At 43.3% G+C, this 144,179-nt stretch overlaps 2 protein-coding genes across 12 annotated transcripts; one reads left to right on the forward strand and one right to left on the reverse strand.

Moving 5' to 3' along the window:
- Positions 1 to 6,231: 6,231 nt before the first annotated feature.
- On the reverse strand, positions 6,232 to 62,570 carry TRAPPC12 (trafficking protein particle complex subunit 12). 9 transcript variants are annotated; one of them, XM_028722452.2, is made up of 14 exons: positions 62,277 to 62,466; positions 61,728 to 61,797; positions 59,760 to 59,821; positions 58,172 to 59,384; positions 55,770 to 55,886; positions 48,670 to 48,783; positions 46,574 to 46,712; positions 32,512 to 32,624; positions 26,781 to 26,853; positions 22,480 to 22,553; positions 14,150 to 14,248; positions 8,676 to 8,776; positions 7,270 to 7,357; positions 6,232 to 6,583 (listed from the first exon to the last, which is right to left on the reverse strand). In XM_028722452.2, the coding sequence occupies exons 4-14, from the start codon at positions 59,375 to 59,377 to the stop codon at positions 6,341 to 6,343; spliced, it is 2,367 nt and encodes a 788-aa protein (XP_028578285.2). In that variant the 5' UTR covers positions 59,378 to 59,384; positions 59,760 to 59,821; positions 61,728 to 61,797; positions 62,277 to 62,466; the 3' UTR covers positions 6,232 to 6,340. The 9 variants fall into 9 exon arrangements, with proteins under 9 accessions (XP_028578285.2, XP_028578280.2, XP_028578283.2 ...); XM_028722447.2 differs by lacking the exons at positions 59,760 to 59,821; positions 62,277 to 62,466 and adding an exon at positions 62,477 to 62,570; XM_028722450.2 differs by lacking the exons at positions 59,760 to 59,821; positions 62,277 to 62,466 and adding an exon at positions 62,473 to 62,490.
- A 77-nt stretch (positions 62,571 to 62,647) lies between these two features.
- EIPR1 (EARP complex and GARP complex interacting protein 1) lies at positions 62,648 to 120,453 on the forward strand. 3 transcript variants are annotated; one of them, XM_077926363.1, is made up of 10 exons: positions 62,648 to 62,835; positions 67,134 to 67,217; positions 73,883 to 74,015; positions 94,660 to 94,816; positions 101,584 to 101,683; positions 103,951 to 104,087; positions 107,737 to 107,904; positions 109,752 to 109,916; positions 110,012 to 110,035; positions 120,130 to 120,453. In XM_077926363.1, exons 1-10 carry the CDS (start codon positions 62,794 to 62,796, stop codon positions 120,302 to 120,304), a joined length of 1,185 nt encoding a protein of 394 aa, XP_077782489.1. In that variant the 5' UTR covers positions 62,648 to 62,793; the 3' UTR covers positions 120,305 to 120,453. The 3 variants fall into 3 exon arrangements, with proteins under 3 accessions (XP_077782489.1, XP_077782490.1, XP_028578289.2); XM_077926364.1 differs by lacking the exons at positions 110,012 to 110,035; positions 120,130 to 120,453 and adding an exon at positions 116,317 to 116,344 and having other exon boundaries at positions 62,650 to 62,835; XM_028722456.2 differs by lacking the exon at positions 110,012 to 110,035 and having other exon boundaries at positions 62,652 to 62,835.
- The last annotated feature ends 23,726 nt before the right edge of the window (positions 120,454 to 144,179 follow it).

A 144,179-nucleotide genomic window follows, 5' to 3' on the forward strand; every position in this document is an offset into this window, starting at 1 on the left:
AACGCCCTTCCAGCAGATGTCAAAGCGATAAACAACTACCTGACATTCAGAAGACATCTTAAGGCAGCCCTGTTCAGGGAAGTTTTTAACGTGTGATTTTATTGTATTTTTGGTTTTTATGGAAGCCGCCCAGAGTGGCTGGGGAGGCCCAGCCAGATGGGCGGGGTATAAATAATAAATTATTATTATTATTATTATTATTATTATTTGCATGTTATGTTTTTGCATGGCACAGTGACAAATAAAGGTCTCCGTCTTACATGTTAGGTTTGAAAACAATATCCTTAGTTGGGGTTTTTTTTGGTACTGCTTTTTAAAATATATATATATATATATATATTAGCTGTTTATGCGATATGTTTGTAAAGTGCCTTGAGACTCATGCAAAAAGGGCAATTCATAAATTAATAAAGTAAATAGAGAAGGTAGATATTTAATTACTTATTTTATTTATATTCTGCCTTTCGCTCAGTGCAGGACTCAAGGCTGTTCACAGCATGAAATGAAATGAATGCAGCTAAAACACACACAATCAGTATAAATACTTTTTTTAAAAAGAAAGGAACACTATTAAAAACAACCACCACCAAAAGCACTTAAAACCATTTAAAAGCACAGAAAAGGGTAGGGGAGGAAATATACAACACTCACTCTCAGAAGTCTCAGCCACAACAACCAGCTAGTGGCAAACTCTCCAAACAGAAAAAGGTATTTGCCTGCAGTTTGGGGTTGTTATTAAAAGAACAGCATCAACATAGCATTTGGTTGCATTTCCCCATTCTGCTTGTGTGGTATGGGATATGTTTCTTCCATCCATGCGCAGCACATAAAGGTTGTTTTAAGGTTCTTTTCAAAATTCAGTTTTTTATTGAGTTTCATTCTATTCAGAACTTAAAAGCTCCCCTTCCCCAATATCACCCGCACATTCACACGAATGCATATTCACATTAAGGTTATTTTTGTGATTCCCAAATGCACAGCTAGGTTAACTCCAATAAGAGCAATCCTGGGGGTGATTTGCCATGGAGGAAAAAGCAAGAGGACGACAGAGAGGGTCTGTTTTAGACACACTCATTCTGATTCACAGTGCTGTTGAAAATGTCTGCTATAACCCCACTTGGATAGATGTTCTCACTTCCACCACTAGAGTGTGCATGAGCTTTGGAAGTTAGTCTTCATAGGCTTCCTCTTTGAATAATTAATTAAAAACACACGGCTTAAAAATTTAAATTCGGCACCTTTTTAGCAATTTCAGTGTAGATTTGACAGTTCTGGCAATTACTTTTATTTTTTCATTTTTAACTAAGCTAAGCGGGAAGCCCACTTTTATGGCCTTCCCCGAAAAATCACACCTGCATTGTCTCTCTCTCTCTCTCCCACACGCCTGCCTTCCTCCATCCCACCTTGCCGTAAAAATTATGCACCAGATCTGACGATTTTAGTCCTACTGACAGCTGGTGTCATTTGTGAAACTTGAAGGATTTGCAAACAATCGCACAAAGGCCTACCCAGATCAAGAGCTGATCCCGAATATCCTGGCTAATGCAGCAATCACACTATGCTCTTTCTCTCTCTTAATCCTACCCTCACACTATGGTTGTGGCCATTCCGCCCTTTCCTTTTTGAGATGGGAATCTCTCAAGCTTGTAATCCTCATACTGACTCAAAGAGCTGCCTGGGAAAGCGGCTTTTGGCCAGAATTACCTGAAAGTTAGCTAGCCTGGGAGCCTGATTTGCATGCACCGCTGTCGGATTGCGGAACGTGTTTGAGTAAATGATATTTCGCCGCTGCAGCCGCAAAACGCCCCCTCCCCCATAACATCACACACACACACCCAAAATCCAGGATGACATCCTTCTCCCCTTGCTTGAGTGGCACGTCTTTTGTTTTAATAGGTCCCTTTTAAAAAAATTTCACTTTCCAAGCAGCGAGCTTTTAATGCGCACAGGGAGGCGGTTTCCTCGTTTTCACCTATAAAGCAGGTCAGTTCTTAGCCGATTCATTCACCCATCTCGGTAACCTTTGGAATTATCCTGGGCTCTCTTCAGAACAGCGTGTGAGCAGCATAGCAATCAGATGAGCACACCTGCTGACATGCTCTGCCAGCACTTTATGCATTATAGATACGTTCAGCCAGACAAGTCTGTACAATAGAACGGCTGTCATCTCAATGTACCAGTGGCCTCTTTTCGGGGAATGCCGTCCAGGGTTAAGGTGGGGATTAGGGCCAGAGGGAGATACCCTCGTACCAAGTCAGACTGCCGGTCCATTTAGCCCAATATCGCAGGTGCTCATTGGTGGAGGCTCTCCAAGGTTTCAGGACGGGCTCTTTCCCCATAGACGGCAGGGGGTGAACCCGAGACCGTTTACAGGGGCTCCACTCATAGCTGTCAAGTGTCCCTTATTTGGCGGGAAAGTCTCTTATCCCAGCGCTGTGTCCCACTGCTGTCCCTTATTGATGATGTCCCTTAAATTTCCTGGGTTTCAAAGGAAGCAGCTCCTCCCCCTCCCTCCCTGCCGGCCAGGGAGGAGGGAGGCTCCAACTGTGTTGCTTGGCTGCGTTGCTCACCCAATAAGGAGTCTAAGAACGACAGGGGGTGGAGCTTGCATGCCTTGTGCCGATCAAATCGGCCGCGTTGCCTGGGGACTCGCCTTTGCTCAGTGCTTCCCAGCGGAGAGGTGATGGTGGTTTTCCTTGCTGCATCCCCTTTGCTGGGTTGCTGTGCTGTGGGAACCACCGCTTGAGGCTTCGTTTGGCTGCTGGGTGGGCTTTCTGCCTTTGGCTCGGAGGGGCTCAGAAGTTGAACATACCTGTGCCTGGAAAATCCCTTATTTTCGAGGCTGCTGGTCCCTTATTTTCAAATCTGCAAGTTGACAGCTATGGCTCCACTCCTGGGCTACAGCTGCCCCCCCCCCAATGCTCCCACCTTAGAGTTTGGCTCATTGTATAAATGAAGCAACTTTCAACACGCTTCAGGGCCTCTTTTGAATATAATGAGACGTTTGGGGTGGGAGAGCCTTGCAACTTTTAATCATGGAGGAGGGGCTTTCTGCTCCCCCCAAAAACCATTCATCTCTCTCATTGTTCACAGGTGATCGGACCAAGCATGAGTTCCTTGTCCTGTTGCCTTCAAAGCCCTGCACAGCCTTGCACCCTGCCTGAAACCCCATTCCAGAATACTCCATCAATGGATGGGAAGCCTTTGCCCTCCAGATGTGGTTGCATTCCAGCTCCTGTCCTCCCTGACCATTGGGCATGCTGGCTGGGGATGAGATCATTTAGGCGCCACAGGTTCCCTGCCTCTCACCCATGTGGTTGCCTTTCTTTAACTCTCTCTTCAAAGCCTACTTTTTCCATGAAGTCTCTGACGCTTATTATTTATTATTCTTGTTGCTGTTTCACTTCCGTGCGCCCTGGCAGAAAATGAGCATGTTCTATGATTTATCACCTCCTTAAGGGAAACAGACCAGGCTTTTCTCCTTTGCTTAGAAAGAGAGATCCTTTATCCCGTGTAATCTCTTGGAAAACAGGAAACATATTCTCTCTCATCAAGCCACCCCCGCTCGCTCCAGAATTCTCCAGGAAAGCTCAGAAGAAGAGAAACAGATTTCAGATTGAGCCAAGGAAGAACTCACTCTTCCTTGATCCTTACTGCAAAAGTCTGAGCGCCTCTCTGTTAAGGCAGCAATAGGCTGGCACTTTAAAGAGCAGCAGTTCAGGCCATGTGAAGTTCTGCTATCTGCCACTGATGGAAGTTGGCCGCATGTCACATTTACTGAGGTCTCAGCCCTGCTTTCCTTCTACAGAGGAGGAAAGTTCGCAAGATGCAGCAGGACTGAAGTGGCGGAGATTTTACAAAGAGGCACCAGCTTGAAATCAAAAGGAAGGCCGGGCTGTAGGAAACCCCACACTATTTACTTCTTTATACATGCAAATTCCACAATCATGCAAATGTTAGAAGACAGAAAGAACAATGGTTATTGTGGAAGGTTGCAGGACGTAAAAAACCACAGCAAAGGCCAGGCTGGCAGTGTGGAAGGCACTGCAGTGCTGCTGGCATGACATGAAGCAGACCTAATGTGCTACATTAATAGGGTAAAGTTATGTGACATGCGGACATTATTATTCCATGTTTGTTGGCTTGCTGAGTTAGCACACCTAGGTGGGTCCTTGTGCAGTCGTACCTTGGATCTCAAACGCTTTGGCTCCCAAACAAATTGGCTCCCGAACGATCGAAACCAGGAAGTGAGCTTCCTGCAGCCAATCAGAAACCACGCTTTGGTTTACGAATGTTTTGGAAGTCAAATGGACTTTGGGAATGGAGTCCATTCGACTTCCAAGGTACGACTGTATAGAAATAGAGGCTCTAATGAAATGCCACTTACAGCATAAGTACATCTTGCACTGGGGCCCTGTTCCGGAGTGTTGTATATACTCAAAATTGTGTATACTCAAAGCAGCACCTGCGTGAGCATCCTTAGCTTCTGGAACCAGCTGCACCCCTCCCCAGAAGACCGTGGGGCCACCTGGAACAGTGGGAGGTAGTGGGGCTGCAAGGGGAGGAGGGAAATAAATGGAAACCACCCCCCATTCACCCATGGGAGTGGAGCGAGGGCCTGCAGTGGAGTAACTCATCACCACTTGGGATCCAGCCCATTGTTTTGAGCTATTTATAGCAGCCTTTCTCAACCTGTGAGTCCCCAGATGTTGTTGAACTACAACTCCCATCACCCCTACTTAGCAAGGCCAGAGCTCATGGATGATGGGAGTTGTAGTCCAACAACATCTGGGGACCCACAGGTTGAGACCCGCTGATTTATAGGATTCCCTGGATGTAGACATTAGCTAGCTTGAGAGGGACATGGCAACATTGGGACACCAACAGAAGTCAGAGGGAAGTTTAAACATTGACTTCCTGGAGGCCTATGAACTGCTAGTACACATAATTGTGAAACCACACAAACACCAAGGCGGGTGGGAATGGGTTTCAGCCACATAGCTGTGGCAATGAAAGTCAACGAAAAAAAATGATTGCACATAAACAATTACAATATGCTAATCCATGTAAAGCTATCGTAACGGATGTTCGTTAACATGGCTGCTGAGGTAGTATTTGGGACTGTCAATGGTGGCAAGGTGTTGGGGAAGGGAAATAGTCTCCTGACCTAAGTTTTTGTATAAAAGAAGCCTATGCACAAATTTACTTGGTGATAAAACATTACCTTTAAAGGAAATCGCTGAAGGTCTGTCCAGGCAGAGAGGGCACTTGCAAACAAACGAATAAACAATTGGACGCTTCCCCTTGGATTGGCATCGCTGTGACCATGTTGAGAGCACAAGGCCCCTCTATTCTGATGAATCCCAATGTATTTGCGCCAACAAGCAAAAGGGAAGCCCTCATTGGAGACATCCTTATAGGAAATAACACTCAAGCAGAGCTGTGCTGAGTAACCCCTCCCACTTGAACCCACATGCAGAGTGCTAATGCTTAACACTTGTACAGACTTCCTCACAATCTGAAACCCTGAGCAGCCAAGGTTCTAGATCACATGGGAGTCTCCTGCCTCTCTGCAGTTATTTATATTCTCCATGTGGCTGCCAGGGGAGGGGCGGCAACTGAGGGCAGCCCAGTTTCCCACGTGTATGTGCTTACTGTGAGCAGAACACCCTAACAGTAGAGACGATTTTAGGGAGTGGGTAGCCTAGGAATCCAAATGCTAGTATCTGGGCACCTTTATTTTCTTTTGCCCAAGTTTACATGTTGGACAGGAATGGATAAAGCAGTGGGGGAATGGGACCATGCCACCTAATTGCACAGATCTGCTTTGAGATATAATAGGACATTAGCAGTGGGCGCGATGCATTCGGGAAAAGCTGAAAGGCTGCCTATCTTCATAACTTCGCATTTTACTGCAGCGTTCTTGCCTCCACCGCCCACCGCCCTCCAATTATACACATGCAATGAGTTTAGCTGGTGTCATTTTATCACTAAGCCCCAAATGTGTTCAGAACAAAAGCCATCAAGACAACTTAGCTCAAGTGCGCTGCTATTTGCAGGGAGAAAACCCATCTGAATAACTGTGATTGTTTGTACATACTATAAGCTTGGCAATAGCTTCAGGGATGAAGTTGGCTGTAGATCAACACAAAATCCCTAGGGTGATAGCCAGGATTTGTTGAAAACAGACCAGCGTATAAACTCGTACAACGTAGTAATTTTACCATATGCTCATAATTAAAAAGCTTTTTATTGCTCTAGCTCGAAGAACATTTACAGATTAGCAGGAGTATGTACAACTTCTGAAACGATCCTTTCCAAAACAGAAAAAAGGCTAGGCTTATCCTAACTTGAGACACTGAGTGTTGAAGCTGTCGCCCTCCTTGAGAGCCACAGCTTCAAGCAGAGCCTGCTTCTTCTGCATGCTGCGAGAGGACTCGAGTTCGTACATGGTTGTCAAATTGAAAAGGACGCTCTCGTGGAGGTAGTTCCTAGGGTCCTGTTGAACCATTCCTTCCAGCTGCCGGAGGGAATCCTTCAGTTTGCCCAGATAAAGCAGACAAACTGCGGCATTGTTGTTAGCCTAGAGAAAAGGTACATTAGATTCATCCATGGAACAAAAAAAATAATGCACTTCAAGATATTAATTCTAAGCACACTGTAATTTGCTCTTTCCTTCTGAGCACGCTAGAGGGTCAGTCCTTAGAATATTGTCTGTTTGCCAAAAGTCTTGCAAAGAAACTTGAAATGGAGGCCAGGCACCAGTATCACTTAAGCCAGTGTTTCCCAAACTTGGGCCTCCAGCTGTTTTTGGACAACAATTACCATCATCCCTGACCACTGGTCCTGCTAGCTAGGGATCATGGGAGTTGTAGTCCAACAAACCCAACTTTGGGAAACACTGACCCAAGCAATACTGCTCTGCATCATTCATTTGCTTCAATGAGGTTTGCATAAAAAACCCAACCATCCTAAAGCGCTGAGAAACGTTACTGAAAAGTGTTGTTCTTGTAAAATTTACTGATTCCCGGGAGCAATGACTTGCCTATGCCATGTTCGTTTGTGCAACGTTAAGTACAGTTTGGGGCAGCGGACTCTAGAGTAGGAATGAGGAACTGGCGGTGCTCCAGAGGTTGTTGGACTCAAAACTCCCATCAGCATGGTGGGAATTACAATCTAGCAACATCTGGAGGACCATTAATTCCCCATCCCTGCTCTCAAAGGATGCCATTTTAGAAGCCTATGATTTAACTGTAAGACATATCCTACCACAGCATTGGATGGGTCAACCTTCAAAATCTCTGTGAAGAATTTGTGAGCTTCTGCAAAGTTGTTCTGACCAAGATGGAGGAATGCTCTGGAATACAAGAGAAAAAGAGAGAGTGTGCTCCTTTAGAAGATGAAAGTTACTTAAGAAAACTCAAAGTAACAGAGACATTATAAAAGGTGACGGGTCATCCTCGTTTCCTCAAATTTCCGAGTGCTCTTGGCCACTGATCTTCATCATGGGGCCTTGATATTACAATTTAGATTTCAGATTAAATGCGTAGCAAACGTATAGCAAAGCAAAGCTAAATTCTAATGATGAAAGGAACTGATGATCATTTCACATGTCATGCAGAGTGCTGCAACAATCCTAGGTCCTTGTCTAGAATACTATACGTATATGTGCTGGCTAACAGGTTTCCTGCATTAACTCTTTTTAATTTGAAATATAGTTAAAACATTTTAAGTGTACACCTAAATAACGGATGTGTGAACTGAAGAACTTTTTCCAGCCCAATTCTAAGCATATTTAATCGGCAGTAAGTAGGGATGTCAGAGAATTCCAATGAAAACAGAAAGGGAAGTGGAAACTGCCAAAGTTTGCTTATTTTCCCCATGTTTGAAACAGAAATCAATCCAGCAAATAAAGGTTTTCAGTTTGGTTGTTGCTTTCAGCCTGATAACTGATATTCCCCACTCCCATTTGCACTCTGTGTCTTTGCATTGAAACGAATGGGGTGGAATACTGCAAAGACAAATTTCTTTATGTAATTAATCACATCAATAATGTAATTTGCACACAGCGAGACAACTAATGTAGTTTCTAGAGGAAGGCGAATTGCAGCGGAACAGAAACACTGTTGCATAAATCAAATACAGGGTGAAACAGAAAGCAGCGCCTTCTTATACCCCTAGTAGTAAGTTACACAGAGTGAGGGATAGATCAGTTAGTAGAGCATGAGACTCCTAATCTCAGGGCTGTGGGTTCGAGCCCCACGTTGGGCAAAAGATTTCTGCATTACATGGGGTTGGACTATATGATCCTTGTGGTTCCTTTCAACTCTATGATTCTATGAATGGGACTTCCTTATAAGCACATATAGGACCACAGCATTAAGCTATGCTGGAGAGTGATTTGAAGAAAAAGGTTTGGAGTGGACAAGAAATACTTTTCAAGTCAGCTCTTGTAACAAAGGAACTAGAACTCAGTCAATCTAAGATAACATGACTACACCATGTTATACAGATCTCAAGGGCTGGTAGATGCCAATCAGTCTTTCTTCTGACAGTTGTAGTTACATAAAAGAGAAATGAAGAGAAAGGGGCATTCTCTTGGGCCCCTTAATGTTCACAGTGCATTCTTTGCAAAATCATGTTTAAGATTAATTTAGCTTTTTTACATTTCCCACCTGTTCATTAAAACCATAATTTGGTTCTTCAGCCCATCCAATTTCTGAGTCACTTTCTCGACGTCTTGAAAATACTTTTCAGCCATTTTTATGTCTCCAATCTGGGTGGCACACACAAAAAAATATTGTAAGAAACATTTGCTGCAATTAACAAAGCACACAAGGGAGGCATCAAAAAGGTAGGTTTTCATACAAGAATACCTTTCTGCACTGGGCGGGGGAAGAAGGAACGTACAAGGAATATGAACAACAAGAAGTAGTCAAAAATACATGTGGCTAAGATTAGTCGTTTTGCCTCAAAATCATAAGGATGCCGTTCCATTAAAACATTTCACACAGAAATTGATTCAAGATATTATTGCAGAATCAGAACTCAGAAATCTTTCTTTCTTTCTTTTTTCAAAAAAGGATTAAATTGATATATGCCTTCCACAACCACAATGACTAAGGAAAGTTAGGATATGTAATGAAATCCTGACTTAGAGGAGCAGCATGTTTTTCCTTGGTTGCAGAGCAAGCTCTACTCTTTTGTAATGACACAAATACTTCGCTCTGAATTTAGCAACGATCAGGCAAGCTTTCAGCTTTACTGCTTCCAGATGCTTAATATCATTACTCATTTAAGGATGTACTGGTTTCTTTCTAAAAAACAAAATAAATAAAAACAAGTGGGTGATATCCAACGAAGCCATACATAAAGCAGACCTGAACTTCCTGATACTTAATTCCATTGACTTCAGCAGGTCTCTTCTGAATATGACTAACACTGGATTATAACCTAATCCACCCCCCAGCCCCTCATTTGAAACACTGCTCTGAATAGTGGACAGGAACGTAACTTCAGAAGGGATAGCCAATCAATGATCTGCACATCCATCTTTTGCTGGAAAGAGGGAGAATTGCTCCTCAGCTCAATACCCTTGAGCAAGGTTGCACAAATCTGATTCAACTTACGCACAACTGTGTATACCCCAAGTTTCCTGTAGCCTGATTTAGGCAGTGGCTTTCATGCAAACCATAGTTTACACAGCGCTTGCCATTTATAGCATGTTCCTTTTCTTAGGTTCACCAGTTTCTTGGAAAGGGGAAGAAGTTGTTTTTTTGCGACTGGAAAGCTCAACGTCGTCTTCAATTGATGAGGAAAAGAAAAATGAGACCACTTTCCAGTACAAGTTTTTGTGTGCAGTGAAGAAAGGAAATGAGATAGAGAGAGAGGTGTTGCCACAGAGCTTTTTTTGAGGGGGGGGGCATGAAATGCACTGTACAATTCCCACTTTATCTTCAACGCAAGACAGGGTGGAGAGTTGTGAGTTCCAGGATTGCTGCTGGAAGGAATGAGTGATCAGGCCAAGACAGGGCTGTACATCTCGTAACCCTGCCAGCAGCCCCTGGGTCATATAGTGTTAGCCTGCCAGGTTTTCTGCACAGTCCAAACAGGGAGAAAAACCAGGAGGCTTTTTTAAAGATCAGTTAGTAGAAGTGTGCATGCACACGAAAGCTCATACCAAGAACTTAGTTGGTCTTTAAGGTGCTACTGGAAGGAATTTTGTTTTGTTCAGGCAGCCTGTCACACAAAACTATAGGGCTGCATTCAGCTTGATGAATAGTAAGCTACCTCTGCCACCCTAGAAGCAAAGAGTTCACTGTCCATCTCCTATAGCTCCCCGTACGTTTCTGAGCACAATTCAAAGTGTTGGTGCTGACCTTTAAAGCCCTAAATGGCCTCGGTCCAGTATATCTGAAGGAGCGTCTCCACCCCCATCATTCTGCCCGGACACTGAGGTCCAGCGCCGAGGGCCTTCTGGTGGTTTCCTCATTGCAAGAAGTCAAGTTACAGGGAACCAGGCAGAGGGCCTTCTTGGTAGTGGTGCCTGCCCTATGGAACGCCCTCCCACCAGATGTCAAAGAGAACAACAACTACCAGACTTTTAGAAGACATCTGAAGGCAGCCCTGTTTAGGGAAGCTTTTAATGTTTGATGTATTACAGTATTTTAATATTTTGTTGGAAGCTGCCCAGAGTGGCTGGGAAAGCCCAGCCAGATGGGTGGGGTATAAATAATAAATAATAATAATAGTTACTACTACTACTACTACTACTATGTCCAACCCCAGGTTCCAAGTATTTTGCAGTTCTGGGAGTGTATGAAGAAGTCATTTTGCAGCAGGGCCTCTGTCCCAATATCAGCATCTACAGGTTTTTGCAAATGCTGATGGAACTTGCTTTCTCTGCAACTTAATTGTAAGAGGACTTAGGTCTGGGGCACCGGCTTCAGCACTTTTTGATGTCAAATGCTATGTACTTAAATATTCCCCGGGTGGGATTTCACTGCTGCATTACATTTTATTTAAATGGTGGTTCTCTCCCATCCTTGCCCACCACCTCAGGGAAATGCTGGGATTTACATTCTCTCTCTCTCTCTCTCTCTCTCTCTCTCTCACACACACACACACACACACACACCCACACACACACACACACCCACCCACCCACCCACCCACCCACACCCACACACCAAATTTCATCAGACATGACAAGGCAAATATCGTTTTGGAATTTAACAACGCATAAGACAGTGAAACACTGACAAGGGAGAAAAGGCAACGTCTCTGGTGCCGCCCCCCCAAACCATGTCGAGGAACAGCCGCGTTTTCAGCTGCCGTTGTTCCAAGGTTATGTAAGGCAGGCCAATAGGTTTCTCGTGCTTTGTCTTCATTTTTTTTGCGGCACTTGAAGGAAAAAGGCCCCGTTCTGACAGTAAAAACCACTAATTCAAGAATATCCAATAATCTCTCTTCCCTCAAGGCCCCCTGCAACAGCAAACACCGAGGAAGACAAGATTCCCTTCAGAGCCTGTTAACATTGCTCTTTGAATTGGACAGACAGATTGCTCCTCTGAGACACGCGCCACTCTCCTTGCATTGTCCCCAAGGTTGGGCATGTTGTCTTTGCAGCAAGCCCAGCCTCTGATGAACCTCAGAGCAAGAGAGCGTAGCCAGGAAGTGAACTCTGCTCTCTTGTGCGCTCCACTGAGACCCAGAACAGCCAGCTGCTATGGAAAGGACTTACAAGTCATCAATAAATGTAACATAAACAGGCACGAACTATTTTTTCCTAACACATCTCTACTTTATGTTTTAATAACCTTATTTGATATACTCCCAATTATTTCAATGCTTCTCCAGCTGCAGACAGCCTTCAAATACCAACCATTTAATGATGGATAGAGAGAGAGATAGCTGAGTTATTATACTTAATTCGAAAAGCTTAAAGGTAAAGGTAAAGGGACCCCTGACCATTAGGTCCAGTTGTGGAGGACTCTGGGTTTGCGGCGCTCATCTCGCTTTATTGGCTGAGGGAACCGGTGTACAGCTTCCGGGTCATGTGGCCAGCATGACTAAGCCTCTTCTGGCGAACCAGACCAGCGCACAAAAACGCCGTTTACCTTCCCGCCGGAGCGGTACCTATTTATCTACTTGCACTTTAACGTGCTTTCAAACTGCTAGGTTGGCATGAGAAGGGACCGAGCAACGGGAGCTCACCCCATTGCGGGGATTCGAACCGCCGACCTTCTGATCGGCAAGTCCTAGGCTCTCTGGTTTAACCCACAGCGCCACCCGCGTCCCTTTTCGAAAAGCTTACTGCCAGGGAAAACATACAATGGTCCCATCACGAATGGGAGTAGCAAACCACAATCTCTGACCTAAAGAGTTTGGTCTGAAGCAGAGTTTGTGGTTTGTTTCACTTCAAACAAGGCCATGATGTGAAAGCAAAGCTTGTTTGGTGTGAAACAAGCCATGATCCCCAGTTGGGATGTAAGGCCAACAATTACATTAGGGATCATGGTTTGTTGCCCCCATTCATGGAGGAGTGAAGGGTTTATTTCGAGGTATGGATTGGGTCATAGCGTGGTATGGTGACTGGCTATTGGAAAGTAGGCCTTTCCAGTGATGGTGTCTGGCTGTGGAATGCTCTCCCCAGAGAGAGGCAAACCTGGCTTCTTACTAGGCTGTCATTTTGGTGCCAAAAGGCCTTATTTTCTCAGGCTTTAGCTGCCCCATGAACACTGTTACAGTTGTATACACTTGGAAGCCAAACGCCTTACTAGTCCATCATTTTGGCTCCCGAACGCCACAAACCCAGAAGTGAGTGTTCCGGTTTGCAAACATTCTTTGGAAGCTGAATGTCCGACGCAGCTTCCAATTGCGTGCAGGAAGCTCCTGCAGCCAATCGGAAGCTGCGCCTTGGTTGTAAAAACATTTTTGGAAGCCGAACGGACAACCAAGCTACGACTGTATTGGGGAGGGAGGGAGGTTCTTTATAAATATTCTTGATGAATATTTAAATCTTGCCATTTAAGTGATAACAAGAAACCCTGAACAACAGAAAAGGAGGGAAACAATATCCGAAGAAGAGGAATAGACTGCCTTGTCATGTACGAGTTTTATAAAGAGCTCAAACTTCAAAGTAGGATGCCCAGAACTCTTAAGCACGTGCTTCGATTCAGAGCCGCTCTGTCAAGGACTGATGGGCTGTGGCTTGACAAGAGTGCAGAAGAGCAAGCTAACCATCCACGGGCAATGGACTGGGGCATCTAGGTATTCCCTCCCGCCATTGTGGTGTGGCAGATCTCTCCTCTTGGAAGACAGGAGGGGCATGGAGAGTAAAGAGCTAAAGAACAAGAAGTGCCGATTGGTGCTGAAGACAACCACTAATGTTTTTTAAAGGGCTACAGCAGGACAATGGCAGAAAATTCAAGTGGCTCATGCTGGGAATCTGCCCACTATGAAACTGTGTGTTCTCTCTTTTGCACACGCTCCCACTCCCACTCACCTTCGTCTTGAGGGCCACTAGCCTGAATACTAAACTGCAAGTTGCAGAATTGGAAGATTCACCCGTTTCCATGTAGAGAGAGAGAAATGTGGATTATGTGTGTCACCCCATTGCAAACTGACTGGATGTACATTTAATTTATAGCAGGGGGGGGGGAATGTGTCAAGTGAGAAACGTCTCTTCAAAGCACAGCTTACCAAATATCAAGTATCATTTTAATGAGACACGGGCTTTGTTGTTTAGACTATTACATGCTCCTTTCAGCAGAGTTTGGCAGTACCGGTGGTGCCTGGTAACCTACAAACAGCATTATTATGCTCTGGATGGAATAATAATTGAGATGCTCAAGGAAGGCAAGGGAGAAAGTGTCAGGCAAATAAAGACAAGAACCTTCTTCCCAAACTTCCTTACATGCCTTATCAAGTTTTGTATTCTCAGTTGCCATTTAATTAGCCATCTCTGTTCAGACCTTTGGGTGTGAACTCAACCTTCTGAACTGTTGAGTTTCCCGTTGTACCATTTGGTTAATAACCAACACATCAAACAATATACAAGCAGGGGACTTTTATCGCACTCAAATATTTGTTCTATTGTGGTCAAGAAGGGCTGTCACTTGGGCTTTATTCAGAATCAAGTATATACCTGCAGGAAAATCCTCCCAATTCCACTCAACAGCTGAGGCTCTTGCTCCGGGTAATATTTGATGACTGTGTGATATGTCTCCACAGCAAGCACGTAGTCCTAGGGGGTAGAAAGCACACACACACACACAGAGAGATGCAAGGTCAGCGGTTGCTCTTTGCTCTATGCACACAGCAAATGCACGATAAACAGATGGAAGCAACGTAGTTTAAAGATAGAAAAAAATAGGACGGTTGGGAACACAAGGAAAGGGTTGCCCCTGTCTATGACTAAATGCTGCTCTACTGGGTTTAGCAGGGTAAGGGAAGACACTTGGATTGTACAAGAAGATGCACGACCAGGTTGAAGACCTCACCCATTACGTGAGCAATGGGACAGCTGTGAAGACAAAGGAGACCTGAAATAAAACCAAAATATCTCTGCCCCCCCTCAAAGCAGAACCAAATATATCTGCCCACTAAGCAACAGCTTTGTATTTGCCAAAATCATGCACAATGGGCGTACGTGTATACACACACACACACACACACACACACACACATCTCCTTCACCATCTTTCTGTTTGGCAAGTGAAGCCTCCTGCACAGCCAAGTCAGATAAGACTGCCAATGTTCTAAAAATTCCTCTTGCTGGGAAAACAGCCACGGCTCTTATGATGAGGGAACAGCCACAATGGCTAGATGAAGGGAATTTTAAAAGGAGCTCAGGGCAAACGGATGGGGATTTAGCAAACAAGTAGGGATTCCTCCCACATTAATACTTAATGTTTTTGGAAGAGATGGTTGTCAAAGAATGCTTTCAGAACGTTTGTTTGCTTCCTGGGTGTGGCTTCTTGATTGATAGGTCTTGGTCTTGATTTAAATATGGATTTTTTAAAAAAAATGTACAAATAATGAAAAAAATAACTCAGCACAGAAATGACAATGCAGAGAAGCATTATACCACATCGGGCGGGGCAATATTTATTAATATTCCTAAGTCAAGACATTCCTTAGGCTCAGACCATGTTACATTAAAACACAACAAACCAATAGATACACATAGAATAACTTTAAATGCTTAACCCTGACCAAATATGAGAGATGCTACAAAGGTTCTGGGCATTTAACACAATGGCTCAACCAGTTCTATGCAATGGCTTTGACCACTAAATAACCCGTGAACCCATTCAAAGGACTCCATACACTAGCCTGCGTACAATCTAATAAAAATAATTAAATAATTTTATTCTTAATACCCTGCCCATCTGGCTAGGTTGTCCCAGCTTCTCTGGGCAGCTTCCGACACGCATATAAAAACATAATAAAACATCAAACTTGAAACTATACAGGGCTGCCTTCAGATGTCTTCTAAAGGTTATATAGCTATTCATCTCCTTGTCATCTGATGGGAGTGTGTTCCACAGGGTGGGTGCCACTACTGAGAAGGCCCTCTACCTGGTTCCCTGTAGCTTCACTTCTACAGAACTGGAGGCAGAATACCTCTAACAGCTGCTGAGATCATGAATGGGGGAAGTGTTGCTGCACTTTGGTCCGGCTTGTGGGCTTCTCAGAGAAGTATCTGGTTGGCCACTGAGGGAACAGGGTGCCGGACTAAATGGGTCTTTGGTTCAATCCAGCAGGGCTTGTCTAATGATTTCCATTTTCTTCTCCTGGAGCTCCTTCTGAAGGTCTGAGCTCAGGAGGCAGCTTGTGGCTAGCTGTGGTCATAAAGTCGGGAAAAAGTCTTCAAAGCCATTCTGCACTCCCAAGCGCTCCTCATTCAACGGTTTTGAATTCAGAAGTCTATTCTGGCTGCTCCCTCCCCAAGGAGCCAATAAATAATTGGGTGGTATATTTAATGAAAAACAATGAAAATAAAAATCAATCTTGCCAACTCTCTTTTTCTTCACCGCCCCACAACCAAGATGCTTCCATGCTTTATTGTAGTCACACTAGACTGAGATGTGAAGCCAAAAAAACTACTGCATTTTGAAGCAGACCTGCCAAATGTTTCTGAGAAGGGGATATACCCTATCAAATAGAAGAGCAAGTTTAATGAACATTAAAATTTGACTCCATATGAATACTATATTCAGCTGCAGGGCAGAAAGCTGGAAGTCCTTGTATTCTTCTTTATCTTTCTTCCCCTAATCTTTCTTCTCTCTTGTCTCTCAATTTCTCTTTCTTTAGGTTTTCTCTTTTCTTGTCCTTTCTTCTTTCTGCCTACGTTCTTTTTTATACTAAGTAGCTGTTTTATATCAGTGCATTATTTAAAAAAATACTTTGTAATGGGTATGTATTTTTGTATATCTCTGAATAAGTATCAATAAATAAATTATATAAACAATTGACTAAGAGTGGCCAAAACAACTCTAAACTTCAACGCTGATGTCAAGGAGAAAATTTTAGGAGCTCTTTAGAATCCAGTTACATGGGCTTCGTCCCACTGAAATTGCTGGTCTTAAGAAAATAACTTGGGGTGCAGAATGGCAGCCCTTGCCTGGGTACTGATTTAGTCATCAATGGAACAGTTCCAGGAATACAGTGGATATGACAGCCTCCAGAAGCATTTTTTCTGTTATTTGTGTGGCAACAGCAAGAGACAGGCTGTAGCCAAGTGGTATTACTGCAGCATAATTTAAGAAAGATTTATGATGTATGTCTCCTTTAAATTAGAAGACAGAGGCTCTAAATCAAGCAAGAGTCCTTAGGCATCAGTCTCAGGCCTGACTAGGTCAAGCAACTCTCCTTCCTCTGCTGTTTTGGTTTCTTGAGATCCAAATGCCAAAAAAGAGAGAGAAAACGAACAAGTTTCTGTCTTAAGAGTCTATTAATAGCCAACAACATGAAAGGGAAAATAAATTTAAGCAAAAACTGAAAAGCAAACCTTTACAAGAACAGTTCAAACAGTCTATGTTTTTAAATGCAGGGCAGTATTTCCAAAGTGTTTAACAATTTAAACACACACACACACACACAAGTGAACTAATGTATAGCTCTCTTCACGCTTACCTTTCCAGTAGTACTGGAAGTAAAATTGAAAGCATACGTTTTTCACTTATTTCCCACTATGAAGCAATGATCATGCCTCTGGAAATCGCAGACCCAGAGTAAGATAAAGGGACCCCTGACCATTAGGTCCAGTCGTGGACGACTCTGGGGTTGCGGTGCTCATCTCGCTTTATTGGCCGAGGGAGCCGGCGTACAGCTTCCGGGTCATGTGGCCAGCATGACTAAGCCGCTTCTGGCGAACCAGAGCAGCACACGGAAACGCCGTTTACCTTCCCGCCGGAGTGGTACCTATTTATCTACTTGCACTTTGATGTGCTTTCGAACTGTTAGGTTGGCAGGAGCAGGGACCGAGCAACGGGAGCTCACCCCGTTGCGGGGATTCAAACCGCCGACCTTCTGATCGGCAAGTCCTAGGCTCTGTGGTTTAACCCACAGCGCCACCCTTCTAGACCCAGAGTAATTGCTCCCAAAAAAGCAAACTGCCTTGGCTCCGGATCTTTCCCCTTCTTCTCCAGTTCTGACTTTCTTTAGGCGATTCAGTTGGGAACTGAAATTCTGGGAGTGGAGCAAAGGGTTCAACCTTTATCCCTGAAGCATTTCCCCAACTTAAATCACTCCATGAAACAATCTGCCCCAGAGGGGGAAACGTACAGGTGAAAATTAATGTTCATTTGTTTTCCCCTTCATGTTACTATTTATTTATCTCAGTGCTATCAGTAAACGCAAACCTCCGTACCGGTTTCATAGTTAGATGATTCTTTTGTATCTATATAGTGGGAGGAAAAGGCAAGGGTAGAATGCTCAAGAGAAAAGAAGGTGGGAAATGAAGGAGAATGGAGATATGCCCTAGTGCTGGGGAGAACTCACCTTCCAGCACTCAAACACAAAGTCTTTGTTCATGAAAAAAGAAAACAGCCAGAGTTATTTTCCAGTTAGGTTGTACTGCTGTCAGGATTACGGTGCAGAATGCAGCCTCTCAAGCATTATGGGCAAATACTGGCTATTTGTGAAATTTATGATAAACAGCCCTTTGTCAATTTATTTGTTGAATTTTATTTATTTATCAGATTTCTCACCTGCCCTTCAACTTAAGGTTACAGGCTACAGTCAGATAATATGCAGTTACATATAGACAGAGCTGTTACAATTATAAAACAGGAGAGTTCCTCCAAATGGAACAGAAGAGTAAAACTTCATACAAAACCCTTTCATCTGTAAGTTGGAGGTTTGATTACAAAAATGAGGCATAACTGACTCCAAATTCCTTTCTCCATTCATTGGGGCTCCAGACTATCGTCTGTGGCCTCCTCTTCGCATTGGTATTTAAATGGCATGCCCTCATTCCAGTGTTAAGAGCTCACTCCTAACCAGTTTACGTTTGGTTTTTTTTAAAGGTGCAATACTGCTATTAATCCAGTTAATAGCAAATGCTGTTTTAATTAGACTGGTTACTTATACCTTCTCACCAATCTCCACATCATCATATTTTCCCTGTGTTCTTCATTAGAAAGAATCTATTTCCAAAATTAGTTAGAACACAAGCACTAGAAAACAGCACTTTTTTTGGGCGGCGGGGGGGGGGGGGAGGGATGTCGTTAGATGGTGGTATATTGCACTTTACAACGATGACAGAAGAAACAACAACCAAAAAAAATCCTAACGTTTATTTATTACATGTGAAATCAAAGCTGACAACTAAATGATTTATTTGAAAGCATGAAAAGTAAAATAAAAATAAAAATGCACCCAATTCTTGTAAACAAACACTCTTAATTATCTGTACTCATGTGATTTTAATTTTTACCTGTGTGATTTTGTGATTAATTTTCATTATGAAAATTAAGGCGAATGCTTTTATAGCAACCCCAAATTACACATTACGTTAACTGGATTTCTTCATTAACTACATTTTTTGAAAGGGGAAAATATGTAAGGGGAGGGCAAGCTTATTTCTCCCCCTCCCTTATTCTAAAAGGCACATGGTTCAACACTGTATAAATCCGCGGCGTTTGCAGAAGTGCAAATGCGCATGGATGGGGATACATGACTTATGAACGTGGCGCCACGCTGCATGTCAGATGTGAATTGGGAGCGCGACTATTCCACAAATGGCAGATAACGCTGTCGGGATACTTGTTCACAGCAGGGCAGGGCGCAGCTCTGCGATTCCAAAATGAGACAAACAAGCCATGTTCCCATGTTCCCACTGTGGCTCACGCTCCCCACCATAGGGATGCATCTGTGGAGAAGGCACGCCATGTTCTAGAGAGCACCTTTCTCAAGGAATTTTGGTGCACCTGATGGGACACTTCCTCTCAGTCCACTGCATCAAGAGATGGCTTGCTGCAAGTTGTGGGAAGCTTTGTGGGGGGGAGACGAGGGAAAACCGAAATTAAACGTCCTACCAAGCAACAAAGCCCCGCAGTTTCCCTGGATTGTGGCCACAGCCTTGAAATCCAATTTCCTTCCTTGAAAGTAGTATGTGAACATTGCTCTCAGCGGAAGAATCTTCCATGGAAATGAATGCCTGAGCTGGGAAGTGCAGACAGCAATATTCGACGGGCAAGTTGCGAGAAATTTTTTAACAAGGGCTTAACGCTTGAACACAACGCTGCCAAGGCAGAGATCGGAATTCTCAAAATGGTCTTGGAAGGCTGTGTTTAGAGATGGCTGTTTATGCAAACCATGATTGCATTTGGATCTAAGACTGAGTTGCGGTGCTTCAAAAGAATTATAAAGAAGGGGGGAAAGTAAAACAAACAGATGGCCAGCCGCTACTAAAGGGAGATGATACAAGATAGATTTAATACAAAGAAGAGGAGCAAGGGTTGAATGTAGAAACAAAGACGTCTATACAACCTGTGTATTTTAAAAAGGAATATTTTAAAAGGGATCTTACTTTTGTACTTTATTATCATTAAAATGCTAAAGTGATACTTTCCTTGTTTTTTAAAAGATTTATTGCTGCTATGATCTTCAGACTATTATAGCATACTGTTGCTATTTCCTACCTAGAACGAAGCATCTTTTCCTCTTATCACTATTAATCACCTACATGGTACCACTGCTCTGCCAAGTATGCTAAAAAAAAAAGTTTTCCCCCTCACCAGGTCTTTTCTTATTTGACTCGCATTTGACAGATATATTGGATTTGAACCTGTCTCCAACAGTCAGAGTTCACAGTATTCTTTGCCTCTACAAAAACCAGCTTCCCATAGAGTTTCTTGAAGACTATATCACTCCTTCAATAAACAAAAGCTTGTCCATTTCAAATAAAACGCTGACATTGCCAGCATTCAATAGGAAGCAAATCATAAACTCAAGCTGGCGTGGGGTTGTTGGTTTGAAATGCAGGTGTGTGTGAGAAGGTACGTGGCAATCTCTTTGTGGGGAAAGGCCTCTCATGCTGTTCCAGTAATCTCAATAATGGCATGGTAAACCCCGATTGATTGAATGCAGAATGCATGCATTTTGCACTGGCTAAGAACCAGTGGGGACGCGGGTGACACTGTGGGTTAAACCACAGAGCCTAGGACTTGCCGATCAGAAGGTCGGCGGTTCGAATTCCTGAGATGGGGTGAACTCCCGTTGCTCAGTCCCTGCTCCTGCCAACCTAGCAGTTCGAAAGCACGTCAAAGTGCAAGTAGATAAATAGGTACCGCTCCGGCGGGAAGGTTTCCATGCGCTGCTCTGGTTCGCCAGAAGCGGCTTAGTCATGCTGGCCACATGACCCGGAAGCTGTACGCCGGCTCCCTCGGCCAGTAAAGCGAGATGAGCGCCGCAACCCCAGAGTCGGTCACAACTGGGCCTAATGGTCAGAGGTTCCTTTACCTTTACCTTTAAGAACCACATATAGTGCTGCTTCACACAAATGGTTTGTTGTACAGTGTTATCCGCAAGTTGGTTTCGGTCATGTTATTTGTGTATACTGCTTCTCTGCATGTGCCGCAAATAAAATGGTTCATAGCAAAGTCCAAGGAGTCTCCAAGCAATGCAAGCAGCTTGTTGAATGGAGCTACTTTCAAGTGACGCAAAGGGTTTGTTTCTTGTTGCCAACTCCAAATGATTACGTTTCATGTTGCAGCCCTGCTGACTTTCGTGCATATGGATTGCATTTAAGGATTGTCTGTTAAATGCGCATGCCAGGTTCTAGAAGCGATGCAATTTATCACGACAATTAACGAAATACAGGAGCCTAGCCTTTTCAATCATTAAAAATTTCTCACTCTGACTCGCAAAATTATCCTTCCGCCATTCTGAGATTTACAAAATCTGCTCAAGCTGCGTGAGTTGGCACGTTAGCCATTGGAAAACAGGCCAGCTATTGTCTCAGGACGGGTTCAAATGCTGCAAAACTGTCTGTACAGGGATCATAGATCCAGTAGAGAGGAAGAAACTGAACGCAACTCACAACAGAGCACGGCACGTGAATGGCTGCTGGGGAAACAAAGCTTTCCTTCATCTTTCCACGCAGAAATGTTCTGGGTAAAGGTGTTGAGAGCTAGCATTAAATCAAGACGCCGGCCTTCTTTGGACACGGGGACTGATTTCAGCCTTTTGAAAAAAGGAAACCAGGAGAACAAGGCCTGGGAAATTAAATTTACTCAGCCACGTAGAGATCTCAGTTTCGGAAGGACCTGAATTAGCTCAAAGGTATTTATTAATACCTGCCAACCTAGCAGTTCGAAAGCACGTCAAAGTGCAAGTAGATAAATAGGTACCGCTCCGGTGGGAAGGTAAATGGCGTTTCCGTGTGCTGCTCTGGTTTGCCAGAAGCGGCTTAGTCATGCTGGCCATATGACCCGGAAGCTGTACGCCGGCTCCCTCAGCCAATAAAGCGAGATGAATGCCGCAACCCCAGAGTCAGTCACGACTGGACCTAATGGTCAGGGGTCCCTTTACCTTTACCTTATTTATTAATAGTGGTCGTAACAAAAGGATCTGAAAACTCTTGAGTTAGTAAGCCATGAGGGAATCGGTGTCATGGCATCACAGAGTTGGAAGGGACCCTGAGTAGTATTTAAACACATTTAAATACTACATGTCAAGTCTGAAACCCGTGGCATCGTCAACAAGTGGAAGTAGAACAAACGTAAACACCAGACATGAAAAAGGGAGCGAGAAGGCATGAAACTGACGCTGGTCATAGCAGGTTGGAAATCCAGCCATAAAAAAATGTATATTCTGCCTCGTTCTTGCATGGCTGCTTAAAGTGATTTCAGCAGGTGCATCCGGCTTACACCCCACGTAACGGCAAGCAGTGATCTAACTCATCCTCAGCCTCTCTGAGAATCTACTCGAGTATATATGGTAACTGCAATGACGGTACCCACCTACCTTCATCATTAGCAGACAGTTTGCCGTAGAGTACATCACCCGGCCCAGACGTGACCTCCACAGCTGAACGGAGGCTGTAAAATGAGAGCAGCTTGTGAATGTGCACAAATAAATTAGAAGCTCTTTCCCTAGCCATCAATTATCAGTCATATGCGTTCTGATTTAAATGATTTCCCCTCGTTAACACCGCTGCATCTCCAGCGCAGTATTGCTAGCATTCTGCTAGCATTGCACGGAAAACCCCCGCACCCTCTCGATAGCGCGAGGCTTGATTGGCGAGAGGAACAGACTGCCGGAATAAATGAAGCAATAACGCAAAGCTGGGAAACGACCTCTCAGGTTTTAGCTCAGGCAAGGAAGCATCCATTTTTTCCCTGACAGCAGAACAAAAGGCGGAGAGGGGAAAGGGAAAGGGTGCTGAGTTATCACAAGCATTAGTTTGCAACCGTGTCATTAAAAGCTTTAAAATCTACACTGCTCAGTTCCTTCAAAACTGACCAGCAATTTTTTTAAAAACCTGAATTTGCAACCAGAGCATGAATGTTGAAGGGCTGTCTTGGTCTGGGGTCCTGCACTCTCGCCTCTGGCGTATGAGATGCTGCCGAGCTGGTCTGACACCCCTACGCTACTGGAACACATGGGGTTTAAAGGCTGCGGCGTATTATAGCAGCAGCAGCCGATCTCTCGCTCCCTTCGCTTGCAGACAGGTTCCTGCTGTGTGAAAAGGAATGGCTCACATTGATTGTTCGCTGCTTAAAGGGATCCGAGAGTCGCAAAGCCAACTAACAGAGCCTCTCCTGTTACAAAATGAGCGCTGGGGTAAAGGGTGTGTGTGTGTGTGGGGGGGAATGGTTTCTAATTTGTAGTTAAATATGTCCAGGGCTGCAATCCGAAGCGCACTTAGGAGGACGTTCTGCGAGACCCACTTCTGATGCAGAGGATCAGGCTGCCAATTTAATTGCTTTCAGGGTGAAGGTGATGACGATGTGCCCATGATTGTGGTTATCACTCAGAAGGAACATCGCAAGGAGAGGAACCGAGAAAGAAAGGTGCAATAGAATTGCCGGAATGGCAAGGAAATGTGCCCCAATTTTCCTGTCTGACACAGTATGCTCTTTTTATTGCTGCAAACCTTTGCGGGGGGGGGGGGGGGGGGTTTAAACTCCTTATTAATAGCCACATCCAGGACTAGCAGAGAGTTATTCATTTAGATTAGTTCAAAGGAATGCCCTGCCCAACCTTTGAAACTCAAGCCAGCATTCACCATTAAAAAATAATAATTATGTGTGTTTCTATCATAGGAGCCAACTCCTAGGGGCGGAGGTCCCTTCGCGCCCCCCCCCCCCAAATATTTGAGGTCCCTCGAGTTGATGGGCATTGCCATTCAAATGGTGTGTGTGTGCCATGTCATGTGACCGATTATGTGCATCAGGGCTTACCTGCCGGCCCCCCAATATTTTATTCAAGTTGGCACTCCTGGTTTCTATTATATGCATATGTGTGAGTGCATGTGGGCATGGATGCACATTACACTGCTCCCCCCCCCCCCGCATATCCTCACTCCTAACCTCGAAAGCCCAAGAGCAAAAATTGCACATAATGTGGATGTTATCCTTTCCCCTACAGATGACGCAAAGCTGTCCAAAACCCATCAATGCTTCCTACAGCTGCTTGGTATCAGTGGAAGTGAAGCAGGTCCAATATCAGGTTGAGCAAACCTATATAAGATGCACTATTACAATACAAATAAGTTTCTTCCTTTTTAAAATAAGAGCAAAGCTATGGAGAATTTGTTCATTTTTATTTGTAACCACTGTCATATTACGGCTGCATCCCTTTTGTGCATTTTTTGTTGCTCTGGGAACTGTGTGCTGGGGAGCACCTGTAGGACTTGATGCCTTGCAAAAGAAGGAGAAGGAGGAGGAGGAGAAGGAGGAGGAGGAGGAGGAGGAGGAGGAAGAGGAGGAGGAGGAGGAGGAGGAGGAGGGAATGGAAGCAATGCACTGCCAGGAAAATGGTGCAATGCTAAATCTTTTTCCTCCCACTGAACAAATGGCAAATGCGCTGTCCTGCCCTGTTCTGCAACAAGCTGGTTTGTGCAACACCTACTTAAGAGCAGCAGTAGGGAAATTATGCTGCAGATCTAATCCCGGAAAGAACTGAGGCTTGTTTCCAGTCACAGTTCACAAGGCAAAAAATAAAGGTTTGCCTCAGCTGGAGCGCGCACAAAAACAGATAGAGAAAGTTTCCTGCAGCTCCAAACTGCACCAGAGGCCCTTGCAGAGAGCAGATCTGATTGACCTACTCTGGAAGAGATGCCAATAGTCCCCACAAGTGTCCTCTGGGCAGCATTAGGCAGACAGGCAGCTGTAATGCTGCCGCACTCCACGCGCATAACAACCTCTCACAGATGCTCAAAAGCCCCCCTCCTCCCCTAAAGGTTCCGCTGGCTGCCTCTCCTTCCCAGCCTCCGCCGAGCTCAGCTGAGCTCTGAAAAGCAGCTGCGCCAAAGGAGAGGGAGAGCAGGCAGACAGAAACCATCATACTGGAGGGTGGGGAGCAGAGGGAAGTACCACAGGGCGCAACTAGGAGAGGAGCTGTAGCTGTCGGGGAAACAATGCAAAATTATTTAGAGCCAGGTTGGTTAAACACAGTGAAATGGGAAGAAGAACCCCAATATTTAATGGTTCCCCCTCTCAGGTAGTTTTGAGTCTTTGCAGCTATAGGTTTCTTTGTGTGGATTAGAATGGGCTTTACTTAACTAGCCCAAGATTGCTCTGACAACGAACGCCCCATAGCCACCAACACTAGCAAGCTTTGCCTGGATGGCTACTTCCACTGCAGTCAGGACTCAAGATCCAAAATACACTGGTTTCCCTTATCTTGCAGTCATACCCTTAACCCCCTAATTCTAGATGGGTAGTGGCTAGCTATAATTATTTGATAAAAGAAAGGCAGCATTCAGAACCGCTCTCTCATTACATGTTACGTTCTACTAGTCACTGGAAACAGGGCCATTTCTACACTGGGGTGTTGTAACATTGTTGAATATTTTTTATTTCCCACGCTACCCACACATTTCTCCCTGGTTCTGCCGTTGTCAATACACTGAGGACAGGGAGGGGTGTCCTTATTAAAAGTTGTATAAAGGCATTAGTGTATTTTGGTCAAAGTAATACCAGAGAGAGCGCGGACAAATGTTTTATCGTGTTTTTAATAATCTGTTGAGACCTTTGTATCAGTTTAATTCTTTGTCTTGTTCTTTATGATCCCAGTTCATTCTTGAGAAAGCATCACACTTCCACCACGGTGCTCGGGTTGTCTACCTCGTAATAAGTGCCTTGCCTCTGGCTGATTCAAGCCCACAAAGACTGGCTGGACCTTCAGTTACTCGATGTAACAGGAGGAAGACTAGATTTATATGCAGGCAATTCAAGGGAGCGGGTCAAATTCAACCTAGCCTGCCTGGACCCAGGTGGCTTTCTGACGGTATGGAACCAGTCAAGAGACCTAAAATAAACTTTGCTAAGGGCACAGCACAACAGAAATTCGTCAAGAATGTCAATCATCTTAAATGGGGGAAAAAAGAAGTTTGGCTTTTAACCAGGCACCAGTGAACAGAAAGACTCCATCTGTTCATGGGTGGGACCAACATCCAGCACAGCATCCATACATGTGATCAATTATGTTGATCCAAAAAATATTTTATTCAAGTTGACACCCCTGGTCTACAATACAAAAACACAAAACATAGTAACAAATAAAAACAATACAACCCCCCCTTTCGCTCTTGGGGAAATATTGGGAAAGCAGAAGCCCTGCAAAAAAATTAAATGTGGCATTGTAGGGTGGGAAAGCCTTTAAAAAACCCAACAACCTAACAGGCAACTGACAGCTTAGGGGCCACGCCACGGGTTCAAACAAGAACCCCAAATGTCAGGAAGAGAGCCTTATGGGGACAATGAGCTGAGTTTTAAGACTAAATGCTCCTTTGGTTTCTAAGCACCGCACTGCTATTATCATAAATCTGTCATTCTCGAATGGCAGCGATTTTCCTTTTTTTTGAAACTGGAGAGAAGATTGTGATTTAATGCATCGCCACGATCAAAAGTAAAAAGCAAATCTGCGAAATGATTCCCAGCAATCAAAATACAGGGGTGCATCATTTTAAAGGCTGCACGAGCGGCAATGCCCCTGTTTTAACAGCTACAGAGCAATCTTGTGAGAACTTCTGACAGTATTTGGGTGAGTGATAAAAATACACCGACTGCGGAAGAAAAGGCTTCAGGGGTTGTGCCTACCTTGCCTGTTCTCTTGGGTAATGGTAGTCATGCTTCCATCTTCTGCAAAGCCACATTCCAAGTTATCCAGTATCTGCAATGAGTATTTTTTTAAGCAACTTTGTTGAGTTTGAACGCCATGCCAGAGGGAAAGCAAAAAATTTGTAAACTGAAATCAGTCATGGTCACCATATTCTGCACATAGGGAGATTCAAATAGGGCCCCCCCTGCCCCACACGAGAGCAACTTTTGAAAACACCAATCTATTGGAAGTAATAGGAATCACCCTTCAAATCAATTAAGAAGAAAAAGAGAGAATGCTTTCATACTGCAGCTTTGCTGAAATGACATACACCCAAGAGTTAATATTCTGTGAACAAATGCCAGCTCCCTTGGCCTGAAAGAGAGATGAGCGCCGCAACCCCATAGTCACCTTTGACTGGACTTAACCACCCAGGGGTCCTTTACCCTTTACCTTATTCCGAACATAACTGGAGAAATACACGCTAGGCCGGATATCAATTATTTCCTTCAGGGGAGGGTTATTAGCCTGTGCAAAACGAAAGCAGTGCAACACAAACTGAAGTAAGCATGTTCAGTGTTTGGATTTGGATTTGGATTTGATATCCCGCTTTATCACTACCTGAAGGAGTCTCAAAGCGGCTAACATTCTCCCTTCCCTTCCTCCCCCACAACAAAGACTCTGTGAGGTGAGTGAGGCTGAGAGACTTCAGAGAAATGTGACTAGCCCAAGGTCACGCAGCAGCTGCATGTGGAGGAGCGGAGACGCGAACCCGGTTCACCAGATTACGAGTCCACCGCTCTTAACCACTACACCACACTGGCTCTCCAGTGAGTTACTTTGAGGACTGTATAAATCCACTAAACGAATTTGTCATCCGTGGAGCCAGTCATTGCTCACCGGTGACGACAGCCCAGTGAGGGCTTCCTATTTGGGCCGCCTGCCAGTGACTGAGACTGCGAAGCACCTGCCACAAGACACAGTTGGTAGGCTTCAATCAGACAGGCGGGTGACACCATTGTGCAGACAGAGTGCTTGGTTCTAGACCAAGGAGATCAGGGTTCAAAGAGCTGGTCAGCAATGAAACCCTGTAACTGGTATGGGGCCGGTCACAGCCTAACCCACCTCCTAAGACTGTTGGGAGGATAAACTGGGATCATGCCCGTGTACGCCAGCTTGGGACTACTTGGAGGAAGTGAGAGATATGTGGACATATGGAGATGAAGCCAGAGCTCACCGAGCCCAGTATTGCAGCAGAGTCGTCGGGCAGAGAGCTTTCTGAACACTTGAAGAGATGCCAGGGACTGAATCCAAGATATTCTGCATGCTAATGTACATGCTGGCCCCTTTCCTGCAATAGGTTGGATCTGACATTATCTTTCCGTTCACAAAAGGGACTGCAATTCAGTGGAGGCTCTCACTGGTGGAAAGAGGGGTGGGCAAGCCACTCTTGCTGATTCCCCTGGAAGCCCCCTTCTACAGTTTGAGGTACTTCCAACCATCTGGAGCAGTTGCTGAGGAAGGCACAGGGGACTGGTGGGAGAAGGCAATCGAGAAGCATGCTGCAAGTGAAGGCCCCTTCATGGAAACTCTGGATCTGAGCCAATGCAATAAAATAAATAAAATACAAGCTGATTCCAAAAGAGGTGTTAAAAACAACCACCACCATCTAACCCAAACGTTCTCTCTCTTTGGTAGTTTTATAGCTTCCAGCAGGGGCTTCATTCCTAGTTAAACAATGATGTATCCTGTATCACACACATTTTCTTTCAGAACGATTTCTGTGATTAAAACGAAGTCTGGGCAAGCTAAAATAAAGATGGCTGTGATGATCTGGAAAATTATTTGGGCTGCTAGCTTTGAATGGTTTTGTGCCTGAAATTATAAATCAAACCTTCCATCTGCATGGAAGAAGATCTTCGGTTCCCTCCGTGACGCCTCAAATGCCACCACTCCTAAAATCATGATTTGTAGCATCCTTTGGCCTAAGAGAACTAAATGAGACTCATTCCAGAGCACTTGTACTTTAATTAGCTAGTCGTTTCTGCTGATCAGCAAATATAAGGGACTCCCTCTCCTGGGGACTGAGTGCACCGTTTCGGTGCAGATTTCAGCTCCTGCCAGCTGAGAGATGGAAGGCCCCAGCTGCAATTTGCATTTAAAGCCCCATCATCCCACTTTAATCAGTCATGGCTTCCACCAAAGAATCATGGGAACTGTGGTTCATGAAAGGTGCTGAGAGAGGGATGAGCGTGTAGATTCCTTTGACTTCTTTGTGGCTGAAAGGTAGCTTGCTGCGCAAAATTGAAAGCAATGTGGCCTTTGGGTCTGAAACTGTTTCCCCACCCTTGTTGTGGAACTTCATCTCTTGTCACCTCTCTTGGACATGATTCTTCCGACGACTTCCCTGCAATCAGTTACAGCACAGGTATCTGCCCACACCTTCCACAACAAAGGCAGGGGCAAAGTGGTCGCTCAGTTTCTCCTCATCCTCTGTCACTCCTTTGATGTGTGAGGGCCCAACCATCTCCTTACTCATTTCCCGATGTTCTTAGAAGACATTTTCACTGTGGGGTTTAGCAATATTGTCTTCACTTGCCTTTACCACCAGCTTACATTTGCCAGGAATTTATTTTCCTTTCTGCTCTTCCCATCTGGGCAAATCTTCCATCTTCTGAAAGAAGACTTTTATTTTATTTTAAGGTCACACATACATTATTACAAGTGTTAAAAAAGGTTCTCTGTGTTGCTTCATGAAAGTGTTCCTGGCATTTTGATGAAATATAGAACTGTGCTTTTGTTCCTAGGACGAATTTTAGATGGTGCATCTTTTCTGTTGAGTAAATATGTAGCCTATAGGCATTATCAGGACAAAACACACGGGAAAATAAGAATTGAATATTCTACACTTCAGGAGACTCGGCCTTGGTTTTTTATATATTTGTAAGGTATTTTTTAAAGCTCTTAGTTGTGGTTTTTTTTGTTTGGACCACTGGCCTGCCTAACATAAATCAATATACTTTTGTACTGGTGAGCCAGCGTAGTAGGGAATTGTCTTCAGGCAAACAAAAACTGCAGTGTGGATGTTAATTTATTTCTCCCTCCACCCCCATTCATCTCTGCGAAAATGTTCGTTCGAAAATCTAGCTGGGACCACTTAAAGACTGACACTGGTGAAAGAAGGCATTCACCTTGAGACATATTGGGGGGGGGGGTAGGATGTAAAAAGAAAAAGAAAAAAAGAAACTGCAAGTTTGAATTTGGTCCAGTAAGACCCTCAAACTCTCCAATGATGATTTTGGCACAAGATTTGCTGTTTGCAGAAGAGCGGTGTTTAGCCAGGCTTCTGGCTAGTTTTTAAATGTGCTGGTACAGACAGATTAGCTTTTCCATTTTCCTTGCCATGTTGAATGGAAGCAGTCAGCTGAACCACTTGAAATTACACACTTGCTGGTTCTCAGGGTGAGACTTGCCAGGGATGGGGAAACTGTGGCCCTCCAGCTATTGCTGGACTACAATGCCAATCACCCCCAGTCATTAGCCATGCTGCCTGGTGCAGATGGGAGTTGTAGTTCAGTCTCTCCAACTGCAGCAAAGTCTTTCCCATCCCTCTTGCATGCATATGTGTGAATTTGAGTTGTGATTATTAGTCTATCCTGATAAGGATAGCACCAGTATTCAGTGCTCTTGTAACCTCTAGAGGCAAACTAAGGCCTGGGGACTGGATCCAGCCCAATCGCCTTCTAAATCCGGCCCGCAGATGGTCCGGGAATCAGCGTGTTTTTACATGAGTAGAATGTGTCCCTTTATTTACAATGCATCTCTGGGTTATTTGTGGGGCATATGAACTCGTTCACCCCCCCCCCCATATAGTCCGCCTGCCCTGCCAAGGTCTGAGAGACAGTGGATTGGCCCCCTGCTGAAAAAGTTTGCTGTAGTGAGTGTAGTGGTTAAGAGCGGTAGACTCGTAATCTGGGGAACTGGGTTCGCGTCTTCACTCCTCCACATGCAGCTGCTGGGCGACCTTGGGCCAGTCACACTTCTCTGAAGTCTCTCAGCCTCACCTCACAGTGTTTGTTGTGGGGGAGGAAGGGAAAGGAGAATGTTAGCCGCTTTGAGACTCCTTAAAGGGAGTGAAAGGCGGGATATCAAATCCAAACTCTTCTACTTCTTCTTCTCTAGAGGTTAGACTACTGCCATATGTTACATGTAGGATTGCCTTTGAAATCAGCAAGAAGGCAACCAAAATCATCAGAAAATTGAGGTACCTTCCATAAGAGAAAAGGGACATTTTAATATTGAGGAAAAAGAGGACTAAGAGGGGTCAAGGCAAAAGGTCTTATTCAGTGTAGTGCTACACAGGATAAGAACAGAACAAGGTCTGCTTGCACAGTGAGATTTCCCGCACTCCGGCCACTATGCCCCCTGGAACCTGTTCTGGGTCTTTTCCCAATCTTCCAGAGAAGATTTAGGGATGCAGGGAGAGGAGACGAGGGGAAGTCCCGTTGTGCACGCAGACCTTGTTCTGTGCATGCAGCAACTTAACTGGATCTTGCCCAAAGACTTGATATGGAAAAGTGTACAGAGAAAAGGTCCCTCCTTTCTAGAACTCAATGAATTTATTGGCAGCAGATTGAGGGAAGTCAAAATAAAATACTCTTCACACAATACAGCTGACTGATGTCTTTAAAAGGGGTTAGAGACATTCATGGAAGTTGGGTCTATCAGTGATTAAGTAGCCTCCATGTTCAGTGAAAGGATAAAGGTAAAGGACCCCTGACCATTAGGTCCAGTCGTGGCCGACTCTGGGGTTGCGGCGCTCATCTTGCTTTATTGGCCGAGGGAGCCGGCGTACATCTTCCGGGTCATGTGGCCAGCATGACTCTGGCGAACCAGAGCAGTGCAAGGAAACGTCATTTACCTTCCCGCCGGAGCAGTACCTATTTATCTACTTGCACTTTGGCATGCTTTCAAACTGCTAGGTTGGCAGGAGCAGGGACCGAGCAACGGGCGCTCACCCCGTCGCGGGGATTTGAACCGCCGACCTTCTGATCGGCAAGTCCTAGGCTCTGTGGTTTAACCCAGTGAAAGGATGGCCCTGAGCAAAAGTGGCTAGGGACCAACCAGAGGAGATGCCTAGAGCCTTCATGGCCTGCTTAAGGATTTGATGGAGTCATCTGCTTGGCTTCTGTGAACGAGGCAAGGCTTTTGTTCGGATCCAGGTAGATTGTTGTCATATCCAGGATCAGGTTTGTTTGGTTTGATGAAAATAAAAATTACCAGCATCTTATTAAATGAGAAGATTGATATGGTTCAAAGTAGGATACATTGCTAACATTTAACTCTGGATATTGCCACCCTACAAGGTACAATTGTTTGTCACATTCCTAGGCTGATGGTTTGTTTAAAGTGAAAGCATAACTGAGTAGCAGTGGCCTTTGAAATACAGAGTTAAGGTGTAACGGACACTCACATTTCTAACAGCAAAATCTTAAGATTTCGGAGCACAGAGCATGAGCCAGTCAAAATGAAGCACTTTCAAATTCCACTGAGTCTGGAAAAGAGCAGCTTCTTTTAAGCCTACCCTGTCTGTCGAAGAATTATTGCATCATAACTGTGCAATGAATGACTGAAGCTTGATGGCTGTTCCAGACATTCTAAATACTCTGCCTACAGAAAGTGCAAGGCTACTGATGCCCAAGTACTGAAGAAAGACTGACTGCCCTTTACCTTTGTGCAGATTGTTTTCATACTGTGCAGTCTATCAAGCGACTCTTGAGGATTTCCGAGGTACTGCTGAAGTTCAGCATGCAAAATCCTCATGGAAAAAGGAACCATGGAACCTAGAATGGTAACAAAATGGATGGGTTGCAATTATTGTAGTTATCGGTACGGTCCACGTCTATCACAGGCATATGCTCTCTGCATATACTCAAGATAAGGTTATGTCTCTCTGGAGACGTGATCTATACAGGCCTGAAACAAACCTTAGCATGGAACAGCAAGCTGTAGATTTTGGGACAGCTGCCCACCCCCCTCCCTGCACTCCGTCACCCTTCTTCATTGTTGCACTTAATGAATTGTTTGCCTAATATCTTTGCCTAAAATTTCAAGATTTAAGTTATCTGAGGAAGTGATGAGCAAATGAAACCAGACCAGTGTTCAGCTGTGGTCTCCGTTTTATCTGTGAAACTGTAAGTGCAATTTGAGTTCCATTTACTCACTGATTTTTGTGGGGGTCTGAATGCAAACTAAATAAGGTTTCCGAGTTCTACACGTCTGTATGTGGCTGCCAGCCATTGTGATTTTAGCAACTGAAGAATCATTAGTCACTTTAGGCCTACAAGGGTCATTAGAAGTCATTTAAGTCCTTTCCTTTAGGGAAACCAGGTCTTCTTGTACTTGAAACATTCCTAACAGGTACTGCGCCTCATTTTTAAAAAGGTTTGAGCTTCTTCTTGGATGTCATAGAATTGTTGAGTTGGAATGAATCATGGGAGTCATTTAGTCCAACCCCCTCCAATGCAGGTCTAACGATTCCTTTACACAATGTTTTAGGACCCAAATTTACAAAACATGAAACTTTAGGGCTTAGAAAACAAATGAAAGTATTTTTTATACAATAACAATCCAATATATTTTTGCGAGGAGAATCCCTCTGTTAGGAACACACCAAATTGTCTAGTAGCCCAGGGTCTTTCCTGCTGACCTATGAGCTCTGCAATGCTTTCTTAACTACTTTAAATAACTTTATTCCTCTATTTTGTGTCCCCATCATTTATTCTTCTTGTCCTTCGTGGCTGTGGCTCTAAAGCCACAGTTTTCAGGTCTTATTACAGCACCCGGGCTGCTCACAATCCCCTCCTTTTCAGACCTACTGAGTATAAAAGCTTCACTCCACAGACAGATGGATAGTCACCATGCCACAGAGAGAAAAATATGACTTCACTAGCCCTGAGAATGGTTATTAAGCAAAGTTAATGATCCTACATGCTGCTGCATGGAAGGCCAACTCATTAGCAGAGAGGTTAGTGTGCAATGGAAATCCATATCGCAATCAGAAAGATGTAGCACCAGAGCTAATCCCACAGCTTCATTTTAGAAGTGGCAAATAAAGTTGGCAGCCAACCAGCACTGAAGTCAATTTCTTACAAAATGGGAGTTACTACTTGGCTCACTTCAGATTCGGGGGGTGGGGGGTGGAAACTTATTTCCCCACAGCATCTACACCATGAATCCTGGACGGCACAGGAATGGGAGCGACATGCATGAGGAACAGGCCAAGCACCCGACTTCTGCTACTTCAGAGCCTGGGAGTTTGAAGGTCAAGAGTGGAAGGTGCAATGCATTGGGAGGCAGGCTGGTTTTCCCCACTTTGGTCTTGGAAAAGATGGTTTTTCTTTCTCTCATTCCTCAGTTACATCCCAACTAAGCAAAAATACCAGGACTTTGACTTTCATAGTAATATTTTAAAATACAGTTTTAAAGCAGAGATACTGATAGCTTCCTTTATGATTTCGCTAAAGCATGATGTCACTTGCACTGCAGGACAAAAATCTTGTGAGCTTATGAAAATACAGTACTATTTAGTGACGGGGAAAGTCGGTTAATGCTGTGTCAAAATATCTGGATTTAGATGTGTAACTTTTGCTCAAATAGCACCAGCAAATTTAACTTTAGAATTAGACAATGCACACATAGAATCACAGAAATGTAGGGTTGGAAGGTACCCTGGGGATCATCTAGTCCGAGGTTTCCCAAACTTGGGTCTCCAGATGTTGTTGGACTACAACACCCATTATCCATAGCCAGAGGGACCAGTGGCCAGGGATGATGGGAATTGTAGTCCAAAAAAACAACCAGTGACCCAAGTTTGGGGAAACCTTGATCTACCCTTACAAGGTAGCATCACAGCAAAAGAAAAGAAAAGAAGAGCTAATCACCACTTTAAAAAGGCTTGACACTGACTACATGTTTCTTCACTGATGTCCCAGGATAAAAAGAGGCAACATTGATCACAAATTCCCTTAGTTCCACTATCTATCTATCATCTATCTATCTATCTATCTATCTATCTATCTATCTATCTATCTATTTATTATGGTTATTTACATCCTAGTTTCTAGGATATGCATCCTTCCAAGGTAATAAAATTGCAGCCACACAATTAAATCATAACAGTTCATTACCATTCTTTCCACAGGGCAGCAGATACTAGGCAAAGTCCTTCTAGAACAGCCTCTGAGGTGGTCTTCACCTCAATGCAGCAGAGCGAGAGATGGGGAACAGGGCTACTCCATCAGCTCCAATGAGAGACCAGTTACATTTGACAGTTTCAGCTTCTGAACTGGCAATTATTTAGGCTATGGTAGGCTATTGCTTAAAAATATACACCACCTATTTTGTACCAAATATTGACACCCAGCCCCAAAATAAAATAAAAAAGACTGCAAGACAAAGTTATCCATATATAAACTATATAATATTAAAATTTTAACCACAAATAATGGGTACTTATACTGTCCCTCTGTAGCCTGTTCATTTATTTATTTTGAATATTATTTTCAATTTTGCACTGAGAAATTTCTAATATGATCTGATTTAAAAGCATAACGAAAGGATTAGGCTACTGCAAATTAGTTTTGTGGTTCTGGAATAATTTTTAAAAACTCAAGGAAAAAACCAACTGTTTTCTGTCTTTTTGGGGCATATGGGGAAATAACACACACACCACTAACATCCAAAAGCAGACTCCTTCAAAATGAAGAATATAATAATTTATTATTTGTACCCCGCCCATCTGGCTGGGTTTCCCCAGCCAATCTGGGCAGCTTCCATAGAAACCAAAAATACACTAAAATATCACACATTAAAAACTTCCCTGAACAGGGCTGCCTTAAGATGTCTTCTGAATGTCAGGTAGTTATTTATCGCTTTGACATCTGATGGGAGGGCATTCCACAGGGCGGGCGCCACTACCGAGAAGACCCTCTGCCTGGTTCCCTGTAGCTTTGCTTCTCACAGTGAGGGAACCGCCAGAAGGCCCTTGGCACTGGACCTCAGCGTCCGGGCAGAACGATGGGGGTGGAGACGCTCCTTCAGGTATACTGGGCCGAGGCCGTTTAGGGCTTTAAAGGTCAACAGCAGCACTTTGAATTGTGCTCGGAAACATACTGGGAGCCAATGTAGGTCTTTCAAGACCGGTGTTATGTGGTCTCGGCAGCCGCCCCCAGTCACCAGTCTAGCTGCCGCATTCTGGATTAGTTGTAGTTTCCGAGTCACCTTCAAAGGTAGCCCCACATAGAGTGCATTGCAGTAGTCCAAGCGGGAGATAACTAGAGCATGCACCACTCTGGCGAGACAGTCCGCGGGCAGGTAGGGTCTCAGCCTGCGTACCAGGTGGAGTTGGTAGACAGCTGCCCTGGATACAGAATTGACCTGCGCCTCCATGGACAGCTGTGAGTCCAAAATGACTCCCAGGCTGCACACCTGGTCCTTCAGGGGCACAGTTACCCTATTCAGGACCAGGGAGTCCTCCACACCAGCCAGCCCCCTGTCCCCCAAAAACAGTACTTCTGTCTTGTCAGGATTCAACTTCAATCCATTAGCTGCCATCCATCCTCCAACCACCTCCAGGCACTCACACAGGACCTTCACCGCCTTCACTGGTTCTGATTTGAAAGAGGGGTAGAGCTGGGTATCATCTGCATATTGATGGACACCCAGTCCAAACCCCCTGATGATCTCTCCCAGCGGCTTCATATAGATGTTAAAAAGCATGGGGGAGAGGACGGAACCCTGAGGCACCCCACAAGTGAGGGCCCAGGGATCTGAACACTCATCCCCCACCACCACTTTCTGAACACGGCCCAGGAGGAAGGAGCGAAACCACTGTATAACAGTGCCCCCAGCTCCCAGCCCCTCTAGACGGTCCAGAAGGATGTTATGGTTGATTGTATCAAACGCCGCTGAGAGATCCAGCAGAACTAGGAAACAACTCTCACCTTTGTCCCTAGCCCGCCGGAGATCATCAACCAGCGTGACCAAGGCAGTTTCAGTCCCATGATGAGGCCTGAATCCCGATTGGAAGGGATCCAAATGGTCCGCTTCTTCCAGGCGGCCTGGAGTTGTTCAGCAACCACGCGCTCAATCACCTTGCCCAAGAATGGAAGATTTGAGACTGGGCGATAGTTGGCCATACTGGCTGGGTCTAAAGATGGTTTTTTAAGAAGCGGTTTAATGACCGCCTCTTTCAGCGGTTCTGGGAATGTTCCCTCACAGAGGGAAGCATTCACCACCCCGCAGAGCCCATCACCCAGCCCTTCCCGGCTTGCTTTTATTAGCCAGGATGGGCAAGGATCAAGTAGACAGGTGGTTGGTTTCACGCGTCCAAGCAGCCTGTCCACATCCTCAGGGGTAACGGATTGAAATTGATTCCATGCAACTTGACCAGACAGAGCTCTAGCACTCTCCCGCCCCAGCCCTGCTCCCACGGTGGTGTCTAGCTCCTTCCGAATATGAGTGATTTTATCTGCAAAAAACTTTGCAAAATCGTTGCAGGAGATCTTGGGGTCTTTACAAGGCCCCGGTGGTAAAGGTGGTTCCATTAAATTGCGAACCACCTGAAAGAGTCTCCTGCTACTATTTTCTGCAGATGCAATAGAGGCGGTGAAGAAAGTCTTCTTCGCCGTCGCTATCGCCACTTGGTAGGCTCGACGTTGAGCTCTAACCTGTGTCCGGTCAGATTCGGAGTGAGTTTTCTGCCACCGACGCTCTAGCCGTTTCAGCTATTGTTTCATCGCCCTCAGCTCCAAAGAAAACCACGGGGCTGTCCGGGCTCCATGCAATCAGAGAGGGCGCTTCGGAGCCAGACAGTCGATAAAGGTAAAGGTACCCCTGCCCGTACGGGCCAGTCTTGACAGACTCTAGGGTTGTGCGCCCATCTCACTCAAGAGGCCGGGGGCCAGCGCTTTCCGGAGACACTTCCGGGTCACCTGGCCAGCGTAACATCGCTGCTCTGGCGAGCCAGACCCATACACGGAAACGCCGTTTACCTTCCCGCTAGTAAGCGGTCCCTATTTATCTACTTGCACCCGGGAGTGCTTTTGAACTGCTAGGTTGGCAGGCGCTGGGACCGAACAACGGGAGCGCACCCCGCCGCAGGGATTCGAACTGCCGACCTTTCGATCGGCAAGCCCTAGGCGCTGAGGCTTTTACCCACAGCGCCACCCGCTGTCGATAGCCCTGGTTAACTCCGCATTCCAGCGGGCCACCAGGGAATCAGCTGAAAGGCCATCAACATGGGATAAAGCATCCCCTACCACTCTCTGGAAACCATTTGGATCCATTAAGTGGCGGGGGCGGACCATCCGAATTGGTCCCACCTCCCTGCAGAAGGGAAGGGTCGCGGAGAAGTCCAGTTGCACCAGGAAGTGATCTGACCATGGCACTTCTTTTGTTTCACTTTTACTGAATTGCTGCAGGAGAAAAACACAAAGGCAGACCTTGGGAGCACAGGAGTGGTAATGACAAGTTAGGGAAAGTCTTTCGAGAAGGTAGATGGTTGCGAACCTTTCTCGTCAAAAATCTGCAAGGCAAAACCATGTTGACCAGGAAAGTTTAGGGACGTTAAGTGCTCCAGAAGCTACTCAGTCAAGTTTCACAAGAGCCACAGAGGCAGAAAGACTAAGTCCTAATAGGACACTTCTGAATCTACCATAAAGACCCACCAGCTTTGCTTGGTCTGCTCGCCCTACAACCGTTGTATGACTTATCAGCCTCCAGGTAAGACTGTTTGTGCTGTTTGTTGTGTGAGTTATTGCTTGATTGCTGGCTGAGTGAATGTAGCTGGGGTGAAGTTGTGGCCCAAGACTTGTCTTACTTTCACAGCAGGCCCTGTCCTGAAATGAGCAACCACAAAGGGGTTTGCCGTTTTTCTGAGGGGGTTTGTGTGTGTCACACTGGGGTGATACAGGGGCAGGGGCACCCTGCGCTGTCAGCCAGGATACAGAAGTGCAGGCTGCCTGAGAGAGCTTTTCAATCAAAATTTTGGTCGAAACAGCAAGACTTTGGATTTGTGGCACGACGACACGGCCACATTGAACTTTCTTCCAGCTTCAGATTAAAAAGCCAGGACAAAAAGAGGCTAATAAAGGAGAGCACATTCCCACAGAAAAGGGAAATCTAGTTGTTGTAATGAGCAGACAAGGAAACAGGTAACATGAAAGCCTGCCTAATTAATCGTAAATAGAGGCAGTCCTCAAATGCTCATGAGGACAGATTTAAAAGCTGGACAATGCCTCATAGTTCACCTGTGAGTTTCTGGCAGCGGGACAGACTCTGCGATAACCAGGATTATGAACTATGGAAGGGGGGGGGGAGGGAATCACACTGAAGAGTCTTATATAAACAAGGTGCATTGGTTAGTCACAGCATTCTAGAAGAATTATGCACACCTACAGGTTTCTCACAGTGGTAATAACCCCTTTTCAAAATAAATTTCCACAGTTCCAGAAGTCTCTGAGAGGTTTTAAGCAAGGGCTGGGTTGTTTCTGCACCATGCGAAACATGGAGGACATCTCTAAGACTGTTAAGCAGTTAACTGTGTCTACAAGTCAGTGTTTATTATAATGGTCAAATGCATGATGGCATAATGCTTCTGCATAATGTGTATCTACTGTAAAGCCAGTAAGTGAGGGATATGAACAGGCTTGAGAAGTATGTGCACGTTAAGGATCCTGCTGCAACAGTCCCTTTCAGACGTTAAGAGATGTGCTTCTCGTAATGTCTGAAGCTAGCCTTAAGGAGACGGCAAAATATCCATCATTCTTATGGAGAGGTTGTGAAGAAATGGTGATATTCTGAAGATTCTGTTTACAGAGTCCTTTTTCACTCCCCTTTTCTCCCCACCTTGTTCCTTTCGCTGAGACCTGGGCCATCCAGATTTAGAAGGAAAGAAAACAGAGTCAACTTTAATGAATTTGTATCCCCAAGTGCCACATTTTGCTCCTCTCCACAGGAGTAAATAGTATAATTATTTGAGGGAATCTAAAGGGGTGAAACTTCAGACTCCACTAAGGAGGAGGCTAAGCCAGTTTCCTGCCTTAGCCATTAAGAGATAAGCCTGCTCCTATCTAAATTATCACTATTCTGGGTATTTCCTTATCATGCTAGAGAGTGATGGCACCTGGAAAACGACTGTACACAGGATCCTTTTAAAAATTATGATCATGGGCAGGATTCATCTAATAACTATTATTGCCCCATCACCCCCTCCTTGTCCTACAAAACCAAACTCCAACTCATCAAAACATGGCAGCAGGTTAGTGCAATCCAATACTTTGTGCAGCAGAAATTAAGGTGGGGTTACCTGAGGTCTGGCATACATAAACATGTGCTCTAATCTAGGACAAGATTTTCATAAATGGGAATGGGTCAGATAAAGAAGTAGAAGGTAATTAAAAAAACAAATTGAGGAGAATGCAGCTTTTTTCATGGCAAGTTATTTGGAGTTAAAAAAAGAACAGACACACATAAGGAAAACAACCAACCAAAATGTTACAGTCAGTATGTATAGGATACTTTGCAGCTAAAATGCTATGGTTAGAAACCAAGACATGCAAACAACAAAATCAGATTTCCATGAGCACAAAAAAAAAAAAAAAATCCCTGTCCTTATTTTAGTACTCAACGTTCTATGTAAGGAACTAATGAATAGCCTGGGAAAATAAGGTAAGCAAAAGTGTTGAGTTGGTCAGCAATCTGGGTGGAGACAACTTGGAGTTACCATGCGGGAGCATGATATGCATAGAGTTGTATTTGTTCTTTTTAAAAGGCTTTAGGCAAATCCTATGTCATGTGGGAACTAAAGATTCCAAGGCAAGGAGAAAGGTGACAGAAGTCAAACTGGGCTGCAGAGGTGAGGGTACAGCATTAAGCTGGTATTCAGGAAAGTAGGAACAAGGGAGACAAAGAGCAACAGAGGAAGAAGAGAAGATGTTGAGCAACGATTGCACAGGCAGGAAAAAGAAACAGAGAGAGAAATAATACTTGTGACTTGTGAGGCAGTATTACCTTGGGCTGTAGCAATTATATAGCATCAGTACCAAGAACACAGAACTCAGTGGGCAGCGCTAGGAATAGCTGCTGGGTTTACAAAACAGAAAAGTGTATGAAAAACACCAAGAAAGCGATGTAATTATAGGATGGAAAGAACTTTAGCCATAAGGATCTCCAGTGCAGAATTCTTCATCTTGAAGAGATGCATAACGCATTCTCCAGCAGGTGTGAAGGTAGCGTATTACTATTAGTAAGGCTGCCACTAGAGGGGGAACAAAACACATCCTTCAAGTGGGCCCTGCCAGCTCCCACACTGAAAGCAAAGTATTTTCTGCTATTTCTCCCCCTCGTGTCATAATTACTTTACCGAAACACTGGAACACCTACAGTTGTTTCAACGTCTTAGAAGTATGTGATTTATATATATATAAAAAAGAGAGGCAAAACTGGAAAATGTTTTTTCTTTCTTTTTTAAACCAATCTCTTGAAGCAAAAGGAATACCGTATTTTTCCCTCTATAACACGCAGATTTTTTCTCCTAAAAAGGAAGGGGAAATGTCTGTGCGTGTTATAGAGCGAATGTGTGGTCCCTGGAGCCAAAAAATCAAGCAAAAGTCAAATCGCGAGTCACGGAGAAGGGAAACCTGAAAAGAGGAAGTGGCAGCTTTCCTGCATTCTGCCTCAGGGTCTTACTGCCCACCCTCCTCTGTTTCGTTGCTGTGATTGCTGAAACGGAACAAAGAGCAGGGAAAGCCCCTCCCCTCCAGGCAAGCAGTGTCGTTCTTTCTAATTCCTCTCTGTGCTCCGGTGCTGCTGGGGGAGAGGGAGAGAGAGTGGGGGAGGGAGAGGGAGAGGGGGGGGAGGGAGAGGGAGAAAGAGGGGGGAGGGAGAGAGAGAGAGAGAGAGAGAGAGAGAGAGAGAGAGAGAGAGAGATATGGCTGGCTTGGGGGGGAACTTTTGCCTTTCTTTTTCTCCCACCGGTTAAATCCCTCTCCAGCATTCTTAGCCAGCTGCTTCTCTGCCCTCTCATGTCCCTTCTTTGTTTTTCCTTCGCTCCCCACTTAAAATGTGGTTACAAAGCATAGATCCCACTGTTGCCTGGGGCTGCAATGGTGCAAAAATGTGGTTAAAAAGCATGGATCCACATGGATCCTCAGGATCTTTGCATTGGGTCACCCCAAATTCACCATCAGATCACATAGCATGTCCATGGCTACAGCCTGCACCAAAAAAAGCACGCACCCACTGTTGCCTGGGGCTGCAATGGTGCAAAAATGTGGTTACAAAGCATGGATCCACAGGGATTCTCAGGATCTTTGCATTGGGTCACCCCAAATTCACCATCAGATCACATAGCATGTCCATGGCTACAGCCTGCACCCAAAAAATCACGCACCCACTGTTGCCTGGGGCTGCAATGGTGCAAAAACGTGGTTACAAAGCATGGATCCACAGGAATTATCAGGATTTTTGCATTGGGTCACCCCAAATTCACCATCAGATCACATGTCTGTGGCCACAGCATGAAGCACAAAAATGATACATCCACTGTTTCATTCAGAATGTTTTTTCCCTTGTTTTCCTCCTCTAAAAACGATGTGCGTGTTATGGTCAGGTGCGTGTTATAGAGCGAAAAATACGGTACTTTTAAGTCCTTGTAAAAGATGGAAGAGGATGGAAAGATAGACCCTTTTAAAGCCATGTGACAGCTGCCACATTCTAAAAGCTAGATTTTTTTTTCTAACGCAGATGACCATGGCAGGGTAATCGTAATTGCCACACCTATGCTGGAAATCCTTTGAGCGATGAAGGTGGTCCTCTTCGGACCATGCCAATCGTATGCTGGCTCAGGAGCACTCCTCGTGCCTGTGACAACCTCAAGCCGGTGGAGCTAGCCTGTGAGTTCCTTCTCTTGACAGAAGGAAAGAGGACTTCCTTTAGTTAAAACCACTACACCAACTCAATGATATCCAGCATTTCCAAAGAACAAGCAATCGTCGGAGAATTTAAGGCTTGAAAAGACCTGACGGGCAGCAATATCCTAAAGCTACACTTACTATCAAAATTAACCTTTGCTTTCTCGTCAAATTGCCTTCACAGGGCAGGTAGCCTGACAGCAACCGCCTACTAGAACTAAAAAAAGAAAAAGCATTACCAGCAGAATGAACGAAAACCATACCTTGAAATAGTCACTAAAGGCAGGCAATTGGCAGTGGGGGGGGGGGCGGTCTTTAGGGCGAGCAGGACAAAATAGAAAATTTAAGTAAACAAGACCTAATTGCATCTCTGTAATGAAATAGATACAAAGGCAATTGTCACGCAGGTTAATATACAATTTCTGAGGAACATCACATGTGAATGGCAGGATGTGTTTGCCATAAAGAGAGGAGTATATGGATGCTAGGGTGTACACTGGGATGCGTTCATCGGCTATTATGTTCTGTATGGGGTGGGATGTGTACAAGAGCTGGAATCTGGCTCCTACAAGACTAAATACTAGATGAGGAATGTGAATGGGCACTAAGATTTTGTACAGACAAGGTCCGTATAGTTAAAGCTATGGTATTCCCAGTAGTGATGTATGGAAGGGAGAGCTGGACCATAAAGAAGGCTGATCGCCGAAGAATGGATGCTTATGAATTATGGTGCTGGAGGAGACTCTTGAGAGTCCCATGGACTGCAAGAAGATCAAACCTATCCATTCTTAAGGAAATCAGCCCTGAGTGCTCACTGGCAAGACAGATGCTGAAGCTGAGACTCCAATACTTTGGGCACCTCATGAGAAGAGAAGACTCCCTGGAAAAGCCCCTGATGTTGGGAAAGATTGAGGGCACAAGGAGAAGGGGACGACAGAGGACAAGATGGTTGGATAGCGTTTTCGAAGCGACCAGCATGAGTCTGACCAAACTGTGGGAGGCAGTGGAAGACAGGAGTGCCTGGCGTGCTCTGGTCCATGGGGTCACAAAGAGTCGGACACGACTAAACGACTAAACAACAACAACATGGACTGCATACTACATGGCATGTAAGGTAGGCTATGAAGAGCTGGCTGTATTTTAATTAACAAAAGTAGATGCCACAGAAAGAGCTGTGGGATTCTAGTTGGAGAAAGGGGATGAGGGAAAGTGAAAAATACGTGGTGTGTCAATAAAAGTTGGCAGTTTAAGTTGGAAAATTCAGACTCACACAAATATGGACCATAAAAGAGGCAGAATTTATCCAGAAGGGAAAAGTTACTTTGGAGTAAAAAGAAAAGCATTTAACAAGTCTAGTTGCATAGACGCCAAGGATAAAGTAGTACTAGAAATGTTAAGAGACACCCATGGAAATTCATAACATTTCCAGACTGAAATTCACATGCTGTTCGGAAATGAAATGCATTTCATTTCATTCAATGAATATTTTGAATTGATCCAAATTACACACATGAATTAAATGAAATGTATTTTATACCACTTTCATAACCATTATTTATTTGTATCTCGACACATTTGATTGCAAAGTGCATTTTAATTGCCTAATTCGTTTAACTATTGTGAATCAAAATGAGATAGATAAATCAAAGATTTTACAGTTATGCTTGTTACACCAAAAAATGAAAAGAAAAATTAGCAACCATCAGCATATTATCATAGATGACGGTTACTGCGCAGTAGATAAAATATATGTATGATTTATGTTTATTTTATCATTTAAATTAGCTGTTTAACGACACAGATTCATTTTTCATTTTCAATACAGTTTATTGCAAGGCAGACTGTTAGGTATGCCCTTTCTACCTCTTAGGCCATCAAGACAGCATAGCCCTCAAATATGAACAAAGGAAGGGTGACGGTCTTTTCCAAGCTTTGATCTAATACACCTGCCATTTCCTATTATAGGAAGATCAGCTGGATCCCTGCATTATCTGACTTTTTGATCTGATTATAGATATCAATTCCTTAAGAAGCTAGATAGGTAAGGGGTTAAAAAGATATCTCTTCTTCAGTATGCTTAGTCTTGGACTATTCTGCAATTCTAAAGTCTCATCTTTTACTTTTAGCAATTTTGTAGCCCAGTACAGACATAATGCTACACCATAGTTAGTACTAAACAAGTCACTGCCTTAGCAATGGTTGATTAAGATTCACAGACGTACAGAGGGCATGCATAAGAAGACGTCAGCAAACCTTCATTCTAAATTTACAAGCAGAGAATAGGGAGCCGGGTAATATTAACAACATAGTTCGGACATGACACTTCACTATGGTTCAATTCCAAACATGATTTGCAAATTCGGTTCAAGTCATTCATTCACATCCTGGTTTGTAACCAAACCTTAGCCATGGTTTACATTTCCAATACAGTGTTGAACCAGGATTTAAGAAAAACAAACCATGGATATGAGTTAGGTTCGCACAAGACATGCTTTTTACCTCAAAACCTGCTTTCAGTGTTGCTGATAACCTCCAAGGATCAAGCTACAGGATTAAAGTTCAATGTGTTCCTTAAAAGAATAATTCTAAGCTTTGGTGTTGGGGGATGGGGGTTGTTTTGAGTGTGTGTGTTTGTGTGCAAGCCTGTCAGAGGTACCAACAGATCCGACCATGCTTGCAAAAAGAGAGAACTTCTGGAGCCTCACACTGAACACATCAATATTGCATGACCTCAGCCTCTCTAGGTAGTACCAGCAACGCCTTGCTTCAGTGAATGAAGGTATTTTGAGCATTCAGTCCACAAAGGTCTTTAACAACCACCTCAGAAATAGCATAATTTTTGTCAGAGCAGATGAAGGCAGAAGCCGAAACATTTTGCTATAAGAATTTAAGATTTCTGTTTTGTTAATCACTGTGATAAACTAAACATCTGGTTTGGGCGATTAACTGCATCCTACCATGATCCTGAACAAACTTGTCTGAAGGGCTGGTCAATGCTTTCATTACTATTTATCATATGAATGGCAGGTGTTTCATATATTTTTTTAATAAAAAAATGTGTTTATCTTTTTAAAATGTGTTTGAAGTCACTTGGAGACTTCTGGATAACAAGAGACTAACAAGTTTAATAAATAACAATATAATTTGGCCTCTGTTTAAATATATATATATATAGAGAGAGAGAGAGATAGTGTGTGTGTGTGTATGTATGTGTGTGTGTATATATATATTACATATATATACACACACACACACACACACACATATATATACATACATACATACTTATATGCATATACATACATATATATATGTTTGAACATATATATATAAAATAAACTGGATATACTTTCTAAAATGCTTTTGCATATTACATGCTTGCTATCTTTTACCAAACATGTGCTTCTTGAAAAAAACACAGACCTAAGTTCACTGTATTTTGCTTTGAAGGATATTTAGACTCCTTACTACCTGCCACAGTTATGTAAAGGATAACCACTGTGGATCAACTGGAAGAGACTTTCCGTGAACCAGCATGGTCAAAAGACCTTCAAGAAGTTAGGCCACCATTGTGTTGTTTCTGTCTATAAAGTTGTCTTACTCCCTTTAAGGTTGAAAACTTGGGTTCCCTCTTCTAAACTAGACAAAATAGACAAAAATAGACAAAATCCAGCAACATTAAAATCTTGAAACTCCCATGAATGTCAATGGAATATATTTAAGCATGTTCTTAATTCTCTGACTGAAGTCAATGTGATCTAAACACTCTAATGCCCAGCTTCCTTAGTATTAGAAGAACAGAATATAAACAGATTTACCTTTGCGTCCTGGGTATACATTGGGGTAGTACTCGTAATATAGGTCTGCCTGGTCTAGGTTTCCAAATGGTTCAAATTCCATTTCAGCGTTTTGGAAGAGACCCAGTTTCATGAGGAGTGCAAGTCTTACAAACCAAAGCTTGAAAAAGGAAAAAAAGAAAAGAAAAAGTGGTGGTGGGGGAGAGACAGATCATTTGACAGCATTTACTGCAAAACCCAAACAAACTTACTTTACTATTAGTTTTTTATTATGATGCCTAAAAAGCAGCCTATGATACATTCACAGATATCCACATAACAGATGCCTTTGGCCAAAATCAGAAAGCTAAAATAGGTGGTCGTCTTCACTTAACTATCTTTATTTTCTGCTCATCTGCCAATGAAATAACAGCAACTAACATCATATAAAAGGTAAAGGTACCCCTGACCATTAGGTCCAGTCGCCGACGACTCTGGGGTTGCAGCGTTCATCTCGTTCTATAGGCCGAGGAGCCGGCGTTTGTCCGCAGACAGCTTCTGGGTCATGTGGCCAGCATGACTAAGCCGCTTCTGGCAAACTAGAGCAGCGCATGGAAACATCGTTTACCTTCCCGCTGGAGCGGTACCTTTTTATCTACCTGCACTTTGACATGCTTTCGAACTGCTAGGTGGGCAGGAGCAGGGACCATGCAACGGAAGCTCACCCTGTTGCGGGGATTCGAACCGCTGACCTTCTGATCGGCAAGCCCTAGGCTCTGTGGTTTAGACCACAGCGCCACCCATGTCCCTTGTAATGCTACACATTAACTAGGGCCTATTTCTGCACCCACGTCTCGCAACATCATATAGTTGTACATATAATTTATGGCTGTTATTATTAATTGAATTTATTTGTCACTTTCTTATTAAAAGTAACTCCAAGTGACTAACACTAAAACCAACATTAAACTAAAACTATTTAAAAGCTAAAAATGCATTCATATTTAATTAAACGCAGGTCTAAGACATCCTACTTGAAGGAGACCACAGATAATTAAATGCCAAAGGATGGTATCAAAAGTCACCAAGAGAGCAAGGGGAATTAACAGGGACACACTCCCCCTGTCTCTCTCCTGACAAGGGACCAAGACAATTTCCATGACAAAAATGGCCCAGGCTGCAATGGATAGACCTAGGGCAAAACATGCCAATTTGAGGACGGGATTTGCTGCTCTCATCCAATCCTGATTCCTCCAAACTGGCTGCCATCACAAGTTGAAAAGAATAACTAATTATTTGCCACAATATTGCTAGGTATTATTATAAGAAATGTATATATTGTTTATGCCTCCAGCTATTCCCACTGACACACACCCATAAGAGATCTAGAACACAGATTCATCAGTGGAGTTTTCAAGCATTCTGCTTACTAGCCACAGTGCCACAAAACATCTTTATAACCTTTGTATCAATAACACTTGAAACAGAGAAATTGCAATTGCTTTAAAATAAATATCAGCACAAATTATTATTACAATGCTCATAAAAATCTTTGGAACACAACTCCCTCTAAAGTGAAAAAAATCTAGGCAAGTATGCTGCAGCTGCAGAATTTTTTTAAAAATTATTTGTTCATAATATGCTTTTCGGGCTAGAACAAGGGCAAAGTATCTTCTTCCCCAACATGACAGTAAAGACAATGGCCTTCCGTTTGCATTACAAATCTCAGCTTTTGGTTTTAAATAGATCATGCTTGCAGGACTAATCCTGAAAATACAAAGGCAATGCACCTGGAAGGATCTTAAACAACCAGTGGTCAGAATCAGGGCACCTATAAGTTGGGAACAAGCAATTTCAACTAGTTAAGACTGTTAGATAGGCTCTGTTCCTTAACACTGCAGTTGTGTGTACTCTGTTGATGCAAGTTACGTGCAAAGCCAAATGCATACATTAGCTGCAGGCCTCCAGTTTGTGTTACATTTCCATGAAGATTCTTGTAGTGGAACAAATTACCCACTCCTGCTTTAAAGTGCACATTCAGGAAGTGACAGCAAATAAAAATAGCGCTGAAGGATGGCTTTCTTCACCCGTTTGTAAAATCGAACCCACAATTTTGCTGGACTGAAAGGGAAATGTACCTGCAGAGAGTCTGTTGTATGACTTGTGGGCAAGCCATTTTTGCCATAGCCTTGACCGTGGGCAGTCAGAAGCCGTCCGCATAAGTCAACGGCTGCTCTCCAGTTTTTGCTGCTCTGGGTGGGAGGGGAAAAAAAAGAAGAATAGGCTAAGTAACAAATAAATTCAGCTGCTAAAAAGTTGGAGCTGCTTATTTTGCTTGAAGCAGCTCCAGCTAACCATTAGTAATAATGACAAGGTCAGTAAAGTTAGCCAGTAGGAAGTGGGATGTCATTTGTCAAAACTGCTTGTATAATTAGGCAAAAAGCGAAGCCAGGCATGACTCACAATTTACAATTAGAAGATTGCTAGTGTAAAAGGATACACAATTTATTATGACAGGCCAGATACTGTTCCATTCAGAAGCAGTGGTCAGGCTCCATCTGAAATGTGCAACGTTCCTCCCCACCTTCCTAAGTTTCATACCTATTCTATCCAGATAAAACTGCTATTTTATTCTCTTTCTAGGATCCAATTACGTTCCTATTAGTTTTGAATCGATGGCTTCATGAAGGTCATCAATATGATTCCCTTGAAAAGTACAGCTTGGTCAAAATGAAATATTTTAGTGAATATCAACAGCTGAGATTTGAAACGTCTAGTCGTTCACCCAGATATAGCACCAAATGAAATACAGTGGTACCTCGGTTACATACGCTTCAGGTTACACACTCTGCTAACCCAGAAATAGTGCTTCAGGTTAAGAACTTTGCTTCAGGATAAGAACAGAAATCGGGCTCCGGCGGTGCGGCAGCAGCAGGAGGCCCCATTAGCTAAAGTGGTGCTTCAGGTTAAGAACACTTTCAGGTTAAGAACGGACCTCCGGAATGAATTAAATACTTAACCTGAGGTACCACTGTATGGGGGAATTTTCAGAACAAAACAGAGAGAGAGAGAACCCAAAAAATCATGGAAGTGTACTTCTTTCTATGGGCATTTGCTAGATATTTGTCCGCAGCCCATACATTTTTTATTTAAAAGTGTTTAGTCCTCAAGAAACAGACAGATTTTTCAGAAGCCACAGCTATGTGTACCCCAGGCTCACAAATGTGTCAAGCCTCAGAGGAATTCCCTCGGGGGGAAACAACTTATGCCTGTTCAGTTCAAAAGCTAAGATAAAGAATGGCTGTTGCTTCTTGTCAGAGCTAAGAAAAGAGAGAGAATTGTTCGTGTGTGTCCAATACAGCCAGTAAAGAGTGGAATCAAGGACAGTAACTGGGTCGAACTCCTACGACACCACTGAGTAATTCCCTGAAAGTGGCAGTAGTCAGTGACATAAATCAAAAGGAACATCATGAACAGGAGCTTCTCTTTGCCAAACTATTTTCTCCTTGAGTGTAGAAAAGGATACTAAACAGAAGTCCCTCCACCAAGTAAGTGTTACCTCTCCAGTCCACTCTAATCCTATTCTTTACAAATATCCCTGTGGCACAATCCATTTGGAGGGGAAGCAGAAGACTCACGTCACTTATTTATTGATTCATGAAGATGGGAAGATATACAGTGGTGCCTTGCAAGACGAAATTAATTCGTTCTGCGAGTTTTTTCGTCTTGCGAATTTTTCATCTTGCGAAGCACCACTGTACAGCAACATGAGTTGCTATGAGTTAACACCGCAAACTTGCAAGACGTTTTCGTCTTGCGAAGCAAGCCCATAGGGAAATTCGTCTTGCGAAGCAACTCAAAAAACCAAAAACCCTTTCGTCAAGCGAGTTTTTCGTCTTGCGAGGCATTCGTCTTGCGAGGTACCACTGTATCTGTGGTCAAAGAGGACAACTGCTCTTCTGTTGTGTGTTGTGTCCCACTTAAAATCTGACCTAAAATCTGGCGTCTACACGATAGATGATGATGGTGATGATTATCCAAAATGTGTATTTATTTATTTAAAAGATGTGTGGGTCACTTTTTAGGACAAGGTTCTCTCCAAGCAGCTTACAAACATATAACAATGAAAATCAGATCTCCTATAATTAATATGTCATACCCATTAAAATCAATGTACATGACTCATTCAAGACCCATTAATTTCAATAGGTTTTCTCCAAATATACATCCATCCATGCCTCATTTGATTTGTATGCTGCCTTTCTGTGGTTAAAACCATGTTCAAATACATAATTGCAAACGTAAGGAAAGTAAGGTAAAGGTAAAGGGACCCCTGACCATTAGGTCCAGTTGTGACCAACTCTGGGGTTGCGGCGCTCATCTCGCTTTATTGGCCGAGGGAGCCTGCGTACAGCTTCCGGGTCATGTGGCCAGCATGACTGGCAAACCAGAGCAGCGCACGGAAACGCCGTTTACCTTCCCACCAGAGCGGTACCTATTTATCTACTTGCACTTTGAGGTGCTTTCAAACTGCTAGGTTGACAGGAACAGGGACTGAGCAATGGGAGCTCACCCCATCATGGGAATTTGAACCGCCGACCTTCTGATCAGCAAGTCCTAGGCTCTGTGGTTTAACCAATTTCCACATAAATCTTCCACACTAAGATCTAAAATAAATAATAACAGCAAAAAACACCCCAGCCTAAACAAAACTTCCTAAACAATATACCAGCCCAAGAGTCTGTTCAGCAGCCTTAGCTTTTGTAGCTGGACTCAGTCAGGGACCTGCTCTCTCAGGCCAGGGAACACTATTCCAATGGAGACTACTCATGCAAATTGGGAGTCAGCCTCAGGAAACCACAAACACTCCCTTTACTTGGCTGGCTTCAGAAATCCAAACCATAGATCACGGCTATTACTGGGCTCACCGTATGAACTGTGACACACTGTTATCTATAAAGCAAACCAATAATTTATTTTCATATGTGCTGCAAGGAAGAGGAGTGGGTGAGAAGAGCAAGAACAATCCCTTAAATGATTAAGAACATTCCTTAAATTTTGAACTACAGAAGAGAAGTACTTAGTGATGCTAAGTATTTTATTTCAGATGCTGCCATACCTGAATAATTCTGAGGAAGCTTTTAAGGGGCCAAAAGTCAACACTACACTACACTGATTACTGCTTCTTCTACAATAGATGTAGAATCCAGTATTATTATTACTATTTTTTTTAAAAAGAGAATATGTGAAGATAGCTATGTTTCATGTAACTGTGATATTTTGAAAATGTACACCTAGTAACTGTATCACAATCAGATCTATTCATCAAATAATTCCTTTTGGATTGCTCTTTGTGGGTAAAGTCCAATTTCTGCTGAGTTTGCTGGCTTACTATGGTGGAAGAAGAATACCATGCTATTCATTTGTTAAGAATATAGTGTCATGACATTTATTAAAGGTTATTGGGCTACTAGTGCATTGGCTGCCTAATGAACTTTCGAGAGAAGGTGAAAGATGCTAATGGAAAAGCAATTGGGAAAAGAGGTTCAACATGTTCAAACTTGGGAAGACAGAATATAGTCCCAAATTATCTGGCTACAATAGTAAGTTTGGAATGCTTGATTAACACGAAGTATATGGTATCTTCAACTAGTTAACAAGTGTGTGGGTAAGGGAACAGATCTTGATTTAGACATTGTGCCATGAGGTACTAACACCAGTGTGCTGTGATTTTGATTGCTAGAGAGTATTGCAGGATAATGGCCTAGATCCAAAAAAACTGAGCAACTAGTTCTGCATAGGGGTAGCTTTGGATGTAGACTTGAACAAGCAAGGAATTCAATTTTTTTAAAAAAAGGTGTTAATTGTGCTATGGTTCCCATTTATCTCCAGCATGGAAATCTTCCAAACCTTTGATGACATTCTAACCAAATGCAAATACACATTTTTCCCCTCACGCAATGATTTGGCTATCTAAATTACACATCCAAACTCTTCCAGTAGCTGAGGAGCTTCTCCCTAGGCTGTTTTACTCTAACTGATCCACAAGCTTGCTTGTAAAATATACTGAGGATTGCAGTTTAGTAGCTTTCTTTTCCCCCGAGTTAATCTTCTTGCTGTATTATTAGCAGTGTTCTTTCTTTTTGCTGCCTGAACATCTAAACTTCATTTCACAGTACCGAAGCTGAGAGAATAGCCGTTTGCCTAAGACTAGCTAAGGATTCCATGGCTAATGTGAAATGGGAACCAGGGTCTTCTTGGTTCACAGCTCTTAGCCACTATAGTACACAAAGAGATATACTATCCCTTCTTTGTATCAGTTGCTCAGGTACAGACACAGAGCATCCTGCATTTTAATGGGATCATAGCCAGAGGACACAGAACAGCAGGAATGGACACCATCTGTTCTTTGATGTATGACAGATGTACGTATGCAATGAAGGTCACACAGTTCAGGTGATACAGCAGAATAATGGACCAACCATAATAAATAAATGGATGTCTGATTTCCAATATAAATTCAATTTTTTTTTATTACTGTTATTAAATTTCTGATGACCATCTGTTTACTTCTCTGGAAAGGACTACTGAAGATTACTCATCTAACCCCCAAGAGAAATCAAGATTAAGAAACTTAACTTTCTGGCATTTTGTTTTTTTTACATTAGACACAAGACTACTGAGAGTCCTATTCACTGGGCTATAGACAACCACAGGCTACTCAATAGCCCTAGGACAATGTCTCCTGAAAAACTTAAGGCATTGTTCAGGTTGAAGAAACACTTGTCCATACATCCTGCTTTAGGAAGAGTTATATGACAGATCCTTAGACCTACTGATTCCATGCGTAAAGGAAAAAGAAACCTAGCAGTTTCAAACTTTCTATTTTCAGAGAAGCATTTCCATGTTGACTGTCTCCCACTATACACATAGGTTTTAGGGTGTACACCCAAACTTCCGCAGCTGCATGTTGCAGTGATAGATGCAAATGAATGGGCATGTGGGGTTGTTGCTTTTTAAGAACATTTGCCAGCCATGACTGGTTTACCTATTAGGGAACCCTAAATAATATTCTTGAGAAACCCCAGACCTCTCAAAGAGCACAGTATGAAAGTTACGGGCATAACCCATCTCAGTTTTTTTCTAAATCAACTGAAGAACCATTAGTTGTAGCCATAACTCCTTGACCAGTTTTTTTTTTTTTTAAAAAATACAATTTAAACTGGGATGTTTGAAGTAAAACTTCTCTGGTATAAAACAGTAAATATGTACAAGAACTACAGCATATTATATTTGACAACATATGAAAATTCAACATTAAATCAGAAGCACAACTAACAGAATGTGTATGATTTTTTCCAAACGGAGTCTCAAAAGGGAGTCATTAACTCTACATGCGACACCATTAAAATGATTAAAATGTCCTCCTCCATTTGCTATGACATTCTTCTCGATTGTAAATTACTCTGGTAGAACACTCTGACATTACTTAGAGAAACTCACGTCAGTAACCCCTTCTTAGGCTAAAGTTTGTTTGAAGTTATTACGAGCATAAAGCTCATTAATACGCCATTGAAATATTGCAATTAAAAATTTTAAGTCTATTTCTTACATGCTTTCTATACTGAAAACTATCAGTTGCCTGCTGCTACTGTCCCACTTTAATTACAAAAATGCTGCAAGAGCCATTCATTTATGGAATAAATTAAAATGCAAAGTCTTGAAACGTTGGTGCCTAGATCTTTTAGATTTTGTGTGCCAAATTAAGGCTTTCAAAAATGTTTGCTACTTTAAGGCAGCAATTTTGCACAGATGGGTTATTATTTATTTCAAATGCAACTGAATGATGTGCACACATTATATAAGCTCAAAGTGCAACACACGAACGATACAGCTTCTTGAGACATAGGCAATGTCATTTCAAAATCACTGGCAACCAGAAAGTGTTACGAGTACAAAAATAATAATAATAAAAAATCAGTCCTCTTTCCACCTCTGAGTTTAAGACAGAAAATTGAATTTCCGGGCAGCAGATGGTCCCAGGTTTAGTTCTTGGCATCTACAGTTTAAAAGAATACAGTAGCAGGTGATGTGAAAGACCACAGACAGAGACCCTAGAAAGCTGATGCCAGTTGAAGCAGACAATACTGTGCTAGACAAGTAGTCTTCCAGTGCTCCTGCTAAACCTATCACCGCACATACATTATTCGCATCACATGCTCCTCCCTATTGGTGCACGCTTGTGGAAAAGGAGAACTGAATGGTATAGGCTGATCTATAGGTGATGAAACCTTTGGCTCTCAGGCAGCTCTTGAATGTAAATGCAGAAGCCACGAGGATGCTATGGAAGTGCAACTGTTTTGTCTTGCCTCGGTTCATCTTCCAACAACCCTCAGTCACAGGCTGGAACCCAGGAAGCCCCAGATTAAGATCATGTAGTGATTGATGGCAGTATAGTCTAACGACCATAAGGTTCTGTGTGCCATGCATCAAACTGGAAAAAGGAGCAACAGCACCAATGCAGAAAAACAACCAAAGATATTGCAGTGGGACTAAACAGAAGTACAGTCGTACATTGGAAGTCGAACAGAATCTGTTCCGGAAATCCGTTTGACTTCCAAAACGTTCAGAAACCAAAGCACGGCTTCTGATTGGCTGCAGGAAGCTCCTGCAGCCAATCGGAAGCCACGGAAGCTCCGTTGGACGTTTGACTTCCAACAAAAAGTTTGAAAAACAAAACATTCACTTCTGGGTTTCGACTGTTCAGGAGCTGAAACGTTCGGCAACTAAGCTGTTCGAGATCCAAGGTATGACTGTACTGTTACATAGCTTAGGTTTCTGAACAACGTGGTGGTTTTTAGGTTATAGCTGTTGAGTTTTGGAATTCGGTCAGCTCTAGGCTATTCTGTTGGCACAGCTGAATATGAACCGGGACGGATCCAAAGTCCCTGTGAGCAAAATACTACTTTCAGGATGCTCCTGCTGGAGGAAACAGGGGTGGGGATGCAGCAATTTTATCTACCTCTCCGTTTCCTTACAGCCCCCTGAAAAGTTCTGAGTGTTGAGGGACCCTTCAGAAAAGCACACGAGGCGACGCTGGTGGCTATAGGGGGAAGGTGAAAATTGCCTCCCTCCCATCAGTAAGAACTTCCATTGGACTGATGAATAAGTTTAGCTCTTAACCTATGTAGAGAAGAAGCCGAGTGTTCAATATGCACGAAGAAACATTGTTACTTACTATCAGTTGTTTTAAACCCACAAAAGACTGTTCCACAGAGGTGGCATTTAAAACTTGTCTTTTTGCTGCAGACTGCTCACCAAGGAAGCGAAGCATTAAGTCTTTTACTGCATCACCCTAATTGGGGGGAAAATACAAAGTGTTGGGTTTTTTTAATTGAAAGTTCCTCTTAGCCATTAAAACACACACACAAACAAGTGTCTTGCATTAATGCAGTGCTATGCGCTTGAGATTTTTCAGCATACAACAAGGTGCTTTGTATATTTCTACTTATATGCCTTGAACTACTCTGCACAACAGTGGCCTTGAGCCTGAGACTATTGTACTTATTCCCGTGACATGAAAAATCAGTATGTTGAAGACAGCTATAATCTCCTATTGCATGGAAAGGAGAGTATTTGGCATCTCTTTACTCTCAAAAGCAGCTGTATGCCACATTGGCTTTAAGATGTGCACTGAAGTCCCATTTATTTCTGTGGGGTTACTGCTGCTTGTTTGACAATAGGCTGATTTCACTGAAGGAAGCAGCTGCTACATGCCTGCTAGATGCTTACCCTTTGTGGCTCGTAACAACAACAAGTGTTCAATGCATCTTTAGAAACAGTATGTGTTCTCCATCCCTTAAAGAAGACAACAGCAAGACCTGTGTTTGTGTGTGTGGCTAGACCCCGGTACCTCAACAGGTTCCTAATGTGCCTTTCAAGGTAATTGAGTGGGTAGCGGCTGGACAGCTCCAGAAACTCCTGAATGAAGCTAACTATCTAGATACATTTCATCCTGGTTGGGGAACAGAAACTATCTTGGTTGCCCTCACAGTATCCAGGTAAGATTGCCAGATAGGGCCAAAAGCTATACTGCTACTAAATTCTGCTGGTGGAATGGTGAGGCTCTTAACTACGATTTATCATTATTTAGAGCTCCATTTTCTTTCTTTTCCTTAATACAAAAACTATGCCAGGTTAAAGAGATGCCAGATTTTCTGTTAATGGACTGAACAGAGATCTCGCATGGTTGTTTCTTCCATCTACTAGATCAGTGTTCCCCAACCTTGGGGAACACTAATAATTAAGATGCCCCAACCTGAATGTATTCCATTGTACTATTCATCCATTCATCAAACTTCTTTCAGCAAAATCTAAATCTGGCAACCATCTTGAGACTGATCTCATCCCCCCTCCCTCACCATAAACTGTTGTGGCAGCACACCCCAGTAGACATGGATACAAGCTTCAAACTATGTAAAGGACAGTTTCAACAAAACCCATTGAAATCTCTAGAAATATCAGAAGATAACTGTACATTTCTGCTAATAATATAACTTACATTGTTAATAATAACTGACTGGATTCAGACCTACTTCATTTAAGCAAAGTGGTAGATTCATGTGCTTTCAGACTATGGGTTGTATCCAATGCTCGTTGTATTGAGAGTAGACCCACTGAAATTAACAAACATGACTAACATAGGGCCCTTAATTTCAATGGTTCTGCTCTCAGTAGGACTAGCACTGATCCCAGCGCTCAAGGGCTCAGGACTTGGGCCCACTGTTACATCTGAAACTTATCCCCTTATGAGAAAGTATGAAGCCTATATATCTATATCTATATATAGCCTTATTGTATGCATACCCTCTCCCAACCCGAATGCTCACCTCCAGAATACTATGAAGGTTTAGGAGTTTAAGCTGGCCAACTCCTTTGCTCTTCCCAACTGACACTTTCAACATCCCATAGCTCAGTGGTGCTTATTACTAAGACACACAAATCTGCCTGCCTTTTGGTTCTTTTAGACCTTTCCCATACCAAAAACCTCATAGATCCCAATTCTCCAGCCCCTCCACTATCAGATGTATGGAAGAACACACATCCCAAATTTTTACCTTCCACCCTGGCCAACAGAAGCCTCTTCACTGCCTCCTATTAGATTAAATCAGGAGTTGGCAATCTAAGGCCCATGAGCCACCGCTAAAACGGCACAGTGCGGTGCAGGGACTCACTTTCGCGGCACTGGAATCCTGTCTGTACATGCACAGACACCGAAAATCGCATCTGTGCAGACTCAGACGCTGGAAATTGTGTGTGCGATCCAGCCCACGGAGGGATCTCCGCTGGAGTGAACCAACCCAGGCAAGGTAAACCTTGCCGACCCCTAGGTTAAATCATGTTTATAACCATCTGCCTTTTTTCTCTCTCTCTTTATCTGCTCTTATCTGATTTCATTGTGCTATTTGTTATTATGCTGAGCAGACTGCTTATATTATACTGTGGCCTGGTGCATTTTTATGAAAAGGTGGGATATAAATGTCACAAATGAAAAACTTGACCTGAAAAACGTACATGCTACCTAGCTTATTATTAGCCACACAGTATTCAAAGAAGTAAGACACAATGGAACACGCTTACCTGAATGTTGTCAAACTTTAATCCAGGCATTGTGAGATTTTCCTTGTCTATGAAAACATTACTGTACTGCTGAGTTGCTACTGAGATCAACACATTCCTAGTTGCATCACTAGGAAGCCAAGCATCGTTTCTCCTGTCTACCTCACTCATATTCAGCACAGATGCAAAAGGATCGTCGCCACCTTGAAAAACAGCTTGGATCTGGGAAAATGGCTTTGGAGACTGTGAAATTTCTGGAGAAGATGCAGACCTCCCAGCTTCAGACCGTCCATTTTTAACAGAGTATTTGTGGCTGGCAGAGTCATGGAACTCCCCAGCTGTTACAAGAGAAGACATTTGCTCTGGTACAGAAGAGCTCGCATTAGGGTTACTGACAGAAATAAAAGAGGATGTGGTAAATGAATCGAAAAAATCAGAAGCTAGAGTATTAGTATTAATGGCTTCGCCAAAAAACTTGCTTAGGCTGGGACTAGGCTGAACCACCTGCGGAAGAGTTTTTATGGGAGTCTCGCTTATACCACCTAAGCTAGGCGACTTCACCATCTGAGGCTCAAAGCCATCATGCAGGAACTGCTGCTGACCATTCATGCGACTTCCCTGGCTGAAAATCGTACACACAGGGATAGGCTCAGGGTTGACAGGTGATTTGTCGGCAAGTGGGGAAGATATCTGCTCCTCAGATTTGCATTCATCAATACTGTTTGATGCAGAGTTCAGCAGCTCATCACTTTCCACTTTCAATTCATTTTCTGCTGATTCCTGAACCAACTCTTCTTTCAAAGGAGGTTGATCGCCAATTCCACTATCAGAAATAACTTTAGGAGCACCTTCAAGTTCAGTTTTACTCTCTTTGCTAATTGCCTTTTCCTCCAGCTCTTCTTCTGGTGCATGAATGTCCTTTGTGTCCATTTGTTTTACAATTTCTTGAAGACAACCAAGATCACCAGCATCATCTTCACTATTATTTGGAGAATCTGATATAACAACACTCTCCATCATCTGCTCATTAAGTTTATCTATGAAGTTACTAGAATCTTCTGAGATGGTCTCATTTTCTTCGGACTCAAACTCATCTCCACCAAGATCAATTGTTTCTTCATGAAACATAAGTTCTTCGTGACCTGGGAGCTGGATAGCACAGCCACCTTCTGCCGCACTTGAACCTCTTATCTTGGCATCCTCAACATCACCTTCTTTGTTTTCCATAATTGCTCTGGATAAAAAATTACAAGTGAATGTGACTGCTGGTGACCAATTCTGAAACTTAAGATGATTTATGCATAAAGTGGAAACCTGATGGAAACATCAGGTTCTACGTACCCATTTGAATAATTAAGATGGCCAGTACTTCAAATGCAAAAAGCTCCAAATAAAAGAAGTTAACTCTACAGCAGAGAGAGAGAGTTCTCACTTCCAAGAGACTGTGATCTACTCACACAATTAAAAACTCGCAGTGATCTGGGGGGTTCAGGTCAAAGTTGTTGAGCTTTGTTTTAGGGACAAAGGCCCCGGTTTTGGGGTGTTCAGCTCGAAGTTGTTGAGCTAAACTAGGAACAGGGCAAAGGAAAAAATAAAAACAACCACTCACCAAGGGATTACTTATGAAACAGTCAGCCTTGCAGCGGGAGCTCTGTCTTTCGTTCTAACAATCTAGAGGGCGGGGAAAGGGGGCGAGGCCTATGAATGGAAAGAAACCCTACTCTACTGTAGAGTTAAGAACAGAAATAGTATCAAGCAAAGAGTATCACTCAAACAGTGTAACAAAAATGATTTGGATACTGCCCCCCACTCGCTTTTTCTATTGGTGCAGTTTCTGTTTCTTCATCAACCTGTCCATCAGCACAGGTGCTGAATAGAGGTTCAACTCCTTCTTCTAAGTGAAAAGTCTGTTAATACACAGAGACAAGAAAAGAAAGCTGAAACATTAAATCATGGGTAGGCAAACTAAGGCCTGGAGGCTGGATCCAGCCCAATCTCCTTCTAAATCTGGCCTGAGGATGGTCCGGGAATCTGTGTGTTTTTACATGAGTAGAATGTGTCCTTTTATTTAAAATGCATCTCTGGGTTATTTGTGGGGCCTGCCTGGTGTTTTTACATGAGTAGAATGTGTGCTTTTATTTAAAATGTATCTCTGGGTTATTTGTGGGGCATAGGAATTTGTTCATATTTCCTCCCCCCAATATAGTCCGGCCCCCACAAGGTCTGAGGGACAGTGGACCGGCCCCCTGCTGGAAAAGTTTGCTGACCCCTAAATGTACACATAGAAGATTCAGGGCTACTCCGTGTCCAACAAGGTATAGCAATGAACCAAATGCAGGAGCAGCTAAGATTTCCCCCTTTTTAGATGACAAAACAGATGCAGAAACAGATGCTGTAGAAACAGATGGCAAAGCACTAAGTAGCCACTCCCAGACAGTCCCGCAGCCTAGGTGACCACTTTGAGAAAAGAATGCTGGACTAAAAGGGCCATTGGCCTGATCCAGCAGGCTCTTCTTAGGCCCTTTTGTTCTTCACTGAATCTCCTCAATATCGACTTAATCTTCCTCATTCCCACAGCTGCCTAATAGCTCTTAGTGCATGCGTTTAGCCTCAAACATGGAGCTACTCCTGGCAGCTGAGTCTACTAAGGTTTGTACTACGAAGCGAAAGCACCAGGGATGAATTTCTGCTCAGTCAACTTAGGTCTCTTATGATCACTTTGTTTCCTAGGGTAATATGAGCAAACAAAGCTACTTTATATTAAGTCTAACTGTTGGCCTACTTAGCCCTTGATGGTCCCTCTCCAGATGGCTTCAAAGACATAACCAGTTGATTGTTATTTCTAAGGCCTGCTCTCCCCATCCTTCTTCCTAGAGTCCCATCTTTTCATTGGATGGGAGAGGCAAAAGTGCCAAGAGGGCAAAGTCACTGAACTCAAGGAGTTGCCTGGCTGAAGGGGCCTGTAACTTGGCAGACCCCTCCATGGACATGGCTCACAGAGGGATTTGCCTGCAGAATAAATGGAAAAACAAGGGAGGGGCCGTGGGGCTTAGGAATCAGCCTTTGTCCCCTAGCCCCAATATGATTTATCACAAGTCTCCATTGATAATCCCAGTTTTATAACTAAAAATAGTCCATTGATTGCCAGGTAGTAGGTTTATAACTCAAACCTTTGCAGTTGCCAATCCGTACCATTTAGCAGATGATGTAAAAATGGCATATAAGCAACGCTGAGTCTGTTCTTAGGTTTCAACAGACTAGCTAATGGGTGCAAGAGAGATAAAATATGAATGGGGTGTAAGAGAGAGCTGGCTAGTGGATCCAATCTGGGAAATTCAGGTCTTAGGGTATGTGAATGCTAGCATCTGTTTCTCTCACCCATACCAAGACCTCTGTGTTCAAAAGCTGAAATTCCACTTTAAAAAAAATAAAAGTTCAAATAAGTAATTTTAACATTTGTTAAGATTCATGTGGTAATAATTTTCACATGGTGAGATCAGGTGACAATGCATTTGTCTAAGACAGACTAACAGGAAACAAGATTTCTCCCTATGACTTCATGAAAATACAGACATACCTTTGAGCTCTGCTCTGGCAAGCCTCAGTATCCCAGGACAAGTCACTTGAGATCAGCCTCAGTGTCCCATCTGTAAAACAGCAGCAGGAATTATTTTCCCACTTTACAAATTATGATTAGGAAACCAAGCAAAACGAGGATCTGTTCCCTTTGCTCCATTAAAAAAAAATGCCATACTGTACATGATTAACAAGCCTATCTACAGAGAAATATCACAATGCACGCTACTGTTTAGAATACCACGCAGGGAATACCAAAACCTCCCACAGGTTTACTAGTTGTTCTCACAAAACAAGTTTCTCTACACACCACTTCGGGCTGCAGAGACACGCATCTGGGTTTCACATTTGAGTCCTACTCTGAAAACACACACAAACACAATCTCTGCCCGTATAGAAGACACCAGGGAGGATTCCAACTTCGACTTCTCCCTGACGAGCTAGCTTTCTACATGCAGGGAGGTGTCCCCCCCCCCCCTTATCCTGGGCGTGTAATAAAACATCCCCCGTAAGACCATTCCCACTTCTCCTCCAAGGGGGGCACAGTCACCTCGGGCTTTTCAAGAGCCAACAGGGATGATTGTGGGCGAAGCTGATTTTTTTTCCGGGTTGCTCTTCAAAGAGGACGAGCGAGTAGCACCTCCCCGCGCCCAGAGCGGGCGCCCCTTCCTGCTCCAAGCCTCCAGGGAGGATGGAAGGCCACGGAAAGGACACTCTTTCCCACCCTCCCTTGGCCTCCCCCTCACCTACTTTCCACTGACAGCTGCAAAAGGCGACGCCTCCGAGACGCGGCGGCGAAGATGTGCGTGTGCGTGAGGGGCGGGGGAAGCATAGAAGGAGAGGAACCAACCAATAAGCGTGGTGCGCCTGCGCGGCGACGTCCCCGTCCCCCCTGCTCACCGCCGCCTCACGCACGCCATTCCGGAAGTAAGGACGGAAGCCGACGCGGGACCTGCCCCGTTTTGTTGTGTGTTTCGCCTTTTCCTTCAACACGCGTTTGGATGGGAAGGAGAGGCTAGGCTCCCCATCGCGGCGGCGCCACGTCTTGAGGCCTCTTTTGGACAGCCATGGAGGACGACGCTCCGGTGATCTATGGGCTGGAGTTCCAGGTAATAGGGAAGCACCTGCCGATAGTTACGCTGTTTGTTCCTCGCAGGGGCGGTAAATGAAGCACCGGCGCGCGGGTTGTTTGAGGGAACGTGTGGACGGCGCGCATCCTTAAAGAAGCGTGCTCGAAGCTTTCGCAGGCTTAGCAAAACCAGTCCAGCCAGCTAAACCAGTTGACTGCCCGCAATAAGAAAACGGAACCACGCCTTCCAAATAAATAATCACAATGGGTATTGAGGAGTAACTGTGAAGGGCATAGGAGCCAACTCCTAGATCTCCGGGATCCTTTTGGCCTCCCCCACCCAATAAAATAGGGACGCGGGTGGCGCTGTGGGTTAATGTTTCGATGTTTTAATGTATTTTAATCTTGTTTTTAAGTTGTATTCATTCAACTTGTTTTTATTATTGCTTGTTAGCCGCCCTGAGCCCGGCCTTGGCTGGGGAGGGCGGGGTATAAATAAAATTTATTATTATTATTATTAAACCACAGAGCCTATGACTTGCCGATCAGAAGGTCAGCGGTTCGAATCCCCGTGACGGGGTGAGCTCCCATTGCTCGGTCCCTGCTCCTGCCAACCTAGCAGTTCAAAAGCACGTCAAAGTGCAAGTAGATAAACAGGTACCGCTCCGGCGGGAAGGTAAACGGCGTTTCTGTGCACTGCTCTGGTTCGCCAGAAGCGGCTTAGTCATACTGTACGCTGGCTCCCTCGGCCAATAAAGCGAGATGAGCCCAGCAACCCCAGAGACAGCCACGACTGGACCTAATGGTCAGGGGTCCCTTTACCCAATAAAATACCTGAGGAGGCCACTCCGCCCCAAAGTTGATGGGCATTGCCATTCAAAAATGGTGTCCATGCACCGCAATTTGTGATAAATCATGTGGGGCAGGGCTTACCTTCCCTCCTCATAATATCTTGTTTCAAGTTGGCACCCCTGGTGAAGGGGGGGGGGCGTGCACCAACCTTGCACAGCTTTCCCCAACTTGGGACCCTTTCATGAATTCTGGACTGCAGTTCTCATGATCTCTGGCCATTTGCTGTGCCAACTGGGGATGGTGGGAATTGTAGGCGAAAACATCTGGAGGGTGCCAGGTTGCGGGGGGCGGGGCAGGAGCTGAGATTCTGCCTGTTTCTGGTTGATTCTGCTTGAATTTCTCAGCTCGAGAGCGGATTCTGTTCTAGAAAATTGCCTTTCAACTTGAAGTTAATTTTGAGTGTTCTGTCGACGTTGCAGGGGAGAGGCGGTGATGGTGTTGGTGTTCTTTTTCTCGTTTGTTGCTTTTCAGAATGTGGTGCGGATCCAGGATTACATAACGTGGACTAGTTATCTTTTAAACTGCATACTACAGATCACCCTTCCAGAGTATGTGCATGGAAGTATTTCACATTTGTGGAGAATCTTCAGATTGATTATTAGTATTATATTTCTTACCTGTCCTGGGGGTGCAGGTCAGGTCACAGCAAATAGATCACACTCGGGAAAATAGGGTGTTTTCAAGAAGATATATTCCATTTCTTGAATGTTCACATTTGATTAAATGGGTTCCATACTGTTATAAAAATGATTGATTTGAAATTGTTTTGTACTGGGTTAGGGAACTGGATCCGGCCAGCATGCTGGTTCTTGGGTTCCCCCAATCCTGGTGAACCACTTTGACAGGTGGGCAGGCCTTTGCCCACCTGTCAATTACTTGATGTCACTGTGCTATTAGTATTAACTTTGTAGGATGACAAGCCACACTGCAAAATAAAGTCCAACACATGTTAGCTGTTAGGTGGTAACTTCAGGCCTGCCTTCTGCAGGGATTGGCTCCACGATTTGAGTTTTCTGCAGTTGATCCAGCAGACTTGCTCTCATCCCCAGCCAGCTGATTCAGGATAGCAAACTTCCCTTCCAGCACACCATCTGCAGAGAACTTTGAATCTCCTGATTGTGCATTGGCAACCTTTAGTTTACTTGTCCCAGAACTCATGTCACGTGATGCTGGGTGTGGGCAAATGGATGTGGCTTGGGAAAAACAGCTGTGTGGGCCAAATTGAGAACTGTGCTAGACCTAATTAGGGTTGTGGGCTTGAGGTTCCTCACTCCTGGTTTAATGAGTGTTCCTTTAAACCATGGGCGCAGCACCTACGCATGGAAGAACTAGATAAAGCTCATTGAGGTCCTGTTCTTTGCTCTCCTCCATCGGTGGTCATGTACATGCAGAGCATGATAGGGCATTGAGACAATGGAGGGGAAGGTCTGTGTTGACCTGAATTCTCCTCCTCTCCATATCACACAAGTTACTGTAGGTTAGATTACTGTAATGTAGTCTGCATGGGACTGCTTTTGAAGACTATTTGGAAACCACAGTTAGCTTAGACTTCAGTTGCAATGTATCTGATGGGATTTGTACATGACACTAACCTTGGTTTAGCATTATAAGGGCAAGCATGTACAAACCTTGAGCCTCTTCCTTCTCCTTTGATATGGCAGGAAGGAAGAGATGAGAAAAATGAAATAGGAGCCCTACTAGATCAAGTCAGTAGCCAATCTAGTCCAGCCTCCTGTTCTTATAGCGGTCTGTCAGATGTTCTTGGGAAGTCCAAAAGCAGGACCTGAACACAAGAACGCTCTACCATTCTGTTGCTTTCAGCAACTGGAACTTCCTGTTTCTCCTTTTGGTTAACCATAGTTAAGGATTCAGTTAATTTAGTCTTGGCTTGTTTTGGTAAGTAAAGGTAAAGGTACCCCTGCCCGTACGGGCCAGTCCTGACAGACTCTAGGGTTGTGCGCCCATCTCACTTAAGAGGCCGGGGGCCAGCTTTCCGGAGACACTTTCCGGGTCACGTGGCCAGCGTGACAAAGCTGCATCTGGCGAGCCAGCGCAGCACACGGAAATGCCGTTTACCTTCCCGCTGGTAAGCGGTCCCTATTTATCTACTTGCACCCGGGGGTGCTTTCGAACTGCTAGGTTGGCAGGCACTGGGACCGAGCAGCGGGAGCGCACCCCGCCGCGGGGATTCGAACCGCCGACCTTTCGATCGGCAAGCCCTAGGCGCTGAGGCTTTTACCCACAGCGCCACCCGCGTCCCCGCTTGTTTTGGTAGACCTTAGTTAAAACTAGCCACAGTTTGCCAACGTGCAGAGTTGCTGCTAACCTGCATTTAGTAAAAAACAGAAGGGTAAGCTACCAAACTCCACCTAGTAGCCATGTTGGGTTGGAAGATTGCAGTGCCCAGGGTGTTTTCTTATAAAGGCATAGTTTAGCAATGCATGTGAATGAGACCACTGGGACTGTGTGCCAGAGTCATATAATAAATGTGCCATCTCTGTTTTATGCATGCATGCAATGCTATCAGTAAAACTCTGTTTCAAACTGGAACCATTGAAAATATTTAACAGGTGGTCCAGTCTGTTTAGCTGCCAAATGTAAGTTATTCAGTAGGTGCCTATTTTTTAATTAACTATTTTAAGCACCAAACAAATCTCGATGTGAAAACGTATAGGTGAGGTGTCTTCGTTTTTTAAAAAAAATTGCTTGCAGTTCCACGGTAAGTGGGTTGTATTCAACTAAGTTTTATTCATAGTAGGCCCACTGAAATACATAAACTTAAGTTAGTCCTGACCATTTAAATTTAAAAGTTAGTGGAATAAAACTGTATGGAATCTGGAAATCTTGGGTTTGATTCAGACTAAATTAATCATGCTTAGTTCCCATTGGAATCAGTAGAATTTGTTAGTCATAAGTAACTTTTTATGTTTATTTCAGTGGAACCTTGGTTTAAGTAACTTAGTTTGGACCCAATCCATTATGTTTTGCTGTAAAACCTTTGAAAATATTAAATTACACAGATGCAACACATTGTGCAGCATATGGGGGTTGTTTCTTGTGCAGGAAATAAGTTTAAAATATAAAGTAAAATATAATATTTTCAGTTACTTGGTCTACAGCTTTCCCCAGTTGCTGTTTCTACAAAAATTTCTACCTTGAACATTTGTCCAGTTGCTCTTGCATTCTGTGCATCTTTTTCATGGATGAGGTGGTTCTCTAAAATTAATTTTGGAAATGTGTCTAACACTAGAAGCATGGCAATTTTACTCATGAGCCTATCACACTTCTATACCAAGCATGCTTTTGGGAAGTTGGGAGAAAATAAATCTATGTAACAAAGAACTTGCATTTTTTTTATTAAAAAAAGTCAAAATACAGATGGACTAAATGTCAAAAACACCGTTCTTGGTAACTGATGCCCTGCATGTTCCAAGATACTAAAATGTGTTTGATATTATTGTATTTTTATCCTCCCCCCCCCCTTAGGCACGAGCTTTAACACCCCAGACCGCAGAAACAGATGCAATACGGTTTCTGGTTGGAACTCAGTCTCTTAAATATGATAATCAGGTAAACTTGTATGAAAGATGTATTAAAATAGAATCGGAAATGTTTTAAAAGTCTTCAGTGGGATAATGATTTTTGCTTGCCAAATTGAAGTTTTAAATGTAGTGCTGTTTTAAAAAATATTGGATGTGATCTTCAACAGTATTTGGTTGTAAAGTTCTGTGTTAGGAATAGAGCTGGGAATGGTGAGGAAAATCTTAATCATTCTAATGTTAAATAATGGTTAAAGGAGGGTCTTTGAGGCTACAGAATGCTCATATAGTTAGTTGGATTCTGTAATCTGCACCTAGGAACAAGCCCCACTGAACTCAATGTGGCTTTCTTCTGAGTAGACCTGTGCTGTAAAAAGCATTCTGATGGAACTTAATTTCTCTGCAGTGAGAAATGACGAATGGAAGAACGTGGTTCATTGATGAACCTGCACAACAGTTTAAAACTTTATGCTTGGTTTCTGAGTCTCAGCCAAGCCTGTTCAGAATCAATGATGAAATAAAACAAGCAAGTTGCTGGAACTGTTTGTTTGCCACCTTTCTAATATGATAAACATGTCTAAAAAGGAAAAACAAGAACTTAGTGAAGCTATATAGTTATTTGAACAGTTTACCTTGGGGCACATCTGTTGGTATAAGGCTGAAAAATATGTTTTGAGAGGCAACAGAAAGACTCCCTTCCTCTTCTCCCACTGCATGCCCCCTGAAATCTGTTGAGGGAGGGTCCCCCAACCCTTTGGATCAGATTTGGGGAGGGCGTAGGGTGCCAAGCATGGGGAAGGAAGGGAATTGCTGTTGCCCTAATGCAAACATTTAGTTCCATACTGCCCAATGTGCTTCTTTTTTGTGATGGTGGGGAAATCAGACCTGCTCACTATTAGGCATATTGGTATATCTTCTCTCTTATAATTAGTAAATGTTGTTGGAGACACGGGACTCTGGTTTTTCCCCATGATAGCTTCTCCCAGAATACCCCATAACAGGCTGTAGATGCCATTATGCGAAGTAATTTCATGGTGTAATTTCACCTGCTCCATTCCACGGCAGGGGAGTGTCTTGATGCGATGTTGTGGGATGAGTGCTATTATACATAGTAGGGAAGAACTTGAGATGGGGATGCCATTTTTGGTAGGATCACGTCTTGGATTATATACCGTATTTTCGCTCCATAAGATGCACCTAGTTTTTAGAGGAGGAAAGGGGGAAAGCCCTGTTTTGTGAGGATCAGCTCAAAGTTGTTGAGCTTACTTTGCAAAGGGAAAAAATCCTGTTTTTGTGGGGTTCAACTCACAGTTCTGCAGCTTCTTTAGGAAAGGAAAGGGAGCTGTTTCTACAGTTTCCAGACAGATAATCTAATCAGCCAGTCACATGTCGCTGGGGAAACATACAGCCTCCGTCTGCAGAACATTCAACAATGGAGGCCTGGGCAAGGAGGGTGGGGCCAGAAAGGGAGCCAGCGATCGACCACATATTCGCTCCATAAGACGCACAGACATTTCCCCTTACTTTTTAGGAGGAAAAAAGTGTGTCTTATGGAGCAAAAAATACGGTACAGTGGTGCCCCGCAAGACGAATGCCTCGCAAGACGGAAAACCCGCTAGACGAAAGGGTTTTCCGTTTTTGAGTTGCTTCGCAAGACGATTTTCCCTATGGGCTTGCTTCGCAAGACGAAAACGTCTTGCAAGTCTTGCGATTTTTTTCCGCTCCCCCCCCTTTTTCTAAGCCGCTAATAGCCTTTTAGCCGCTAAGCCGCTAAGCCTTTAATAGCTGCTAAGCTGCTAAACCGCTAATGCCGCTAAGCCGCTAATAGGGTTGCTTCGCAAGACGAAAAACCGCTAGACGAAGAGACTTGCGGAACGGATTATTTTCGTCTTGCGAGGCACCACTGTAGTTCCTTCCCTGCAGCTGATGCCTAAACGTACAGTTTCCTGTAGCAGCAGATACAAGTGTTTTGAAAATACTCCAAGCCATTAAAACTTTTGCAGAAGGAAAATATTGATAGCACTCAAGCAGCCTGATTGTATCTGGGTAATAATTCTACTATTGACTCCAAACGCTGTTTGAGCCTGCTTCTCCTTGCTCCCCACTGCCCCTGTCCTTTCCATTTTATGTCTTACCAGCATTGATAATTGAGGTGCAGGGCACTTTCTCTGAGTGCTAATGAGTTGATAGGGTTAATGGCCTTTAGCAGCGCTTGAAGCCATCAACTCCTCAGTCAGTCATTAATCCCTAAGAAGTGTCAGGAGCCTCTGTTGTTACTGCTTAATTTAGCAGCGCTGCTCTCTACCTAGGTCAGGTAATGGCCATTCTTCCAACACTTTCCGGCAGATGGTAGCTTGACATCCAAGTTGCACTAACTAGGCTTCCACTCCTGGGCAGAGGCGTATTGTGAATGGAATCCCTGAAAGGAATTGCATCGTCATAAAGCATTGGGGGGCGGGTGTGATTTTTCAACTGCATGCAGTTCATTTACATTAAGCCAACGCAAGCAAGTATGGAGCCTGATACAGGATTTGGGTGTGAAATGCAGAGACAGGGCAGGCAAAGTGATCCCTACTGCATCTTCTACTTTAAGGTTGTTCACTGAGTACATGTAAGAAAAAGGCACTTAAAGGGGCATTTTTTAAAAAAAAAAATGAAGAATAAGAATTGAAAAATATAATCATGTTTCTATCCTTGGGATACAAGATTGGTTTATTTTTTGTCTTAATGTGTTTTGTTGTGTAAAAATGTCTTCCACAGAGGAATGTTTGCAATACATGAGGAGGCTCTTATTTGCCTGAATAAGCTGCATTTCTCAAATTTTTGAAACTGAGCTACCTCTTTTTCTACTTTACCTGTTAGCCTTCTCCAACACACCTATGCTTCTAACTAAATTCAAACAAATATATTGTCAGGACAGGATGTCAAAAGCAGGTAGAATTAAGAGAAGGACAGCTATAGGGTTGGGGAACCTTTAAAGGCCTGAGGGACCTGTTCTCTTCTGGGCAACCGTCCGGAGGCCAAATACCATGGTTGGCAGGCTCAGAGACAAAAGTGAGCAGAGCTGGTTTTTACACACACTTGCCCACGCTCTCCTCCATCCAGATCAAGTAAGAGATGTTAGGGTTCAAGGACACATTCCAGCCAGGCAAAAATACTTTGGCTACAAAGTAGGGTCAGTGAGGGCTATGAATGGGAAGTGTTCCAGAGGCCATCTAGAGAGGCTCAGCTCCTGAGTTTCCTTGCTCCTGTTCTAAACCACAAAAAGAAACATCAGAATAAAGCATCAGGTTTCCTACAAAACCAGTGTAGAATTGTAGGACTTAGAGGTCAATCCCTGCATATCTGATGGGGGGCACTTGAGACATTAGCCCCATCTGGTTCTCCAGACAACCACAACTCTTCCCTGAATCTCATCTTTCTCTCTACATGTTTGCATTTCTTTTTTTCTGGGTAGCTTGCTGGAGGAGGAGCATCAGTCTCTCTTGTCTGAGTGCAGGAGTTTGTTTAAAGCAGGGTTAGATGGTTTGGTGCCCTCCATATGTTGTTGAACTCCCAACTCCCAGAAATGACTAGCAATGTTTCCTACCCCTGTAGCAAAATAAAAGACCAAGTGATTGATTGAACAATAAAATGATTGTTGAATTTTGCTCCATGCTTCCAAAGCTATTGTGAGTGCTTGGAGAAAACATATCCTAGGATATAGGATGTTTGACTGCCCTTCTTCCCACAGAATGTTTCTGATATACCCGAGAGAGCTGTGTTGCAACATGTTGTCTGGTTTTGCCTTTTAATGCTTTCCACGTCTCCAAGCCAAAAGAGTTAGGAAAATAATAATATTAATAATGATAAAATCCTATGGAACCGGTGACATGCTATATTTAATAACACTTGTCCCCGGGGCCTGATGTGGTTCTGAATGATGATCACACCAGTGAGAAGGAAGCTGCTATGCCTGACTTTGAGGGACCTGAGATAGGGCAGAAGGCACTTCTGGTTTATGTGCTGCATGACCCTCTTTATATGGTTAGTAGGGGCATATAATACATGTTGGTAGAGCAAATTGAATTTTGATTTGTAGCTCACCTTTAGGGAATCAATTTCACTGCCAAGGAGACTACTTCATAATTTCAACATGAGGCTTCCTGTTTTTAGAGGAGGCTGCGAGAGCATATAGATGAAGCAGCCAGCCAGCCTGGTGCAATCTGCTCTGCTCTATTTCCAGCAAAGATTTTGTTTAAATTGTGCTCTGTTCAGGCTAAACACTAAAAGGGCTTTTTTGTATTGTAGGCATCCAGCTTAGGCAGACATTGTGCAACAAGCTAGATAGAACATCTGTCTCCGGATGCTCTTCTGGCTTCCAGCTTGCTTTAGTCTCAGAATGGCTTTCTTATTATGTTAGCAAATGGGAGAGGGAAATGAGTTAAAGGGGTTTATCTCAGGACAATTGATTGCAGAAACGAATCCCTTGTGGTCTCTCCAGAGAAGCAAGCAATTGTTAAAGCGTTTCAAAGCTTTCTCTGTGTTGACAGGGTATTGGCCTGAAAAATATTCCACCACCACCCTTTTCTATTTTGCTCATGGCTTGTACTTGCATAGCATTTCCATTTAAGGCAGATGTGGCCCTCCAGATTCTGTAGGGACCATAACTCCCAATATCCCGAACCTCAGGCTATTCTGGCTACTGATGATGGGGGTTGCAAACCAGCGGCATCCTCAGGCTAGCCATGCTCAATATACATAGGAACAAAGGATGCTGCCATGCTGAGTTGAACCATTAGTCCATCTAGTTCAATATTGTCTGCATACTGACTAGCTGCTGTTTTTCAGGGTTTCCGACTAAGATTTCTCAGAGATCTGGGGATGCTGGGGATTGAACTCGGGACATTCTGCGAATGCTCTGCTACGGAGTTATGACTCTTCTCCTTATTTAAGATACAGGTGGCAATATTTCATGTGGGGGTTCTGTTCCTGGCCCCCATATGTCTTGGCCAAGCATGTATAAGCGCCTCCCTTCCGCCCTCGTTCTGCCCTCTTCCAGGTCCAAAAGGACCAATGCATCAGCAATTACACATCAATTGGATGTGCCTAAAATGGTCACTGCCTGTAAACAACAACAGAACAAGCTGATGGGATAAAATCCTGATCCCTGCTAAAGTGAAGAACTTAGACATCCTAAGTACAGTGGTACCTCTGGATACGAACGGGATCCGTTCCGGAGCCCCGTTCGCATCTAGAAGCAAATGTAACTAGCGATGGCACGTCTGCACGTGCACGCGTCGCTTTTCGCTGTTTCTGCGCATGCGTGTGATGTCATTTTGAGCGTCTGCGCATGCGCAAGCGGCAAACCCGGAAGTAACGCGCTCCGTTACTTCCGGGTTGCTGCGGAGCGCAACTCGAACGCGCTCAACCCGAAGCGCATTCAACCCGAGGTATGACTGTACATGTGAACAATTAGATAACTGTAAGATGTTGGGAGAAAGATCTCTCACATGCACTAGCGCATCAGCACTGTTAGGTCAGCTTTCCTACAGGCCTGTAGTACCCAGCAGACAGAAGGAGTGACGTGGGGGGGGGGGATTGCATGCAACAGCTCTCGGGTTTCGTAATCACGGTCTTCCAGTTAAGACTGGGATAGGGGGCCCTGTGAACCTTCAGATGTTGTTGGAGTACGACTTCCATTATCCCTGACCTTGCTGGCTGGGGTTGATAGGAGCAAGAATCCAACAACATTTGGAAGGCTACAGGTTAGGGGGTCTCAAGTTGGAAAGGTTGGGCAAGGTGTTTGAGCACTGCCATCAGTCATACCAAACAATACTGGCATGTTAGTGTAACTTAGTTTGGTAGTCTACCTTTGGGGGCTAATGGGTGCCTTCTGAATTTTGAGTAGGTGCCATGGGCACCAGCCACAAAAGTTGCTTGAGTGTGTGGCAGTACCCAAGATGGCTGCTACGTCTAAAAATGCCAGAAGAGAGGCAGGACCTTAAAAAGGTGCAGGGATGCTGTCCCATCATATCCCCTCCCCAAATCAAGGCACCTACAATGAAACACTGACAGAAGCTCACAGCACCTCTCTGTTCAAAAGAGAAAGGAGGTTGGGTGCCCAGGCCTGTTATCCAATGAAAGATGGGCATGTGTTGAAGGGTACATTTTTAGTTTAGGAGAAGCTGAACCAGTGCAAACAGGATCTGAGCAGGAAGGTACTGGCTAGAATACTAGTGCCTACAGGCACTGCATTGGCAACCCCTGACTTACCTTCCCAGTACCAACGTTCAGTAGTAAAAGGCTACATGAGGACTTTGTAGTGATGCTATATGACTCCTCCCCTCTTGTCTAGCATGGAAAGCTATTAGTTGCATTTGTTCAAATTCTGCTGTAAGATATGGGGTCTTACCATAGTCTGTGTTACTTGAATAGGAGTTTGTATGTTTTAATGAGTGGGGATTTAGTGACTAAATCAACCTGCATTTTGTATGTCCTTATAGAGACTCTACAGCTGTTGCAGCTGTAGACATAGCATGACAGATCAGGGGTTTCTCGATCAGCAATTTCACCGATAGTTGTTTTCAGTGACTCCTGTGCACCCATTTTTATGAAATGAAACTGATAGTATGTTTCACACAGTTGTAATGTATGCTTCACACCCTTCTGAAAAAAAATATGCATGAAGTAACGGTTCTTGTCTTGCATTTGTAGATTCACATCATAGATTTTGATGATGAAAATAACATTATAAACAAAAATGTTCTTCTGCATCAAGTTGGTGAAATTTGGCACATAAGTGCCAGTCCAGCTGACAAAGGTGTGCTTGCAACCTGCTACAGTAAAAGTAAGTGCAATTTGAAGGCTTTCCTTTTCTCTCCTTTTCTTCTGTAAGACGCTTATCTGAGGGTGTATATATGGTATTGAAATGCACATGATCTTTTCTAGTGGCATTCATGTTGGTTTGAGGGATTACATTCTAGCTGCCTATTTTTTAATTGATAAATGAACTTAGTGGCTCTCTGATCACTTAACTTTTGGTGCACATGTCTGATGTATCGGAGGGGCTCCAAGCAGTGTTAAAAATTATCAAGGCGCAGATGCATTTTCCACCTGCCTATTAGCCACTTGTGACCAAGTGAAGATGGCTGGTCAATGGCACCTGGCATCTCCACGATCTGGGGATCATTGGATCTTGACAGTTTTCACACTGTTTTGACATCCCTGTAAAATTCTATCAGTTATATTTTATCTGCACAATCGGAATGAATTTCAGGATCCGAAATGCTTTTTCTGTGCCGCCTGAGCAGGATTGGTGAACAACGTTTTAGTTAATTGTTGTAGTTTGTCTTACCCCACCCTCATATTCTTATGTTATGAATGATCCATGTCACCATTAAGAAAAAGAGGTAGAAATTGGCCAATATATATGTGGACAGTCCCTGGATCAAGTGACTTTTCTTCTTTAAGTTCTCAAAGTTCTTAACCAAGCTCAAGGTTGTCATCTGTAGTAGCCAGATGTTTAACTGAGTCTCAGTTGTTCTGGCGGTTCCCTCATTGCGAGAAGCAAAGCTACAGGGAACCAGGCGTTTCACAGGGTGGGTGCCACTACCAAGAAGGCCCTCTGCCGAGTGGCTGGGGAAACCCAGCCAGATGGGCGGTGTACAAATAATAAATTCTTCTTCTTATTATTATATTAATTGCAGTCAGTCCATCATTTGAAAAATAAGAGCCATCTTGCCCAAAATGGCAACCAGAGATTCTGTTTTGGTGACTGCAGCCTTGGTTTAAAGAGGCATTTGGCACCTAGCTTATATATCTGAGTTTCTAACACTGGTTCCAAGAGAGAGAAGTAAATTGCCAAGTTGGATGAGATACCTTTTAAAAATGCTAAAGTGTCTTGGAAAGATATACTGTGCTGCTCTTTGTAAAGGGAAAAGTGGCTGAAATATTTAATAAACTTATTAATTGTAAAACCCCGAACAGCGGTGATGCAGTCTCTTCTGTGGTGGACAGTCACAGAGTAAGGAAGGAAAATGTACCTTCAGGTGGGTAAAGTGGCTATAGCGAGGCGAGCTTTCAGCTTATATACAACAAAGACAAACATCTGCACAATGGTGAGTGAGCAGCAATGGGTATATCATGAGAAGACCCCTTTCCATGTCCCCTGCTGCCCTGGGCTGCTAGATCATTATATCTGAATTGCTATAAATCTTCTCACTTTGAGAAGGTGAAACGGCAAAAAGGATAGTAGATCATCCTGGTACCAGAGTAGCTGGCAAAATTAGAACAATGAAGAGCTGACAAAGCACTGAGCAGAGATGAAATACAACCAGTGCACACCCTGCAATACTTAATTTTCACAGGTTTTGTTAAAGACTTGGGAACTCTGAGAATGCTATACCCTGGGGGAAAACTGCAAATCTGTAACCTTAGTCTCTTCTCTTCTGTTTTTTGGGGGATGTAACTGTAGTAAGACCTTTACAGACTGTTCTGTAACTTCACATCTAATGCTGCCGATATCTTGGGCTAAGATGCAATTCTGAGTCAAAATTGCAATGTGTATATAACCATTATTACGACTGCTGTGTTGTGGAAATGTATGCATGTCTATATGTCTATATGTCTAGTTTCACTGCACAGACCAGGGAATGGGGTATAAGTAATGCTGAGCGCTGCTTTCAATTTCACATGTGTTCACAAAGAAGTCAATTCTGTCCTATTTCTGAAATAATCTTCCTTTTCCCCCACATACATCTGTATGGCAATATCTATTTAAACTTGTTTTTTTTATCTCACTCTACACATTTTACAAATATACTTTACCTGTCTATATTTTTTGAGGCGAGCACGGTCACAAAATGCAGAGAAGTGCAAAATCCAAAGGATAATTAGGTTCCAATCTGCACATTAGTCCATTAGGCGCAGATCAGGTCAGTTCACATTGGAGTTCATGGAAATTGAATTCCTCAAGCATCCCTAATCCCGCTTGCCTTTGCTACCATCTGCTTGCTTGCTTTTTCCCCACTCCGTTCTGCTGAACTCTCCCTGCCATCACTGGTATGACTTCAGGCACATGGAAATTCAAGCAGAAAGGCATGGCAGTTGCTGCAAATCAGCAGGCAAGGAGTTGCCATGGCGTGTTAAGGGGCGTGTGTGTGTGTGTGTATATGAATGACAGAATCAGGGGATTTCAGAAACTTCTGCTTTATAACCTATCTTAGTCCTACTGAATTGTCACTCACCTCAGAATCCTTTTATAGGCTATAGACGGAGATGAAAAAATCCAGAAGCATGTATTTGCAAACCCATTTTGCCCTTTCAGCAGAACATTGTGTTGAGCATTCCTTTAGAATATATTGAGAATGCAAAAATGAGACGAGTCTGTTCATAATTATAATTTACTTACACAGATTGTCGAGCTGAGCGAGGTCTCTCTTTTAACTTTGCCAATGGGCATTCCATTTGAAAGGGTTGGTTTGGGGGTATTTTTTTGGAATGCAATAACTTTATTGAACTTTGAGATCAGAATGGCAAGTTGGAGAGATTCAAATCGCCATCCCCACATCTACTTTCAAGGAAGAAAAAGGAAGGCGTAAAATACCATTAGATACTGTACTAGAAGTGAGGCATCTTCCCACCCAGTGGATATTTCATCTCTGCTGCTGGTACTTTCATTCTGTGTACTCTGCTATGCTTTCAGACATCATGGAAACTTGCAGGAAGGCGAAAGGTCACAGGCCTTGCCAAGTGTTCAGTTGTAGGAGATGTTTCCCAGAGATCTCTATACACATAATTGGTGGGAAAGAGAGTTCATCTGCTTCAAGAGCGGAGGAGTCTGGTGGAGAAAGCAGGGGTGGACGTGGCAAATTTTCAGTAACTCAAAGTAACTGGGGTGAGGGGCAGTATGCAGTGCTAGGATGCAGGTGGTAGAAGCTGAGGAAGAAAAATGAAACATCTGCTCAAGCACCTCTTAAAAATATGTAGTTGGCCAACATGGCATAAGAAATTTGGAGCTAATTTTTGGAGCATTAATTTTTGTCCTTTAAGATGACCATTGTTGAATCCCAGATGGGCTAAGGATTTCATTGGTGGAGCATTGGGAGGGAGGCTGGCTGCTGGTAGCCATGATTTTGGTTCAAGATAAGTTCTCAGCTCACTGCTGTTGGTCTTCTGTTAATTATTTGGATCCATACAATTCTTTAGATGTTCTTGAGCATCTCCAGAATACTCCTCTTCATTTTCAACGTTCCTCTACCTGGAGGTGCTGCTGTTTCCCTGTAGTAAGTAATGAAGGGGCTCAGCAACCCTGAAGAAAACATTCCACAGATAATACCGTACTGATCTACTCAAGCCGTGTTGAGCATATTAGATATTATGAGGAATGGCTTCCAGAAATCGGAACCGATTGTTGGAGATGAATTGTGAAAAAGGGCACATTTTACGTATCTGCTGTTATTGCAAGATTTTGGCCTCGTGGGCAGAGGGTGTTAAATATGTAAACTAGTCTGAAACTATTTGTGTCTTTAAAAAAAAAAGTCATCTTCATAGCATTGCTGTCTGCTGTGTGTTTCTCTCCACATAGGTGAAAAAGGACCCTGTAAAAGGTGATGGGAAAGATCTTGGCCTGAGAGACCCTGCCAGCCAGAGTAGACCAGGCTTTCCCTATTTGGTGCTCGCCAGATGTTGCAATATGGCTGAGGGTGATGGGAGTGGAGCTCAACAACATCTGGAAAGTACCAGGTTAGGGAAGGCTGGAGTAAAGCTAGATGGATGGATGATCTGAGATCTAGTAGTAATATAGCTTCCTGTGTTCCTACTGAAGTTGAAATCCTTTTGCTGGAAACATTTTGATTTTCAAAAAAAAAAAAAGAAAAAAAAGAAAGAAAGAGAGAAAAGAAAAAAAAGATTTATATTTTCTGAATGTGGGAGAACGATTTTAAGAACACACTTACACTGGAATCGTAGCAAGCTTTTATACTACTCAATTTAACTTTTCTAGAACATTTTTTATTTTCTGAGAATTGAAGGGTTCCTTGCTGCTCTTAGTAGCCCAAATATTTTTAAAAAGTCCAAATGAGAGAAGCAAGATTATTGTTATAACATGCAACTGAAATGAATATTACTTTTATGATGAATTTAAATGTAATGGATAAGTAAACCGGGTTATGTAGTCTGCTTCTTACATGATCCAGGATGCCACGTGTTCTGAGAACAGACATTACAGCAGTTTGGTGAGACTAAGAAGTAGCATTCTGACAAATAAACCAATGCAAATGCCAAACGTCAGCTCTGAGCAGCTTTGAAAAGAAGCAATTTTGCACATGATATGTCTGCAAAATTATGGAAAGGGGAGTTGTGTTCACTCATTGCCTCTTCTAGATTCCAGTTTATGGTTTTCCACCTAAAATGAAAACATTTGTGGATTGCACTGAATACGTTGCTCGGGCTTGCATAACTTACTCCTAATAAACACATTTTCTTACAACTGCAGGATTAAAAGCCTGACTCTATTGGTGTGCTGTTGAAAGATTTGATAGCACACAGCCTGGTTTTTTTATTTTATTTTCCAGGGTGGGAGAAGGGGAGGCAGGGAAATCACTTGATTCCTAAGAGGCATAAATAGCACAATAAAGTCACTTTTGAAACAAATCAGTTATATGCCAAGATACTGTCACTTTTATAACTAGGACAGTTTCATAAGGTCTGACACTGGTAGCTGTAGAGATGCCGATTTATCACATCAGTGTGACAGCTGTAGGAAATTAAATCTGGTCCCCCCCTTTTTTTTCACCTCTTACTTTTGTGGGAAATCCTTGGAGGGCACAGAGACTGGCATCGCCACCTGCCCTCTCCTTCAGGGTGAAAGCCTTTGTCCCTGAGAGAGATCAGCTGGCACAATAGATATGTAACTTGTACCTCTCTGCTCCAGCATCACTGGCTCAATGTGCAATGTAGCAGAATTAATAATACTGTAGGGATCTCACATTTGCATTACCTGACTTTATTGGAAGGGGGGGGGGGGAGAAGGAGAAGGAGAGATGTGCCGTCTCGCATTTCATTAAGGCTTCAGCATATACATTCTGTAGCTTTAATATTGCAGGGGGAGAAAGACGGGAGGGTGGGAGGAGAGAGAGAGAGAGTGCTCACAGCTTCATCTTATTTGGATTTAAAAGAGCGGTTTCCTAATGCTTTATGGAAATGCGGTGGGAAAGAGGACAGTGTCATTCCTTGACACTGATGAGGGTGGTTTGGGGGTCGTGAGTGAGGGTTCAGTTTGATTAAATGAAGGCTTATCTACAGTGGAGCTGCAGAGCATGCTTGCTCATACAAGTCAAGGTTCATTCGCTCGAAAAGCTGGGGTGGGTGCAGGCAAAAGATGATTCAAAGGCATCTGTCATAAATATTTCAAATCTGTGCCTGCGATAATAGCTCCGTGCATAGTTCTTCCCATGTAAAAAGTGAAGAGTTGACTAGAAAGCACTCTTGCGGCAATATGGGTGTTGTTTTTTTTTTTTGTGTGTGTGTGTGTATATATATATGTGTGTGTGTGTGTGTGTGTGTGTGTGAGAGAGAGAGAGAGAGAGAGAGAGAGAGAGAGAGAGGAGGAAAGGGAAGAGAGAAAGAAAAGGGGTGGGGGAGAGACAGAGAGTCTCATTACACAATAGTCTGTCTTGATGTAATGGTGGAAAGAACCGGCAGAGGGCAAAGTCTCATAATTGTAGGTGATGGTCTCTTTGTCTGCTTTTGCCCTGCCGTTAAGAGGATTTTGAAGATGTGATGATAAATAACCTGTTTTGAGGGCTTGGGGTATGCCGCTTTCCCCTGTCAAAAATCATCATTCAACACATCCTGTCTCTTCAGAGCTTCGGCATTTTCTGAGAGAGCACATTTTAGCGTTGCTTTTTAAAAAACAAAAATTCTACACAGAAAGGCAGCTTCACATATAGCGGTTCCTCTTCTTTCTTTTGCTGGAGAGAAGGGGGAAGGGAATTCCTGTGCTTATGAATGAATCATGGTCTTTTTTTAAACAAACAAACGGACAAACAAACTACAAATACTGTAATGCAGTCCTTGCCAGCTAATGATCGCCTGTTGACAATAACATTTTGGGATGGAAGATCAGACATTGGTATCTGTTTGGTAGACTGCATTGCGAGGGCAGCAGCAGCAAAACAAAAAACAAAAAAACCCAACCATTCAGCAAAGCAGAAAAATAGCAAAAAAATAAACTTTTTCAAATCATTTCATTTCCGCTGTTACTTTTATTAACAGTGCAAAAATCACCTCTGGATTTTATTAACCTAAAGTGTTTGTGCAGTGGTATATTTACATTGAGACATTTCATATTTTAGGTGAGGACAGAGTTTAGACTTGATTAGATGAACCAGTACTAAACACCTGTGTTTTAAATGTCTCTTTAAAGCCTTTGTTGGAAGCTGCCCAGAGCGGCTCGGGAAACCCAGCCAGATGGGCAGGGTATAAATAAATTATTATTATTATTATTATTATTATTATTATTATTATTATTATTATTTATTATTTACTTAAAGGTAAAGGTACCCCTGCCCATACGGGCCAGTCTTGACAGACTCTAGGGTTGTGCGCCCATCTCACTCTATAGGCCGGGGGCCAGCGCTGTCCGCAGACACTTCCGGGTCACATGGCCAACGTGACAAAGCTGCATCTGGCGAGCCAGCGCAGCACACGGAAACGGCGTTTACCTTCCCGCCAGTAAGCGGTCCCTATTTTTCTACTTGCACCCAGGGGTGCTTTCGAACTGCTAGGTTGGCAGGCGCTGGGACCGAGCAGCGGGAGCGCACCCCGCCGTGGGGATTCGAACCGCCGACCTTTTGATTGGCAAGTCCTAGGCACTGAGGTTTTACCCACAGCGGCACCCACGTCCCCATTATATACTTACTTGAGCATAATGCTCAAAGGGGCAGTACATTGGACATATAGACATTTCCCTTTATCTTTTTCTCCACATGTATTCAAGTCAAGGTGTGGCAGTGTGGGGAATGGCATCCCACTGGTCCTGCTCCATCATCAGCTTGTCCAGCAAAAGGGGAGGACAGGCTTTGTATTCATGCCACTGTATGTACAATCAAAAACACTGGTTGCAGCAGGGTTTCTAAGTGAGAGTACAGACCCTGGGTATGTACAGCTCATTCTCGCTTTCTGCGGAAGGCATGGAGATTGGGAGCAGGCCAGCAAATGCATGGGAGGCTGAACTCAGTCTCTATCCTGTTTTTTTGCCATAGTTTGATGGAATGCATAGATGGAACATGAGCAGGGCTATAATTATTATTTCTATTTTTAAAAGGAAATTTCAACTTTGAAGCTACCTAGTTTATCTGCACTAATTAATTTTATGAAAGAATGCATCTTTGGAAACAGGAAGTTTTCTGCAGAAAAATAATAGCAGTGGGGGCGGGGGGTGGAATTGGGAGCTTTTCCAGACCACATCCATGGCTGCTCATGAATTGCTCTCAGACTCTGGAACCTCCCCTTCCCAGGAAACCTGTTTAGCTCTGTAGCTACCTGGGTAGTGGCGTATTTTAAAGGCATTGTTTTCAGGGGGTCTTTGGATCATGATGAATTGAGTTTGCCCTTACACAGAAAAGTTATGAATATAAGTCTCTTTCAATGTGCTGTTTTTAGTTATACAGTGGTACCTCGGGTTACATACGCTTCAGGTTACAGACTCATGAAGGTCATCAATATGATTCCCTTGAAAAGTACAGCTTGGTCAAAATGAAATATTTTAGTGAATATCAACAGCTGAGATTTGAAACGTCTAGTCGTTCACCCAGATATAGCACCAAATGAAATACAGTGGTACCTCGGTTACATACGCTTCAGGTTACACACTCTGCTAACCCAGAAATAGTGCTTCAGGTTAAGAACTTTGCTTCAGGATAAGAACAGAAATCGGGCTCCGGCGGTGCGGCAGCAGCAGGAGGCCCCATTAGCTAAAGTGGTGCTTCAGGTTAAGAACAGTTTCAGGTTAAGAACAGACCTCCAGAACGAATTAAGTTCTTAACCCGAGGTACCACTGTAGAGTGATTTTAGCGTGGTGGCTTTGTGGTAAGAATTCACCTCTACACCACCTTGCTCGTTACCCAGGTGACGAACAAACACCTTTTGAATAAACCACAGAACCAGCGAAACTATTTCCATGTCCAGCATCCAGATTGAGGGACCCAGCATTTATTATAGCTATTGCAATAGGACAGAGCTCACTCAACTCAATACAGTGGTACCTCGGGTTACAGTTACTTCAGGTTGCAGATGCTTCAGGTTACAGACTCTTCTAACCCAGAAATAGTACCTTGGGTTAAGAACTTTACCTCAGGATGAAAATAGAAATTGCGCAGCGGCGGCAGCGGGAGGCCCCATTAGCTAAAGTGGTGCTGCAGGTTAAGAACAGTTTCAGGTTAAGAACGGACCTCTGGAACGAATTAAGTTCTTAACCTGAGGTACCACTGTATACCAGTTGAGAAGGTCTGCCCTGTGGCACTTCAGAACAAAAGCTTATGTTATAGTTCAAACACAGCAAGCAAAGAGTCATAAAACATCTTCACATACGTCAGGAAGTAAAGCACACATGGCTCCATACTGGTATTTTCGCCCCTGCATCACCTTGGAGTGGCCCCGATGGGCCCAGACCATTTGACCATTTTAGGTCTCGGATGTCCGGCGTTACCCTAGCAACCTAGCCTTCACTGAGGGAAGAGCATCGTAAAACCTTCTTCCTGGGTCTTGGATAGTTTCAAGGATAGCTTAAATATCCTGCCATTTGTACCACTTTCAGGGGTAGATAAGGGGAGATGGAATGCAGCATAGAAGGGAAGAACACACAACAACCAAACCTAATACATTCCAAAAGGTTAAATACAATTAAAGTTGAAACATTGTCAAAATAAAAATATATATACACCTGGGGTCTCTAATTCTTATCAGTCCCCCTTTGATCATAACCTTTTCAAGGATTATTATAACACCTTATCAAAATTTTCAATCTGATCCATTCAAAGACATAAAACACGTGGGGAAACCTTCATGCCTACTTTTGAATAATTTTTTGCAACTTCAGCAATCACAATACTCAGCAATAGCTTTTTAGTGATACGCTAACCTACATACGGATTATCATTTTCCTATGGGTATACACCAAACATACAAATGATATCATGCAAACAATTACATGAAGTGAAGAAACATTTGTCCTTTATGGGCATCACAACACAATTCAGTACGTCAATTTACAGTTCCGACTAAAATTCAAACTATCATATAATACAAAATACCAATTCTATATCTAGCTATTCATGAAAATCTCTTGGTCTTGAAAAACTTCTTGTTGCTTCCAAAAAATACCTTCAATCTCCCGGAGCTTCAAGTTGTAGTCCAGAAAAAGTCTTTACAAGTCACCTTCTTCCAGACCCCCTTTGCCCGCCACCCCACAAGTCCTGGTTTGATGCAGGTGAAAAGAAATGGCTGTTGCTACTTTGCTGTCATCTGGGAGGCCATAAACTAGCAATAAACACATTATTCTAAGTGATTCCTTGGCAGATTTCTTCTATTCACCAGGAGGGTTGAGGTGCATCTCTGGACCACCTAAGTTTGCAGAGAAAGCAACATTTGCTTCTGGGCCTGAAAACATAGTTAGCATGGGAAGGGGTTAAAAATGACAAATGGGGGAAGGGTTTTTTCCAAAACAATGATCTTTTTTGTGTGTGAGAGCTATAAACCATATAAAGTTTTAAAGTTAGAAAATTTATTCGTTCTAGTTTATTTATAACTTATTGTTATCTGCTTAATTTCCTTTACCTACTTGGCTGTGGGAGGAAAGAGAAAGAAAATCTTATTGTTCATTCAAACGCAATAGAAAACATTTTGCTATAAGGAGCGGTAAGAGTTTTCAGAGACCTCCATTACCTGTTCATTTCTACAAAAAGCAAATTATTATGGAAGGGGGGAAAAAAACCTGTTACAGTTATGGGCAGTTATTTTTACGTCAGGATAACTTATTTCCACCGTGGGTTTATTCATACAAATTTTAGCAGTGACAGGTTTATTAGAAACAAAGTTATTTAATTCTCAAGTAATTAATCCAAACCATGTGGGTTGAAAATTAGAATGGAAAATTAATACATTCTCTCCCCCCCCCATTAACTCTCCCTTCCTCAGTTGATACACATGTTCTTTACGTGTTCTTTGAATGTTGAACCAGCTTCCAGGCTTTCTGCTATATAAACACAAGAGTCCTAAAGTTCTAAAGTTGGGGTCTCAAGTAAATTGACCATTATTCAAGCACATAATTTAATGAATTCTTTACTATTTTCTTTTTAACAGGATCAGTCACACTTAACTGTCTAAACTTTAACCATGAACACACTTTTCTCAAACTTTTGATTCGTACCACATACACTGGCAAGGAGACTTGAGAAGTCTTGGAGCTGCATGTTACACAATAAGTTCATTGAGATAAAGTTTATTTCCAATCATATTTAAAATGCTCTGTTACTTCTTTCCTTTCCACATCAACATAATCCACTTGAAGCACTCATTGAAAATTACAACCTGTTCCTCTTGCACAAACATCCCTTCTCCACATCCCTGTTGCCTTCACACACAGACATTTCCTATCAGAACCAATCAAGAGATCCCTGGTTCTTTAGTCAAACAGATAGCTTTCCTTCTTCTGTCTGGCATCATAAAATCACAGAATGGTAGAGCTGCAAGGGGCCCCTAAGGGCTATCCAGTCCCAACTTTCTGCAGTGCAGGGAATGTCAACCAAAGCATTCATGACAAATGTCCATTTCTTGTTCAAGAAGCCTCTACTAAAAACCTGCAATAAAGGAGCGCCCACAATTGCTTGGGCTCCTCAAAATACAGACAGCACAGTAAAGTATTCAGTCCGTGGCACAACAGTGGGCGGGAATTTATCCTTCTAGTGTTGTAAAATCTGCCTCTTTGCAGTTGTGAGAGGGCTCTCGTGTTGCCCACTAGTGAACTCCACAGGATCAGAGAGTAGCTCAATGTTATATGGGCTTCCTTAAACCTTAAAGCAGTATTTAGTAACCAATTGATGCAATTGATACAGGACGTGGGTGGTGCTGTGGTCTAAACGACTGAGCCTAGGACTTGCCGATTGGAAGGTCAGCGGTTTGAATCCCCGTGACAGGGTGAGCTCCCGTTGCTCGGTCCCTGCTCCTGCCAACCTAGCAGTTCGAAAGCACGTCAAAGTGCAAGTAGATAAATAGGTACCGCTCCTGCGGGAAGGTAAACAGCGTTTCCGTGTGCTGCTCTGGTTCGCCAGAAGCGGCTTAGTCATGCTGGCCACATGACCCGGAAGCTGCCTGCGGACAAACGCCTGCTCCCTCGGCCTATAGCGCGAGATGAGCACGCAGCCCCAGAGTCGTCCACGACTGGACCTTATGGTCAGGGGTACCTTTACCTTTACCTATATAGCCTCTGCTCCAAAACAAGTGCAGTCTTACCTTGAATCCTGAATGCCCTGGAGCTCGGACGTTTTGGCTCCTGAACGCTGCAAACCTGGAAGTGAGTGTTCCAGTTTGCGAACGTTCTTTTGGAACCCGAATGTCCAGCAGCCAATCAGAAGCTGCAGTTTGGGTTCTGAACATTTTGGAAGTCGAACGGACTTCTGGAACGGATTCCATTGACTTCCAAGGTACGACTGTAGTTGCAGGACATACCCTAATCCACGTGTGGATCTGCACTGCATTGCCAAGCTAACACTAGATGTAGCCATGTGAGTTCTAAAAGGGTGGAGAGGAGTCCAGAAGAACAATTTCTGTTGGATCAAGTGTAATTTGAAATCCAAAGAAACCACTTGTAATGGTCTGCCATTGGCGCACATGTATTGGGACTTCCTGACATCTGCTTTTCATACTGATACTCTATATACACCATATCTTGAAATGCATGAAGGATTGGCGAGTGTGTTCCTAAGTGTGTGAAGAGTGCATTTCCCTCGCCATTGAGTAGCTGGAGAATCGTGATGCCTCAGCAGTGAGAGAAAATATACTGATTTACAGGGAAGGAATGTATTGATCTGCAGGGACTACTGCAAATGGTTTCATATTCATTATGAAAGTGCTATATGAATACTAAGAATTTCTACTGAGTATAAGTTATACTGTCTATCAACCAAGCAGTGATGTGTTTTAAAATTATCTTCACACCCTACTTTGGGAGTGAGTTCAGTGGCCCCTGAACTTGTTGGTTTCAAAAAAATGATGCATTTTGGACCTTAATGATGGCAAGCCAGAACCAAAAGGTAGCAAGGTGGTAAAGTTGTCTTTCAAAAGTGCTATACCTTTGGAGCTCCCTCCTATTCAAACAGGCAAAGTGTGTTTCATCTCCATTAATAAGAATGATAAATCCTTCTGTTTTGTCAGTGGCAAAAAAAAATGAGGCATCTAAGACTAGCTGCTTGCTCCTGTCATACAGGGAACATTAATGGGCACCAGCTGGGCTGCAGCTATAGCTGCTACGCGACTTTAACTTTGCACAGCGAGAGCTGCTGCGGCAATGGTGCAGAAGTACCTCCTGTGCAGATTTAGAAGTACACTTCAATTGTGGTTCCCAGGGCAACAGAGTAATGGCAGCCAGCTGGCTTTGTACCACCTGAGCGCATCAAAGAGCAAGTCCTGTCAGCCACTGAAGCCTTGGCTCAGCTAGCTCCAGCGTGGATTTCTGCAGACAGCAGCTTTGGTTGGAGTTAAAAACACTTGGGAATGCAATTAAAGGATGACCAACGTATTTTTTGTTCATTTTACCCATAGTACATAAGTCTCTTTACAAGAACTCATAGCAATCTTCTATTCTCACACAGAGGTGACATATGTTTGATGCATTCTCCTTCTAGACTCTGTTTTTTCCTTCCTCTTTTTTTTTTATAAAAAAAAATAGAGCTGCAGAAATCTGTAACGCCTACAGTCTTTTATATTGTGTTATTTCAAACACAACAGATAAAGTACCACAGTACAGAACGATTTCCAGCCATCCAACCTTCACAGAAATGCAAATATGTATGTATGTAAATCACATTGGAAACCAAATCCCATACCTCATAGGGACCATTTCTTGAAAAGAGATGGAATATCCTTTTTATTGGAAAAGGGAAGAAATTGATTACAGTGGTACCTCAGGTTAAGTACTTAATTCGTTCTGGAGGTCCGTACTTAATCTGAAACTGTTCTTAACCTGAAGCACCACTCTAGCTAATGGGGCCTCCCACTGGCGCCGCGCCGCCAGAGCATGATTTCTGTTCTCATCCTGAAGCAAAGTTCTTAACCTGAAGCACTATTTCTGGGTTAGTGGAGTCTGTAACCTGAAGCGTATGTAACCTGAAGCGTATGTAACCTGAAGCGTATGTAACCAGAGGTACCACTGTATTGGCTGTGGGAAGGCAAACAGAGTATAACTCAAAATTTCCCTTTTCCACAATAGTATTCAAATAACCTAATAAAGCTTAGAAAGGTTCATGTGCTCTGCAGTTCAAGGTGCCGATCTGTACAACAGTTGTCTTTATCACAAGTCAAACAAAATCTGCATCAAAAGATATGCATCTTCATCCCTCATAGGATCCAAACCAGGGTCTGGCTGGAGGGTTGGATCCAGAAGTCACCAACCCTCCACAGGGTACTTTGACAAGTGGGTGGGATTGTATGATGTCATGGCAGCCATGGCGTAAAGTTTCAAAGGAAGATTCTTCCTTTGTAGTTTCAGCTTGAATTCTTTTTGAATTCTGCCTTGAAAAATTTACCACACCTGATATCATATGACATCAGGCATAGGAAAGGCGGGCGCCGTTTACCCAAAACAGTCTGGCAGACCAGCCTCAAAGACCTAGGTAAAGGTAAAGGGACCCCTGACCATTAGGTCCAGTTGCGAATGACTCTGGGGTTGCGGCGCTCACCTCGCTTTACTGGCTGAGGGAGCCGGCGTACAGCTTCTGGGTCTTGTGGCCAGCATGACTAAGCTGCTTCTGGCGAACCAGAGCAGCACACGGAAACACCGTTTACCTTCCCGCCGGAGTGGTACCTATTTATCTACTTGCACTTTCGAACTGCTAGGTTGCTGATCTAAACCATAGAACCATTTTCTCACCCTGAGTTGAACACCATTGGTATAAAATATTTGGACTATGTTGCTCATAGGTTGTATTTTTAAACAAAAGGGCTAAAAGTGGCAGCTGTAATATGCGCAAATTGAAATAATTTTGAACGTCTTACAAATAGATATACCACACATGTATCTATGTAATTTGCAAATCTATTAAATTATCTGTACACATGCCTTCAGCTTACTGTCCTGCAGCTGTAGAAAAGACGAACAAAAATGAAATAATGGGCAGATTTAACTACTCCATCCCAGTAGCAAAGGCCAAGGCATGGTTGGGAGAATCTCTAGAACAGAGCTTTGGCAGCGGGAGCAGGGGGCAGGTTGTCATTCCATTGAGCAAACATAAATGCTTGCACGGACAGAACGTTCTCCTTAGCGCTACATTGAATTCCACCCTATATGTTGTTTTCTAAGCAAGTTAAGCAATTGTCAGTACATCAGCTGGAGTTTCAGTGACTTGCCCAGATTGATATGTGCTGGCTTCTGTATATTGAGCATTTCGTTAATGCAGTTCAGAGTGCTTACCTGTAAAAGGAGTGAGTAATAAGAAGGAAGTACCGCGTGCGAGGATTTAATCGTCCCCTTAAACTTCAGATTTGTAAGTGACAAAAAATAACGGGTTCATCTCTGTAATGGGCAATGAAAATACGTTATGAGCTTTTTAGGAGTTGTAGAACTGCTTGGTTTCTAAAACTCCAAGGGTTGGTAACAGGCAACTCCTTCAAAGGGTAGATTATGGGATGCATGAGAGAGCATTCAGTAACGTATGTTGCCAACAAGATGTCAGCGTGTTTAATCATTTTGGTTTGAAGAATATAACAGATGGCACCAAAGTTGTGGTTACATTAGGTGAGTGTGGGTGTTAGTAAGGGTGGTTTAATGCTTAAAAACACACAAAAACTTTGATTTGCTTCATATCTTCTCTCAAGGACCCAGGCATATCTAGGAGTGCCAACGAATACAATTTTGGAAGGGGGGACAGGTAAGCTCCACCCTGCAAAATCGATCACATGACATGGCGCATGCGCACCATCTGAATGGCAATGCCCATCAACTTTGGGGAGGCCAAGTCCCTCAAATATTTTATTGGGGGGCCCGAAGTGACTTAGGCCTCTAGGAGTTGGTTTCTATCAGCCCATCTCTCCCGACTGATCAAAGGCCACTCAGCTACTTAGGTCTATCAGTTCTTCCGGAAACTGCTGTAGAGAAGATTAAAATAAAACCTTGTGTAGCCAAGTTAGCTCTCCTGGCAACGTTTTGGATACCAATTTATGATAAGTGTGGCAAAGCTAGAAAACTGTCCTAGGAAATGTATAGGCCTGGGCCATCTAAAGTTAGTTTCAACACATTCCCATTGAAATTACTAGAGCAAGTTTAGTCTTGACTAACTTAAAAGCATATTTCACTAGCACTGAGGATTTTCTGAATGCATTCTCTACTGGTATTGTTCGAGGAAAAGGTTCTAGAAAGAGTGACTTCTGAATTTCAAAGGATAACAAATATTATGGGGCTAAATGTATAGTGACAGTAATACAAAGAGCTATTTAAGTATACCCAAAAACTTGGTCAAGCCCAGTTGAATTTTGGTTCCTTCCCTCCTTCCTTCCTTCCTTCCTTCCTTCCTTCCTTCCTTCCTTCCTTCCTTCCTTCCAGGTTTGTAGTAGGCTTGTCGTTTGATTTTCTGGGCTATTCCATTCCCCCTAAAAGTTAGTTAGCATTTTATGCCAACTGAGCACCCCCAGGTCTTATTGGACTGTTTGGGGGGAACCTTCTTTTCTGAGCTTTTCTCAAGAGGTACACACAGGTATGTGCCCAGTCTTTTCCTTCTCACAGTAGAAGTATCTCTATTTGTAGGGCTCCATGCCCTTAGTTTGAGACTCTGTGGCCTTACTGCAAGATGTCATAACACTGAAAAAATCAGAGCATTCCACAAGATGGAAATTCAGAAAAACGTGTGAAGAATGCCTCCAAAAACAGCAACATAGGCTCAGACCAGAAAATAAGCTCCTAATGTATTTTGGGCACACAGACGGGACAGAGATGCATCATATCACAGCCTCTCAGTGGAGAGGGAGGACTGCTTGCTAGACTCCAAGGAATGTCAGCCAGGTTTGCAAGATGCGAAAACCTGATACCTTCCTACTCAACAGACTGTCTTGTGCCTTCAAATATGCACAGTCTTGATATAATTAGCAGCTATTGTACTTTGAAAGTGAGAGATCTGTCTAGCCAGTCTCCAATTAGTCCCCCCCCTTTTTTTAAAGGGGAGCAGTCTTCAGTGTTTCCAAACCTTAGCTTGGCCTGTAGCGATAGCAAAGAAACAAAAAATTGGTCAGTTTATTACATTTGCACGGAATCTTGTTTTCCCAACACACTGGTCATTCCTAGGCCAGGTACAGTGTTCCGAGGGGGAATGTGCCACAGGGCAGGACCTTGCGGGTGGAGTCCAGTTGGTACCTTTGCACTCAGAAACAGGCCTTTGTTCCAGTGGGTGCCTTCACTAATGGAAGAGGAGAGGGAGTGGTTTTTTGCCCATTTCCCTTGCCACCTTCCACCATCTTCTGGAGAGTCCCTCATCTGCAGAGTTGATTTGGGAGGGTGCTGGGTGGAATGGCTGAAAACCACCTCTTCTTCCCATTAGCAGAATTGTCTGCTGGATTTCTCTTTTGGGAGCACATCGCACTAACTGGACTCTTAACCTAGGACAGGTTTCTTAATGGGGTTAGAAAAACACTATGGTAGTATTTTGTTACTATGTTCTGTGGGTTAAACCACAGAGCCTAGGACTTGCTGATCGAATCTCCGCGACGGGGTGAGCTCCCGTTGCTCAGTCCCTGCTCCTGCCAACCTAGCAGTTCGAAAGCACGTCAAAGTGCAAGGAGATAAATAGGTACCGCTCCTGCGGGAAGGTAAACGGCGTTTCCGTGCACTGCTCTGGTTCGCCAGAAGCGGCTTAGTCATGGTGGCCACATGACCCAGAAGCTGTACGCCGGCTCCCTCGGCCAATAAAGCGAGATGAGCGCCGCAACCCCAGAGTCGGCCGCGACTGGACTTAATGGTCAGGGGTCCCTTTACCTTTCCCTTTATACAGTCATACCTCGGGTTGGAAGTCGCTTCAGGTTAAGCCTTTTCGGGTTGCGCTCTGCGGCGACCTGGAAGTAATGGAGCGTGTTACTTCCAGGTTTCGCCACTTGCGCATGCGCAGACGCTCAAAATGACGTCATGCGCGGAAGCGGCGAATCGCGACCCACGGACGCAGGTTGCATTCGCTTCAGGGTGAGAATGGGGCTCCGGAACGGATCCCGTTCGCCTCCAGAGGTACCACTGTATATTTTTGTGACTTTATATTGTAAACCGCTCTGTGATCCTTGGATGAAGGGAGGTATAGAAAATAAGTTAATTAGTTAGTTAGTTAGTTAGTAGTGGTAGCTCAATTCCACCCAATGTTAGTGATCTGCCAGTGTATAATAATAGCCAAAGGATCTAAACCATGTTTAAGCCAAGAAATCTGTTAGTCACTGTGCTTGTACCATACAATAGCAGATAATATTTATTCATTGATATTTATTGAACTTTATTGAATTGAATTGAATTTATTGAATTGAATTATTCATTAATATTTATTGAGCTAGGTAATAAGGAAATGTTTGTCTGAAACTGAAGTAGTTCATTTTGTATCAAAGAAGCAGATATACGTACTTAGCAACCTTAGACTTCATTTACAGTGGTGCCTCGCAAGATGAAATTAATCCGTTCCGTGAGTCTCTTCGTCTTGCGGTTTTTTCGTCTTGCGAAGCACGGCTATTAGCGGCTTAGCGGCTATTAGCGGCTTAGCGGCTATTAACGGCTTTAAGAAAAAGGAAACAAATTCGCAAGAACTCACAAGACGTTTCGTCTTGCAAAGCAAGCCCATAGGGAAATTCGTCTTGCGGAACGACTCAAAAAACGGAAAACCCTTTCGTCTAGCGAGTTTTTCGTCTTGCGAGGCATTCGTCTTGCGGGGCACCACTGTATTAGTGTTGTTTTACCTACGTTGTTAGTTGAGTACATTTAGTATTCGGATTCTGCAAAATTAAATGACGCTTATTTCTGTCAATCTTCTGCATCCCCCTCTCCTTAGTTTTCCACATTATGATACAGGGATGCTTCTATGCATTCTCTGTAATAGGGATGGGGAACCTGTGGCTTTCCAGATGTTGTTGTACTATAACCCCCATCATCTTTGACCATTGTTGCTGCTCCCAACAACCTTTGGAGGGCCACATACTCCCCGAATATGCACTCTTTTGCAGAGAACCTCAATGGATTATTAGTTTCGCCTACATGCAGATGGATAGAGTAGCTCAACCAATAGGATTGAACTGCCATATTGTAGAGATTCCATTTTGGCCACTGGAGTTCATTGGAGAGCCTTGAGTAATTCACTGTCGTCGTCCCCGCCTTAACCTACCTCATAGGGTTGTTGTAAAAAGTAATGTTATAAAACACTTGTATGCTAATGCTACTACTTTCAGTGCCTAATACAGGTTCTGTGTTTAAGCAGAGTTCTTAGCCTATATCCACATTCTAGGCTCATGTTTAGAAGTAGGTTCTAAAACTGCATTTTACATTTATGATGGAGTTTGTAAGCCTAATAATTCGGAACATTTGTATCTGGAGAGTTTATTGTCTTCCTCCACTAATGACAATTAGCATTGTTGTTTTTTATGCCCTTCACCAAATGTGGGGTTTTGCGTGCTGAGCCGTTCATTCCTTGCAGCTTTCACCAGGTTTTCTCCCCTATCCTTGCATAGCCTTTTGTTAAGCATTAACTATTTATTGAAAATTTTCTGTGTTTCAATGTGTACATGCCCGCTGATTGCAGAATAACTTGTGGTGCTACAAAAGTACACCCAACACTAAACAGCAGAAGCCAAACAATCAGGGGAATGAATAAATAAATAAATAAATACAAAGGGAGGAAAAAGACATATGAACATAGTAAACACATTGTCATTGTACTATTGTATAACCTTTTGAAATCCGGCTTAGGGAGTGTTTGAAACATTGCTAGATCAGGATGGTAATAAATTTGTCACTGATTCTGCAATGGTATAAATTTAGCATGGATGATATAGGGCAGGCATAGGCAAACTCGGCCCTCCAGAGGTTTTGGGACTACAACTCCCATCATCCCTGACCACTGGTCCTGTTAGCTAGGGATGATGGGAGTTGTAGTCCCAAAACATCTGGAGGACTGAGTTTGCCTGTGCCTGATTTAGGGATTGGAAACCAGAACTGGCGATACTTGTATTCATGTGACTATATTGGGGGATATTCCATGTTAATCATATATGGGGTGATAATTATATATGGAGTCATACTTGGAGGACACCCTCTGACTTATCGCTCTTTGTTCTTGGGGTTGGTTGGTTTCATTTATTCAATGTGGTGTGCAAGAGCTTTCCACAACTTCCATGAAGCAGGAGCTTTTTTGGGATTACCTCCAATACCCATTACACTACAGATGGGGAACCTGTGGCCTGCCATATGATTTTGGGTTACAACTAACATCACCTGACTATTGGCCATGCTGACTGGGGCTGACAGGATGTAGAGTCCAACAACATCTGGAGAGTCAAAAGTGCCACAGAGCAACAAGGGTCTTTGAGCACTTGTAAGCATGTCAATAGTTTTCCATTCTGTGCGTTCCTGGAAATTCTGGAACTGGCAACGGCCTTGGGTTTGAAATGTTTTGGGGAGCCAATAAACCAGGGACTCAGAGATTGGATTGTTCAGACTTTCTGCTGAAAGGACTGAAGCAGGCGCTCTCTGAAAGTATAGGGCTTTAAAAATGTCGTTCTCTGCAGAGGAGGTGATTTAGTGCCGCACATGCAAATTAAAGGCAACCCAGCAAAGCCAGAGAGGGAGACCTTAAAAACTGTGCCTGCATTAAGGTGAAAAATGGTACTCTTAGCAACGGCTCGCTGTAATTTCCAATATTAATTGAAATGGACATATGGGAAGCAGCCCTGGAAAACTACTTCTGAGGCGGGTTGTGTTATCCACTGAATGTTTGGCTGTAAAATGTGAGAAATCTTGAGTTAAATCTATGCTAATTATGGGCTCTGTGTTAAACTGCTTGCTTCCTTTGTAACCCATCATTTTGCCTGTGTGCCATATCGTCAGAATAAAGTTCAGTAGGATTATTTAAATATTTTAAATGGCAGATGTGCTGTGACTCGCCTATGGTTATGAAAATACTGATGAACCATATTCCAGAAAGCCTTTCCTCCCCCCCTCTTCCATCTCTCCATACTGTGATCTGTTGACATTATCCTCTGTTCCTTAGCTTCAGACAGTAAAGTCATGACATGTGCGGCTGTTTGGAGGATGCCGAAGGAATTGGAATCAGGCAGTCATGAATCCCCTGATGATTCATCAAGCAACGCTCAAACCCTGGAGCTACTCTGTCACCTTGACAACACGGCCCATGGCAATATGGCCGGGTAGGATTCTGCATATTTTATACTCTCAGGAAGGGGGGGGGGGATGTGAAGGATAGACCTATTCTGTTCAATGCAGCTTTATAGTAAGTTTGGGGTTTGCACATTTTAAATATACATACTTCTGAGAAATCATACATACTGACTTCTTCTGGGGCTTTCTGTGAGGGGGGGGGGGAGATTTATTCCAAACAGTATCAGGGATTAAAAGCATTAGTCCTGCAAACTCAACATTGGTGCAACTATCTTTCTGCAGTTCTGCTGTGTCTTTCCTTTTGTACATGTATATATGTTCATCTGCACACCAACTAATGCTAGCTGTTCAGTCACATTCTCTATAACTTGGAAATTCTGTTTTGATCTTTGTTTGGGTTCTAACTTTCTCTCCTATGTTTGGTCTACCCTGAAGTTGAGATTTTATTTTATTGTGCACTTTTATTGCAAAAAAAGTAGATGCTTTCCTATCAAGAACTGATTGCGGAGTATTATCAAAAAAAGCTTTTCACATTTCCTTCTAATTAGTTAATGATGACTGGTGTGTGTTTACAGCGTTATTGATGAAAATCCCCACCCCTTTTATATGTTTGTGTACTGGTAAGATAGGACTGTTAAGGCATCCTAACCAAATTTTACATGCCAGTTCCTGAGATGAAGGATCAGGTTTTTATCTATGTTTGGATACAGCTGGGTCCTATTTTGAATGAAGATGGTGGGTGGAACATTTCAAAACTGCACTGGTTTTGGGAGTTTCTTAAAACTCCCAAACAACACCAGGCTGCGAGTATTAAAAAATGTAGTTTTAAGTACAGTCGTACCTTGGATCTCAAACGCCTTGGCTCCCGAACAAATCGGCTCCCGAACAATCAAAACCCAGAAGTTTTCAAACGGAAGCCCAACGTCCAGTGTGGCTTCCGATTGGCTGCAGGACCTTCCTGCGGTCAATCAGAAGCCCCGCTTTGGTTTCTGAATGTTTTGGAAGTCAAATAGACTTCCGGAACGGATTCTGTTCGACTTCCGAGGTACAACTGCATACATATATAAGGTATTGCTCTTCAGAGTGTTTCCAGTAGTACATATTGCTGGGGGTTTTTCTTGAGAGTCTTCTTCCGCCAGTTGACCAGTCCATCACAAAACTGGTTATCCAGTTGTCCTCTTCCTTGCACTTGTATAGCATTATCTTTACTACATGGGCTATCTCCTAGACTCTTACTATCCAGTCTTCTAATGTGGGAGTGCCCATTTTCCCCAAATATGTATGTGTTTGAGGGAAGGGGGGGGGCTATTGGTTTGTTTTTGTTTTATTATGTATTTTGTGTTCTCATTTTGTATTTTTATGTTGCGAACCACCCTGTGGTCTTTGGATGAAGGACAGTATATCAATTTAATAAATAAAAGAAGATAATAGTGGCTGTTAACAAGTGTATTACCAGTTCCATAGCAACAGATAAGACCAAGTCTGTAACATTTCCAAACAATATGACCAGTGGGTCACCACATCCTGTTATATTTTCTTTGTTTACATCAGCTTTGTTACTATATATATATATATATATATATGCAGGTTTTGGTGTCCTCGGGTATCTTCCCGTGTAAAAGTTGGGGTGTCTAGGCGACGTTTCGTCGAGGTCTCACTCGTCATCTTCAGGCTGGTGCTTTCGGCTTCTTGTTACTGGAACAGTAACAAGAAGCCGAAAGCACCAGCCTGAAGATGACGAGTGAGACCTCGACGAAACGTCGCCTAGACACCCCAACTTTTACACGGGAAGATACCCGAGGACACCAAAACCTGCATTCCTGTACCCGTGAAAATCTACGAAAGCATATATATATATATATATATACACACACACACACACGCACACGCACACGCACGCGCACACACAGTGGTACCTCTAGTTACAAACTTAGTTCCGGAGGTCCGTTCTTAACCTGAAACTGTTCTTAACTAGAGGCATGTTTTCGCTAATGGGGCCTCTTGCTGCTGCTGCGCTGCCGGCACACGATTTCCGTTCTCATCCTGGGGCAAAGTTCTCAACTCGAGGTACCTCTTCCAGGTTAGCGGAGTTTGTAACCTGAAGCGTTTGTAACCTGAGGCGTTGCTGTTATGAATGAAAATAAATTTCAATAAAAAAGATGCAGCAACAATGGTCTTGTGGTACCATAAACACTGACAAACTTACTGTGACATAAGCTTTGCCAGATGCCCATTTTCTGACCCATGAAAGCTTACACTGTTTGCCAATCTTCAGGGTGCCATGGAAGTCTTAATCTGTTGCAGCAAAATCAACAAGCGCCGCTGCTTTCTGCTGTTCCAGCCTGTTGAGTGGGCACGTAGCCTTGGCTTTATCTTTGCCGCTTTTCTCTGCTTGCTTCGCCATACCCCTCTCTTTCTCCACTTTCTCTGTTGTTTCCTATGTGTCCCAATTTCAGATTGTAAGCTCCTAGGAACAGCGACCTGTCCTCTTGCATTCTGTAAAGTGTCAGGCACATTGTGTTACCCTTTCAAATATGGGGTGCATATGCTCACAGAATAAATGAAAGATTTGGACCTGTATCAGGCTTTCAGATAAATGTTCATTGTGTTTTAGGTAGAAATTGACCCGAAATGCTTCTTGTCAATATGTCCATGTCCCACATGTGGAACCTAAAGAATTATAGCTAACAAAGTTATCTCAGTCCCTGAATATTTAACACAACATAGAGGGAAACGCCATAAATTTGTGCTAATAGGTTTTTTCTGTTTAGGAAGGTGTATCATTCTGGTACTCTATGCACAATCAGAAGCCGTCTGCTGAATAGACCAACAGCAACACGCACACACACATTGGGAGAGAGGGAGAATTGTGAAGCATTGTCACACGAACCTAAAACCACCTTTCAATATGGCTAGTTCTAACCAGGGACCACAATTCAAATATGTTGTTCCTTTTAGGCAAGTTACCACCACCTCCCTACTCCTGCCTCCGCCACCTGCTCTGCCACTGCTGCACACCCTGCCACACCCACTGCTGGCAGAGAAGTGCCACCACCATCAGCACTGATTTTGGGCAAAATCGTGCTGATTTTGGGCGAGATTTCACCCCAAAGCTCATTAGGCATTGTGCGCTCTGCAAGCTCTTGTATGATTTCAGGCGAAATCTTGCCCCAAATCAGCACTGCTAGCGGCGTATCTCTGCCACTGGTGGAGGCAGTGGGGCACTTTGGGGCATGATGTTTGTAGGGTTTCTGCCGCCTGAAGCAGCTGCCCTACCATACCTAACAGTAGGCTCCGCTTGGCTGTAACATTTCTGCAGCAAGAGTAGGTAATTGACACATCTTCAACCATTAGTTAAAGTAAAAAGTTTTCACAGCTTGATGCAGGCTTTAAAAGTTTTTGAAACATGGTTAGGAGCAAGGAGCTTGCTGAAGATTAAAACAAAAAACATGAACCTTTCATGATAAGAGGTTAAAAATCAGCCTGTTTGGGGCACTATGCTTCTTTTTAAACAAAATTGTCACTTGGCTGCCAGCAGTTCATAGCGTGCATTGCAGACTTTGGTCTTCACGATTACAGTACCATAATTTACAAGAAGAGGAGACTGGTTTAAGGGAATTATTTTATTTAAGGGGGGGGGGAGAACGGTAACCTTCATTTTCGCCATAAATCCTGAAGGATTGCTACAATCGCATCTATAAAAGAATGAGCTATGAGATCCAATAAAATGAATTAGTAATGAAATAAAATGCCCATCTCGCAAGGACCGATTGAATACTGTTAGATGTTCTCAAGGTGTGTTCATTGAGTTATACTTCTTTCTAATTAGCACCCTTTCTGTCAGGTTACTAACACCTTCTTACAGCTCATTGAAAATCAGAAATGCCAATGATAATGCTCACTTTCTGAAAACTTTAAAGATATCTTAATGTAAGTGAAAGGCAGTAGAATTAGCACCCATAGAAATGGCTTTTGAAAAAGGATTCCAATATCGGTAAATCATTAGAGCAAAATCTTTTTTACCATTCTTACCATACTTGGACCCTAACACTGCAATCGTATGCATGTTTGCTCAGAACTAAGTCCTATTGAGTTTAGTAGGACGTACTTCCAGTTAATTGTGCATAGAATTGCAGCCTGAATTCCAGACAATTTGAAAATATATTTCTAGATGTTTAGCTCACCTTCCAGTGGTGATATCAAACAAACCCTGTCATGGATTGGAAACAAAAATACTTGTTTTCATATGCATAATATCGCTGAGCAAGGGATCACACTTCTTCAATAGGTGTTAAGCAATTGTAAATGGAAACATATGCGAAAGATATTTTCTAAGTGCTCAGGAAGAAGGTTGATGCTTAAAGTGGGTAGTTGCTGACCTAAATAGTTCATAAAATAGTTCCCTCTCTCATTTTCTTGAAACTCTCTTCCTTATTTGGGTGGTACTGCTTTGTTTGTCTCTCTCAACATTTTTTTGTTTTTTTTAAAAACAGTATAGGGTTGTGAATATATAAATCAGCAGTCTTTTAAAAAAATAGGCCAGGAATCAGATGTCTAACACAAATCCCTTGAGTGTTTTTTGTTACTTTGCATTGCCAATGAATATAACAGTTTCTTTTCTTGAGATGAAACTAAGGCAGCAAGCTCTTAATTATTCAGAGACTCTTTCCCCTTTAAATCATAAAATTGTAGCGTTGGAATGGACCGCGAGGGTCATCTAGTTCAACCCCCTGCAATGCAGAAATCTCAACTGAAGCATCCATGACAGATGACCATCCAACCTCTGCTTATAAACCTCTGGAAGGAGAGTCCACCACCTCCCAAGGGAGACCATTCCACTTTTGAACAGCTCTTACTATCAGCAAGTTCTTCCAGATCTTTAGTCGGAATCTCCTTTCTTGTAACTTGAATCCATTGATTCGGGTCCTAGCCTCCAGAGCAGGAGAAAACAAGCTTGCTCCATTTTCCACATGACAACCCTTTAGATCAGCCTTTCTCAACCTGCGGGTCCCCAGATGATGTTGGACTACAACTCCCATCACCCCTAGCTAGCAAGGGCAGAGCTCAGGGATGATGGGAGTTGGAGTCCAGCAACATCTGGGGAACCGCAGGTTGATAACCGCTGCTTTAGATATTTCAAAATGGCTATCATATATTTTCCAAGTTAAACATACCCAATTCCCTCAACTGTTCCTCATAAGGCTTGGTTTCCATACCCTTTCTCATCTTGTTTGCCTTCATCTGCACACCTTCCAGCTTGTCAATATTCTTCTTAAATTGTGGTGCCCAGAATTGGACAAAGTACTCTAGGTGTGGTCTGACCAAGGCAAAATAAAGTGGTATTGGGACACTATACTTTGGTTGATGCAGCCTAGAATAGCATTAACCTTCTCCCCCCCCCCCCCCCCGCACCACACTGTTGATTCATGTTAAGCTTGTGGTTTACTAAGACCCCTAGATAGATCCTTTTCACATGTACTATTAGCAAGCCAGGTGTCCCACATCTAATATTTGTGTAGCTGGTTCTTACATTTGTCCCTATTGAAATTCATTTTCTTAGTTTGGGCCCAGTTCTCCAATCTGTTACGGTCATATTGAATCCCAATTTCTGCCTTCTGTAGCATTTGCTACAGTTTGGTGCCATCTACAAATTTGATGAGCATCCGCTTAATACCTTTAGGCCCAAGACAAAATGTGGCACCCCACGTGTCACTTTTTTCTAGAATGTTGAGGAACCATTAGTGAGTGCATGTCTGATTACCATTAGCATTCACTTGCCTGGGTATAATAATAATAAATAATAATAAATTTTATTTATACCCCGCCCTCCTCAGCCAAGGCTGGGCTTAGGGCGGCTAACAAGCAATAATGAAAACAAGTTGAATGAATACAACTTAAAAACAAGATTAAAATACAACATTAAAACATTGAAACATTAAAATGCAGCCTCATCACAGGACGAGAAAGGAAAAAAGAAAGAGGGGGAGGGAATCAAATTGACTCCAATGAAACCCAAAAGAACATGATCACTTCCTCCCAAGGTTCCCAGTACTTTCACTTCGTTGATCCATTCTTCTCTGTTATTGAGGAACAAGTCCAAGAGAAAAAAACCCCTTGTTGCTTCTTCCACCTTCTGTTTCCAATATCTCCCAATTGTTGATAGTGATTGACTATGCAGACAAATCACATGTAGTTAAGGGCTTTGCTCAGGTAACTGAATACAAATATGAGTTAAAAGTATCTCCAACACAATGGGGTAAGGCTTATTTTACCTTTTCTGCATGGCGTACTAAAGCCATCATAGGATGAAAATGATGTGATAGTCTGTTTCGGGTTCCACTACCTGGTGATGCATTCATGTTATTACAGGAGGGGTGGGCCTCCTAAAATAGGGACCCCAACTCCCATCATCTTCAGTCAGCATAAACATTGGTGAGGGGAAATCTAATCCAGCCACATCTGGAGGGTGGTAGGTGCCACACACCACTAATGTGGTGCATTGCTTTTTACTTTATTCCAATGGCCACCTGTAAGTTGCTTTAAGAGTGCTTGCTATAAAGTGGGACAAATAGCTTTTTAAGTAAGATATTTGATCTATTAAATGGTTTATGATTATGATTACACCAACAGGGTGCATAGTGCGGCACCAAACAACTGCAAAAAGACAGGGCCACTCGATAACGTCTTCTGCAGATTATAGTTAAGTGGAAGGTTATAAATGCACCCCCAGGGACTTGCATGTGTGTGCCTGCTTTGGATTGCTTAACGTGACGTTGTTGAATTTTTGTGCTTGCAGTGTTGCATGGGAGCCGATGGGAGATGGCAAAAGATTAATTTCTCTGGCTGATAATCACTTGCTTCTGTGGGATTTGCAAGAAAGCTCAAGCAAGGCAGTGGTAAGGAGTGTCACAATTTACAACGAGGCCTCATTTTGTGTGTGGTGGCATTACTTTTCTGTACGTTTGTTTAATTGATAAGCAAGTTGCTAACATATTTAAACTGTATTCCAAGCAGCTGTGTGTGTGTGTGTGTGTGTGTGTGTGTGTGTGTGTGTGTGTGTGTGTCTGTTGCTTTTCAAAGGAAAGTAAGTGTTTTAATACGTGGTGAGGAAAATCTTTCGACAGCCATGAAACAATCTTCAGAAACTGCACATTATTTGCACCCACAGAAGAACAGTCATGATTCTTCCTGTGTGAAGCCTTTGTTCATCCTTTTTGGCCTACGTCTCCCCTCTCTCCCCCCCCCCCCCCATGTTGGTCAACCAGCCGGTTCCTTTTTGGCTGTTGCCATCCGTGTTCCCTCGAATTGACCAATATTCTACTCACTGCCTCCCTCGTTCCCTCGAATTGACCAATATTCTACTCACTGCCTCCCTCGCCAACAGTTGGCCAACTCTTTCTAGAGCAAAGTCTGTTTGCATGCTGTGATCAACATTCTTGTCTGATTGAAGTGTCAGGTTTTTACAGACATGCTTAGCATTTCCTCCTTCTCCTCTTGCTCCCCCTGGGCTGCTCTGCCTCGCCTTGCTTTAAGGTTCTTTGAATGTTAATTAGGCTTTTCACTGTCCTAGGCAGTCTCTTTCGTTCATAATCTCAAAGTTACCATATTTCTCCTTAATTCCAATCTGTATCAAATATAAGCATTTCCTTTGGGAAGTTCTCCAGTCTGTCACAAGTCATACCACTTAATAGAAAGGGAATTTTCCTACTGAGCGACGAGTTCTTGGGCTCTCTCATTTACTTCGCTGGAATTTAGCTACAGAAATTCATCACTGTCGCATGCCTTTCATTAGCTGAGCTATTCCTGCAAATAAACATTGTCCACATTAACTCTTTCCTTGACTATGTTTGCACGTGTCTAGGCAGTTGCTTTCTCTGTCAGTTGAGCTGTGGTCACTATACCATTTTTTTTAAATAAAAAAAGAACATTGCTCCAAAGTTACCCAGGTTCTATGCTGTGGACTGCGGACTTGTGACATTAAATAATTATGCAAATTAAGACGATTTGCATGTTTCTGGTTGTTCTGCATAATTCCTGCTCAGCTAATCCTGAAGATAGGTGAAGATCTCTGTAGGGATACCTTCTAGTCATTGGACATTCTACCCAAACCACTACTACCCTGCTCCAGTTTAGGAGTCACCTCAGGCATTTCCTGTGTGTTCTTTTTCAAAATTCAAAACAAAGAGTAGAAACTTTTCTCCTACTATTGCTTCCTCCAGGTGTTCTGAAACTACATATAAAGGGGGAGGGGACATTTTTTAATTAAAGAAAAACCCTAAGAAAATTAAGGGGGGTTTAAAGAGGAAGGAACTCTGATGGGATGGGAAAGGAGGCCATTTGATGAGATGCCAGGGGCTGCATAAAATGAGGTTGGAGGCCACAGGCTGGTCACCTGTATTGTTAAGGAATACAGGTGTTTCAAGTACATGCTTGTGTTCTAGGAAATAGAGCACAATAATCAGCTTGATGCATTTTCCTTCATTTGTGCTTAGGGGCTATTCCATATTCGTGGACCTGTTCAGAAGAGGTGATGGTCCCTGAGACACAGTAGGAAAGGGGAGATTGGGAGCAGAGCCTAGAATTGTGTCTCTGCTTACACTGGAAAGAGAAGATCGAGTGGATTGCAAAGCGCTGTTTATTTGAATGTGGGATTTCCCTGAGCTATAAGATGGGTTTTTAAAAATGGTGTACATGTTGCTGTAACCTTCTGTGTATGTAGGCTTATCCTAGCAATATCTGAAAAGACCCAGCATTGAGAGAGGTAGCACAGGTGATCTTTTGACCAAACTCATCCATTTATCTGTAAGGGTTCCTCTTTCTGTTCTTTTTAAAAGGTGATGATGAATTACTTTGTAAAAAACACTTTGAGGTTTTCTTTTACAATCAAGGAGGGCAGAAATGTTATGGAATCAATCAATCAATTTTTTACTTTATCCATCAATAATTGACAAACGTCGTCGTCTGTGCTAGGTAGAACCAAGTGTAACTCGCCAACAAGTCAGTGAGGCATGTTACGAAATGAATATTATTGTCCGACACATAAATAATTCCCTGTTTTAAGTTTCAAGCTGTTCTGCTTGTTGCCTCTGAAGAGAGTTGCTCTGTACAGCTAGAGAGGCATTTCACGCGAGAGTCACTCACTTGAGTTGTTTCTAACGCGCAGCTGTCAAATTCCGCCGCCTTGGAAGGAAAGGGACAGCTGAAGTTTACCTCCGGACGATGGAGTCCCCACCATAACTGCACTCAGGTTGCGACAGCAAACGACACCGCCATTCGAGGATGGGATATACGCACTATGACGTAAGGAGTGTGGTTTCTTCTTTCTGTCTATATCTGTATCTGTATAAAAGCTGTGTCTTTCTGGAAAGTTACCGTATTTTTCACTCTATAGGACGCACTTTCCCCCCTCCAAAAATTAAGGGGAAATGTGTGTGCGTCCTATAGAGTGAATGCAGGCTGTGCAGCTAAGCCCAAAGCCAGAACAGGGAGAAGGAGCACTGCGCAGTGCTCCGTCTCGCTGTTCTAGCTTGGGGATGGCTGCGCAAAGCCTCCACAGGGCAGCGGGGTGCCTTCACCCCGCTGCTCTGCGGAGGCTTCAAAGGCTGCACTCCGTTGGCTTCAGGCAGCTGTCCGCAAGCTTTCGGAGCGCAGCAGGAGTTCCCGCTGCTCTTCGAAGGCTTGTGGATAGCCGTCTGAAGCCTGGAGAGTGAGAGGGGTCAGTGCACACTGATCCCTCTTGCTCTCCAGGTTACACTTCGCTGCAGAGGCGCTGCACAGTTTTCCCTCTCTGCGCAGCGCCCCTTCAGCGAAGCGGGAGGAGAAATGGAAGGGGCTCCGTTTCTCCTGCCTCTTCGCTGAAGGGACGCTGAGCAGAGAGGGGGAGAATTTTTTTCTCCCTGTTCTCCCCCTCCTATGGTCCGGTGCGTCCTGTAGAGCGAAAAATAAGGTACTTTTCAGCAGGCTTCAAAAGTAGTCATTTCACTAGTTTACATGCCTAGTTTAGACGTCTGCCACGGATTCAATAAGCTATAGCAGCAGCCTAAAGGATCCCTTTTCTTCACATCCAGTATGTACGGGATGTGAAAATCCTGCTGTTATTAAGCTACTGATAAAAAACCAAATCCATTCATTTAAAATAGAGCTAGGTGTGGATGTTTTTAGAGTAGAGGTGGGGAACCGTTGGCTTTCCAGATGTTGTTGCTCTCCAGCTCCCATCAGTCTTTGCCAGCATGGCCAATGGTCACGAATGATCGTGATGGAGGGCAACAGCTTCCCCATCCCTATTTTAGAATGTGCCAATGCCATTGAACTCAGCAGTCCAGTCCAGAGCAGAGTGACTTAAGTTTCTATTCTGGACTGTTACTTTAAAGTTGGCTGACTCTGGTATACTAATGACGCTTTCTTTTTCAAATTTTAGAGGGTTTTTTAGGGGGTGGGCTGGAGGGGGAGATTAGCTAGGTCTGGAGTTTGCTCTGCTTTGTTTGAGGAGGGATGAATTTTAGGTTTCCATTTGATTTTGACAGTATCTTTAGAGATAATGCAGCAGCAGTTTCCAATCTATTGACAGTCAGTTGCCTGGCACAACGGTGCTTAGTATTGGGGCCGCAACGTATCAAAATTTTTGAATGCCAACAAACCTAAAGCTTCAATATAAGAAATATAGGACTCCTTTCCTGCTCTAGTTGTAATTTTGATAAGCAAAGGAGTGATGTTGTGCACATCTGTTGCCATGACAACAGAAGTCTGTGCAAGCTTTTTTAAGATACAGCTTATCCCCTTAGCACACAGTAATTTATCACTAGCCTCGGAAGACGGATGTCTTGTAATAACTTCTGCTGCCTTAAAGGGGGAGATGACTTTAAATTTGGTTTTATGTCTCCCGTGTGCTCATGGGTGCAGCACTATATTTCCATTGTTTCCAATTACATTCCTTTATACCCCAAAACTGATTAATTTGATTATGAAAAGTTAAAAATATGTATTTAAATGCTTATAGTAATTCTCTCACTTTCCTCTTCCATTTTCTGCAAGAATATGGGTTAAAACCTGACTTTGGGCTTCTACACTAGATCAGTATAAATTGCAGTTGGACTCATGGCATGGCACCAGAAGAGTTCACAAATGTGTGTGCTCAAAGCTGATCATAGTGAGCTGAAGAGAAGCATTGTCTCTCTTAGCTTAATTTTACCTCAAAGGCTTTGCTGGACTAGAAAAGAAGCTTGAAAACTGGGGACATAAGGCTGTGTTTGGAACACCCTAAACCAAAGTTGAAGCTAGATGGGGTGTGTACATTTTTGGCGGTGGGTGACACATTACTAGCAGCTGAGCAGAAGGCGCTGCCTCCATTGCTGCGCCTACTCTTGCTTTTGACTCCACCTACTGGAACCTCAGAAGGTTGTCCATGTGGGAATATGACCTTTGGGTTCAAATCGATTTCCTGACCCTCCAGGAAATCATGGTTCCTGCCTCCCTCTTGTCTCGTCTGCTACACCAAGGCCCGTTTAGCTTCTGGACTCGTGTAGCTACAAAGTGGTGACAGATTATAGCAGGGCTCGCCAGCCTTTTTTGAGCTGGGAGCCCATTTGGAAATCTGAGATACTCTCATGGGCGCCACAAAATGCCCTTATCCCTTTCCCCATGTTATACACCTGGTCATATGCTGAGATTTCCAGATGGGAACCGTATGGTTGTGCCACAGCCTGCTGAGATTCATCTTGCAACGTATGGGGGGAGGGCCTTATCTGTTGCGGCACCCAGTTTGTGGAATCCTCTTCCCTCCAAAATGAGGCAAGCCCTGACTTGATCAAGTTTTTGACCGCTGCTTAGAGACCATTTTATTCACCCAGGAATTTGCTGTTTATTCATGCTGAGTTTTTAGTAGAATCACTGTTTCTACAGTGATTTTTATGTTTCGTTACATTTTAATATGCATTGTTGTGAACTGCCCTGGTATTACCCAATGAAGGGGAATATAAATGTATAAATATGCAAATACACAAATAGATGAATGAATTTCAGAGAAGAAAATGTGGTGGCACTGTTTTAAGCAGATGGTCTCATGACCAGACAATAGTAGGCAGTGCGGTCTACAATATACATTTCTTCACATTCGTTTGGAATATATTGCCTGCAAAACTTAAGGCATGCCCACAGCAGTTGTTTGTTTCTGGCTACATGCTCTTTGATGGCACATATTCCAATAGCTGGAAGTTGAGGGGAAAAGACATAACCAAGCTGATGGTAAAGTAATTATTGAACAATATGCTTATTTAGAGTCCGGGCCTGTAAGAGGTAGCTGTATGCAGTCCCTGTTCTGCCTTAAATTCACTGTGGTACACCTCTGCCTTTTATCATATGTGGGTGGTGATTTGTGAGCTCACTAGAGCACCCCAAATTTTCTTATGTGGAAGGTGGGCTTTGGCACTGGTATGAATCTCAGCGATGCTGCTGATGTGTTAGAGGACAAGATGGTGGCTTGATTCTAACAACATGCAGATGTTTCCCAGCACCAGCTGCTTGTGTGGCATTGGAGGTGATGCTGGGGTGTGTGTGTGTGTGTGTGTGTGTGTGTGAGAGAGAGAGAGAGAGAGAGAGAGAGAGAGAATGAGAGAATGAGAGAATGAGAGAATGAGAATGAGTGACTGAAGCACCACTGTAACTATCTGTACATATGCTGTGATGCCCTAAATCCGGTCTACTTGCCCCAGAATAACCTGGCTATTCGCAGACATACCATTCTAACCCCAGAAGTAATTTCAAAGGAGCAGAGCTGATATGCCAGCACTTGGCACCAAAGCAAACACAGCAAGTTGCTGTTGTCCTAAATTGAAGCAAATTAATTTGCAGTGCAAACATGCCCCTTGTTTTCTATTAGTGCTGTGGCTGGGCTTTGCTATTTGCCTTTTCTTGATGTGCCTCTTTTTTTCTTTCCACCCCTTTCCTCCTGCAGTCAAATATATTGTATAGAAAATGCTCATGGACAGCTGGTGAGGGACCTAGATTTTAATCCCAACAAACAGTACTATCTGGCTAGCTGCGGAGATGACTGCAAGGTGAAATTCTGGGACACCAGAAACGTCAGTGAGCCAGTGAAGACACTGGAAGAGCATTCCCACTGGTAAAGTGAATTTATTTGGGTGAAGGATTTATCAAATTGAATCTGCTAATTGTTCTTTTCTGAAAACCATGCAAACAAGTTCAGCTGGTGCTGCAGATAATTTTTTTCTTTCTTTCCTCTAAGCAGAATACAGATATTTTTAATATTTTAAAAGCTAGCAAATGTTGATTTGTTTTCTAGGAAGGTATTGTCCGTACTGTAAAATAGTTTTAATGTGTTTCTACAGCAGAGATTAATGATTCCCTTTTGTTGAAGATTAATGTAGAAAGATTTCTATATAGCCAAGAGACAGAGTGTTGTTCAGATTTCATAGATTTTAGGGTGGCAGCATCTGCGGCAAAATAATTCTGGGCCCTGAAGCAACTTCAGCACTGGCATCGAAGAGGCAACTTTGTGGAAACATCTTTATTTACTGAGGAGATTATTAAGCCATTAGAACAACAGAAAATCTGGAGACATTTGGTATTAACATGATATTCGAGAGCTCAGTTAATAGAGTTAATCCTCCCTTTGTCTTATGGACTATTTTAACCATACCCAGCACAGATTTGGGGTAACTTTGGGCTCAATTTATCACATTAATAAATAATCCATGTTCTGCTTATGGGGGAGTGCTTTGTCTTCGGAATATCTGCATGCTGTGTTTAAACAATAAGCAAAAACTTCCATTGCAGGATTTGGGCTTTTGGGTCTCCCCCTCCTTACAACTTGTTGGTCGGCTCTGTAAAGAACTGGCCTTGCAAAATGAAATAAAAAGTTTTTAAAAGTAGGAGCAAAAGATAAGGCTTTTGTTAATCCCCCTCCTAGGCTTCATCCAGGTATTGACGTGAATTGCTTTTGCTGTTTGCCTCCAGGGCAAGTGCAGTGCATTAATGCCCAGTTGCCCAGTCCCAGACAGAAATAACATTGTAGAGCTATTGCTGTGCTTACCCAATACATCAGGAAAGGCAGCAATGCTATCCGGCCCAGGAAAAAGAACAGCGTGTGTTTATTTCTCTAGGCTGGTAGGAGCAGAGAGTTACATTGGACTGAAATGCAGCCCTTCCATGAACAAAAGGAGTTACTCTATTTTGGGAAAGGATTTGATCCATAGGGTCTTCCATTCACAGTATGGGGAGGAAGGGAGGTTGGAGAGATGACTTGCTGATAGCCACTCCCCTTGTCGCCAGCAGGAGCATTCCAGATCTCTCACAGATCTCTGGATCCAGTCCAGTGGTTTTGGGACAAGCAACTGGGCTGACATTGTACTACAAGCTGGAGTTGCACTTCTCGGATTAGCACAGCCAGTGTATTCAGCTTACTGATGCTCAAGTACAGAGATAGGAAACCTGTGGCCCTCAGATATTGCTGGACTCCAACTCCCATCACCCCTAAACTTTGGCCATGCTCGCTGGGGCTGATGGGAGTTGGAGTCTAGGGGATTGCCACTATCCCATCCTTGCAACCTGTGCCTCTGATTCTCAACACGGTTCCTAAGCACTTTATTAGAGAGGCAATATCAGTGGCATTTTATTGTTGCTGTTCAAAGCTCACTATATGTCTTTCACCCCATGACTGAAACATCCCATACATGTTTTTCGGTTCCATTGGACAATAGCCAGTATTTTTACACCGTGAACACAATTCTCCTTCCAAACACAGAAGTTCCTTCTATTCGTGGAGTAGAAAAGTTGGTATACTGTCCACAGCCTTCAATATCTAGACTTGTTTGATAGCAGGTAATAGATTTCAGCAATCCATCGATGGAAACTGACTTGTCATTTTGAAAGCTGTACAACATGCTTATATCTGCGTCCTTTAGGTAGTGGTTCAACTGTTTGATTCTGTGGTGGGGTTGATGTTTTTAGGGTCTGGAACGTCCGCTACAATCATTCCCATGACCAATTAGTGCTGACAGGCAGCAGTGACAGCAGAGTCATCCTTTCCAACATGGTATCCATTTCTTCTGAACCTTTTGGGCACCTGGTCGATGATGATGAACTTAGCGACCAGGAAGACCATCAGGAGGACAAGTAAGAAAACACTTTGCTCTTAATTAACAGACATAACATTTTATGTGAGGTCTTGTGGTCACTTAGTTTGATGAAATGTTCTTTACTGATTGTAGGGTTTTTGTGTACACACCTAAACGGTAAGTAGCTCAACCTCTGAATTCATTAGCTTTCGTACGGTTGTGGACTGGCACTTTTCTTGAGGTTCAATTCCCCCCCCCCACACACTTTCTGAAGTCATATGGTAGCACTGGCTTGGATCTAAAGCCCATGGAAGTCAAAAGGAGGCAAATGGCTTCCATGGGCCTGCATATTACACAGGAGGGAGAAAGGTTTTTCGTTTTCCATGGAATTGTTTCTTTGTGATGTGGGTTGGATGGGCATTTCAGGAGAAGCGCAAATTGTATTTCCGCGCCAGCTAAAATACTGGTGGCCTATTGAGAAACTGGCACTGACATTAAAACCACACAAAAATATTTCAGTGGGCTTCTGATGCTTCTTTTTGCACTGCTCTGAGGACTCCTGGGATTTTTGGGTAGCATGGGTGTGCATGTTTAGAACTGGAGAAGGGTGCCAGCATTTCCCATTTTAAGTCACTAATGCACCCCAAGTGTGTGTGTGTGTGTTTGTGTGTGTGTGTGTGTGTGTGTGTGTGTGTGTGTGTTTGTGTAATCAATTTATGGAGAGTGTCACTTCCTGACTTTATTATTAGCAACTACACAATATTAGCAAAACACAATGTTTGTTTAGAGAAGCTTCATTCTAAGCTATTTAATAGTTTCCTCCCAGTTCTATAAAAACGACAGACATCTTAATCTCTTCAAAAGAATATGTGCAGATGTAAAATGCGTAGGGGGACATGTGTGTGACCCCCTCCCCCAGTTTCCAGTGGTGCACCCACTCCATCCCAACCTTTCTATCTGAGCAAGAAAGCCTGAAGAGGATTTCCAACTGCATTTGGCTGATAATACAGCCTTCCTCATCATGGGTGGCTTCTAAGCATGTTTGGCCACACACATGCCAACCCTCCCTTCAGACCTTTCCCCTCAGCATGGAAAGGTTGGGGGCAGAGTGGATGGGGATGTTGGGAGTGGAGGTTAAAAAAGAAGAAGTAAAGGACTCCTGGATGGTTAAGTCCAGTCAAAGGTGACTATGGGGTACAGCACTCATCTCGCTTTCAGGCTGAGGGAGCCGGCATTTGTCCACAGACAGCTTTCCGGGTCATGTGGCCAGCATGACTAAACCACTTCTGGCACAACGGGTCACCGTTGACGAGTGCCAGAGTGCACAGAAACGCTGTTTACCTTCTCGCCACAGCGGTGCCTATTTATTTACTCGCACTGGTGTGCTTTTGAACTGCTAGGATGGAGGAAGCTGGGACAGAGCAACGGGAGCTCACCCTGTTGTGTGGATTCAAACTACCAACCTTCCGATCAGCAAGCCCAAGAGGCTCAGGGGTTTAGACCACAGTGCCACCCACGTGGGGGTGGAGCAGGGACTTTGTGCCCACACAAATTATTTTGAATGCATGAAGGAGGCTTGTGCATCTCCCAGCTTGTTGCTTATGTTTTATAAAATAGGACTCCCCCCCCCCCCCCGGTCTCTTGCCATTTTTAAACACCCCACTTCTCTCCTGTTCAGCCATGGATATGGCAAACAATTGTTCTCCTCTCATTTCTCATAGGCTTTTAAATAATGGAAATCTACTGCTGCATCCACCACCTCCTTCTTGCTCACTATCCTAAACCTGTTTCTTTAGACTTTCTTCATGTCGTTTACCTTCCACAGACCCGTTGTCATCCTTGTGGTTTCCCTGTGAATCCTTTCCAAATTGTCAACCACCTCCTTGAACTGCCGCTCTCCTCCAAACTGCAGTACTTCAGATGATGTTTAACTAGCGATAAGCGGAGCAATGTTATCAGCCTTGGGAAGCAACGCTTCTGTCATAGCTGCACAAATAGAATAGCATTGGCCTTTTGTGCTGCAGCATCACATTTTTGACACGCTTGGTTCATTATCCACCCTTAAGCGCTAACTCTTTCTCAGAAGCGCAGCTTCCTAGGCAGTCATCTTTTCTTCTTGAACGTTTGGATCATCTTTGCTGCGGTGACATTTAACATCTTTTCATGTTGGCTGCCTCCTTGTAGCCATTCCAGCTCTCCAGCTGATGGAGCTAGTTCTTATCTTTTAGTCTGTTCTCCAGGAGCTTTGCAGCCCCTCCCAGATTTTAAGCCATTCATTGATGGAAGAGTTAGTTATTTGTGGCATTCATAGCCCACTGTTCCTCCAAATTTTGTTTAGCAACAGTAAAATATGTAATTCCGAAGACATAAAATAAGGCAATTCATGATCTATCAAATAAACATGTTTTGTTTATTTGGTCACCAGAGAAGAGGCAAGATGGACCTCCTTTAGGAAGACACCCTGGAGCCTGGAGTAGCTGCTTTAAAAAAATCCTCTCTTGATTGCCTGCCAACTGCACTCCAGGTATTGGCAAGACACACGCAAAAAGCATTCCCCAATTATTTTTAAAACTCGGTGGGTTCGTATGTTTCAAATACTCCGTCCCCAAGTTGTGTTGGGCTTCTTTTAAAAAAATGCTTTTTACTGGTGTTTCACTTAATACAAACAAACAAAATACAGTAAAATCCAACAATCATTTACCCACATTCTTTCCCCACACTCTGCTGAGCATTGACTTCCTTCCCTCCCTTCAAGAGGTTTTCTTATGTCAGTTACTTTTCCACAGTTTCTTATTGTATCCAATCCTATCTACATCGTAAGATTTATTTCAGTCCTGCCAGAGTCTTCAGATTTCTACAGTTATTATTTATGTACTCCATAAATTTATTCCAATCTTTTTGGAATTTTGCTTCTTCCTGATTTCGGATTCTACAGGTCAATTTTGCTAGTTCTGCATAATCAACCATCTTCGTCTGCCACTCTTCTATTGTTGGTAATTCTGGTACTTTCCATTTTTGGGCTAACAAAGTTCTGGCAGCAGTCATAGCATACATAAATAAATAAATAACCTTTGATCTGCTTTTTCTATTTCCTCTCCCATCAAGCCTAGCAAGAAAGCTTCCGGCTTTTTCGGGAAAGTGTATTTAAATATCTTTTTCAATTCGTTATAAATCTGTTCCCAAAACTGTTTCATTTTCTCACATGTCCACCACATGTGATAAAAATCCCCATATATATCTGTGCATTTCCAACGTGTCTTACTACTCATCCTGTACATTCTCACCAGTTTAACAGGTGTCAGATATCAGCGATACAACATTTTCATTATATTCTCCCTTAAGGTGGTACATGCTGTAAATTTTATACTCTCATTCCACAGTTTTACCCAGGCATCATACTCAATGTAATACCCCAAAATCCATTATCCATGGGTTTTAAGTTGTGTTGGGCTTTGAACATCCTAACCAGCTCTTTGAATTGGGCCCAGAAACAGACAGTCAGCCAGCGAAGGTTTTTAACATGGGAATCACAAGTTTCCTATCACCAGTATTGTCCACAGTGTGGCTGCAGCATTATGAACCAGTTGCAGTTTCCATGCAGTCCCCAAAGGTAGCTCCGAGTGAAGTGTACTATGGCAGTCTAAATGACATATAAGTGGGACATGGGATGCCATGGCCAAATCTGGCATCTCCAGGAACAGACAAAGTTGTTGCACTAAGTTTAGCTCTGCAAATGCATTCCTGGACACAACCAAAACCAGGACATCCAGGTTCAGGGCCGAATCCAGGAAAACATAACCGGAAAACTGAACCGGACCGCTTTGCACTGTGACGTTTGTTGCATTTAATGGAATAAAAGGTCTTCCCTGCAAGCCTTTTCAGAATAGGACTGACTTAAATGTCAACATATAGTATATTGTAGTGCTGAGATCAAATTAGAATTAGGAGTAGGATGTGATTTGACATGTGTTTAATTTGAATATTCCGATGTTCATGCCTTTTATGGATTAAATTGAAAATCTTAACTTCTTCAGAAGCTGGAAAGAGATGATTCTTCAGGTTACTGCCTGAAGGTTTAGTTTGGCGTAACTTTTTTGGGAGTTGCATGGGCCTCGTATGTGGCAATGAACCGCTTGTTAAATGATCCAGTTAAAATACTTGCTCTACAAATGCAAGAGCCGCAGCTGTTCAGTTCTCTGGTGTAGTCAAGCACCCAGTTTACATTAGCTTTCTAGGCAATCTAGCAATGCCGTTCAGCATCTTCTCAACGTAGATAAGAGCATTTGTGGGTTTTGCTACATTTTATCCTCGTAACAACTCTGTGAAAGGAGGTTAGACACAGAGAGAATGAAGTTGTGACTCCCATGGTTGAGAAGGCCAGTTCTCCCCCAAAAGATCTTCATTATTTCTGCGATAAAGAATCTCCATATCAACACACTAGCACTTCCTTTATTCACATAGTGTCCGATTCCACGCAGGAAACACACACACTTCTATACTTACCACGGGATTCAGTATGCTGAGAACCTCAAGCTGGTTTAAAAAAAAACCTGAAACAAGTTTCTAGACCTTAATACACTGTGAAATCCAGGACCCTGAAGTGTGGGTGGTAGCAATACTGTAGTTCTTTAGTTCTTTTCCCCTTCCCAATATTACCAGAAGCAGAATGAAATAATAATGATGATGATGATGATGATGATAATAATAATAATAATAATAATAATAATAATAATAATAATAATTATTATTATTATTATTATTATTATTATTATTATTATTATTATTATTATTTATACCCCGCTCATCTGGCTGGACTTCCCCAGCCACTCTGGGTAGCTTCCAACAAAATATTAAAATAAAGTAATGCATCAAACATTAAAAGCTTCCCTTCAGATGTCTTCTAAAAGTCTGGTAGTTGTTGTTCTCTTTGACATCTGGTGGGAGGGCGTTCCACAGGGCAGGTGCCACTACCGAGAAGGCCCTCTGCCTGGTTCCCTGTAACTTGGCTTCTCGCAGTGAGGGAACCACCAGAAGGCCCTCGGCGCTAGACTTCAGTGTCCGGGTAGAATGATAGGTGTGGAGATGCTCCTTCAGATATACAGATATACAAATATACAGATATGCTTAACTTGAATAACTTATGCAGGTTGCAGAATCCAGCTTTTATTAACATTTTTTAAATTAAAAAAAAATAGCTTAGTGTAGGCTTAGAGTTATAACAGGATCATATAAGCAGAATATAGTATAAACAGGAAAACATGATTAACATGACAGTAATGGCTAGTTAGGCAGTTTTCCAGCTGAAACTGCTGGCCACTACTGTGTTGCAATTGTGGGAGGAAGTGGATTCCTGTCCTTAACAGAAACCAACAGGAGATGGCAGTTTAGGCAGGTGTCTCAGTCAGTGTTATGCAGGGTGTGGTTGCTGATTGGTTAGACACCCCAACTGACATTCAGGGCTAGCCAATCAGCAACAGTACACTTGCATGGACCAACTGAGACACCTCTTGTTTGTTTCTGGTAAGGACAGGAATTTCTCTCCCTCGATTGCTTGCAGACAATGTGTTTTGCCAACTGCTCCTCTGTTTAGGCATAGTTCTAAAACGTCACCTGGATCAAGAATTGCATATGAAATGCCGCTCTTATTTGTGTGCCGTATGAGATGAAGTTGCACTAAAGGAGTTTGACATTATTTAAATGTGAATTAGGTCCCTGTTCATTTGTACGCTGTTGTTTATTAATTCTCATTCAGTTCAAATCTGGATACTAGTGCTTAGCAAATTCAGCAATTCATTCCAAAATCCATATTAAGACTTTAATAGGCCAACCAATATGTCAGAAAACAATGTGCAAGCTTCCGAGTTCTTCAGGACTCTTCATTGGGCTAGATGATAAACAGCAAGAGCAGGGAGCAAAAAGTTTTTTAATGGCGCAGCCATGGAGTCTGCATCTGGTCATAATCTGAAAACAGTCTTTGAAGCATTGCAGAACTCATGTTGCAAACACTGACAACTGCAGAGTAACTCCTATAAAATAAATATGATAAATATTTTAACTTGAGGAATATTTTAATATGCTATTTGTGTGCACTCATATAATATCCTTCAGGAAACTGTCAAATCATCCTTGCCTATTGAGAGAACAGTATAAATGTTGGTTTCCAAATATATTTTTTTCTACGATGACTTGCATGGCAGAATCAGAAAAACACAGTTTATCTCATTTCAAGGTGTGTGTATTTTTTCTTAAAGAAACTACCCTCCAGCAGTGAGCAAGCATTGTAATGTTTTATAAATCTCTCATATGGGCACATACAGTATAGAATACAGTGTACATTTATGGTCATTTATCTTTTAAAAAAAGTTGAAAAAGATATTGAAAGGCAACTGAAATTATCCAGGGCTCAGTACATCTGCTTATGAATAAAGCCTGAATAGTTTGAAGCGTTTTTTGATTAGTTTACAGAGGTAAACTGAGTTGACATATGATAGATGACCTTATTGAGGATTTTCATGGATGAAAAGGTGAGGTAAAATATGTATTCCAATATTTGACTACTGGCTTAATTGTGTTTTTTTTTTCTTTAAAGAAAGAAATAGACAAGGCCTTGGATAATCTTATCCTCCACTGAATATTAGCTGTGGGTTTGTATCTAATGGTCTTGCTTAGCAGACAGTAAGACTTCTGTCAGCAGAAATGACAGGAAAGTAATTTTTGGCAATTTCAGCTTCCTCCCAGTAGCCCCTTGCAACCCTCCCACCATCTCTAGATAGCCCCTCATATATATAAAACTTTGTCTACTGTTGGTATGAAATCTTGAGCCTACCTACCACCATAACACCTTAAAGGTGTTATGCATTGCGGTGCCAGAAGGGGAAACTCTGATTGCCCTGTCCCAGTTTTGCGGCTTCTTAAATAAACTTTTCGTCAGGCTTATTTGCATGCCATTATCGTTCCACCAAGAGAAAAATCATAGGTTGCCACTCTGTTCCATCAGCAGCGAGCTTCTGAAGCTTAGGCAACATTTGGCAGAAAATAAGCCCTTTGTGTTCCTGAAGTGCAGTCTTGTGTGGTCTTCACTTGAAAAAAAGAAAGAAAGAAGGGGGCGGGGAGAGGCTTCTTCTCCATTCTGCCTGCTACCAGCATACTTTAATCCCCAAAGGGAGATTCAGCAAAAGAGAACAATTTGAGAGGACTATAAATAGCCGAGTGGAGCAGATAATGCACAACCGTGATCTCTCTGCTAAGGCGGTATATCATTCTTTAGCATACATCTCTCCACCACTTAATTGTTTAATTGTTACACAAAACATTTGTGCATCCACTTGTGCATTGCCTGTGGCCTGAAGGAAGTGGGGGGCAAGCCAGCAGCTTCCTTTGTTGCCTGTTTATCGAACTCCAGGTTAACCCGAGCTCCTGGTTAACTGAAAGTCGGCCATGTCCCCTGATAGGGGCGTGTGCCATCCATTGCTCCCTTGCTTATTCGGAGACGTCTGAAATCTCTGGGATAATGGAGTCTGAGATAAGTGGGTGAGCACCGCACGAGGCACATTGCCGTCTGGGGACGTGACCAACTTTTCACATCAGCCAGGTGCGTCTGCTGAAGAGCAGATCTGGAAATGGTGTGTGGGAGAAGACTAAATAGACGTAGCCTCCAGGAAAAGAAAAGAAAAAGTATATATTTTTTTAAAAAAGCATAACTGATTTTCTCTCACATGCATTCTTAACATTCATGCTGCTCCTTGTTCTGCTGCATAGCTACTACACTGGGATTATTTTATTTGGTTCTTGATGCCAAGCATCAGAAACCACAGCAAAGCGTCAGTATTCTAGGTTTGCCGTTCAGCAACAGGGATGCGATTTCAGTTTTAACCTTCCATTTGCAACTTGGCTGTTGTGGCTGACTAAGCAGCCGTCGTACCTCCTAACGCCTTCCAGCAGCACAAACAGGACGTTGAGTTATGTCAGGGACTGGCTGGCTGGCTGAGGTGGGCACACCCTGCCCTAGAGCCCTTGCGCCCCCCCCCCCCCCGGGATGACACAGATGGTGACTTAGACCCCGGATGGTGGCGGTGGGACACTGGAGAGCAGTATGGGGAAGGGACAAGGTGGAAAGTGCTAGAAGCAGAAGGTATGAGCGATCAAGCAGGGGTCAGAAGAAGGAGGCCATTCTACGATAGGCTGAGAGTCACCATGTGAGCGCAGACTCCAATACAGAGGAGTCAGTTTGCCCTTGCTACCCAGCAGGAGGACAGTCCCAGTCCTGCTGTCTCTCCTCCCCCTCTGACACCCTGATCAAGTAAGAGTCCTGCATGTTCAGGAATTTGTTGTTTTTATTCTCGAGGCGAACTAGCTGCAAGGTTGCCTTGGGTTCTCTTTATCCCTCCTCTTTGTTGTAGAAACTGATTTAAATTTATGCATTCTGTGTTTTTATATTCTGATTTTATCCTGTGACCTGCCCTGAGACCTGTGTGTGTAGGGCGGTATATAAATTTATTAAATAATAATGTTGCTGAGCAATGGGCTACACAGGCTGAGAGCAGGAGCCCACTCCCTTGGCGCAAATCATATAATAAGCAGCACATTCCTTCTGTGCAATATGTAACTGGGTATTCTGTGCTAAAAATCCACATACGTACTCTGTCTTCCACATTTTTGCTTGAGAGGGCGCTTCCATAACATCCCAAGTAAATGAAAATACAGTATCCACTTCCTAATATATTTTGCACTGTTAGCTTCATGAGAATGTCTTAGTCTTGACGTTCCATCCCAATATCCTCTTCATCATATTTTCTGCATCTCGTAATGAAAATACCTATATTCATTCCTTAGCCTTAGTTTCAGGGTACCAACGTTATTTGCCAGTGTGGCAGCCAGTGAGCACCTCCAATTTTTCTCTTGACTAATCGTTCAGATCAGGTGAACTTCACATCACCTGGTATTGACCTATTGTACCAACATCCATTTTTGAACATCTTCTGTGGAAGGAAGGAGCACTAAAATACCCTGTATTTTAGCTCTTTCGGAGACGCAACCTGGGAACTTTTTAAAACAACGTTTTCCAGAAAGAGAGAGAAGGGGGTTGAGGAGAAGGAGAGAAAGAAAAGCTGATTTGCTGTGATCTTCCTTAATGAATGTGTTAGCCAGCTCTTAGCTCCTTACACACCTCCCAGGCTTGTGCCCTGGGGAAGTCAGGGCTGGTTCAGCTGCAGGTCAGCATGGAGACTCAGAGACGAGCAGTAAAGTTGATTTTTTATTCAAGGAAATAGAATACAAACAGAGAAACTTATGGGGCAAGTAAGTTGCCCCAGTAAATCAGTTGCCAGAATTGACCATCTGTGCCTCTCACTTTCCCCTAAGTCTCCTCCCTGTCCAGGTGTTTTCCCTGCAGTCTTAAACTCCAATAGGGAGAGCCCCCCCCGCAACCTCTGGACTCGTCGTTCTGCTACATGCAAAAGTCTCCGAGTCCTTAGAGACAAGGGGGAAGGGGAGCTGAATACAGTAGGACCAGCAGGCTCCTGTGATCTGTTGCAGCCTCAGCCCCCACTTCCTCAGCTTCCTGTCTTACATCTGCTGTGCTTTCTGCCTCTTCCTCTCTCTCACACAAGCCTGTTGCTTGTTTGGCATCCAACCATTTTGCCCCCCCCCCCCAAATCCTCTGTCCTGTCTTCAGTGTCCTACCACCACTTCCCTGGCTCTGAGCCTTCCTCTTCTGAGGCATTTTTTGGGGGGTGTTCCAGCTGAAGCCTCCCACCACTCCTTATCATCTAGCCCAGTGGTGGCCAAAAGTGGCCCTCCAGCTGTTTTGGACTACAACTCCCATCATCCCTAGCTAACAGGACCAGTGATCAGGGATGATGGGCATTGTAGTCCCAAAACAGCTGGAGGGCCAAGTTTGGCCACCACTGGTCTAGCCCAGACCCTTATACCTGGGTGCTGCTAACACAGTGGTTGGAGGTGCTCTCCATTGCCTCTCAAGACAGGCAGATACTAACATCTTAGCTCTCGTAGGTACGCTCATCATTCTGTAGTTAAGAGTGGCCGTGTGTGTGTGTAGCATCACTGGAAAATTGATGTGAAGACATCTGCAGCGACTCCTCAGGTGTTATGAGCATAACATTATTTCTGCTAAATTTGTTCCTCTAGCTTCTTCTCCCGCCCTAAACCTGAGGAGGAGCTTTACAACACACACACACTCACATACTCCTCTTTATATTTCAGAGTTGCTCCAATCACTTGCTTTTTTTCCTTTTCCTCTTTTTAAATTCTAGGATTAAAGAACCACTTCAGGACAGCATAATAGCTACCTACGAAGAACATGAAGACAGTGTCTATGCGGTGGAATGGTCTTCAGCCGACCCATGGCTATTTGCCTCGTTAAGTTATGATGGACGGCTTGTTATTAACAGAGTTCCCAGAGCTCTTAAATACCACATACTGTTATAAATCTGTTCACATTTCTTCAGCTTCATTATCTCAATATTGGCTGATAATTGGAAATACTCCATTTCTCAAATAAGTGTCATGAAAGGAATATCAACCCTTTTCCCTCTTGTGTAAATATTTGAATATTAAAAGAACTGCTATGAAAATCACTTTTTAAAAACTGTTTTTCTTGTTTTGCAGCTGACATTACACACACACACACACACACACACACACACACACACACACACACAAATGAAGAGACTATTGCTATCCAATTTCCTTATATGATCTGTGTTGTCCTATATGAATTAGTTGAACCCAAAGGGAGCATCTACCCATTTTTATTTTTTTTAATATTTAGGGAAACAAATGGAATATTGCCAATACACTCACACCAAAGTAGACTATTTCAGTTTCACTTAAGTGTTTCCATGGTGGAGGTTTGTGGTTGAACCAAATCGTGTCTTAAAACATTTCTGTCTCTTAAATAGACATAGGCTGTGTTTGCATTTAATACTAAACTTTAGTTTAGTCAGTAGTCAGTGTGGCTGAGCCATCCGCAGATATGATAGCCTTCTTCAAATATGTCAAGGGCTCCCACATGGAAGATGGAGCAAGCTTGTTTTCTCCTGGCTCTGGAGGGTTGGGCTCGAACCACTGGCTTCAAGTTACAAGAAAGGAGATTCCGACTAAACACCAGGAAGAACGTTCTGACAGTAAGAGCTGTTTGACAGTGAAATGGACTCATCATCATCATCATCAAACCTTTATTGGCATCACATACAAACATTCAGAATAAATAGGCCAGTGCGATCTCGTCACCATTTCAACAGTACAGTCATTTGCCAAAGGGAAGAAGAGGCGAGCAATCTATTTCATCTCTGTGGGTCTCCAGCAAGGGCCGGATCCTGTAGCAACAAGAAATCAAATAGAGGAACTTAGCTCCTGTCTTGGTGAGCTCCTGGTCTCTCCCCTGTAATAAGAAGCGTATAACCTCTGTCTCTGGTTTCCATGTTGGAATACATAGATGGTCTAGAAACTGTTGGCAGAGATCATCATACATTTTACATTTAAGGGACAAGTGGGCTAGAGTTTCCACCAGGTGGGCATCGCATGGGCAGATCCTATCTCCTTCTGCCATGGACGACTTCTGGAGGTTATGGACTCTCCTTCCTTGGAGGTTTTTAAGCAGAGGTTGTATGGCCATCAGGGATGCTTTAGTTGAGATTCCTGCATTAGAGGGGCTTGGACTAGATAAGATTCTATGATTCTATGATCTGTGTTATGTTAACGTGTTTCAGTTATTGCACAACAGGAAGTGCAGGGGCCACAAGGCCTAGGAAACAATTCCACTAGCTTTGGGAGGGGAAGATGAATATGGATCCATAATTCCTGCTGTTGCTATAGTGACAGCTTTGGCTTCTGTTGAAACGGCCTGCCTATTCCTAACCTTTGTCTCTACCCAGCAGCTGGATCGAAATGTGATTTTTCATGTGTGTATGCTGTTCTCAGTAGGTAATTATATTACAAAACTGTATTTGTAGGGCCTGGGAAAAGGGAGGTGGACAGGGAAAGCCCATTTAATAAAACACACCCCAAAGCTGGGTTTTATTTTTGACCGACTAATAAGTACAGATTCATACGGTCCATGGTGGGTATTTTTCTGCCTCTATTTTAATAATTCCTGCACTTCCTGAAAGATTAGCCATCGCCCTTGGAGCTTTCCCTTCAAGGGTTGGTATCCCGTCCATTTCATACCTGATCAAGCTGATGCTTCATGTGAGCGGACGGCGTGAGCTCTCCTTGGCTTCAGCAATAAACCTTTGCTAATGAAGAAATGGGTTTTGAAATAGTGGGTTTAAAAAAGAAAGTTGGTGAGTTTTATTTTCACTTTAACATACCTAAGCTTCACACCGTTGAATTGATTTTACCTGTTAAAAGTTATCTGGCTTAGCTAATTTCACTATGGACTCGCATGGAAGGAGTGAGGTACCCGTCATATATTGAAAACAATGCTATTGGTAGATATGGTAATAGGGTTATAGAACTAATTTTCTAATTTGCTGGCAAGAAGCTGGACTGAGGATCCTCCTATGATCAAACAATCCCGTAGAGCCTGGACCCCAGTTTATCACTGCAGCTTCATCTGTCCACATGGATGGTAGGCTCAAGAAGCAGATGAAATGCAGTACCTTTGCCAGAGCTGCTGCCAGTCAGATTAGACAGTGTTGGGTTTGATGGACAGATAAGGCAACTTCCTATGTTGAGTGAAATGGAAGCATGCTGAACTTATGGCATGGGGTTCCAGATATAAATAAATTGTGGTTGCACTAACCATAGTTTAGACTCTTAAACCATGCTTCTTAAACCAAGGCAGAGGGACTTCTCGGAAGCGGCACCCTCCCTGTGGAACGCCCTCCCACCAGATGTCAAAGAGAACAACAACTACCAGACTTTTAGAAGACATCTGAAGGCAGCCCTCTTTAGGGAAGCTTTTAATGTTTGATGTATTACGGTATTTTAATATTTCTTGGGAAGCTGCCCAGAGTGGCTGGGGAAGCCCAGCCAGATGGGCGGGGTATAAATAATAAACTACTACTACTTCTTCTTCTTCTTCTTCTTCTTCTTCTTCTTCTTCTTCTTCTTCTTCTTCTTCTTCTTTGGTCCAGATTTATAGGCAAAGTATATTTTCTGTAATTTCCTTCCTCCTCATACCTTCCATGAGAATTTCTGGATGCTAAGTCAGACAGTGGCCTCTAAGGGTTAAGCACCATCCCAAACCATGAGTTCAGATGTATCATCATATGACAATTTAATGAAACTAGTTTTCAAACCAGCTTCAGGCTCCCAATTTCAAATCATCATTTGTTGGCCACTGGCAAACCACATTTTGCCAGACGGTGTTGGTTTAGACATTACGACAAACCTGTTGGGATACTGCCAGGGAGACAAAGTCCATCATGGCCCCCAAGCCGGCTGCCGCACGTTCCATCGATCTCCCGTAGTCACGCAGTATCAGCAATTAGTGACACGAGCTCTAGAAAATAGCTTGCCACATTCCAGGGCTGGTGCACACTCTTATCAGCAGATAATGCACAGCAGAAGTTGCACGCAGGAGAGCATTATATACAAGTTTTATTCAGCGTTGATCAGAACAAAGAAAACCATGACTGCCTGCTTCAGTGTCTACGACACAGAGAGAAAATGAAAGCAACAGAAAACATAAACATCCTGTGAACAGGAAATACGCAGACTCTGTGACAAAGCCTGCTCCCTTTTAAGGTGGAACGGAAATATCCTAACAATTGACAATATGACAATTTAATGAAACTAGTTTTCAAACCAGCTTCAGGCTCCCAATTTCAAATCGTCATTTGTTGGCCACTGGCAAACCACATTTTGCCAGACGGTGTTGGTTTAGACATTACGACAAACCATAGTTTTGTGTGCTAAAGCATGGTTTGGTGTTGCCTCGTTCCTGCGCTAATGGTCTTTTTCATTCTTTGTGCATATATTCCATCCACCTTAAAAAGAAGGCCTCCTTAAGTCTAATATGCCAACTCTTGCAGCTTACTATTCTGTGACTGTTGGTTCATCCTAATAAACTGGGCATCATGTATTGCTGCATCTTAGGGAAGCATGTGGGTGTTTGATGGGTCAATGCAGCTGCCTGCAGTTTTGGATTCACCTGGGGGATATGGCTACAGGCTCTCCTTTTGGGTGTGACTGTTGGTGCAAACATTGTGAGCCCTTGCACTTCGAAACTGACCACTGCGCTACTGCTCCTGGGAGTTCTATCCAGGACTCCCAAACCCAGTCATAGCATGTGAAGCTTCAGCAATGCCACAGCATCAATGCCTCTTCAGACCATGCCTTGGGACTATTTGTATTTAACAAACTTAAGTGTCAAGAAGCAAAGCAGCTTTGAAAATATTGGGAACAGTCATTTGCCGTCAAAAGAAAGATAGAAAAGAATAGAATAGTGTTCACTTTTTAAAAACATGCACCCCCCCCCTTAGTACTCCTAATATTTTGCATTTGGCTTTTGAGATGTTTATTGCATATATGAGGAATTAAAAGAGGAGCGCTATTAGATGGGTGCCATTGAGGGAATTCAGCTTTTGCGTTGGCATTTCAGGCTTTTCCACCCCCTGCACCATTAAGAAACCTATTACATATAATTACAAGCATAGTGTGGTGTTTGTATTCCATAATATCATATAATGAAATAGAAAGGAAAGGAACCATGTTGTATTTATTTACTTAACTTAGGTTTAGCACTTGATGCAAAGTCTGCCCAAAACTGTGTGTTTGTGTGTGCTTTAAAATGAACACTAAGCCTAAACAGTAAAGTTTAAAACTTAACATTTCTCTGTTTACTCCATGGACTTCTATTTCTTTGTGCTTGCTAAGAAACACAACTTATTTTTGCTCTTAAACATTTAATTAGGAGGCTGTGTGCACACCCAGAAGCAAAAGGTGTTACAATGCAGGGAGGAACATACCTTTCGATGTTATTTGTGCTTGTTAATAAAGCTGACGTTTTGGTTAATGAAAATGGGTGTGTTCTGATCTGAAGTGGTGGTGCTGAGGAACCTGGATGTTCTTATCTCACCTCATGTTGTTGCTTTGGTCCTCTATACTTCCTAACACTGTAGTCAGCGAGAGGTGTATGTACAATAAGGTTAGGAAAGAAAGAAAGAAAGAAAGAAAGAAAGAAAGAAAGAAAGAAAGCCCAGTCAGTTCACAAACTAACTCTGGAATATACAGCGGGCATGTCAGTCAAGGTCAGTGTTCATGATGGACGGCCAGAAGAGGAAGACAGAAGATTCATGAAGAAGGAAGTCCTGAAAAGAAAGCAAGGTGCCTTGGCGGTGGGAGACTTGCTGAGGTAGCCAAATCACTTGACTTAGGCTGAACAGCAGGGCCAGCCCATGACATTTTGGCACCTGAGGCAGATCCCAAAATTGCACTCCCCTCCCTGCCAGGGAAGAAGGGGTGAGGGAAGATCGACATCAGGATCTGTTGACCCTGTCACCTGAGGGAAGAACATGCCCACCGTGTTGGGGGTGGGGGAGAGAAGAGAGATGCAGTTCAAAATCACAGTTTTCCATCTCTCAGTTTCCATCCATTTAAGCCGCCACTTTCCTTCGTCAGTGTCCTTCCCCTCTCACTCCCATGCTGCAGCCTATACAGTGGTACCTTGGGTTACAAATGCTTCAGGTTACATACGCTTCAGGTTACAGACTCCGCTAATCCAGAAATAGTACCTCAGGTTAAGGACTTTGCTTCAGGATGAGAACAGAAATCATTCAGTGGCAGCGGGAGGCCCCATTAGCTAAAGTGGTACCTCAGGTTAAGAACAGTTTCAGGTTAAGAACAGACCTCCGGAATGAATTAAGTTCTTAACCCGAGGTACCACTGTACTGCTGTGCAGCCTGCCTTCTCTTTCACTCCCCTCCCTGACACCATGCAAACCCAGGATGGTGACACAGCACTACAAACCCTCCAGTGGGTGCTGTGTGATGACAGCCTTACATTTTTTTGTACGTGAGAAGACCTAGAAACTGCGCGGCTTAAGACGGTTTTTGCCTTCAGACTCACAAAGATAAGACACACGAGGAAAAGCAAGCTCAAGCAAAAGCCCTGAAAGCTGCAGCCAATGTCAGTGGCAGTTCTGGCAGTTCCTCTCCAGAAGTACCCATCCCCGATTACATCTAGGAGCAGAGCTGGTGGCAACATCCGTTCCTGGAGCCAGGGCAGCTCCTGCCACACAGTTCTTCCTTCAGACAGTGGGCCTGAAAGCAGTTAGAACCCTTCCCCCTTCCTTGCTCTGGGCTGGATCTGGCTGTAGACTAACAGCTGCCCATCCCTGGTCCTCTACAGAAAACACAGCATTTAGCTTTGTTTCGGATGAAAATGTTGTATATGCCTTACTCTAGGGAGTGATGGGCCAGTATAGATGCTTTGGCCGAAAGTTCTTGCAAGACTCCCAAGGCGGTGCTCGGATCTGTTCCTTTTGTGAGGTGGCCCAAAGTGAAGAAAGTGGACTTGAAGGGACAAGCGTCCCTCCTGATTAGCAGGAAAGCTGCGGCTGAGGAGGCTGCTGAACTGTAAGCCACAGATAACTTTCCGTATCAATTTGCACACTGCTTCTGCTCTCATTCCACCTGCTGGTTTAGTCAGGGAGAGAACCAGTGAAGTGAGAAGAAAATGACACGGAGGAGTTCTGGAAAATGAGAAAAAGACAAAGGAGAAGAGAAAGGTAAAAGGGAGACTGACAAATACAGAACGAGAAGTGAATTGGAAATGACAGGACCGGGGAAGCATCAGCTTGGGAAGTGGAAATGGGGAACACGCACACAAAATGGACGGAAAATGGGGTTTAAAAAGGCAAAGGGGAATTGCAGGCAATGAACGAAAAACCCCGTGAGAAGGGGAGAGTGGAAGGAGCAGGCGAACTAGTCCTAGTTCACCTTACAGAATGGCTAGCTAGATAAATTTGGGCTGCTAGAGGGCAGTGGTGTGCATGGGGACTGACAAAGTGAATGGCTACTTAGCAAGATGACTTTTCAAATGCTTACATCAGATTTAAAGATTTCCTAACACTTTTGACATTTTAAAAGTTGTAACTGTGCTTATAACGATTTCCGGAAATTTCATGCTTTTGAGCTCTCACTTTGGATAAAGACTTAAATAAATATATTTATGATTTTTTCATAATCACATATACAAAGCAGAATGTTAAATTAAACACCGACTTCCTTCCCCCCCCTCCCATGGTTCCTTCTGACTACCCCTTAATGCTGCATATTCTAATTACTCTGTGTTTTTCCTTTTCTCATTTCATCTCAGCATAATTTTTGACTGCTGAATTTAATTCTGCTAATGTTTTAACCCGTTTACAATGATTCTTCTAATATTCTACAAACATTTTCCAATCTTTCTTGAATACCCGTTCCTCTTGATCCCTTATTCTGTTGCTTTAACATTTTTTTCATTTCGTAATATACCATCTCCCAAAAGCCCTTAGCCAATTTACATGCCCACCACATATGGCAGAATGTACCTTCCATCTCTTTGCATTTCCAACATTTGTCTGATTCTGATTTATAATTTTTTTTTGCTAGTTTACTCAGCGTCAGATATCTATATATCATTTTCATAAATTTATCTCTTAACACATAACAATCTGTAAATAAAGACTTGATCTGGGCTGGGGTGGTGGTGGCGGGGAGTCTGATAGTGTACCATTCATTAGCATGCTTCCCTCTATAGGCAGGCTGCTGAAGCGGACCTGAGCCGTCTGGCGAAGGAAGAAGACATGGCTTTGCCGATTGTAGTCGTTCTGGGCCTAAGAAATCATTATAATTGTGCGAGAGCTATTCACAGCCCTAAACCTTCAATAGAAGTCCTTTAACAGATGCAGCAAACAACCCTTCTAAATATAATAAACTCTGCACCTCAGTAATGGAGATGCCAGAGTTTGGACTTGGGTTCTTCACATGCAAGGTACAGTAGATGCAATTATTCTTCAACATCAACTTCGTTGGACTTTGCGCATGCCTGATTATCGTCTTCCAAAGCAACCGTGCTTTCCATTTTTAAGTTCAGAATAGAATAGTTGCTTTGGAAGACGATAATCAAAGAGGTTCAAAGGCTCTCTCAAGGCAAATATTTAAAAATGTATAAACACCAACAACTGGGAAACACTGGCCTGCCAGCGCTCCAATTGGAGAACAGCCTTTACCAAGAGTGTTATGGGCTTTGAAGATGCTCAAACTCAGGATGAAAGGGAGAAACGTGCTAAGAGGAAGGCACATTTGGCAAACCATCACCATGATCAACTCCCACCTAGAAACCTATGTACCCACTGTGGAAGGATGTGTGGATCCACAGTCACGTACGGACTCACTGTTAAAACAGTGTTTGTGGAAAACAATCTTTCTCAGCTACAAGCCAAAGAAGAAGAAGACCACTGAGCTACAGCCTCTTTTCTCGGTTGTTTGGTTATTAGCTGTTTCACATATGTACGTCTTTTAGTCTATCATCCGTAGGCATCCCTGTTTCGGGAAGTTTTTGATGTTTGATGTTTTACCGTGCTTTTATATATACTGTAAGCCTCCCAGAGTAGCTTGGGAAACCTAACCAGATGGGCGGGGTATAAATAATAAAATTATTATTATTATTATTACCCCCAAGCTGCAGTGTGTATGATGAATGGTCATGTGCGAAAGTTAGGTGTCCTTAACTTTCTCCAGATTTTTTTATTGTAATATATACAACTGATGTAAATAATAACCGAAACCGAACAATGTATAATGGCAATGTAGAAGTTGCTCATTTCCCACACTGAGAAGCTCTAAAGTACAACCCAGCAACAAGGATTATGTTGTCTCGTGCACACATTACACAAAAAGACAAGTGGCTAATAATCTGGACATTATTTACTTTGGTTTTATTGTATGGCTCTTTTCGTTCAACAGTGATCTATAATTGTATATAGATAGCAATGTATTTTTTGTAGAATTTTGTATAACCTTTTTCTTTTGAGAATTAAAAAGATAGACATTGCTGCAAAGTATCAGGAAATCACAGAAAAGGCAAGACAACATTGGACACAAGCTGATACCTCCTTGACACAGAGCACAGCACTGGAACCAAGCAAAGGTTGCGTTAATTAGTGTCCGTTAAAAATTAGTGTCAAAATTCTTATGAGAGTGATTTTATTGGCATTCATTAGCTGGACAGTACTATGGGTTTGGTGGAGGGTGGTCTTCCCCCCTACCCTCTTTTTGGGGGATATGTTATATCCGGAGTACCCATACTCCGTATGGGTATTCCTTTTTTATAAGATATTTATTAAGGGTTTTTTTGAAGTTTTTTGAAGTTAGAACAGACATCTTCATCCATTACACAAAAAATAAGCAAAATAAAACAGTGTCCCATTCATACGAGCGCATAAAAATACAGTGCACATTAAAAAAAAAAAAAGAGAAAAGAAAAAAAAGAGAAAAAAGACATATAAAAATACAAAAATCCAGTTTTTTCATATCCCTCTTTTCAGACTCCCTCACGACTCCCTTTTCTGTGTTCCTTTTTACAGGATCATATTCAGCAGTACCCTTCCTCTTTCAAATCTTAGTCTATACTATACATTTCAATTGTTATGTCTCCAATCCCCCCCCCCTTGTTTCCACTTATTTAAATTTGACATAATATTTTTTAAACTTCTTTTATCCTAATTCATATGAAACATTCCTTGCCTATTCCTTACAACCAAATCATTAATGCCATATTATCTTTATATCTTGCATCATTTTAACATTCATACAATTTACAATGCTTTTGCAGGTAGTCTTTAAATTTCTTCCCATACTACTGTGTATTCCTGCCTTGAAAGGCCGATGAACATTTCACTTGCATGGAGTGATGGGATTCTTGTTAGCTGCAATTGAGTTTCCCTGAACTTGGCCTCCTGCCTTTGTGAGTGCCAGCATTGCCTTCCCTCCTCCGCAGCTAATCTTAAGCAGGGTCTTGGCCGCTGCTGATAATTCTTCAAGCACTCCTTCTGAACAGTATGTAGTGCAAATGGCTTTCTTGAAAGGGCCCTTTAGAACCTCTAGGAAAGCTGAACGAAAAGCATGCAATGTGTCTTCTAAAGTCCGAATTTTTCTCTGGCGCAAAACCCCTTTTATGTTAAGAGCCATATGTGAGCATGAGTCAGGCCTTGCTGCTGCTGTACCTTGAACGATGCCACAGAGCATAGGCGTCTTGCTTTGACATCTTGGGACCCTGGGCATTTTGTAAACGGAAGGCTTGTTTCTGTAGGGCATGTTTTCTTAAGATGCAGGGCAGCCACATGCATTTGAAGAGAACTGCTAGTAGCAGCCCTTTGGATCCTACAACTCGGGCGTAACCGCACAAACGCCATGGAGTCCACCTATAAGCTGAGTTTGTCTTGAAGCAATCATAATCTCAAAGTGCAAGAACACTACCCATCTGATAGTCCTCTGCATTACAATTTGGGGTTTTAAGAATTCTGAAAGGGGTCAGTGGTTAAGAGGTCCAGCAATGAAATCAAGAAGTTGCATGGGACAAATCTCTCACTGGCCATTTCTCCTCACAGGGGAGAGAGAGAGAGAGAGAGAGAGAGAGAGAGAGAGAGAGAGAGAGAGGTGGCAAATACGTCTGTGGTTAAAAATTGCATTTAAAAATAAATTTGAAATTTTGAAATATTTGAAAACTCAAAACCACCTAAAAAATAAAGCACAATGAAGCAGCTGTAATCCAAAGTACGGGTGCTGCCACACTGCGGGTCAGCCATTGTGTAGCACTTGTGGAAACGCAAGTTCCACAGACTGAAGCGATCAAATCAGCACCCGTTAAGATGCGATAGAGGCAATCCCACACCTACCTCTCTGCCTTCGAGCCTTGCATCTGCAATTTGGCAGGTAATGGCATTTACTGTACAGGGTGGGTCTTCAGCTGGTGCCTGAAACTTGCTTGAGTCTGCACCAGCCGTGTCTCGGAAGGAAGATCCGTAATTGGGGTACTCCACTAAGAAGGCCCTGCCTCTGGTTGCCACCTAAAGTACCTCAAGGTTTCATTCAATGTTAATCATTCTCAAGAGGACCAATTGAAACTAATGTACAGGACTAACTTGGGCATACATTTTCTTTAAAATATAATCCAGCCACATCTGGAGCCTACCATGTTCTCCACTTTTAAGGCAGAGGAAGCATTGGGTGGCTGGAATTGAGGCATGGTTGGACTGGCTGTGGTGATCACACAGGGTCCCCTGACATTTCACTGTCTATTGATTCCTGTGCCACCACCTTATTTCTCGCTGCCACCACCCAGGCCCTATCTGGCACAATACTGAGTCCAGTCAGGGTTAAATTGGAACATAAACTTCTGTTTATTTATTGCAGTTTAACAAGCGTGTGGTTTCATAAACGGTCTCAGTCAATTACAATCATGGGGTGCCTATCCAGACCTATAACTTCCACTACCTGCTCTCCCTCACTAAACCACCTCTCAGATATTTACTTGTCTTCCTAGCTCCTAACTGTTCCTGACTCAGCTTATTTAGCTACACTAACTCAACCTACCCACAGACTCTATCCCAATTCACTCCCACTCCAACCAACCACCCAACTCCCAATGAACTCTCCTCCTTCACCCTTCCCAGAGCTGGTTTTATAGTCCCTCTGACTCCACCCCCTGGGTTCTGATTGGGTAAGCTGTTTAACTATTTCACCTCCAGCACTCTCATATGTTACCGTCACACTGGCCAGGAATGATGGAACTCCCCAAAAACTTATGGAGGGTTACAAGTTCCCCTCACAGAGTTGTTGTAAGGATCACAAATAGGCGATGTATGTGAAGTGTCTCGAACCCTGGAGGTACTGTGACATAAACACCAAGTTGTTTATTGTTGCTAATTTATTGAGGAAGGTTTGGTGTCAGGCTCATAGGAAAGGAAGATGCTGACTTGTTACCCGAGTTGGACCATCTACTTTAATACCACCAGCAGTGACTCTCCTGGGTCCCAGGCTGCAGTCTTCCCCAGCTCTGGCTGGCGATGCCGTGAATGAACTCTGCCACTGAGCAACGGTTTCTGACACCTGCGCTCAGTGTTAGGACTTATTTCTGGGAAATCTGAAGTAAGAATACACAGAAGTGCCCTTGAGCAGGTGCAGAGAGAGAATTTCCCCTCCCACGAAGCATCACTCGACTCCTCCAGCTCCTCAGTGCAGATGTCTTTGTGGCACTGCTGAAATAGAAGATCCTGCACAATCACATCTTATTTTGTCCTTTGTACTTGGGACCTCATTTTAAGTTTCCGGATACCATTGCACTGAAGATCCACATAAGATAATCTTATGTAAAATACTGACATTTTTTGTGACTTATAATGTCTCCTGGCAAGAAACTGTGCAAAAGTACTTGCACAGATAGCTATAAATTGTCATGGTGATGTCCTGATTTGAGGATAGTTTTATTATTTATTTTATCTTGTCTTCTTTTTACCCTTAGTTTTATTGCTTATTTTTCTTATCCCTTGCTTTATTGGGTTTTTTTTATCCTTGATGCTAGCTTTTATTTACTCTGTTTTATATACATAGTATTTGTATTAGAGAATATGATTTGCTGTACGGCTTTGAGGCTGATGGAATCTTTGCAAAATGACTGTCCGTAAGCAGCTGAATAACTAGAGAGAGCCCCCAAACGAGGAATTAAAAAGGAAGGTCTTCCTGACATTGTATTGCAAGGGGTTGGACTAGGGTCCGTTCCAGCTCTACAATTCTCTGATTCTATGACAAACATGAGCCTGGCATCCCTTTTATAAAAGAAAAATACAATGTCAACTTAAGCATAATTCTCAAACATGAGACTTTAAATAACTCTCCTTTATATGCATTTGGTGGCAAACCAACTCCTACCCACAAATCTGTTACATCTGGTGCGTCCCCAAATTTAAATAACAAACTATGGTGGCCCTTCTGAGAGAACCTAAACGAGTGTCTCCACTGCCATCATTCACCCCAGACATGGAAATCCAGCTCTGAGGGCCTTCTGGCAGTTCCCTCACTGCAAGAAGTGAGGTTACAGGGAACCAGGCAGAGGGCCTTCTCGGTAGTGGCACCCCCCCCCCCTGGAACGCCCTCCCATCAGATGTCAAGGGAATAAACAAGTATCTGACATCTGAAGGCAGAACTGTACGGGGAAGTTCTTAATCCCAGAACCATAGAATTGTAGAGTCGGAAGGGACCATGAGGGCCATCTGGTCCAAAATCCTGTATACAAGAATCTTTCACCCAACATGGGGCTGGAGCCCACAACCCTGAGATTAAGAGAGCTGTGCTCTACCGACTGAGCTATACAGTGGTACCTTGGGTTACAGACGCTTCAGGTTACAGACTCCGCTAACCCAGAAATAGTACCTCGGGTTAAGAACTTTACCTCAGGATGAGAACAGAAATCACACACCGGTGGCACGGCGGCAGCGGTAGGCCCCATTAGCTAAAGTACCTCAGGTTAAGAACAGTTTCAGGTTAAGAACGGACCTCCAGAACGAATTAAGTTCTTAACCTGAGGTACCACTATATGTTCAATGTTTTACTGTGTCTGATGTTTTAATTTTTTGGAAGCCGCCCAGAGTGGCTGAGGTAACACAGTTGGATGGGCGGCATATAAATGATGATGGTGGTGATGAGGATGAGGATGCACGGCTGCCATGACTGGACAACAGCCCTTGTAGAAATTGGTGGAACTTAACTTCTTAGGGAAAATACTTAGCACCAGGGTGTAAGACACCCAAGCCAGGCTTGGCGGTGTGCTTAACAGCTAAGGAGAGCGATTCTTTGACCTTATTTGCTGCTATTCATGCCTCATGCAGAGGAATGCTTGTCACAGCTCTAATGATTTAAAGTCAGGCCCAGCTAATATATCTTAGTTCTTCCTGCATAGCCTCGGCAGTTTCCTTTATAATGCAATATGGAGGAACCGTCGGTGTAATTGGTGAAGAATGGCAGTGCCTGAGAGGTGCCCTTTGCTACAATTCAGAGCTTCTGCAATTCATTTGTCAGAGGCCCGGCTCTGTGACGCTTTTAGCTCTGAGACACACACAGCACCAGAGAGATTATAGCTTTTTATTGCACTCACCTCTGCGGGTAAAAGACAGCAGACTTTTGACACTCGCAGAGCTCTTGTTCACATAGCAGAGCTCAAAAGCTGCCCCGTGCACCTGACTATTATGAGGCTGCATTTCTCTTAAGCGTCCTTGAATAGAAATCAAAGCAGGATGCCTCACAACTGCCTCAGGGATTTTTCATCCATGATACTGGGTGAGAAGGATCTGTATTATAGCAGTATGACTTGTCCTCATTTTGTGGTCCTTCTCTAAATCTGTAGTACCCTTACGCAATAGAAACATATATAGTGGTGGCTACGCACACACACACACACACACACACAGAGAGAGAGAAATATATTCAGTGTTTTTGTTTTTTAAGAGAAAAGGGTATTAGTACTCACCATGAAGTTGCTACAGTAAGTGTTACGCTTTTAACACTGGGGTGGGGTGAGGAACGTGCCAGTACTGTGGTACTCTTGAGTACTCCCAGAAAAAAGCACTGCATATATGTCGGTGAAGTGGACAATTTGAGTAGAGCAGTGAAAAGAATTTGTGCCCCAATTACCTCCTGCCAAGAAAAAATGCCTGATGATTTAGGTGATTCCTGTGATAGCGTCATATATTTTCAAACTGGGGAAATGCTGGAACAATCCTCCTAATAACTGGAGGTAATGGCAGGACAAAGCAGATGGGGGAGATGGCCACTCCTATCCTGCCCATCTCTTGGCGTGCAGGATGAAAAGTGTGTTGTCTGCAGGGAGGAGACAGAGATTGTTCCTGCTACACAGCAGCAGGACACCCCCAGTCCTGCTGGCTCGCCTCCCCCTCTGACACCCCGCTTGAGGAGAGCCCTGCACATTGCTGAGCAACTGGCCAGACGGACCCAGAGGAGGAACCTCTGCAGTCTCTGTTTGCTTAGGAGTAATCCAGAGAGAGAGAGAGAGGCTAGAAGGGGAGAGGCTGAGCTAGTGGCCAGTCTCATCTGGATTAAGACAAACCAGAGTACTCTACTGTGGTGTTGTTTCCTGCTAATAAAAAGCTAATTGCCTCCCGTGTGTGCCCCTGCCCTGTGGTTGACCTGGCTTGGTTGAGAGCTCCTTGACAGGTAGGGCTGGGAGAGGTCCCTCCTTGTAACCCTGAAAAGCTGCTGACAATCCTTGTAGACACTACTGAGCCTGATGGACCAATGGCCTGACTCAGTGGAAGGCACCTTCCTGTGTTCTCTCGAACCTACCCTTTCGAGATGTTGAGAGGTATGTGGCGACATGTGCAAATTGCTGCTGTGGAACAATAATTTTGATATAAGCTTGCAACCGGTTCTCTTCCAGCACATGAGCCTATAAATTAGATGTTTGTCATCCTTGTGCCATAGCAGATATATTCTCTTTGGGCATCAACCATCTGAAGAAGGTCCCTTGTTTGCCATTGCCTAAAAATGTATGGATGTCATAACAATTTATAAGCAGCTGCCTCTTACACCTGCGATAGAAGTAAGCCAAGGAATTCAAATGAGATCTGAAACATAAATTAGGTATCCTAATCGCCCAGTGTTGCCATCCTATCCTGGCTTCCCAGCAAAGTAGGTATTTTATTGTCCTCTTTTTTTATGTCGCATTATCTAACAGGATTGATATAATTATGCTAGAGTCAAGGTGAAGGACTCTCACTAGAATGTAATAGAAGAGATCTTCCAGCTCATGCATAAATCCAGCTCAGGATAGCTTGGGACCTTGGCTGGCAAATCAATGTGGTGATGGATAAAGGAGCAACTTCTAAAAGGCACTGAGGGATGGGGCCAACCCCTCTTCCCACATTGCCCTCCCCATCTCTTCCTTCTGTTCCTTGCCCTTCTCAGCTCTGTAGCCTAAGCGTTTTTTTGTGGCAACAGGATGAGGAGAACAAGTTTGGCTTGGCATCTGGTGGTCTGGTTTTTTGTTTTTCTGGGTGAGATCTGTACTTCTGCCTTGGAGCCAGCTGATGATGTGTTTCTACTTCCTTTCTGCTTTCCATGGTCATGATTTAAGTTGTGCTTTTACTCCAGAAGAGTTGGATGAAAATGTTTCAAGCAAGCCATGTACCTGAACAATTTCCAACCGTTTTCTCAGGGATAACTTCTTGTTTAGCACTGAAACAGTGTGAGGGCAAATCTCCTCTTAAGATGCAACCTAGTGATGGTTTCTGCTGTCCACATACCTTGCACACAGTCTCATTGCTGGAAGGTTTTTAGCTGAAACATGAAGCACTTTCATTGAGTTTGATACCATGTCAGATGATGTGAAAGCTCTGTCTTTTTAGTATTTGATGTTTGATGGCCGTTTCACACATGCAAGCTATCACTTGATATCACAGTGTTGTTATGTTTTGCCAGGTATGTTCAATCAAGCTTGCTAGATGCCACCTTTAATTTAAAGGGCTAGTCCAAATTCCAAAACTACAATCTAATTGCAACTCAAAACTGGAAAAACAAATGCTTTGTGGGTTGCACTGACTTAGATTTAGCTCTAACAGTACAGCGGAAATGGAAGTTATAGGATACTACCAGGTTTTGATCCAGCACTGCTATAACATGCACCTATTTCCACCAGCCATTGATTCCTTGCAAGTATAACCTTGCAGTTCTGTGGACCCCAAGACACTAATATTTCATTCATCTCACTGGTGTCTAAAATGTTACATTCTGCCATGAGACAAACTAAGCTATGTAGAACCATATTTGAAAGGGGGGGGGGGAATTGTGGTAAACATGCTCTTCTGAAAAAATGGGCTGGAAAGTACAAGAAAATATCTCATAGTAGGAAAGAGACATTGTTTTGGTTTTTGTCCTCTATCTAGAGACACATAAAACCTAATGAAAAGTCATGTTGCGAGGTATCAGCACCATGGACAGTTCACCCTTGGTAAGTCTATAAAATGGTACAGGCAGTTATCTAAGCTGGGTAAACAAATTTGTTCTATCAAGCAGCACACATTGAAGTATTAAACTCAGCGATGCTCCTGGAGGTCATGTATATCCAGCAAGGTAATGGAAAGCTGCTAACATCTGTCTGTTAATCTACAGGACTTCAAAGGTTCTTGCTCATGGCATGAACTAAGAAAAACAACTTACAATGGCTAGTTTTATGTTTATTAAGGTACTCAAATCATAATAACAATTGAACTTTCACCCCATCCCAAAAGGCAGTCTAATACTGCATCTATCAGTTCCTGAGTTTTTAAAAATTCTTGATTTATCTTGCTTGAACATGTTAGTTTTGTAGATAGATAGATAGATAGATAGATAGATAGATAGATAGATAGATAGATACTTTGGCATTTAGTGGCAATGATAGCAGATTTATTATGAAGCACAATTTTACCCAATTAGCCAGAAGAAGATGGATAGATTCTAAAAGTTGAGAAAATGAAACAAAGCCAGTAATAGTCACATTGTTTCATACATATTACAGCAACCCCAAATTTCTGTGTTGTGTTGTATTACAGTGGAGGGACATTTAAGGAAGATAACTTATACATTCTGGCCATCCTGCAATGGCACATGCATTGATGTGTGAAAGGTAGTAATTCCCTTGGGCATCATTCCAGAAGCTTGTGGAGTTACTGTTCTTGGGCTTAAAATAGCTTTGTCTGAGGGTCAATCTTTATGTGATGTTTTTCTTCCATAGAAGAAAATATGCAGAAAATCTGCATCAGAACGAAACATCTGCACGGATCCCCCCCCCCCAGGAGAGAATAGAGTACCCTACTTGCAGGATCTTTCTATGTGAATTTGTGTTTTCCTATGTATACTTCTGTGGCAGAAACACATTATCGTGGAGTCAGTCCTCCCTTTCATTAGAAGAGAGAAGTGATGGTGGCCCATTGTGGGTTAAGGGTGGCACGAAATACCTGGGCAACTGTGAGGGTGGGACCTTTGCTTCGCTATGGAACCCACCACAATCCTTTCCCTTAGGAAGGGTGCTCAGGAGAGGTGACAGGTGGGTGACAAGGGGCTTTATGTGGGAGACAGGGTAGAAAGCATCTCTCAGGGTGGGAGGTTGGGAGAAGAAACAGAAGTTCCCAGGTGAGAGCTGGGAAGGTCTCCTTTTCCATATATGGATATAAGATATGATACAACTATGATAGAGGACTTTTATATCTACTTTTTTCTTTTTCTTTCTTGCTTTTTATTCTCTCTAATTTTTGCTCCTCTTTATCTTTCCCTCTTTTTTTATTAGTTGGTTTTTATTTTATCCTATGCTGAAAACTTTCAATAAAAGTATTTTGGAAAAAAGGAAGGGTGCTCAGGGGGAGAGCAGATCAGCCATGGCAATTCTGGTATGGAAATCCAGGCTAATATTTTGGGTAGATAAGAGCTTAAATATCAGAGCATGGCTCCTTCCCTCCCCATTGATTCCATCTTAGAAGTTTTGATTTGATTTAGCGTGACTATAGAAACAAAAAAAGTTGTGGTCGTTGTACTCCAGAACTGCAGTCTCTTCCTGGTTGTTTTTGTCTGCTGCTTCCTGTGTGTTATTTAGCAGATGAGCACGGATCAATGTACAAACCAACCTGAAGAGCATGACAGGGTGTATCTAGTCTGGTCCCTAATGCCTCTTTACCAAGAAGGTGATAGCAAAGTGTATACGCATCATGAAACCTGGGGACACATATGCCGCTCCTCCATGCTTCAGATGCATCTGCAGTCTTTTCATTGTGCCAGAGGAAAAGAGGTAGCAATGCTAATAGGCTTCAGACACAGGTAAGCTTAATCTGCTTCAAGACAGAGAGCAGTAATTGGTTACAATTAGGGAAGTACAGCCTGAATACAAATCTGGCTGGCCAGCAGGGGTTTTGGTGCTGTTCAGAAAACTGAATTTTTGCTCATGGTAGGGGGAAACAGAGAGTTGACCTGGTTTTCTGGGTTGAGGCTACTGCAGAAACAGAATAGTCTTTCATATGTGGATGCTCTTGTATTGCTTCATTCGCAATCTACTCTGCCCATGTTGTGGAAGCTTCTAAAGAGAGCTTATAAGCCATCCATAGGTAATATTCTTCAGCACTGTTTGCTTTCTTGCAGTAATGGCAGGTTTTCAATTCCTCTGCCTCAAAAAAGGGGGAAATGGTGATTTTTATTCTTATTTTTTACATTTATACCCTGTGTACTTGAGAGGATTTTTAAAATCACCAATCAAGGCAGAAATGTACAATAATTATGTGTTTGAACATATGGCAGTGATACATATGGGAAATAAGAGAATAGTCCTTCTCTAGGAAATTAGCTTGAAGCCCCAAGAAGCATTTCCCCCAAGCACAATGGATGTGCCCTATAAGCTCTCAGATATCAGGTGAGATGGCTTTCATCCCATACTCTCTCACTCTCAGAGAACATCATTGTCAGGGGCTCAGGAGCAGAGGCACAGGAGAGGGAGGAAATAGAGACCGAGGGGGAGGAATCTGAAGGAAATGTTAGCGATGACAGCCGTCCGAGGTCTCTGAGTCTCTCCAGCGACTCGGAGGATTCACAGAAAGGGGCTCCCATGGTCAGAGCAAGGGGGGTGCCTAGGGGGACACCCCAGGAAGAAGGGGCAAGAGGGGACTCAGAGAGCAGCAGTTGGAAATCAGGACCAGCTTCTCCACCAGAGCGCAGTAGGGGGGAGGAGTCCCAGGCATCGGGATCAGGCGGCGCACCGCCAGCGGGAGGACATGAGTCAGGATTGGCCACACCTCCATCGGAGAGCGAGGAAACGGTCAAAAGGAAGGTCGGAGACTGGGCGCGCGCGCCAAGTTCAAATGTACAAGAGGGCGGCGCAGTGGGCAGCCCGGATAGGGAGCCAGGTCCTAAAGCCTGCCGAAAGGAGGGAGGAGACTCAGGGGGGTCAGCGTCAGTGTCAGAAGAGTCCAGGACGGAAGGGACTCCGGGGGGTAGAAGGACCCAGAGGAGAAAGGAGAGACGGAAGAGGTGGAGTAAGGTTAGAGTCTTAAACTGGTGTACAGGGGGCGGAGACTCAGATGGAGCTTCGCCGGTCTAGCCTCTAAGACGTAGAGCTGGGGCGCTCCGGTTTGGAAATGGAAACTGTACTTCAATAAAGACTTTTGTACATTACTGCCGGCTAGCGTTGGTCCTCTGTGAGCTGGGACCTGGAGCCAGCTCTGACAATCATGAACAAGGATTCTTCATCCACCACCATGCCTGCAACCAAGACCTTCCAAATCAGAAAATGCAACTTCACCAGACTCATCAGGTTCAGAAGACACTCTCTTGGTGCACTCCCCTAGTCAGAAGCACCAATGAATCTTGAGAACCAAATATAACAGTCAATAGGCTGGGGGGGGGGGGGAGGACTGTAGAGACTTTCCATCAGCTCTGTTGAAAGACCAACAACTTTTGGTTCTTTAAATCTCTCCACTCCACCTTGTCATTATAAGAACTCTGTAGGAATCGCATAGTTCCCGAGTTTCATGTTTCCTCCTTCATCCCAACCCCTTTCCTTTGATGTTTTATCTTTTAGCGTGTAACACTGAGAACTTATTATTGACATTGGTAAGCTGTTCTGGGAGCCTTTGGGAGGGGTGCTTTTGGGTGGGACAAAAATTCCTTAAATAATTTTGAAAAATGAATAAGGCAACAGCCTTAAAGTCCTAGGTCGTATCTCTGCAGGGCATGGAGGGGGCAATGCCACTACCAAACCAGCACACCTTTAAGGTGTCTGAAGGCATTTACACCCCACTAAAGAAACTGTCCACCTGGCTGTAGGCAAGAAACCTTCAGACAGAGATCTGTCCAAGGTCCTGATCAGTTCTGAATAGCTCTAGTCTGATTTTTGCTCTACTAGCCAAGTTTGGACCTTGCTGACAGAGTGTTCAAGTCCACTTTCATTTTCCTTCTGAAACCTCAGCTTGAGTTCCTGTGACGGAAAAATGTGGGGTATAATATCATGGAACTCTGAAGTGTCAGGCATAGCCCTATTGGCTTTAGCCCAAACGTAGCAGAGTTTTCCTGCACAGCGAAGAAGCTAGTTGTGGCAGTAATGACAAGTCAGCTAGACTCAGAATAACTATTTACAGGATTTATTAAAAAGGAGAAAATAAAACCAGCAGAGTTTCTGCATACAAATCAAAGCAAAATAAATCCTCTCTTTCTCTCTCTCAAAACCATACACAGCACTTCTACTCCTAACAACACCTCACTTCAAACTGAGCTAGCAATCCCTTGATAACAGAGCAGAGTGCTGGTCGTTAACCAATCAGAGTGAGTAGTTTCTAGGTCAAGCAGACCTGGGCTTTCTGCCAAGAGTAAATTGACACCAGCCTGAGTTAATTGTGCGAAGCTAGAATCTGCAAGTTTCCCACGAGAACCAATTAACAGAAACTGAACACCCCCTCACAGATTCTGCTGAACAATTAACATCAAATACACCTATGTAGGAGATCATTTTTCCAGCAAACCTAAACCCTTGCACATTCGCTTGTTCTTTATCTTTGCCAATGGTTTAGTTAACACATCTGCTACATTTTCTTCACTTGATACATAAGTACAGGTGATTACATTGTCTTGTACACAGCAACGTACATTTTGGTATTTTACAGAGATATGTTTGGAACGTGATTTGAAACCCTCTGTTTTACTTAAGGTTATACAAGCTTGATTATCAATGTAAACTTGTACTGGTTCTCCACAATTTACATTTAAATCTGCTAACAAATGCTTGAAATAAATCACCTCGTTGCACAATTCACTCAATGCGGCGTACTCTGATTCCGTTGATGACACACTTACAACGTCTTGCTTGCGTGACCGCCAGCTGATTAAAGCTCCACCGACCATTATGACTAGTCCTGTGACAGATTTTCTATCCGGCAAATTTCCCCAGTCACTATCACAGTAGCAACTCAACATTTCATCCTCTGAAGAATTTAATTGTAACATATAGCCAATTGTCTGTTTGAGATACCTCAGAACTTGTTTTACCCCTTTCCAGGCATTTAGTGTGGGTTTTGAGACCAATCTACTTAATATGCCTACTGCATAGCTAATATCAGGTCTGGACCACTGTGCTAGATACAATAAACTTCCAATTACAGAGTGATATACATCAGGATGTTTAAATTCAGGACTCTCATCTATATGAAGTGTTTTTATGAAACCTGGATCCATAGGCACCACTGCCCCTTTGCAATCCTGCAGCCTGTATGTAGTCAGTAGTTGTTTGACTTTGTTCTGCTGACTAATTAGGCAGCTGCCATCTTGGGCCCAGCACACTTCCAACCCTAGATATGTCCTAACCGGGCCTAAGTCTTTCACTTTGAACTTACTGGACAATTGTTTGGCAAACCTTTTAGTTTGTTTATCTGTTTTGCAGGCATACAAAACATCATCTACATAAATCAGACAAAACTCTTGATCACTGCCTGTACCACGTACATAAACACAATTGTCAGCTGTACTCTGCTTGAAACCAAATGACACTAAGGCCTCATGGAAACATTTGTTCCAAGATCTTGCAGCCTGTTTGAGACCGTATAGAGCTTTGTTTAATTTTAACACTCTATTGGAACCTGTCTCATAACCAGGCGGTTCGGCAAGATACAGGTCTTCTGATATTGACGCATGTAAATATGCAGTCTGAATGTCAAAATGGTTTAACAGGAGTTTTCTCTTTGCTCCAAGCGTTAAAATCAGCCTTACACTGTCTCCCTTAGCAGTAGGGGAAAAAGTCTCGTCATAATCTTTTCCAGGCCTCTGAGAATATCCTTGAGCCACTAAACGAGCTTTGTACTTGTACTCTCCTGTCACCAGAGGTTTAAGTTTGTACACCCACCTGCAGCCTACAATCTTTGCCCCCTCAGGCGCTGCTACTGGTGTAAAAACCTTGTGCTCATTCAGAGAGGACATCTCTTCCTCCATTGCCTGTTTCCAGCGCTCTGCCTCCTCTTTTGGTAACTTTAACACATCCTGAAAACTCTTAGGTTCTGCAATTACACTAAACACATTTGCAGTATCTGGGGAAAAACGCACCGGAGGCACTCCTTTGTTTTGTCTTTTAGATCTTCTGGGAGAAAATTTTTCTTCTGACCCACTTTCCTCCTCAGAACTTCGACCTCTCTTTTGTTGCTTAGCAACTGGTCTTTGGCTAACTCCACTTTCTTGAGAGCTCTTATCTGAACTTTCCTCCCCCTCAGACTCTGACTCCCTGTGTTTACCTTCAGAGTCATGAAGCTCCTGGGAAGGTTCAAACCAAACCTCAGTATTGGCATGTAGTCTCTCCCAGCCACTATGTTCACAAAAACTGGCATTCCTGGAGATCACAATGCCATTTGTCCCTTCAGCAAAGCGGAAACCTTTTCCCAGCTCCTGGTAACCCACAAACACTAACTGTTTGGTCTTAGGATCTCCCTTCTTTCTCATTTGTTTCGGAATTAATACCCAGGCTTTTGATCCAAACACATGCAAATGGTCAATTTTGGGTTTTTTCTGAAACAATTTAAAGTACGGGGTTGTACCTATTGTTTGATGAAAGAGCCTGTTTTGGAGATAACACGCGGTGAGCATGCTCTCCCCCCAATAAGACATGGGCAAATCAGCATCCTCAAGCATGGCAAACATCATATCTTGTAAAGATCTGTTTTTCCGCTCTGCAACGCCATTCTCCTCTGGGGAAAAAACGTTCGTTTTTCTATGCCCAATGCCACGCTTTTGTAACCAATCTTTAAAAGCATTTGACATAAATTCGCCACCTCTGTCCGTCTGAATCCTTTTGAGTTTAATGGACAGAAATCTTTCCACAGATGCCACCCAGCCTTTAAACTTAGTGAACACGTCACCCTTATTCTTCATGGGAAAAACCCAAGAATAACGTGTGGCGTCATCCACAATTGTTAGTGAAAAACGCGATCCACCCCTGCTTACAGCAAATGGGCCAATTACGTCCATGTGAACCAGCTGTAGCAGTGCCTCACTAACTCTGTCACTTCTGGGGTAAGAGACTCTGTGGGTTTTAACCTTTTTACAAACATTACAATCAAGGTACTTGTTACAACTCTTTAAATTACCCCCATCAGCCAATTCAGACATTTTTAGTACACTTTTCCAGCAAGCATGCCCCATTTTCCTATGCAATAAGTGCACACAGTTGTCATGTATAGCTTTGTTATTCACTGCAGGCTGAGATTTACTGACTACTGCTGCAACTTGAGATCCTGCTTTAAGCCAAAACAAGCCTCCCTCTGACTTAGCAGTGCCTAAAATCTCACCAGCCTTCATAATAATGCAAC

This window comes from Podarcis muralis, chromosome 3 (genome assembly GCF_964188315.1).
Source record: "Podarcis muralis chromosome 3, rPodMur119.hap1.1, whole genome shotgun sequence".
In the NCBI taxonomy this organism is placed as follows: Eukaryota; Metazoa; Chordata; class Lepidosauria; order Squamata; family Lacertidae; genus Podarcis; species Podarcis muralis.

Bases quoted from the DNA above. Each gene is read 5' to 3' on its own strand.
- EIPR1 (XM_077926363.1), top strand. From the start codon at position 62,794: ATGGAGGACGACGCTCCGGTGATCTATGGGCTGGAGTTCCAG. The intron at 107,905-109,751 runs GTAAAGTGAATT...TGATGTTTTTAG, and splicing joins CTGGAAGAGCATTCCCACTG to GGTCTGGAACGTCCGCTACA. The intron at 110,036-120,129 runs GTAAGTAGCTCA...TTTAAATTCTAG, and splicing joins TTTGTGTACACACCTAAACG to GATTAAAGAACCACTTCAGG.
- TRAPPC12 (XM_028722447.2), bottom strand. From the start codon at position 62,558: ATGCTTCCCCCGCCCCTCACGCACACGCACATCTTCGCCGCCGCGTCT. The intron at 26,854-32,511 runs GTAAAGGGCAGT...TACTCATTGCAG, and splicing joins TGAAAACAATCTGCACAAAG to ATACTGGATAACTTGGAATG. The intron at 14,249-22,479 runs GTAGGTGGGTAC...TCTACCCCCTAG, and splicing joins ACTGTCTGCTAATGATGAAG to GACTACGTGCTTGCTGTGGA.